The 121,896-nt window shown below is 39.3% G+C and overlaps 3 protein-coding genes and 1 long non-coding RNA gene across 9 annotated transcripts in view; 3 read left to right on the top strand and 1 right to left on the bottom strand.

The window, feature by feature from the left end:
• The first annotated feature begins 6,648 nt into the window (after nt 1-6,648).
• Nucleotides 6,649-38,805, top strand: scarb1 (scavenger receptor class B, member 1). 5 transcript variants are annotated; one of them, XM_041811346.1, is made up of 14 exons: nt 6,649-6,911; nt 13,866-14,026; nt 19,622-19,763; nt 19,843-20,046; nt 22,963-23,058; nt 23,145-23,260; nt 23,347-23,513; nt 24,002-24,120; nt 32,685-32,758; nt 32,893-32,944; nt 33,306-33,452; nt 35,588-35,644; nt 36,133-36,205; nt 38,032-38,805. In XM_041811346.1, exons 1-14 carry the CDS (start codon nt 6,792-6,794, stop codon nt 38,037-38,039), a joined length of 1,536 nt encoding a protein of 511 aa, XP_041667280.1. In that variant the 5' UTR covers nt 6,649-6,791; the 3' UTR covers nt 38,040-38,805. The 5 variants fall into 5 exon arrangements, with proteins under 5 accessions (XP_041667280.1, XP_041667283.1, XP_041667282.1 ...); XM_041811347.1 differs by lacking the exon at nt 6,649-6,911 and adding an exon at nt 10,987-11,370; XM_041811349.1 differs by lacking the exon at nt 35,588-35,644.
• A 5,927-nt stretch (nt 38,806-44,732) lies between these two features.
• LOC121525605 (substance-P receptor-like) lies at nt 44,733-72,724 on the bottom strand. Of its 2 annotated transcripts, XR_005993235.1 has the most exons (8): nt 72,285-72,724; nt 59,641-59,816; nt 57,888-58,082; nt 51,707-51,857; nt 51,376-51,572; nt 51,113-51,209; nt 49,688-50,072; nt 44,733-45,293 (listed from the first exon to the last, which is right to left on the bottom strand). XR_005993235.1 is itself a non-coding variant. In XM_041811667.1 (7 exons), the coding sequence occupies exons 1-7, from the start codon at nt 72,507-72,509 to the stop codon at nt 49,890-49,892; spliced, it is 1,224 nt and encodes a 407-aa protein (XP_041667601.1). In that variant the 5' UTR covers nt 72,510-72,724; the 3' UTR covers nt 49,472-49,889. The 2 variants fall into 2 exon arrangements, 1 of the variants encoding a protein (XP_041667601.1); XM_041811667.1 differs by lacking the exon at nt 44,733-45,293 and having other exon boundaries at nt 49,472-50,072.
• A 142-nt stretch (nt 72,725-72,866) lies between these two features.
• Nucleotides 72,867-73,962, top strand: LOC121525689. Its single transcript, XR_005993246.1, has 3 exons — nt 72,867-73,334; nt 73,652-73,771; nt 73,865-73,962. It is a non-coding gene; the product is annotated as an uncharacterized LOC121525689 (long non-coding RNA).
• Nucleotides 73,963-98,481: 24,519 nt separating this feature from the next.
• Nucleotides 98,482-121,896, top strand: part of slc4a5b (solute carrier family 4 member 5b) — a 62,179-nt gene continuing 38,764 nt past the window's right edge. The window contains exons 1-4 of the mRNA XM_041811307.1: nt 98,482-98,608; nt 102,090-102,308; nt 120,034-120,163; nt 120,371-120,531. Coding sequence (XP_041667241.1) covers nt 98,545-98,608; nt 102,090-102,308; nt 120,034-120,163; nt 120,371-120,531 — 574 coding nt within the window. The 5' untranslated portion in view covers nt 98,482-98,544. The remainder of the gene's footprint in view (nt 98,609-102,089; nt 102,309-120,033; nt 120,164-120,370; nt 120,532-121,896) is intronic.

The following is a 121,896-nucleotide window of genomic DNA, read 5'->3' as shown; positions in this document are numbered from 1 at the left end:
CTGTGAATGAGACCTTCAGGGTCATCTCAGGACAGGCATCCTAGTTTTAATTTGGATTAAAGGAAACAGGATTCAACATTGTTTTTGATTTTATTGCCAAAATGGAAGATTTGGCTCAGAAGTAGCTCCCTCGGCGTCAAACATTTGTGTAAAACGTACCAAGAAGGGCATTATGAAAGTGACTTTCTTGACAGTTTTCCTCCAGGCGCTCCTTCCTTCCGTCAGGAGTTTCAAGGATTTTCAATGCAAAAAGATACCAGACCAAGTGATCAGACTGAAAAAGTTCATTTGGTGCCACAGTGCCTGGGAGTTTTGGGTGTGAAATTAACATTTTGAGGTTTTTGTTACCCAATCAAACATTTTATTCAATGATGTCTTTGTTGAAGGACTCGAGGCGTGAAGGTGCAGAACGAATATCCCTAACATGTTTATGTTTTTGGTCTTTTTCTTAAATTCCAGAGAGGTACAATGAAAGATAAATGGGATCAAAATTTATTGCCTGTTACTTTTAAAGATGGCTGTAGTCTACTTTTTTATCAGGGTTGTCTCGATCAGCATTTTTGGCCTCCGATCCGATCCGATTTTTTAATACTGATTATCTGCCGATACTGGTCCCGATCCGATACTCATAATTACATAGATTAGAGTTTCAATTGTTACTACTAGATATCTCAACCTACTCCATTTAACTCAGTACAGCCAATATTCTTGTAAAAAACATAAAATCACATTTCTGCTCAGAATGGTCACATTTATCTGTCAAAAAATAAATGTACATATTCAGTTAGTGCAGTGTTTAGTATTCAGACATCAAAATCCACTTAAAGTGGTCAGCTGAATGACCTGAGCAGTCAAAAAAGTGAACTCAAATAACCTCAGCAGTCACAATAACATGAATTCAATAAATGAATTTTAAATATTATAATTCCACTTAGAAGTTAACTTGACTCTATTAGTCACAACAAAAAACTGAACTCAAAAATGGATTAAAATCATCCCAACTCCACTTTAAAGTGGTGTAAACAGATTAACTTGAATAGGATCAAAAACATATAAATCATACAGATTCAAAACAACAATCCTTATTAAAATGTAGCATCTTAATCTGAGACATGAACCAAAACATTAACACTGGAATAAAACCCAAATATCAAATGCAAGGCAATCGTTATTTCAGTGCCATTTCTAAAGTGTAACTAGAGCTGCTACATCACTCCCCCCCCCCACTTTTATTTCTCAGAGACTCGTGACATGGGGCAAACATTTGAGCTCCAAATGTCTGTAGTGAAGCTAACGGCAGTGAAGTTACTTTTCACCAGTATGCTGTCACCTACTTTGTTGTACAGCTCCGGTAAAGCAGTGTCAGTAATGTAATGTCGAGATGGCAGGGCATAGCGTGGGTCCAAAAGCTCAAGAAGATGACAAAAACCCAAATTCTCCACCACAGAGATGGGCTAGTTGTCCAACGCGATAAATTCGACCACCTTTTCTGTTATCTTTTTTGCCTTGTCGCTCTCTCGAGGGTACTTGTCTTTCAGTCCGAGAGTTTGACTTGCCTGGAGGACCTCCAAAGGGAGGCGACCAGGAGAAATCCTGAGCAGATACTCAACCAACCTTAACCATAGATCACTGTGATCTGACCTAGAATGGTTCTGACAATATGGCCAATATTTAAATCCTCTAGGTGGAAACTTAATAAGATTTTGCCTCAGGAACCACACAGTTGAGCTTTATTTTAGGGTGATTTCAGTTATTCTTCCTGTTGTTATTCAGTGGAAAATGTAAGACTTGATTGGCCTAAAGCATAGTTACATAAGGTTCCTGCTTCTGTAAGACTGAGAGGAGTTATTCCTAAAGCTCTCTGTTGTGTTTAAACCCAGTCAGATGGTGTGTGGACATGAGGAGGGAGCAGTTTGAGAAAAACCCTCATAAATAGAACCAAGGTGGAAAATTGGCAACTACTCTTGTCCTCACCTCCAATCAATGACTCCCTGTTTGTTTTACCACTGACTTGAAGGTCTTTATCATGTGCCTATGAATTATTAAAGAGGCTTGCTTCAATGTCTGCCCCAGTCTTTTATAAAACCTGTTTTATTGAAGTCCTTCAGGTCAGCAGATCAGTAGCTTCTGTTAGTCAGAGGTTTCTGAACTCAGAGAAGATTGCAGCCTTAAGAGTCTGCATGCTGGACTGGTTCATGCACTACCTGCTAGTATAAAAATAAAACTAATATAGCTGAGCAAAGACTGTAAGTCTCAACCACATATAAGAACAACAGTTGAACTTGCAACCTTGGAGACAAGAAATACTCCACAATTCTAGAATAAGGGTGTTTCTAATTGATGCCCAGTGTCCCCCATGAAGTGATGCTGTCGACCTCGACAGCATGGCTCTGGTAGCAAAAAATCTCATTCCTTTTCTCTCTTGCAGATTGATTATTTGCCGAATTGTCAGAAATATCCAAGGTGAACTTACAGAGAGCTATCTGAGCATGAAACGATAGTATATGCTTCTATAGAAGACGCCGATTATTTGTGATGTCAGCCAAAAAATGCTACAGAACCCCCAATCCTAGAGCGTCACATCGACGTCTCTCATTGGTGGGATCTCTGGTAATAATGGACACGATGACTGTCGACTGTTGGTAACAACAGTACATACAAAGGTCATCATTTACTTCTAAATGTTTTACTCAGTTGGTGCCACCGAGGGTAGGCACACCAACGCTGACGCTTTTCCCTGCCATCCGGTGCACGCTGCACCCGTCCACCATGCCCATCCTTGCAGGTGGTGGGTCCACAGGGGGGCCAAACCATGTTTCTTCTTCGAGTTGGACCCATGGAGAGAAGCCTGACCACCAGACGCTCGCTTTCGAGCTCTCCCCAGGTCTGGCTCCAGGTGTCGCCCAGGTTTCCCACGTTAGGGAGAGGTTTCCAAACCACCGATTTGCTGTTTCGTGACGGGAATTTTAATCGCTCCTAGTCTGGGCCCTACCCTGGGACCAAATTACCTTAGGAGACCCTACCAGGAGGTAATGCCCCTGACTTGGCCTCCGGCAAGGTTGCTGCTTATCTCAGATCCTGTTTGTGATTTTTTGTGGACAGGCTCTTGAGGCGCAGGGGAAGGAGGGTGTCCGGTTCAGGAACCTCAGGATTCCACCTCTGCTTTTTGCGGATGATGTTGTTCTAGTGGCTTCCTCAGCGAAGGACCTCCAACAGACACTGTAGCGGTTTTCAGCTGAGTGTGAAGTGGTCGCGATGAGGTTAAGCACCTCCAAGTTCGAGGCCGTGCTTCTCACCCGGAAAACGGTGGATTGCTTCCTCCAGGCGGGGAGTGAGTCTCTGCCTCAGGTGAAGGACGTGTGATGTGACGAGAGCATAAATGAAACCGTGAGGAGATGCAACAGTAATGTGCGTAAACACTTCAGACAGGGGAAACACAACAGGAATAGAAACAATAGGAGATGTAGAACGTATCGGGTTATCCAAGGTTGGTGGTGTTGAAAGGCTGTTTGTGTGAGTGTGTGGATGTGTGTGTGTGACAGTGTGTGTGTGTAAGTGTGTTTTAAGTGAGTGCACCGCTATCTTCATGAGGGCAACAGAAGAGGGAGGGTTCTGAAACGGGATAAGGTATCAAATACATCAACGAGGAGTGGTAGATGTGGAAGATGAAATTCAAGAGGAGTTTGTCTGTCAAATTCCTCTTTTAAATTAGAGTTATTACTATTATTTATTCATAAATGCGCTTAACCAATCAACCCCTTCCACCACCCCCCCCCCCCTTTTGTATTTTTAGCGTTAAAATGTCTGTCTTTCCCATTCATTACCATTCATTTTGATTAAATGTTTTCTCCCAGAAAAGGGGAGGATGGATTGCTCATATCAACACAGCTCTGGGCTGCTGTGGCCTAAAGGAGACTCTGGAGGAGGGATGCCCCCCATGTCAGTCCAGATTCTTGTCTAAAAAGTGTCACTGCTGCTTCATGAGTCATTGCAGCAGCTGATGGTGATAGCATGAATGGCGTGTCCCCTCCTTATCCATGCATAGACATGGAGAAAGCTGAAACTCTGGGGTCTATAGTTTCCCTTTAGGACTCCTCTGTAGGAGTCAGAATGAGACAATTCTTATCAAATACTGAACTCATTAAGTTTTCTCGCCTGTGAGACTGAAATAAACCCACCAAATCATAACAGATCTGTAAAGTGAAGCAGCCTCAGAGTCCGATGGGAGAGTCATGAGGAGGTTACTGTGAATATGTGGTGTTATAGGGCCAGGAAGTATGTTTAGGTTGAATGACAAGAACGTACTGGAAACACATGATGCAGAGGGAAACGGCCGCCATGATGATGGTTGAGTCTTAGATTGGACATGGTCCAGGCGCATATTGTACTCCGCAGGGCGCCACGCATGACTCGCATGCAAATCACCACGTCAACCACCAGAGTAAGAGTTTCTCTCACGAACCGATCGAGTTTCCACGCCAGCATGGGGCAGTAAAGTGCCGCCAAGTCATAACAAATCTTTTCAATGCACTTACACAGCGAGGAGGTCTGGAGGTAATTAAGTTAGTGTTACCTATAGAGTCGAGGCGTGTTTAGGCTGAAATTTGAAGGTTGAACATGCTGGAAACATGTGATGAAGGGAGGAGATGAGTGATGGTGCGGGTCATCGGGTTTGGGCTGGTGAGACGTCCTGCTGGGTCTTCTACTGGCTGGCTCAGTGGTCTGTCTGTGCATTGATGAAGCTGAAGCTCCTCTAAATCAGGAGAGGAGCTGCACCCTGCAGGGCTTCTTATCTTAGACTGGGTGTGGTAAAAAGTTGTTTCCAGCAGCTTTCTCCCAACAGGAGCATTGTGATGGACCGCATGCAAGACAAATTTCATATTTAAATGCAACTGGACCTAGAAGTGAGTTGCTGTTTTCGGTGGGTGGTGAAATGGTGCCTGGAAAAATCAAATTGTAGCAGAGTACCTAGGATGTACAGAAGATGTACATTTTTAGAGTAAATTCTGGTTGTTTTCTTGACTTCTTTATCCTATTGTCTTGGACAGAAATATCCAAAAGAAACCTATTTTTCTCGTGATAACGTTCTTAATTTCATAACTTCATCATTTTCACTTCTTTTTCTAGAGAGATCATCAGATCAACTTCTTTTCCCACTGATATATGCCATAGTTTCATAAGAGGAAGTCTGTGTCATAAATGTGATCATGAGTGGAGTCAGCAGCTCCAGAAGGCTGAGGAAAGTTTGTGTTCAAGTTTCATTCACAAAAATAAGTCAACATTACTCTATCTTTGATCTCTATTGCTGTGGAATACTGACACAAAGGTGGTGTCCTAAACAGCGTACTACTCACTACTACTGCTGCATACACACTATAAAGGTCTACAGTGCTGTTCCACCATAGTTCAAAGTCTGTCCCCTCTGCAACACATGAGCTGATTCACATCAGATCACATCTGTGTTGTACCATACATACTGTATTTTATCAAACTGTATCTTGTCATATCTTATCATGTAGTGTCATGTTGTGTTGTCATATCATATATCATATGATGTTGTACTATATATTGTATCATATTGTATCCTATCATATATCATATAATATCTTAGTATCCTATATATCTCACCATATATCATATTGTATCATATCATATATCATATCATATTGCATCTTTTTGTGTATTTTGTATTGTGTGTTGTGTGTATGACCTTTAGTGTGTTTTACCCCAGGAAGACTAGCCAATGCTTTTGCTAGTGCTACTGGGAATCCTAATAAAGAAAGAAAGATACCGTATATCATATTGTATCGAATCACACATATATCAAACAGTATCATATCAGATCATGTCATATCATATCGTCATATCATATATATATAATACCATATATGTCATATCATGTCATACTTACATATCTTATTGTCATATCATATCACCATACATCATACTGTCATATATCATATCATATCATCATATCATATCATATCGTCATACACTGTCATGCCATATCATATCGTCAAACCATATCATATCATACTGTCACATCATCATATCATACTGTCACATCATCATATCATACTGTCATATCAGATTATACTCATATGTCATATCATATATCATATTGTAATGTCATATCATATCATATCATACTGTCATTTCATCATACTGTGATATGAAAAGTATAAGCTTGAGCTTCCACATAGATTTTTCCCAAAGGTTTTTAACCCCTTAATGTCTTAATGCTGGCAGATGGGAGTTGAACTGTTTATGCTGATTGAATCAACCAGTACAACCACTTCTGCTTTGTTTGGGTCCAATCAGCCAATCAGACTTTCCTGATGAGTTTGATGACTTGGTGTAAAATTTACTGTTGGGTCAGGATACACAATGATGGGGGGTTTTTGATAAATCCCAGCATTCACAGACACTTTCTAGTGACATTAAAAAAGTATTCAGACAGGAAAACGAAATGATCATGGACTCCTTCTCTGCTCCTAGAAGGCTCATAAAGTCACTTTATAAAATGTCATCTGACTAAAATGTGACTCTCCTGAATTTGATGCACTTTGGGGTGAAAATGACAAAGAGGTGGACACGCCCCCACGTGTGAGGAGGGGGTGCGGTCTGCAGATATAAACACAGGCAGCACGCGCGTATTGGCAGCCTCCCCAGACTCCATCAGTGTGGATGAGTCGACTTTAATCACTCTCATCACCCGTCCTAGCTCTCCAGATTTAGTAGAAATAACAATTATTTCTTTAACCAAGCAGTATTGATCATTATTGGCAGCCATGCGCATCAATAAAGCCAAAGTGGCCATTGGATTTATCGTGGCGGGAGCGCTCACCGTGATCTTTGGAGTGGTGATGCTGTTCACGGGACCAGCGGTGATGAAGGACCAGATCATAAAGGTAAACGATCATTTCAGTAAAGATGACGAGGATTACTTCTTAATCTTTCTTATTTCATCGCCAAATCCTGCTTTTATTCTCAGGAATTCAATTAAATCTTGGCACAGAAATGGTCACGTTCCCCCTGATTTCGATCCTCTGTGCGTAAATTGCTGAGTGCTGCAGCTTCATACCCATGCTCAGGTCTTTCATGTTGGACTATGCCATGCTTCTGCACATAGTCTATGTTTATGGCGTTAATGTGTCACCCACAGCATAAGGCCTACATACAGGCAGTACAGATGACACAGATGTCTGTTTAAGGGCAACAAAAGTCACAGAAATCCTTTTATGTGGACACTGAAAGAATTTATCCAGTTAATTTCTCCTTTAAAATTTTTATCTGTAAAGTTCAACATTTTTGAAAAGAAGAATAATGAAGAATTACAACAATTTTAGCCAATTCAGGTTCACATTTTAAGGAATTTATTATCCTATATGTCATATGCATAAGATGTAATGCCAGAATCTCAAATTAAAGGTCAAAATAATAAGATTGCAAGTCTTAAGTATGAGATAAAGTCAGAAAACTGACATTACATGCCAAAACTATGAGACTACAGGCCACATGCCTGAGATTGAATGCTAAAATCTGACATAAGACGTCAAAATGATGAGATTCTAAGTCATTTAAAAGATATAAAATGCCAAAATCTGACATAAATGTCATAAATGTGAGTTTATAGGTCATAAGTATGAGATAAAAGGCCAAAAACTGACATTTAACATCAAAATTACAAGTTTATAAATAATATGCATGAAATTAATTGCAAAAATCTTACATCTGAACTCAGAATGATGAAATAACAGGCCTTAAGTATGAGATAAAAGGCAAAAACCTACATTTAAAGTCAAAATAATGAGATTGCAAGTCATAAGTATAAGATAAAAGTAAAAAAATCTGTCATTATAAGTAAAAATTATGAGATTATAAGTCATTTAAAAGATGTGAAAGTCAGAAATGTGAGTTTATAGGTCATAAGTATGAGATAAAAGGCCAAAAACTGACATTTAATGTCAAAATTATGATCTGCAGATTTCTGTTATAAAAGTTGCACTTTTACTCTAGTAATTGTTATAGTGTAGTCATAAAATTCCCATTTTTATACTGCAGTTAACAAAGCTATCAACTGACGCCTTTCACTGGCTATTATAGGCTGTCCCAGTGGTTCTCAACTGGTGGGTTTGGACCCAGAAGTGGTCGTGGAGCTGTTTCAATGGTTCAGAAATGTGGCCAAAAATCTATGATGTATGGAAGCCTGAAGTGGACATACATTCATGCATTTTATTTGCTCTGTTTTGCTGTGATATCAAGTAAATTTCTGTTGTTTTCCTCGTGATCCTTAATACTTTTTGTCTTGAGAAGTGAATTTCTCAACTAAAACAACTAAAACTGATGTTTTAAAAGCATCACTGAGTATAATACAGTGTTAATTTTGTCGACAAAAACAAGACTAAAAATGTTCGTTGACAGCATTTTTTTCCATGACAAAAACTAGACTAAAACTAACAGAAATAGATCTGTGATGACTGAAACTGACAAAAACTAAGATTAGTTTTCGTCAAGATGACTAAAACGAGACTAAAATGTAATTTAATTTTTGTCGGGTATTCAAAATCTGTGAAATTTCTCCACTGTGGGTAAATCTGTCAAAAACAAAGCATCTGTACCTATTCTGCCTCTCAGCTGTAGAAAGCAGGGACCCCAGGTTTGGCAGAGTGCAGAGAACACACTACCATGATTTGGTACCAGATCTAGACAGGAGAATAATAGCTTGGACTAAAAGTAAAAACTAAAATGTGAGGACTTTTAAGGACTAAGCTAGACTAAAATGCTTTGAGTTTTCGTCCCCTAAAACTAGACTAAAACTAAAAGGACAGAAATGACTAAAATGTGACTAAAACTAAAATGCATTTCATTTAAAGACTAAAACTAAAATTAAAAATAGCTGCCAAAATAACACTGGTATAATAAAAGGCATGCATGCATCTTCTCTGATGCATGCATGAGATGCAATCACAGCTGCTGTTCCATCTATGGTTCCAAAATCAACACAGTTTACGATGTAAAAGTAGCGATACAGTAGATTTCAGTACTCGTAAACGTCCTGCATGGCCACATTAAAGTGAAGAGCTTTTAGTAAAAGAAGCAGCATATTTCCCATCTGGGTTTTTACTTTTATTTTGAAGGAAAAGATGTTGTATTTCCTGTTGAAACAGAATCAGATTTCTCATTAGGATTCATCTATTCTGATTGCACGTAGAAGCAGACGAGGCTGTATGGCTTAGTTTAATGGCAAATGTCATTGTGCTCCAAATGATCAACAGTACATTAAATGTTTTTGCACCACAACAAGTGAATTCTGCTCATAAATGTTATGCACCGTGCTCACTGTTAAATGTGAGTTCAGCTGTTCTCCGTTTATCCACTGCCCTTTCAGAGGGGCCTGGATCCTGCTGGGAGCTCCTGCAATAAACCAAAACTGTACCCTATAGAAACTGAAAAACAGCATACCTGAAGAAGCCCTGAAGATGATGCATTATCTACTAACTGCTAGAATTAAAGCCTGTTCCTGCTAGTAATAAAAGAGAGATTTAAAGTTCGAAATATGAAATGAAAAGTCAAAATAAAAGTCAACATAAAAAATTCACAACTATGACCATAAGTCATAATTGAGATAATTAGGGTCTGTGTCACAGACGGTGTTTCTAGAGCTGGCATAGATGGTCTAGTCCAGCGTTCCTGATGCCCTAAGTGTGAAAAACACTCACCTGTAAACAGTTAAACTTTTGAAACAGAGCTGTGCTTGTCACTTCTCCCTCACTGGCCAATCAAAATGAATAAGGGGCGGGACTTCTGATGAAACTGCTCTGACTTGTCTTTTCAAGGGTGGAGTTTCCAGGTGTAGAGCTGCTGCCCATGTCAGGACAGGATTTTTATGTTGTCTTGATGTTTTCATGTAAACATTTCCTGGAAAGCACACAGAGCTAAAAACAGATGACGTTACAGATACTACCAGGGAAAGTCACAGCCAGCTGTCAAATGCAGCAACAGGAAACAGTGGAGCTATTGATCATAATATAAAAGGTCACTATAGGAGAGAAAATTACCAACATTTTAGGTCATATGTAAGAAATAAGATACCAAAATCTGACATAAAAGTAAAAATTCTGAGATTACAGGTCATTTGCATGAGATGAAATGCCAGAATTTCACTTTAAAAGTCAAAATATTGAGATTGCAAGTCATAAGTATGAGATAAAAGTCACAAAATTGACATTACATGCCAAAATTACAGGCCACATGCATGAGATTAAATGCCAAAATCTGACACAAGAAGTCAACATTATGAGATTCGGAATCATTTAAAAGATATAAAATGCCAAAATCTGAAATAAAAAATCTAAATTAGGAGATGATAGGTCAAAAGTACCAGATAAAATGCCAAAATCTGATATTAAAGGCAGAAATATGGGCTTATAGGTCATAAGTATGAGGCCCAAACTGAATTTTAATGCCAAAATTCTGAGATTATAGATCATATGCATGAAATTAAATGCCAAAATCTTTTACTAGAACTCAGAATTATGAAATTACAGATCATAAGTATGAGATAAAGGCAAAAAACTGACATTAAATGCCAAAATTATGAGACTGCAGGTCATATGCATGCAATTAAATGTCAAAGTCTGGCATTTGAAGTGAAAATTATGAGATTATAGGTAATTTATTGTGTATTAAAAATTTAAATCAGGATAGTATATTATATTATCTAGGCCATAAGCTTGAGATAAAGGACAAAATCTGACAATGGCTGTCAAAATTATGAGATTACAGGCCACATGTAAGAAATGAAATACCTAAATATGACATTACTATCAATTTATGAGATTATAGGTCATATGCAAGTGCTAAAATCTGATATAACTTGTTAAAATTATGAGAATTATAGGATTGTATGTGATTAAATCAGTGAAGATCAAACGTGACCTCCTTCTATCACCATGTTTCTATCTGTCCGTGCAGAACGCCAAGAACTTCAACTCCCAGAATCCTCGGCGCACTCGGAGGCGTAACGAGCAGAGTATAAGTACGATGACAACAGAAGCTAGGTCAACAATACCTATCAGAGGTGTTAAAAGCCGGCTCAGAGAGCGGACTTTAGATTATTACAGCAGCTGATAAACCGTAGACGTCGGTGTCTCATTTACAGCTAGCTTACTCTGATTAGCAGCGCTGCTAACGGCGGGTAAACAAGCTAACCCGGGTTCAAGACTCCGCTGTCAGCTGTCAGACCAAAACATGGCCAGTAAAGCCAAAGTGGCGGTGGGCTTCGTGGTGGTGGGGGTCCTGTCGGTGTTATTTGGGACGATTCTGACTTTCGTGGGACCGATAATCATCGACGACCAGATAGTGAAGGTAAGCAGAGCCAATGACGCGGGTAATAGCGTGTTAATCCTGAGTAAAGATATGCTGAGTCAAGTTTTCCCACCTTTTAGTGACAGAAAAAGGGTCAAAAGCCTTTAAACTGCCACATAGAGGAAAAAGATAGTCAACAAAATATAATGCTTGGACTTATTAGCTCTAAAGCTGCAGCAAATGCTCCTGGAAATGTTCATTTAAAGGATGCAAATGAGTATTTCTGGGCTCTGTCCTGTGTTGTGAAATACAAATGACCTGCTGATGAGACTCTTTAATGACACAAGTGTTGGAAAAAATAGACATTTAAGGAGAAAAATATGAAAAATGAATTGTAATAAATGACCCTGCCTTGTTTGCAGCTGTCGTTTTGTGTAAATGCACATTTTATGTGATTTCATCTGTAGGTAATGCTGAAAAATAACAGGAAAAATGATAAAGGCGGCAAAAACCATTGAGAAACAATCTCCAACACAGCTGTCATGTCAGTTCATGGCATTTACTGAGTAAATTTGGCTCAAAATTACAGTCAAATTTGTTTTTCAAACTCTTTTTCTAAGTTTCTGCTTTAAATTTGTAAAAATGTGAAAGACTCCTGGTTAGCAAAGAAACTGCAATTTCAATAGGCTCCAGGATATTAGAGATTGACAATTTTTGATCATAAATATAAAAAATAGCTCAATATAAATGATAATTCCTTGTTTAAACCAGATATTCCTGCTGTGATTATTTGCTAAATTATATTCCAGCTGTAAAATGCTGCAGAAAATTGACAGGAAAATGCTCAAAACTGTAGTTTTCATTATGATACAGTCTCTTAGACCATTTCCTTGAAATTACAAAAGGTAAACTGTCTTTATTTAGGGCTAAAAAATTCATAAAGTTATTTATAAAAGGCTTTTAATCGAGGAAAAATGACAAAAAATGACTCAAAATAAGAGTCAGATTTGTTCAGAATAAAGTGTTCCAACCCTTTATACTAGTCTGTGAAAAATTCCAGCTTTTTATGCTTTGATTTTATTATTACAGTACTATAAAAGACTCCTGGTTGGCAACTTTTGACATAAATCTGCCTCCAGGAAGTTATGATGGGGATTTGTCACTATTATTTAACATTTTTTGGGCATAAACATGAAAAATTGATTGGTATAAATGATGAACATTAGATATTCCTTCTGTTATTCATAGCAAAATTATATTCCAGCTGGAAAATACTGAAGAAAATGTGGAAAACGACAGGAAAAATGCCTCAAACAGCATTTCCCATTCTGATGCAATGTCTTGAACAGTATCCTTGAGCAGAAAATCATCCTACAACTATTTCTGGCATCATAAAGAGGTAATTTATGTTTATAAGGGGGCAAAAATTCACATACTATTTATAAAAGGCTTTTAATTTAGAATATCTGTGGCTCAAACTGATGGCCAAGGGTAAGTATTTTCTCCCATTTCATGAATTTTTAAAGTCTTCATGCTTTTCTATGCTTTGATTTGATTAAAAATGACATTAAATTCTCCTGATAGACAAAGAAATTGCAGTTCAAGACTTCGACTTTGGCTCCAAGGATTCATGATGGGAATTTTTTTGGTATTTCATGGTCTTCTAAACCAGTTAATCTTGTCTTTTAGTGCAACTTCCTGTTCGAAAAAGTTCGGAAGAGTAAAAAAGAGTTTGAATGTTCAGTGTAATGTATTTTACATAGTACTCTGTCAGCTAACATTGGAGGAACACTTAAAAAAAAAGACATATGGCAGTTAAAACCAGACCAACTCTGATTTTTGAGAGTAAAACAAAGCAACAGTGCAGAAAAAAAGTCTCCCGAATTTCACTGTTTCTGCTCTTTTTAATCTCAGTCCACATGTTCCTGTACGACTGGAGTTCTAACTAAAATACAGAGATGTTAAAAAGCTGTAGAAGAACAGGTTCAGGATGCTTGAGTGAAGAATTTAAACCACATGAAGGGAGATCAGCTCAGAAATGTAGGTCATGGATGCAGCGCTGGTGCTAAATCAGATGACGAGATGTTATGTAATCCATGAGTATATGTTGGCTCCGGTACAAAATGCTGCATATGTGAGGTAAGACCAGCCTCCCCATGGGAATGCAGCTATAGTGGAGCCTTCATAATTCAATTTTCAATGTAGGAATCTATACTTTATCAGATTAGATTTAAAAAATACCCCAGGTAGTTAGCTAATCAGTAACTTTTTCTGCAAAATTGAGCAACATCTCAACCTTTCTGCCTCTTAAATGTAAAGATTTCACCCTTCTCTTAAGCAACTTTAAAGATAAATGTTTTTTTTAGTGATTTGTACAAGCCATGTGAAGACCCTTGAACATTTTTGTTGTACTTCTTTTGGTGCATTTTTGCTTTATATTTGTTCTAAAGAGGTTTAACAGTGATCATGTTTTAACATGAATGTAAGATCCCTTTACATTATTCCTGGTTTTGTTGCACCATTTCATTCTTTTTATCGTAATTTTTTCTCATCAGAACACAGTGATCGACCCCAAAAACACCATGTCCTACACCATGTGGAAAGACGTCCCCGTTCCCTTCTACATGTCCGTGTACTTCTTTAACGTCCTCAACCCGCAAGAGATCCTGAAGGGAGAGAAGCCCATGGTGGAGCAGAAAGGACCCTACGTGTACAGGTATAAAAAGCTGAATTAGTGTCTAGCCTCAGTAAAATTCCCCTGTTCAGATCTTCATCTGACATGTCAGAAAATCCTTGTATCAGTATTTTTAACCCTGAAAACACGCCAACCAGCTAGCCAAATACTCGTTATCCTCAAACATTTGATTTCATGCAAAAACAGGGCTGGCAAATGGAGAAAAAGCAGCTTTTTTCCATGAGTAAAGGAAGTATTTCCCTCTGCATTTTTTCTTCGATTTAGTGTCCATACTGTTAATAATAACATTGTAGACTGGGTCTTAAATGGGTCCTAGAATATCACCCATTTTAGCCTGGCCGCGGTGCTTGTGACTGCGTGTTTGCTGCGTCTCCCTGCTGCACAGCCCTGTCTTTATAAGTTTTTACATTCATAAGCCTCCTTACTAGTGACTTGATTCTTGTGCTGCATGATTTAGTGATAAGGTGTGATTGCATTATACTGGACAAAATTGCAGTTTGCTATCGCAATTACAATATAATCCATAAATGGCATCATTATTCTCCTTGCTTGGTTATCAATTAAAATGCAGAGTCCATTGATAGTTCAAAGGAGTGTTTTTCTCGTCTAAAATTGTACAAATATTAACCCTCTGAGACTGAAGTTACAAAAAGCAAAATAACTTTTGGACCATAAATCATAGGTCACTGACTTTTTCCCCTCTGTTTTGCTGTCCTAATGATGCTATCCATGCCTTCGTAGCTCTTAAGGAGGCTTCTCTAGAGGAACTGGAACTTGGGTGACTTTCTGGGGTCTCTAGAGATCTCATCAGTAACTCCAATTTTTCAGGATCTCCATTTTTAATGCATTTTCCAATCATTTCTGCCTTTAGCGACTTTGACAACCGATGGCAGGCTGTTTAGTTGTTTCATCAAACTTTGTCAAACTGCGAATATTTGTACGCCAGGAAAGGCTGGAATAGCTCTAAATAGACAGAAAGAGACATGGAGAGGCCGTGATGTGCTAACAATGCTCACAGAATGTAGCGCAATGACTTTCCTTTAAAAATGTGAATATTTTCAAGACTTTTTGTCTCAGAATGATTATTTTTTCACTTTTTGGGCCTTAAGACATGGGAGAACAAGTTTCTGTAGAAAGTCTTAGTCGTTATTGTTTACTGTGTTGCACATAAAAATCTTTGAGTTTAATTTCTACTTAGTTTATTCTTTTGTCTTTATAGTCCTATAACTTTTTTGTAATTCCAGTGACATTACTGCAGCACACCTATTCTTAAACCCAGTTTGACCTGAAAAAAAGGACGTTAAGAGCTTGACTGTGCACCACAGAGTTGACATTTTACAAGCTTTTAAAGAAAAAAGTCCAGAAGAGACAAATGATTAGAAAATAGTTGAGGCTCAGAGGGTTTAGTAGCTTGGATAAAACACAAAACCTGAACCTTTTACAGCCCTACTTTCAAAATATTCCAAAAATATCAAATTCCTTTTGTTAAATAAAGGTTACTTCTACAAAGTGCAATAGTGGCTGTATTGTAAACTTAAAGGCCTTTCTGGGAGTGTTTCTGGAAACTTTTCACGTTCTACTAAATACAAGAAGAATTGCAGGCTTTTTTGTGATTATGTAATTGCACAGCCTGGCGTTTCAATTGCGATTAGATAAACTGTGCAGCTCCTCTTGATTCATTGTAAAACTGGGTGGGGAAAATTTAAAATAAAAGCATAGTGTACAAGCAAGGCAAATTTCTCCACAGAAATGTCAGTCTGGGCTTTTATTTTGAAAAGTGCCAAACTAGAAGTTTGATGATACGGCGTTTATCTTGCCTGAGACACATTCTACTGATGTGGGCTTGCATGTCTGCTTAAATGAGGTAAATATTTACCATTTTCCATGTCTATTTTGGCCGAGAGATGCACATGTCTTGGAGTAAAAATAGGCTAGCTCTCTATTTTAAAAAATCACAGCATGTGGGACGCACTGCTCAGACTCTTTAACATGCCTGCTGAAAGGAGTATCAAGCCTTGACGCTGACATACACGGCTGCAGGATTTTTTCCTCTTGGCTGCAAATACTCCATCTTTTTAAAAATGAAAGGTTGATACCCTTTGGAAACACATATTCTACTGTTCAGTCTCAGGTAGAACGTAGTAAGTCTTGGATGGTTATGATGACTATGATAATAAAATCCACCATGGAGAGATTAAACAGGATTTTTACCTCTGTAGCCACACTGGTGAGCTCTGTTCCCTCCAAACGTCCCCTGTATCATAAACCATTCATGCATTTCTTGCCACATTGCGTTTGTGTATCAGTACACTTTGTCCTGCAGCCTGTAAATGCCTATAAAAGATAAATCCCTTCTCATCCTCTCTCTTTTGGCTCTCATTGTTCTATCTTTCAAAAAAGTTCCACTACATGTGGATCAATTTGCCCAAAACCTCGTTCTGTCCTCTTTTTTATTGTTCTTATTTCACACATTGTACAGACTGACCAGATGCTGCTGACTCGTCAGAAAAGACTCGTTCACTTTTTGGGAACAGTATGTGCCTTCTATACAGTATGTAGGTCAGTTTACGTCCTTTAAATCCCCTCTCTTCTACTGACCCAGTGGGCTGCATCCCAAACATTTGTTACATAACTTTCCATACAGGAAAGGCGAGGGGAAGTCTGTACATTTCAGGTTTTTTTCTCTGTCAAAATATCCCTCAGTACATCGTATAGAAACCATGTGTTGACCCAGTTCTTATGTAATAGTAGAGAGAAAAGAGGAAAAGTTTAAGCAGGGGATGATGAATGCTGCTGAGGAAAAGTGTAATTCAACTGTTTAAAGGAAAACGACTGCCAGTGTTTTTATTTGTTATATTTTGGAACTTAAACTCAACCTTCAGGATATCATGTAGAGGTTTTATGTGGCATTTACTTTTAAGCTTTTAGTTTGAAATGGCCCTTTGAGGTATTTCTGAATACTTCCTCAAATCTACACCATCTAGCCTGTGCTCTATGATCACTGTACTAGATTTTTTTTTGTGAATTTTCTGACAATTTACAGCATTTACAGCACAAATTTGTTGTTCACTCTCAAACTGTGAATGGAAGTAACCTTGCAGAGCCGATGCATGTGATGAAGCATATTCATTCTACAAAGCTTCCAGCTTGTTACCAGTCAGATCAGACCAGACCAATCAACAACTGCAAGCCTGTCAACAATGGCGGCCGGTGAAGAGGTTAGAGTGGATGCAGCTGTAGCTGTGAGTTCCTGTTATGTAGAAGTCAGCACACTTCTACATCTTATTTTTCCTTTCTCTGATTGGCCGGTAATTAATGTTACAGACAGAACACTGTCCATATTCAGATTTAGACAACTTTGTTTATCACAAAGGGGAATTTGGTTTTTGCGGTCTTCTCAGACCATATATACTCCATACTTAGTGAGTAGTTTAAAACAGACCTGATGCAAACAAACCATTAATGATTCAGCAGCTCACTGGTCTGAAAATCAATCAAACATGTCTGACTCTGTTGTTTAGGAAAGTTTACTCTAATGCATTCAGGTGAACTTAAAAAGTGCAGCCATGTGGAGAAAATCCTTTTAAAATCACAAAATGTTAAAGAACCCAAATCCAGGAAATGTCTGATTAACTAGTTAAAGTTTAGTGAAAGGACTAAATGTTAGATTTAACTCCATGCTGCAGACACTTTGGTTCAAGCAGCAGATGTATAGAGCTGATAGATTCTCCATGATTATAGTAATCGTCTCACAGCTGTTGTTTGAAGAACCTGTCCTCTCTTCGTTTCATCTATCTGTCTTATCGGTCCTCTTCCTCTTTATCACTATAGAAGAAGTCAAACAGTGAACCTTTCACTAAAGGGCAAAGGTTTGCTTTCACAAGCAAGAGCAGCATTACGTATTCAAATAACAAACAAATACATTCAACAGTACATAAAAGTGCTTGTTTATTATGCTCTCTACAGTGGTGATAAGAGAGTTTAGTTATAATCTGACTTTATGCATGCAGGAAAATCAAGAGTCTGTAACGTTAATGCAAAATGACTTAAAATCTGTATTGTTTCCAGTGATCCATGGGGGACATCTTCAGTAATTTTTGTGGAAATTGAAGAGAAAATGTGCATTTAGAGCTTAAATATGGAGCGATTATTGTTGCAAAACTATTTGCAAATGCATACAAAGATCTGTACACAAACCTGCAATTGCATAGACAGGTTTGCAAATGTGTGTACAGATCTACAAATGCATGCAAAGATTTACAAATCTGTAAAAAGATTTGCAAATTTTTCCGAAGATCCACCAGTGCATGCACTTATTTGCAACTATGTAGACCAATTCGTAATTGTGGATTTAGTTTATTTTGGTTCAGAAAATTCACTTTTTTTGCTTGAAGTTGTCAAAATACTCACAAGCTAACAGTAACAAGTAACAGTAACAGTAGCAAGCAGCGAGAAGAGGCCAGCGCAATTATGGTGGAAGACATTTTCGTGGATGCTGCTAAAGCACCAGTTTTATCTGAATTGATGACATTTCTTCGTTAAAAGAAGAACAAAGAACAGCAGTGAGTTGTTTTCTTTTCAAAAACAACAAAAGTCGTGTACTGACATGTCTACAGTCGCCATAGTTCGCATTATGCAGTTCTCTACGGAGTTTAGCCTACTCGTCGGTAGGGGCACACCTCGGTTTGGGGCTACTGTGTCACGTATTATGTTGCTCTGATTGGCCAGTAAAGATGTGACAGAACCCAACACCCAATCACTCTCCGAGTTTTCTTTCAAAGGCTCTCCCCTTTCCCAAACGCTTTGTATGAGAGGTTTTCCAGATGGATGTGTGAAACAAATCCATCTGGCGTGTCAGGTTAGGCATTTGATGATTTGTGCATACATTTGCACAGCTGTCTGCACATGTGCAGATTTGTGTCCAGATCTGTGTACACATTTGCAAATAGTTTTGCAACAACAATGGCTCCATACTTAACCATGTGGTTCCAGAAATTGCAACTTATTCTAGAAAAAAATGACCCTTAAATGGAAACCATAACATCTCTGCTGAAAAAAATGTTTTAAACTGCCATTTCTATTTTATTTTGAACTTTCTGGAAATTGCAATAGGCTATAATGTGTTTTATTCTAAATTTCAATTATTGTTCACCTTTAATTCATCCATACAGTTGGTTTTTATCATCCAATATTTTGGCTGTAAATAAAGGCAAAATTTTTATATCTGTTAATACCGATATAACAACAATAGTGCTGTGCATCAATACACTACATTTAACACTACATTTACCCTTACTACAATATCATTTGCATTGATTTAATGGACCCATTCTGAAATGTGTGGTTCCTTCACATGTTCCTTCACTAAAAAATATTATGTCTACAGTGCATTTCCCCATTTCCCATTGCTGTTGTTGAGCTGAATAAAATATTTTATAGTGTTTAAGTAGTGGGCTTGCTTGGTTTCAGGGTCTGGGTTCTGTTCCAGACGTCTACGTATCATTCCCCATTTTCTCATCTCACTTTCTGACTTCATCCTCTGTCCTGTACTCTACAGTTAAGGCAAATGAAACCCCTCTAAACATTATAATTGTTTGTCTTTTCCTTTTGTTCCAGGAAGCGCATTCAGAAAGACAACATCACGTTTCATCCCAACTACACGGTGTCCTACAGGGAGTACAGGAGGTACTTCTTTGAACCGTCCATGTCTGCAGGGAGCGAGTCTGACATCGTCACCATTCCTAACATGTTGGTCCTGGTAAGACGTTGTGTTCCCTTGCTGGACACGCTCCGGATAATTCACTCTCAATCCGTTACTCAACCATCTGTGCTTCCAGGGCGCCTCAGTGATGATGGAAAACCTGCCCTACCCAGTGCGTTTAATGATCAGCGCCACCTTCAAAACCTTCAAAGAGGGGCCCTTCCTGACCAAGACGGTCGGGGAGCTGATGTGGGGCTACGACAGCGGGCTGGTTGATTTCCTCAACAAATACCTGCCTGGCATGCTGCCTTCTTCAGGAAAGTTCGGCCTCTTTGCTGAGGTGAGTGTCACGCTCGTAGATAAATTTTTATGGCCTCTGTGACAGAGAGGGCGTCATGGAGAGAAACATCTGTGAGTCTAAGAGCACAGCGGAGTTTAAAGATGAATCACTGAGGAGTTCATCAGTGGGAGGGGTTAGCCTCAGCATAAAATATGATTCTGGTCATTTCTGGTCATACAGAAGAAAGACCACATTTTCACTTTCATTTGAGGTGTCCCAACTTGATCAATTTTTATCTTTAATCCTGTAACTATGGCATAAGAGAAATTGCCCTTTGAAATGGAAAAGAATAGATATTATTCTGTTAAATTGTACCAGTATCATGGAGTGAAGTAACTGATATCCTAAACAGGAGACAAACTCAGTCAAACTCCCTTTGGGTTTGTTGTTCTCAGCTCTGAATTCTCATAAACAGGATAGTGCTTCCTTCATCTTTGACTCAGAGGCTCAAACATTTTTCATACATGTTTTCACCTGAACCCCTCCATCCTGGACTGTTAGCCCTGCCACAATAATACGAAGAGATCCCCCCTCCCCCTCCTAAGGATGCTGTTTTTATGAGCATAATAACAGACTTCACAAACTGAACGTTGACCTTAAACAGATGATAAACAAATCAACTAAGGCTGGCCACAGCAGAGGACTTTCAAATCTTACAAGATAAAGTAATACAAAAATAATTATTTTTCCACAAACCTTGACTCGGGACATGACCCTCGATCTTCAGAAGGGGCAAATCTGGCCTAAAGTCAGGCTTGAAATCGAGTAGTGCCTTGGAGATGCTAGTCGTTGCTTTAAATTGATCTCAGAATCTTCTTTTCTTGTATTTGTCAGCATTTTCTGCTGCGTTCAGTGCCTCAGACACTTCATAGTGAAACAAGGACAGCAGAGAAGGGGAAGTGTGGAGAAAAGCGGTCAGGGCTGACAAAGCCTGCTGCTAGAATCATTAGGGCCCCTTGACACTCCAGTGAACGGGCCCTGTGCTGGATCAGTAGTGCTGGTGCTAGCTGCCTGACTTGCATTCCCTGCTTTTTGGTGCTGAAGTGCACCTTATAAGATATTTTTGGGTCCAAAAGCCCCCCAGAATATTGTTGAAAGGGGGGTTACATTCTAAAACAGGCTAAATTATACATATGACACCTTAAATAAAGTGTGAGTCTTGGTTGCATTGATAATAGTCAATGCAATGGTCAGTATCTAGGTGCAAAATAGAATACAGTCAGTGCAGCTTAATTTTATCAAGGACTGTGTTTTTGCTGACCTTCATAGCCCCCCCTGCAGCTGGTGCCTGTTTTTCCCCCATGACAGGCAACCTTAGGGATGGATGAGGTGTGTCCAAACATAGCGATTGTTTTGTTCATAAAATCTGCTAAAAAAAGTCACATATAAAACTTTTTGTTAGCCACAACATAAACTCTTTATGCAACAAAAAGCTAAAGGTTCAATCCTATGAATCAACATGTTCAATACTCGTTAAAGACTTGGAGCTATGATGTTTTTTGCAGTTTTGAAAGTGGTGAAAATGTCTTAAAAACGGGCTGTTAGCAGAATGCATCCAATTTATGACACAGTCAGTATGATTAAAGCTCACTGGAGATGTTTAGTAGGACTACTGCCCCTGTTCTAATGTATGAGCACCGGGAAAAAACATTTCTTTATGGAAGTATTTCTAACTCTGCCTTCTTTCAGGTAGTTGCTACCTACAAAAAGAAATGTCTCTGTAGGATCTCATTCATCCGCGTCATGGTTATCCAAATCTCGGTTCTACAGGGGTGCAGATTCAGGCTTCTCCAGAACTCTTTTTGGAGGAGAGGCGAAACATCTTCAGGAACTTCAGTGTAGTCCAGGAATCCCCAAACTTCTTAGCCCGCGACCCCCAAAAATTACAGCATCAAAGACCTAGGACCCCCACTGTCCCTAAGATTGGTGTGGCACAGTTTAACACAGCCATGCACATTCGAGAATCATCATGTGCTGGACTTTCTAAACATTGCTTTCATTTCAGCATAAATCTCAACAAATCATCATTTTTTTATTTTCAATTGAACCAATTTTGTGCATATATTTCTACAGAAGTGCACAAAATATGCAATTTAAAAATACTCTCTGTTTCTTGGAAGGCATCTTGCGACCCCCACAGGGGTCCCGACCCCCACTTTGGGAACCACTGATCTAGTCTAGTGGCCCCCCTTTGGACCGAGATTTGAATGCACAGCTCCAAACATTTCTCACATGATCTAATCTTTAAGATTGGCTCATATCGATCCATGCTTTCCCTCTAGTTTATGGTGATACCCAAATGTGACTTCTGCATGCTCAACATTCTTTTCTTTTCTTTTCTACTCGTGGGTCAAAACCCGGTGTTGAGGCTGAGGAACAGCTTACCAGTTTGTGTCCATTTGTGGTGTTTACATGCAAGAGAAAATTAGTGTCAAATCTGTTGGATTTTAGTTGGACTAACATGTTTACATGCATTTTAATAGTCGAACTAACAATAGTTTGATTTTTCTTACTCATAAAATAAGCCAAGAGTTGAATTTCATTGACCAAAGCAACCCTTTACCTTGGTTATATAGATTTTATTGACGTGCACAATTTGAGGGCGCTCCTATGGACAATCTAATGTATGCACGAGGAGATCATTTCTGTTGCAAAGTCCAAGGGATTAAACAGGGACATGTTGCTTCAGGTGTTAGTCACATAACCCCAGATAACTTCCTGGAAGTCCAATGTATAGCTGCATCAATACGCTTCAAGTTTATCAGACAATAAAGCTCTATAAGCCACTTCATATTCCTCTGAGAGAGTTTCTGCAATTCCCAAAGGTCATGTTGTAGTCAGCAGAAGTGAAGGCTTGTTGGAAAATATCTCTGACTCTAATGAATAAGCACCAATATATGCTGTCTCTTCATTTAGTTCAACAACTCCAACACCGGCCTGTTCACCATCAACACCGGGAAAGACGACATCAGGAAAGTCCATGGAGTCGACTCGTGGAACGGCCTGACTGAGGTGAAACGTCTGCTTTAAACATGCACGCTCTTTTAACCCTCCTATGTTTGTTTTCACATTTATCTGACTTCTTTCTGTGTAAACAGCTGCCTTACTGGAAGACACCTCAGTGCAACATGATCAATGGGACAGCGGGACAGATGTGGCCCCCCTTCATGACTAAAGAGAGCACACTACCTTTCTACAGCCCAGACGCCTGCAGGTAGAGCCATGTTTCCCCCCTCTTTAACCACACTTTTATCCTTAGTTTGCACATTCACTAAACACTTAATGTGTGCTTTTTTGCAGATCTATGGAGCTTGTTTACCAGCGACCAGGAGAGATGCACGGGATCCCTCTGTATCGTTATGTTGCACCTAAAACCTTGTTTGCAAACGGTACTGATTACGCCCCCAATGAAGGCTTCTGCCCCTGCAGACAATCCGGTCTGCTGAATGTCAGCAGCTGCCGCCACAGTGAGTATTGATCTACACCTAAATTATATTCTATACACCGTGGAGACTTGGTAGATAAAGTTTAGGATTGAATCAGCCTGCAGCCTTCAAACAAGGTGCACTCAAATCCTTGGGTCTAAGTTTGCTGAGTGTATTTTTGCTCTCTACATCGCAACAGGAAAAGGTTGGTATTGTGAGTCTCTGACAACATTACTGAATGGATAATGGTCTGGTATGTTTTTCTGTATGTTTAGACTTTGTAGCCCCTGATATGACAGTGGAGATAAGAAAATTGGTTGGATAAGATAAGCTTTAATTGAGTCACCTGATAGTGGAAAAACAAGTATGTAAGGAGAGGAAATAGCCGAATAAAGTTGGATAATCTTTTGATTCTCAAGGTCAAGTTCCTCACCTTTCTTTACACCTAATTACAATCTTTTAATAGTGATAAATCCGAGTGTCATTGTAGGGAAATGATCATAGATTGTGTTTATCTTTTTTTTTTCCAGATTCTCCCGTTTTCATCTCTCACCCTCACTTCTACAACGCCGACCCGGTGCTGCTGACCTACGTGAACGGCCTGAATCCAACTGAAGATGAGCACGGCCTCTTCATCGACATCCACCCAGTAAGAGCACAGAAATACACTCAAACATGGAAACTGGAGGATTTATTTAGAGGGTTAAATGAGATTGCTTCAGTGAAGCTGTTGTCCGTGACCTTGAGCCCTGCTTGGAGTCATTTTCACGGACTGATTACGTATCACAGACTTTCAAACTTTGTCTCATGTCTCATGGTCAAGCACACGTTTTTATCTTTTAGTGAAGCTGGTCAGTTTAATCTCAAGTTGAAAGTCTGTAAAAGGGTCTTATCCTATCTAAACAAGGTTAACTCCAGCTGATGAACTACTGGGTTTACAAGTATATATACTTGTAAAAAAGATGAACTGAAACATGCCTTATAATAATATCTCTAGAATGTAAGCCATAGTCAAATTCCCAACATGCAGTTCCCATGCAAATGAGTGGCTGTTTTAGCGCCATTTTTCTTCACTGACGGAGTTTGTGCATCTAACATAGCAATAACAGCGAGCTAGTTTAGGTTTAGGTTAGATGTTAAATGTTAAGGTTTATAAAGCTGTAAATTAAGAAAAAATAAACTTCAAATTTTTAAGTATAAGAAATTGTACGTACTCAAGAAAACGGGTAAACACACAGAATTTGATGTTATAAATTTACATGTAAGAGATTTTAAATTTTCAAATGTAAAAAATCTTTTAAAAAAAATCAAGTTTAAATATGTTACTATCCCTGAAAAAATTTAGAATTTTTTTTAGTTAAAAAGGCTTAATTGTTAGAAAAAAATTTAAATTTTACAGTTTAAAAAGTTTCAACTATACAAGAGAAAAAAAACAAAACAAAAAACATGTTATTTTCAAGTTTAAAAAGTTTAAATACATCAGAAAAAAATACAATTTTCAAGTGCAGTAAGTTGTATAACATACATATAAAAAAGTAACATGCATTTAAAAAGTACATTAGAAGACATAATCTTATAAATTTGAAGTGTAAAAAGTGGTAAATATACAAGAGAAAAGTAAATTGTCAAGTTTAAGAAAATATTTAAATTTACAAGAATTTTTTTTTTAAATCATAAATATACATGATAAAAAATTTGATTTTCAAGGTTAAAAAGTTGTAAATGCATGCAAAAAAAATAAACTTTAATAAGTTTTACATGTGCAAGAAAATAAGATTTTTTTTTTATGACTTTAAAAAGTCAAGAATATACAAGACACAAACTTTACCTCGTATACATCTTAAAGTTGAGTGCCTAATCAAATATATTTTTTAATTGGACTGATTAAAAGGAAATATTTGTGATTTTAGCCCTGAATCATCTCTGTCATTCAGCATCCAGGAGACGACTCCGATCCAATGAGTATGACATTTGACCGCTGTAGATTCGATTGGAAAGTGACTGTAGATTTCCTTGCCCTGACTTTGTTTAAAGCAAATTTAATTTTAAATAAGTTTACTGATGTCCTAAGCGTTAATATAACGACTTTAAGAAGCTGCAGTCACTTGGCTCCAGAGCTAAATAAATCAGAGCATTGTCTGCGTATCGGTGTTTACTGCTGTTGTTTTGTAAGGAAGTTTCTGCTAAAGACTGATTCTCTGTCCACATGTGAAGCTAAGAAGAGCAGTTAGTCATTATGCAGTCTTTAAATTATCATTAGGTCAAGCTAATGGTCTTTATCCTCATATAAGTCGCTGTTTGCCTAAGTGATTTAAAGCTAGAGGAAAAGTCCCTGCATGAACTCGATGATATCAGACTTTACTGCGGTACAACCACATCGTAAATGTGGACTGATTGTAATTACATCGCAGTAAAAGCTGCCACAGACTGATAAGTTTGATGCAACACTTCCATGATTCAGCTCGTCCTTCGTTCCTTATGCAACCCCGCTTGTGTAAACCTCAGCAGCCGTGTGCTTGGCCGTTACCTGCGTTGTGATAAGGTAATTGGAAATTGGGCTAATTTGCTGTAATTGCGATAGCTTGTGTGAGGTCAGGTTGATGGGGAACTTTTTATTTCTCCAATAAAATCGTAAGGTTTGATAACAGGATCATATTTACTCACACAGTCACATCTCGTTCCAAGAAAGCAACATAAAGGGCTCAGTCTCTTCTAAGAAATCTAGATTCATTTATTTGGTTGGCGCTGGATTTTATGGTTCTCTTAGAAAAGCTGGAGGAACACCGTGGAGCTAATTTAGGTGTGATACCTTTGCACTTCAACCAAGGTTGTCTTAACGACTGATTCATTGACCTTCAAACAAAACAAAGTCACTTATTATCACTGGACATCATGTACCATCCATTTATTCTGTACTTTAGGTACATAACAGCTTATTTAGATAATCATTTTTCCTACTGCTGATTTTTGTCATATGAATGCCTGATGGTGGGTTTAGCAGGTGATTTCCAACTTCATTAAATATCAATGAAACTGCAGCTTCCTGCAGGAAGAAATGCATTTGCTTTGCATTGCACAGGTTGCTGTTTGCAGATTTTGCTACAGGGGACAAATGCAGAGACTGACGGTGCATGTGCAGATCCTAGACTTGCTTCAAGGTGTGTAATTTGGGAACCGCTGCTCTGAAGAATACAAGGCTATAAACTCATGCTCAGGTTGTTTTAGCTCAGTATTACTGTGGAAGAGCGGCATTTGGGTCCTTCTTCATTTTTCAAATTAACATCCTACTTAATGAGATTAATTAGATTAATTAGATTAATGAGAATTTATTATTTGATAAACAGATGAATTGACCCGTGCCAGTGAGAAATATGTGGCTTAAAATGCCCATTCCTACTCAATTTAAAGCCTTTTTGGCTGTTTTTATGTGCATTAACAGGCAGAAACCGTGGCTGTCGAGATAAGCAAGAATAAGATACAAACAGTAAATAGAGCTTTAATGAAAAACATGCAGCTTGAATTAATAAACAGTTGAAATGAGTCATAACTTATTGAGCTCGGGCAGGAGGAAGGGGTTGTAAAATATAATTAGTCTGCAGTAAAAGCATGAAAGCTAATAATGTCCACCATATATCAGCTCTTTCGGCACCTCTACCCTCACCCCCTGTCCTCCTGACTTTCGTCAGAGAAGAAGAAGGATTCAAACCGCTGTCTTTAGAGCTGTCAGGTTTTTATAAAGCCAACATTTTTCAGAACATTCAACAATGAGTTAATTCCAAACAGCTGTCTCAAATCAAATGATTCAATCTGGAAGGATTTATACGGACAGGTCTGCAGTGATTGCATAAGGAAACATGAGCAGCTGGCAGGGCGATTGTCATTTGGACTAAATTAACTGGTGAAAAGGGCATTCTCAGAGGGGGATATGATTGGATTACATAATGTTGGACAATTCTTCTTGAACATTGAGTACAGAAACACAAGATTCCTCCTTCAAGGGAAAAAAAGTTTAAGGGTTTTTCTCCTGTTTTTTAAACTTTGGTGATTGTTTTTTACAGGTTTGATAGTCTCACAGAGTTTATGTTCTGTTTTTGCACTGGTAGCGCTCATTCTCCATACAGACCAATGTATTCCATCATTCCTGAGCACAGAAACGCCCCCAGCATCAGCTGTTTTATGTTGCAGCATTCAGATTTAGAAAATGAAGCTTGAAGGACTTAAGAATGATCTCGTCTTTTCAGGTCTAAGGTTTCCAGGTCTGCAGCACGTGTAAATGCCAGAAAACGTCTCCTTTGTATCATTTTTCTGTCATCTTGGTGTTTTGTTCTTCAGTGCATGGAGCTGTTGCAAAATAACTTTACTACTGAAGAAAGCAGATGCCAACTCTTGTAATGTAGCAGTAATAAATGCTGGTGAGAATCTTAAACGGAGGTTGTGGTGCTGTGTGTGCCATGCACACAGGCCTTTAATTTAATGCTATTTCTATCCCGTCTGTTTGTACTGTAACACAAATGAGTGCTTAACCTTTAAAAGACATCATCTTTTTCTTGAGTCCATTGCTACCCAAAGGAATTAATGCATCCAATAATGCAAGCAAACTCTTGCACAGTGTCTAAATTGCAGAAAAATTTAAGCATAACAATTTAGATCAGTGATACTCAACACACGTGGATCATTTGTGATGATTTGTGGCTCTTTTATGTCTTAATTTGAAATATTATCCCCACAGAAAACCTTAAAAAATAAAATTTAACCTCAGGAATTATCCATTGCAAGTCACAATAATCAGTTTGTTTCCCACACTTATACAGTAGGCTTTAACTGTCACCCTTTATTTCCATTGCCCTTATTTTCAACTTTTTGCTACTTTAATTAATTTTTACTGCTTTAAGCCCATTTTTTGACACTTTTATTCAACTGTTTACTCTTTCTTGCAGCTTTTTTCGCCTTTTTTGCCACTTTTCGCCCATTTAAGCTGCCTTTTGCAATTAAATGCCACTTATTTCCCATTTTGCCAGTCTTTGATGCTTTTAGCCCATTTGTCCCACCTTTATTCTGATTTTTGCCTGTTTCTGTCACTTTTCACTAATTTTTCTCCATGTGTTTGCCAATTTTGGACCATTTTATCCACCTGCAATACTTTTTATGGACACTTTTCACCCTTTTTTGCCACTTTCTGCCCTGTTTTGCCACTGTTCTTCCAGTGTTTGCTGCTTTAAGCCCATTTTTACCACTTCTTTTTGCCACTTCTCATCCATTTAAGCCGCCTTCTGCATTTTAATGCCACTTTTTGCCAATTTTCCCCACATTTTTTCTGATTTGTGCCCATTTTGTTCACTTTTCAATCATTCTTTGCAACGTTTTTGCCACTTTTAACTCATTATTTGGGTAATTCCCACCCATTTTTGCCACTTCCCTCCCAGTTTTTGATGCTTTTTGACCATTTTTGCCATATATAACTTATTTTAACTGCCACTTTTCACCACTTTGATTGTGGCTCTTGCAAATGTATTTTTTTTAACAATTTGGCTCTTTTGTTGAGCAGGGTTGAGTAACACTGATTTAGATAGTGTGCATGCTTTTGCTTGCAATTTTTGATGAATGAAACGAAGAAAGCTCCTCCTATCTGCTGTCGTCAATTAAGAAAGAATAGGCCTAAGCTATAAAGCACCAGAACTCCCCTTTAGTATGTGCAAAAAGAGTCATTCCTGCATTTTTAGAGGCTTCATTATGCATCAGTTTTATGTTCCGTCCACATTACATAGCCCTGCATTTGCTCATGTATGAGCATTTGTATTGAGGGCCCAGACAGTGTAAGCATGGAGCAACAACAGCAGTCACAAACCTGGACTTTGGGGGTCCGGGTTACCCGGTGTGAGTGCGTCCTAAACTGTCAGCGTCGGTCGATCACTCTGACCGAGCACGTCCTGTCTGCTTTGATCGCTCTCTCTGTTTTAACTGTAAAGAATGGTTTCCAGCTCTCAGGGACATTTTTATTTCCTGCATATTTTAGCGCTAAATGGTTTGCTTCCGTCTCTCAGCTCTGACGTCTCTGAACATCAAGGTTAAAGATTTGTGCAGCCGATGGTCCAGATGTCAGAGGAAGCATGAGGAGACTGCAGGGACAAATTAAGGAAAAATACATGACGTCTTATTTTCAGGAGCACTTTTTGACAGTAATACAAAAGCATGAATGTAAAGATAAAACACCTCAAAGTATACCAGTGAAACAGATAAAATGGTGATTGCAGGAATTCTTCTGTCTTTAGTGAGCGAGTACAGCTGTTTAATACTTTCCTTCTGCCTTACCATTTGTTATAAACTCTGTTTTATTGTGTCTATCAGATAGAGAGCGCCTGTGATGCAGCCCCCTTTATGATTGTTAGTTTAAAATTTCGCAGTGAAACTCAATAATCAGCAGAAACACAACTTTAGAGTCACAGAGATGCTGGACATTATGATTCTATTTGTTGAGCCATGTTCAGGTCAAATAAAGGTCTAAAACAGACGTCTTTTTTTGCAACGTTTTTGTTGCTTTCTGACCATTTTTGCCACCTATTACTCTTTTTTGGTGCTTCTCACCCATTTTTGCAACTTTCTGCCTTTTTTTAATCACCTTTTCTCCGCATTTTGCCACTTTAACCTGATTTTTGCTATTTGGCAATTATTTTCCACTTTTTGCCCACTTAGGCTGCCATTTACCATTAAGATAAGATAAGATAAGATAAGATAAGATAAGATAAGATAATGCTTTGTTGGCGATTGCTTGGAAATTTGTCTTACTTCACCAGCTCATCCATCAACACAGTACAATCACATCACACTTAAGATGACAGCATATCATTAAAAACATCATAAAAAGGTTAAAAAGTCCAACTATCCAACAACAGTCCAAATGCAAATTGTGCCTAAATACATAAAAATGTCCTAAGTCAGTGTCAGGGGTGTGTGTGGAGCTGTCCCACCTTCACTCTACTGTTTGTTCAACAAAGAAATGGAGTGAGGAATAAAAGAGAGCTTGTTCTTATTTTTCTTACAGTTTGGCACCCTAAAAAAATCTCCCTGATGGCAAAAGCTGATACTCCTCATGGAGGATTAAACGTTACTTTTTTAAAACTTTGCCACTCTGCTGATTTTTGCCCATTTTATTCACTTTTTGACGATTTTTTCCACATTTTTGCCACTTTTGGAGCATTTTTGTCAGCTATAACTAGGTTTTTTGCCACTTTTCACCCAGTTTTTGCCATTTTTTGCCTATTCTCCCCCGTTTCACCCATTTTTGCCACCTTTAACTGATTTTTATTGTCACTTTTACTCATTTTTGCCACTTTTCACCACTTAGATGGTGGCTCTTACAAAGGTATTTTTCTACAGTTTGGCTCTTTGGTTGGGCAGGGTTGAGTAACACTGAGCTAAAAGACTTGGCTAGTTTGCACAGTCAGTCTGGAAAGTTCACACCGGTATCTGATCAGTACTTGGTATCGGCTGATACCCAACACCTTGGTGTCAGAATCGTATTGTGAAAGGAAAAGATGGTATTTGAACATCCCTAGTATCTATATCTGTAGTTAGATTAGATTAGATTTTATTGTCCCCAAGGGGAAATTCATTTTCACAGCACTGTACATATCCAGACAACAACACAGATGGCAACAAATCACACCACAGATCACAGGTAAACAAACGTATACACTCAGCGCGGCCTGTTATGTAAAGCAGCAATGGCTGTGGGGATCAAGGCGAGCCCTTTTACAAAAGTCCCGCCCTCCTCTACTGATCCTCTCAGCTACCAGCTGATAGCTCAGTGGGTTACCCTGCTGACTATGGTCTGGGAGATTGATGGTTTGAATCCCAGTCTAAACTTTAGAAAAAAAAAAGTGTGTGTAATATTCCAAGTGCTGCGTCCATTTCCTGAGAGGGGTGTGGTCAGGGGCGGAGTCAGACAGCTAATTACCATTCAAAGCCACAGACACAGAAACAGCTCGTTCTAAGAAAGTCAGAAACAGAAGGGTGCAAAAGACATGCAAAAATCCAATACTGGAGGGTTTTTTTCAGCAATAAACTTCACAGGCATGTTTTAGGGACCTCTGAGACTAATATAAACTTGTCTTAAAAGGTTAAAATATGTCCCCTTTAATGTTGGTATATTGGAAATCATCAAAAATGGAATACTGTGCATCCCTAGAAAATTCAGATGAAATTCTAAAAACAGTAATAGACAAAGATCTTTCTCACAAAATGAAAATGGGGAATGAAAAGTCACCCACTGCTATGCAATATATAAACTATGACTGGGTTATAAATAGGGCTGGGCAATTAATCGAAAATTAGATTAAGTCATGATATAGCCTGTTGGAATTTTCAAATTGCAAAGGGTGCTGTTTTTAACCTGAAATTTATCTCAAAATACCAGCTTAAAACTTTTCTTGCAGCAGTGATGTCACGCATTACATAATCATGCAATCTTCAAGTACCATTTTTTTGGAAAAGTTAACAAAAAAATCCTACTTTCTTCATTTTTGTACGTTTTTCTTATTGAATATGAGAATGACATAGAAATAAATACTCCTTTCAATACAATTCATATCCAGTTTACAATACGAGTCAAAATCAACAAAGGTGTTTTTTTCAAAATTGCTCCGCTCTTGTTATAAACATTTCTGTGACACTGTCGTCTCCTCTTGCAGCTCTGACAGTGTCCCAACATTTTTGTTCTCAGACTTTTGTTGTCGTTTGCTATAAGGAATCATCCTGATGAAGGTCTGAGGACTCAGAGTTTTGAAGCAACACAGAGAAATGTGCTGGGGTGATTTGTGTTTTGTATTTTATCGATCTTACCACCACTGAAGTGTGAACGTTCAGCTTTATTTAAGGGGTGTCACAAAATATTATATACATATAATGATATTTCAGAGTTTACTCCCTTTAAGAGCTGTTTTTATTGTTCTGTCTGACATCTTCCTGCTTGGACGCAGAGTCCTTGGGTGAATTTTTGATCTTTAAACCAGCTGTAGTCTTCTAAAACCATCAAAAGAATCACCAATAATTGAGGATTTCCTCCTTTTGTTGTCTCTTTTCTCTGACATGGGAACATTTTCTTAATAGCTGAGTTGAGATTTACATTTTCCGAGTTTTGTTTGATCCTCAGTTATTTAAAATGTGCGCTAGTGGGTTTTAATCCCTTGTTTAAAATGTCTTACTGTCTTTTCCCAGGAAACAGGCGTCCCTCTGAACGTATCAATCCGTCTGCAGCTCAACCTCTACATGAAGAGCGTGTCGGCCATCACGTAAGGAAGTTATTCCCTCAACTGTTATTATTTGTTATGCATTGTGTTAAAATATTTTAATGGGTAAATATAAGATGCTTTTAGAGATTTCCTGTTTTTCTCAGCCTGAGAGTTTGACGTTTTTGTTTTTGCAGAGAGACTGGGAAGATCGCAGAGGTGGTGATGCCAATGATCTGGTTTGAGGAGGTAGGAGGCTAAAATTTGCTAAATCTCCTTAAATTTTACTTGGAAAAATAAAAGAACACATTCACTCCTCGATTCCCAGTAAAACCAGTGTGACATCAGTGTGTTACATAATGCAAGCTCATTTTCAGAGCTTTTATTTGCTGAAATGTTTCACAATATTTCTGTTTTGCATCATTTTAATAAGAGCTGACTAAGTTTGAAAACAGAGAATGTTCTGTGTTCTTTGGCCGTGGCATGCAGTTGATAGTGACAGCGCTTTGGTTTGAAATTTTAAATTTAAAATAGCTTATTTGAGTGCAAACATCAGTCCCAAAAGCCAGACGTGGTGTTTCAAATTTCTGTAATTTTCCTCCCTCCTCAGAGCGGTTACATCGACGGCCCCATCCTCACCACGTTCCACACAAACCTGGTCATCCTCCCCGCCGTGATGGAGTACATGCAGTACATATTCATCGCCCTCGGCCTGCTGACGATACTCATCGCCTCCCTGGTGCATCACAGGATTAAGGTAAAGCTGCTGCACAGCATGGAGGCGCACATGTTTCACTCAGTCTTTTTAACTGCATGCAGCACAATGCATGCCTGCTTTAATGTAGAGATGGAAAAAAGAGCACCTAACACTCTACTACATATAAAAAGGCTGGAAAATACAGTGTCTGTTAAAGCACTCACCACCTGGGATGTTTTACCCTTTTATTGATTTTTATCATGGTCAATGTCAAAGTGAAAACAGATTTCTGGTGTCTGGAAGGTCCAGTCACTGGTTAATCAGTAGTCCTGGCTACCATTACACCATGAAGACAAACAACACAACAAATAACTCAGAGAAAAAGTTATTGGAAATAATGAGTCAGAGGATGGATACAAAAAATTCAGACAACAACTGTTGGCCAGGTTCTTCACCAGAGCTTTACAGGAGAGTGGCAAAGAGAAAGACACTGTTGAAGAAAACTCAGATTCAATCTGGACTAGAGTTCACCTAAAGGCATGTGGGAGACTCCATGGTCAAGAGGAAGATGAGACCAAAATGGAGCTTTTTTGACTGTCATACAAGACATCTCTGCAAACACACCCTCCCCACTATGGAGCACTGTGACAGCATCATGCTGTGGGGATGCTTCTCAGCAGCCAGCCCTGGAAGGCTTGTAGAGGTATAGGGTAAAATGAATGTAGGAAAACCTTGGAGGAGAACTATGGCTTCGGAGAAGCATGGAGATGGCTGTACAGAGATGGTTTAAAGACAACGGGGTGAATGTTCTGGAGTGGCTGAGTCAAATCCCAGACCTCAATCCAAGAGAGAATTTGTGGCTGGACTTGATGCCTGTACAACAGTGATCATCTACTGGCAACCGACGGGCCATGTCTGGCCTCAAGAACATTATTAAATTCAGAAATATGCAGAGAAAAAAATAGGTTGATGCATATAAGGCATCTTTCTTAAACTCCCTACAACTATTAAAAAACTTAAACAGCTGAGATTGATAAAAATTGTCCAGATTTGTTAAATGTTTATAGAAATCCACCTGTTGCCCATTACTAGCAAATATGATGCATGATAAACACATATTTTGAGTTTATTCTTGATTAAAACAATGGTTTTCTTACAATCTCAAGAATCGAGAATTAAAACTAAAGACTTTTTCTTGCACAGATTTTCCTCTAATCAGGCCACACCATATCAGCACCGTCTCAGTCATGGTGAACATAACAGCTCAAATGATCGACTAACTCAATCACCCCCTTGTGGCTGGCTACGGTATAGGGACTGATCTTCATCTAGAGGCTAAAAATGGCATACATTTGAAATAAAATAAAAGATTTAAAAACATGTTAATTAGACCAAAATGTGTCTTTATGTAAGCATAGTTGAGAGCCCAGCCTGTTCTCACTTTGACAGTAAAGAAGTTTTTTTTGGTCATTTTTTTGTCAAAAAAGCCAAATTATATCGACCATGATTGATTTACAAAATCAATGAAAGAGTAAAACATCCAAGAAAGTCTCTCACAGGATCTGTAGATGTCATTTGTTGGAAAATATCAGTACAAGTCATTTTTTTAAAGTAAATAGTACCCAAACTTCAAGCGGAGAGAGGTTTGACTTTAAAAAGTTGTCTTTAAATTAAACAGTGAGTGTGGGATGGGACATGGTGTCTGATGCTGGCATGCTGTTAGGACCCCCTGTTCTGTATTTTAGATGAAATAAATGATGTAAAGGCGACATGCACAGTGTTTTGTTAGTTCTGGGGCTTTATTAAAAGGTACTGTCCACATTTGAAGGGGTTTAGTGGGAAAAAACAGCTAAACTATTTTTAAATCAGGCCCAAGTAATGCTAGTTAGTTAGTTTTAGACTCTGAACTAGGTGTTTCCCCTTGTGTCCAGATTACATGCTAAGCTAATTATCGTATTTTGTGTTATGTGATGGTTATGAAACATTTACCATGGTATAAAGTCATAAACCAGCCTGTTTAAACCAATAAATGTTGTATAAAATCTCTCTATCACAACACTGCTAAAGTGTTTTATTATCTGGTCTATCAGCGGTCTGTAAAGTCAGCCTCCAACAAGGCTTTAAATGTCAGTGACATTGTGTTTATTAAGGTTTTATTTGATATCAAAGTGCATTTTTGGTGATTTGTATTGCAGAGGTCTAGAAACGCTGCAAATATCCCCAGTGTGTCCACAGTGTTTAGCAACCCCGGGGTTTGTAAAACTTTATTTTAAAAAAATCGCTCAAATCAAAAATCCTTCAACAAATTTGGTCCATGATCAGTTTATGAAATGGATTTATTTGCTTCATGATGCCGCAGAAACACTTGTAAATCCTTGATGCTCGATCTAAAGACTTTCGCCTGTTCCTTGAGGATTTTCACCTCTCATTTCTTTCCTTTCTTGTATTTCCGATGCATGAAAATCAGCCTGTCGAGTTGCAAACAGGCCGAATGCCTTCACACTTAAATGTTTATGATTAAGCTGAAAAACGCTGAATTAACCAATCGCATATCCTCTAAATTAACCGCTGGATCGATCGGCTCCAGCAGAATGACTCCCTGCATGATTTTTAACATCTCTGTATCCCCCCGACGCCGCTGCTGCTTCCTCCTGCGTTACAGCTTCAATCGAACCAGCAGCTTTTTGATTTCTATTATCTCTGATCGGCTGATGTGTGAGACCATTTTGAAATCTTTTAGGCTACGGAAAAAGGGCAGATTAAAGCCTCATATGACCATGAAACAAAGGAGAAATGTTTCATAAGTAACTCAGGTGGGTGTGCACACAAAGGCATACATGCTCATACAAAATACTCTGACATAAATGATGCTTAGGGACCAAAACATTTTCACATGCACACAACATGACCAGCAGACCTTAAAATAAACGTAATAAGGGTGCTAGTGTGCTCATAGACACGGCCATTTGTAATAAGAGATTACTGGTAACAGCAGGTAAGTAAAATGTTTTATCTCTGAGGATGCATGCTGCACAGATGACCATGTTTGGTGTGAATTTAGCAGCTCTGATGTTTAAAGAAGTTTGTAAGTCTAACTTGATGATATTTTTATTATGTTTTTGGAATTGCATTCAGAGCTGGGCACAGTTAATCAAAATTGAACTTGCTTAGCAATATTTCTTTAACAAAGCTGATGAAGGCCCTGTACAGTGATCAAAATCATCTGTAGCTTATGTTTGTTTGGCAGAAGACTCTCCGTTTCAGCTACCAGAGTCATAATCACATTTATGTCATGACAGGCAGGAAGTTTTAGCACTCAAACGTCTCAGTTTCAGTTTCTCATCCTAAATTAGTGCATTTTTGGTGCTAAATACACTCCATTTCCTGATTTTGATGCTCAAAAAAAAAGTCTTTAAGGACTTTTATCATGACAAACCTTTGCTGCTTTGAGAGAGACAAAGCCACAGCCTGTTTCTTTTAATCATCCAGGACTCTAACGAAGTGAAACTGTATTAAAGGTCACATATTATAGAAAATATACTTTTTTCAGGCATTTCTAACAAAAATATGTGCCCCTGGCCTATCCACACTCTCCCCAAGAATCAACCCCTTTCTCCGCGTTTTGGAAAATGTGTGCTGAAACAGCAGATTTTCCCCTTATGATGTCATGAACCCCGACCCCTGGTTCGGTTGGCCCTCCCCTCTTGAAAGAAAGTTCCACCCTCCTCTCCTGAGACATTTAGGAGAGTCACATCCATTGAGCCGCACCCATTTCCTGAGAGGGGTGGAGTCACACAGCTCTTTAACATTTAAAGCCACAGACACAGAAACAGCTCGTTCTGAGCAGGGCTGAAACAGAGGGGTTTTTAGACATGCAAAAATCCAATACTGGAGTGTTTTTTTTTTCAGCAACAAACTTCACAGGCATGATTTGCTGATCTCTGGGACCAATATAAACTTGTCTTAAAGGGGTAAAATATGTGGCCTTTAAAACACACCTTCAGCAGGTAAGGTATACCTGTTGTGCAGGGCTAAAGTGACAAGTAGACAACCCCTCCAGTGATTAGCATGCCCCCTGATATTAAGGTGCACTGTGGCCAAAGCCATGTGGCCTGGCTGTTTTGTTAACTTTTTTCTTTTCTTTTTTGTCTTTGATCCTCGACTTGGTTTATATTTTTAAATTAGGATTATTCACTTTACTTTTGTGTCACTTAATGCTGGAAAATATATTTATGTAGGAAACAGATAGAAAAACTATCCACAGTAAAATTAAATAAATAAATTAAAAAACAAAGCTGAATGCTTTCATTGAGGGATCCTGATCATACATGTGAAATTTGGAACAAATCAGATGTTTTCGTAGAAGAGTGATGCCAACTTCCTGTCAAATGGCGAGGTATCAATATTTTTCAATTTTGCTTTATGAGGACTAAAGTGGATAGCAATTAATAATTGGATTCTGCCAAAAAAAAAGTTTGTCTTTAGCGTCCCAGCAAAAAAGGCATGAAAGCCAAAAAAAAAAAAAAAAAAAAGTTCTATGCAAAAAGTAACAGCTGTGTGCCCAGCTCTGAATATTCTTACCTGAAGTGTCTTTATTCTCTGGATGTTCACTGATGTTTGTTTTTATTTCCTGTCACAGAGAAATAAACGTGAAGGTGGAGCAGCAGCTGATGGAAACCGGAGCACTAAAACCGAAGAGAAGGACCCTCTATTACAAGACGACACAGACTGACACACAATCACAAACATAAAAACACACACATATCTATCAAACACAGCTGGTGTTGTGGACTCACCGATGGCTAATGGGTTTTTAGCCTGTTGAACAGAAACTGTCGCACGGTGCTCCTCTCGCTGTGCTTCCTGTGAAGCTTCGTCTCATTTTACTGTAGAGTCGATGAAACCCTGGGCTGAACAATCACGTCTTTAAATGTGTTTTTGTGTCGAAGCTGTCGGGTTGAGACTTTTCATCTCTTCAGGCAGAGCTGCTGAAGACGCTCTGCCACTTAGAACCACTTTTTGTAAAAAGAAACCAAAGCAATCCCGCTCTCTCCATTTAAACGGGATGGTTTGTGTGTTTATTTTGCTCGGCTCAGTTTATTCACAATGTTTACATCAGGAGCAGTTTTAGACAGTTACAAGGGAACATAAAGAGCTGGTGATCTGATTATGGACTGCCATGTGTACTGTACTTTGAGACCAACGTGCCTTTATAAAGGGGAAACATTTCTTCATGTCTAAACTCAGGATAACAAAGACTGAACTTCTAGAACGAGCAGCGTATCGGGCAGAGCGGACGCACTCCTCTTTGTGAACTACTGTCCTTCAGTGTGAATGTACTGTATGACTGGTCTCTTTTCTTGTCAAATGAAGAAAATATGGAGGTAATAAATATGCCTTTGTTTAAAATTTACACCTGTAACTGTGCGGTGTGTTTTTTAAGCTCCTTATTTGTTCTCACGGGGACTTTAAAAGTAAAAAAAATCTGGTCAAAAGTGTTGAAATAGTCATGGTTTTAAAGGTGCTACATAATACTCAAATATACATTTAGAGAGGGAAACTATCCATGGTGAAAAAGAAAAAAAAGGTGAAAGCTTTAATTTTAGGATCCTGATCATACATGTGAAATTTGGAGCAAATCAGATGTTTGATATCAGAGTGATGCCAACTTCCTGTTCCTGGTGAGATATCAAACAGACCATCATTGACAGCAAAGTGTCCCTTAATGAAACATCAGTGTTGGGGACTTGCTTTCATAATCTGAGTTTGATAAATTTAACAGTGACAGGAATTAACAAACTGTGTCACTTCCTGTTGCCAGTAGGGGGCACTCGAATGCGATGTTTGGGTGTAGGTATGTTGGGTCTGACACATTGCCAAAAAATTAAGAACACAGAATGATAGATACAAAAGTTACAAGTTATTAAGTCATTTAGCACAATCAGAAAGCCTTATTTTGAAATTGAGATGAAGCAGGTAGACTTCCTGTTTGGAATGGGTCCAAGAGGCATTTTTGTTGGCAAAATAATGATACATAATGGGACCAAAAATCACAAGTCTAGACCGAATCACCAACGGGGGATGAGTGTTTGTAATTTTGTATAGAAAAACATGAGGATTCAGATGAAGAAACTTCCTGTTGTCTGTAGGGGAAGACAAAGATTTGAAAATTTAAAGTTTGAATGTATCCAGGCCCAATCTGTGATCATACATGTGAAATCTGGAGCAAATCAGATGTCACGTGAGAATGACGCCAACTTCCTGTTACATGGTGAGATATCAAACAGAGCATCATTGACACTGAAGAATCCCGTTGTAAATTCAGAAGAAGAACCTTCCTATTCCCACAAGGGGGCGTTGTGAGAAAAGGAACAGAGTGTGTATGTATTCAGATGCAATGTTTGTTTCATATCAACTTTCTGATAAATGGCGAGATATCAAGCTGAGCATTATGGACACTAAAGTGTCCCTTAATGAAACATCAGCATTGACCAGTACTGTGAGGACCTTCTTTCAAAATCTGAGCTTGATAGATTCAATGAATTGGCAAATTGTATCACTTCCTGTTGCCATTCGGGATCACTCTAATGTGATGTTTGGGTTCAGGCATGTTTAATCTGATACTGTCATGTTACCAGAAAATTTAAAAGAACACAGAATGATAGATACAGAAAAAACAAAAGGTTAAAGTCATTTAGCACCAACAAATTTACCTTTATTTTGAACTATAAACAAAGCAGGTGGACTTCCTGTTGGGATTTTGTGGCTGGATCCTGGATGGAGAAAAGAGAGCTTACTTTAATCAGGGATAGTGGAGCAGGTGTATCATCACCTTCAAGCGTTTCAAATCCGTTTCCCTGTGGGCGTGTTTTAACAAAGTCCAGTTGTTTTCCAGCTCTGTCACTTTTTCTCAGTCAAAGAAAAACCAGAGCCATGAGGATGGGGTACGATAGTGTCTTTGTGTTTGACAGCGAAGGCTGTCTTTTTTACAGTGATGTAATGGGAGACAAATGGCGCAAAAATTTTGGATTTCATAGAAAATGTATATATATTATGAATTTTACATGGCACCAGTTTCGAACCAGAACACCCAAGAAGTCTTCTGAGACGTATCAAGGATGATCGGAGCAACGGTGTGGCGTACAAATCAACACAGACAGACAGCACAACTTTTAGATTTTAGTATTCTGTGGCTCTTGAGTGACTCAAGCCTCTTTAAAATCACTGCAGCACTTTTATATCATCAGAATTTCCAATAGGATGCATCACAACTCTACATCTTGTTTTGATTGTTATTCTTAGAAATAGTGTCATCTGTCAAAGCTTTATGTCATTAAAAGGGTCATGGAGTCCATGTAGAACAGGAAGTGGTGTCTGTTCTGATGGTGTGATTGACTACAGAGGAGTTTGACCTCTTTATCTTGACTGCAGCCTTGACCTGCTCTGATAATGACTTCCTCTTCTCTAGGAGACACGCTGCAGGCTGGAAGTCAAAGTCTGAGATGGCGCTCTCATGTTTGCAGGCTTTAATATGAGCAGGAATGCAATTTTCGTCATGCATTTCTATGATATTTTCATGGCTTTTTGAAATCTCCTACATATCCTCTCTCAGACTGCAGCTGATTTATTCTGAAATATACTTAAATTTCTACCAGAGTATACCGTCTGTCTCTCATTTTAAACACAGACTGGCTGTTTACTTTCATTTGGCATCCTCATTTAGAGTTAAAAATGTCTGAAAATAAGAACAAGATCATGCAGTTTGGAGACGAGACTTCATGCTGCAAATGCATCTAAGGCCGCAACGATTCGTCGACATAATCGTTTGTGTCGACTATAAAAATGTGTCGACGCAGGAATTCAAGCGTCGACGCGTCGTATTATTGTTTTTTATGTTGGTAAAATCTAGTGCCAGCCGGTAAGGACTCACCTGTACTTGCAGTTCACTACAGGAAGTGGTGGGGGCAGTGTCGCTCCCACTGTTTACATTATTCACAGAAACTGAGAAGAAGTGAAGTATTGCGGAAAGCATGGAGAACGCACCAAAGAGCCGACCCAGAGCTCCCAAAGTTTGGGAACATTTTACAGAAAACAAACTGGCGAAACAAGTCAACTGCAAACTGTGTCAAGGGGTGGGGGGGGGGGGGGGGGGGGGTTGTGGGGTTAGTTGACATAAAAAAATAATCATTTGTTGCAGTCCTAAATGCATCAAGTATCAACAAAGTAAAACACAAGAATATAAAGCTTTATTAATGAGGTGTAACACAACAGTGTTGAGGACTTAAAGCTCTGCAGAGCGCCATGCTCCACATATTTCACTGTATGTTACACAGCCGTCAGTCAGTCATCTGCAGACTCAGAGATGCAACCATCAGCGTGATGTCTTTAATGATCAAACTGGAGCATCATGGTCCAGTTCTACACTTTCAGGCAGCTCCTGTGGAGGAAATCTGTAACCATGACATTTTTCCTTTGATTTGATATCAAGTTAAATTTAACAATAAGACTCTTTCCTGTCCATTAAACCCAACATAAGGACCATCCACATTCACAGACGCTCTTATTCTGGACTTGCTGACTCCAACAGCTTCCATGTTTTCCCTCTGCCTCGTCTGTCGGCCCTCATGCCTTCCTGTTACAGAGGAGGTGGCTCCATAGGGGTCTTCATTCCTTCCTATAGATCACACAGAGTCCATAAACACAGCTGAGGGTCCCCTCTTCTCTGACATGAAGGTATAACATTAGAAACGCCCTCCAGATGTCTCCAAATGGGCCGAATGTTGTTAAATATTCAGAAGTTTCTTCCTGTGTTTATCCTGAACGGGAAATCTAAAAGTCAAAGGTCATGACTAGACTTGTAAAGTGTTGAATTTATAATCTGATCTTAAACGTAAAGTGACTGAGATAACTGAAGGTGTTTTTCATCCTTTGGTGCATTAACCTTTAAAAAACAAAACTTTTATCCTTGCATTTTTATGTGTGTAATAGCGTGGATTGCACTGATTGCACTACTCTCTTTAAACTTTCTGCTGAATCTTTAACCTCCAGTAAAGTGAGATTTTGTTTGGGAAGCATTTTTAGTTTCTCACACTGATTTGGGATCAGTAGGACCTGATAAGTTTAAAAACTCAGGCTTGTCTTTTAACAGGAAGTAGATTTGACCAAAAACGATGTCTGCAGCTTCTGCAGGATATCCAGACCGGAAAATCCAGGCGGATCGGTTTTAGAGCAGATGTTAGGGCTGAGTGGTCAGGTACAGGGGGTCCTCAGTCAGTTAGAAATGGTGTCAGGACCTGAGAGAGGGATGGGGGACCACAAAGACTTAAGGCCAAGCACCAACAACATTTACACTAAAAGTTCTGAATTTATTGGATTTATTTTTCCCCAAAATACACACAAATGCCCTAAAATTTCATAGGATTTACAAAAAAATTCAGTGAAAATTCTTAAAAATATATTTTTTAAGTATTCCATAAAACAGACCTGGAAATTTCTTCAGATATTCCCAAATATTTCGGTGAAACTTTCTCTTTTCAAAGCTTTGACATTCCAATAGAAAATTACCCCAAAATTCCATGTTCCTAAGCCAAGTTCCTCCATTTTCAAAGCAACTCTTCTAAATTTCTTATCAAATTCCAAATAATTTACAAAAACATTGCCAAAAATTTATGAAAAAGAGGAGAAACACCCCCAATTCTCTAAATTTCCACCAAAACTCTAGTAAAATCCAAAGGACAAGCCTCATCAATTCCAATCAAAATTCTAAACGTTTCTAAATAAATTCCCGAAATTTGAATGCAAATACACCCCCCCCCCCCCCCAAAAAAAAGGGAATTCAGTGAAACTTTATCATGAAGCTTAAACATTCCAACAAAAAAATCCCAGAAGTTACGTGCAAATTCCTGAACTTTTTCAAACCAATTCCTCAACTTTTAAAGCAAACCCTCCAAAAATTACTCAGCAATTTCCAACCAAGAAAACATAAAAAAAATATACAAATAAATACCCTTAATTTCCTTGAAAATATTTAAAATATTCAAAGCAAATACCTCCCAAAAATAACTCAAATTGACCAAAAAAATTCAAATACATTCCCCATGGAATAGAAATGCAAAAAAATATTCAGACCAAGTTCCTCTCAAAACTTTCAATAACTCCAAAATTTCAATGAAACACCTTAAAATTTCCAAGCAAATTTATGCCCAAAAATTCTACTCAAATTCCCTAATATTATTATAAATACAGTTTCCAAATTTCCAGGAAAATTTCTGAAAATGTTAATGGCAATTTCCCCTAAAACTACTATGGAAACTCTACAAAATACACAAACATATCCCTAAAAATCCCCATGAAAATACTTGAAAATGTGCATGAAATTCCCCCAAATTTTCATTGAAATTCCAATAATTTCAAAGCAAATCCTCCCAACATTAAAAGCAGATTACTGAAGCTTCAGTGGACATTCATGTCAAAAATTCTATAGCAGAAATGTTGAGGTGGTTGTGGGGAAGCTGAAACTGTCCTCGTGTGTTCATGCAGGATCTGAGGAGGTTTATCAAAGTTTTAATGGTGTCAGGTTTAGGCTGAACTTTTTCTATGTTTTTGTTTAGAGATTTTTGTTGTACAATGTAAAAATAACAATGAAGCTCTTTAAATCTATTGTCTGGTTCGTTCCAGCGTGTAAGCACAGAAAGGCCAGCAGAGTGCAGTTTGGGATGTGACCACTAGGTGGAGCCATGGAGACATGCATCGGCTGCACATGTGCTGCAGCATTGTTGTGCTTTTCTCTTTTACAAGCAGTGAGAGATCACCAGAGGAGGATTAGAGCAGTGAGGAAATAACGCAGCAGGGAGACACAAATCTGCTGTTAAAGACGAGGAAGAGGAGGGCTGTAAATCAGCAGACATCACTGAGATTTCCTGAAGAGAATAAGGAACATTCAGAACGTTCAAGAAGGCCGCAGCTCCTGAACTAAAATCAAGTTTAAGGGTATCTGAGTTTTACTAGAGAACACGTGTTTCTGACAGAGAGGTTAACCCGTCATTGCTACCAGCTTCAATAAATCAGAGTGGGCTTTAAAAGGAGCACACAGATGATTTAACTTCATCAAAGGCAGATAAATAAGACGTCAATAAAAGATTAACTTCAGATTTATTATAAGGACAAAAGAAGGGACAGTTTTTACTGTTGATGTTAAAGTTTCATTAAAAAAATAACAGATAAATTAACATCACATCGATTATTAACAGACCTTTAAACCAACAACCAGATCATACTTTTAAAACATAAACAGTACTCTTTCAAAGCATGCAATTTATTCAGAAAACTTCACACACAAAGTTCATTTAAGTTAAATATTTATACATTTTATTTTAAATGAATCAACAATGAATGAAACCCTTCCTCAAACTATGGTAAATTAATCTCTGATATATTTATTTTATATCGTTTTAAAATAATAAAATCTGCACTGTGTAAATATTTCAAACCTCCACTGAAAATCTGTTTGGCTGAAAATATCTCACACAGTAAAAGAGCTTTCATTATTATAACGTCATAAATATCTGGTTTAGAGCAGTTGGTGTTATTATTATAGTAAAATGAATCTGTGATCCAAGAGCTGATCGTTCATCTTTTAAACGTCACAAATATGAAATATATTTAGATAGAGGCGATTACAAGCAGCAAGTACCATCAAACACATCACTTCCTGTGTGGACAGGAAGTAAGAAGATGAAATAAAAAAGCCAGTACTCTTTGCTCATAAGCTCAGTTTAACAGTGAAACACAGCACGTTCTTCCCTCTGACCTCGTCCTCATGGTGAGAAGTTTAACGGATGTTTAATCATTTCACTTCTCCAGGAAGGACCGGCAGCTGAAACGCCGATGGTTGGTGAGCATCTAGAAGGACAGTAGCAATGCTAACGTTAGCCTCTCTACACACAGGAACTGCTTTGAATAACAAATATAGCCAACACAAGGAAGTGTAAGGACTGTTTTTGTAATATGTGAATAATCTGAAGACTTGTAGCCACAAAATTTTTTTTTTTTTCACTTTTTGGTTTCCAAGAAATGGGATAACAAGTTTGTGCTAACAGGTCTTAGTCACTAATGTTTACTGTGTCATACATGAATATGTTTGATTTAAAATTTATCTCTAGTTTTTTCTTCTTTACAGTCCCAAAACTTCTTTAAAATTCCAGTGAAGAAACATCCTGAATAAAGGATGTAGAGCTTGACTTTTCTCCACCGGGTTGATGTTTGTTTGATAAGATTTTTAAGACCAAAAGTCCAGGAGAGACAAAATGGTTAAGCTTTGGAAGCGCTTGTTTAGCTCCAGTCTCTCTTTCCCAAAATTTCCTGTCTCTCTTTAGCTGTCCTATCTGACTAAATGCAAGCCTCAAAATACATATATTTAAGAAAAAAAAAGCCTACGGCTCAGAGGACTAGTAGAGAAATGTTTTCTGGTTTTAGTAGACCTCTGTAGCTTCACTGGCGGCGGCCATTGTTTACAGGCTTGCAGTGTAACTGAACTCCCTCTTCTCAGATGACACCACTGGTTTGGTGTTTTTTCTGTCCAGGCACAAACATTTCAGATTGAATCTTTGCAAGAAGGACTTGCCTGATGACGGATAGGGAATCTGGACAATCCATCAGCTTTGCAAGGTTAGCAGTCAAATTATTGTTGCAAGAATGGTGCATCGTTTTCTCACTTCAGCTTGTTTAAACTGTTGCATATTTGGTTTTCAGAGGCATTTGTTCAAACTCTGAGCATGGATTTAAATAACAGGACGTTTCCAGTCAAACTGAGACAGCCTGATTCAAGAGTTATGTACCCTGGATGGAGCCTGTGGAAATCAGCGCCTTTTTACTTCTAGCTCTGCAGTGCACAGCACATTTCTTTTAAAAAGGAAGGTGGAGCTAAGAGGGATCTGATGAGGCAACCAGTTCTGGCCAGAAGCTTCTTTTAAAACTTTTAATTGGTTTAAAAATTGTAAAACCATTTGACAGGCAAGGATGTCAAATAATAGCACTGGTTTATGAAGAAAAATAATGGAAAATAGGGCGATGTCTTGCAGCTACAGGTGAGAAATGCACCATTCTGACCAACAAATATAGCCTAACATCCCTGCAGAGCTTTAAATTCAGTGCTTTTTGGTTGCTGATCAGTCCAAAAGACATTAAACAATACAAGTTACCTATTCCTCATGTTTCTACAACATTTTGAGCTGAAACGCAGCACACAGAAATTAGAGCAGCATTTGAAATACCAACATTTAATGTGACATAGGAGGGAAACTTCTGCTTCCAACGTATTATAACCAATGTGAGCCAGTTATCTTCAACAGCAAATGCCTCCTACGCTTATTTGAAACACATCATGGTGGTTTTTGTTCCTCCCTCTCTGCCCTGTCCTCATGCCATCACATTAGCAGCAGTCAAACAGGTAAAAACAGATCAGTACGTGGACGTTGTCGGCCCGTGCAGCTGTTGTCTGTGAGGTTTAAATAGCATCATTCCTCCCCCGGCTTCTAAACAGACATTTCAGCACATGCGGTTCTTGCTGTGGTCAATGTTTTCCTATCCTTTTCTTTCCTTCAGCTCTTCATCAATCCCTCCATACGAGTCTCCGTTTCCCGTCTCATCGTCTAAATTTAGCCGCCCTGTGACCCGCCTGCTGCACGCTGAACTCTGCTCCACACATTGTCAAAACAAGGGGCTAATCCCGTCCAACAGGTGCTGCATCCGCACACAAACGCTCACGCCGAGAATTCAGAGGCCCGTTTCCACACAACACAAACACGGCGTCACAAACTCGACTTGACGTGACACTGTTGCCGAGGGGAAGCGGGGGTTCGCGCTTTCCAAAACTGGCTTTAGTGCGCCGGCGGTTAAGTGACGGAGCCGCAAACACGGTGAATAATGAAAGCGGCGAGAGTAAGGTCGACAGCAGTTTTTACTGTGGTTCTTTTTTACAGGTCGGGGGATTCTCCAAACCTGGGCTCTTTATTTACATACTAGGGTAGGGATGGGGACTGTTGTCTTCATAGAGATCACCAGAGATTCTTTTCCATTGTTTGGTGCAAAAAACGACAGGCCATTTCCAACAGCTTGTGTTGTAATCTGATATATGTCCTATAATAAAAAAATGCAATGCTGTATTTTCCTGGGAAAACTAAATTTCTTCAAAAACAGTCTTTTTAAAGTTTCTCTCCATAACTGTAATAATATGTCTTAAATTTGAACATGCTTTATTTCTTTCCACAGTGTGGCGCCTTTTAAGGCTGATTCAAGCAAATAAGGAGGAGCAACAAATTCGAATTCCGCCTAGGGCACTAAAATAGCTTGAACCGGCCCTGCTCCAGATAAACATTTTAAATGAAGTTGTCTGAGCTTAAAGTGGTTGCGGTTTAATGCGATGATCGATGATTGAAATGCAGCCGACCATTAGTGCGCTAAGCTTGATGACGACTGAGAGGAAAACAGCCTGCAGAGTCAGACTCTTCACACTCTTTATACTTGGTGAATTAAAGATTTGTTTTTGACCAAACCAGAGGTGATGGGTGTTGGAAGAGGGGACAGACTAACAACTGTGGTTTGGGTGAGTTTTACGTGTCTTTCTGTCAAGTTGTCCTTACTGTTTTTGATTGTATTTTTATGGTGAAGTTTTTACAGGTGTTTTTATAGACTTTTTGTAGCAGAGTGGTTCTACATTTAAGTCAGTACATCATTAAGTGGTTTCAGAGTGTTACAAGGTTCTGTTAAAACACTGAGAAAACAGTACAGCAATGTACTGATATTAGAAAATGTACTTTGTACTCTTGAATACTTAAGTATTTTTAAATGTAAGAACTTTAGTACTTTAACTCGAGTGAAATTTCACCAAGCAACTTTTACTTGTACTTGAGTAAGATTTGACCACGAGTATCAATACTCTGACTCAAGTACTGGAGTTGAATACTTTGTCCACCACTGGTCATTACTACCCTGACACACCAGATAGACTGTTTCACATATCTATGGCATGGGATATATTTTACATCCATCTGGGCAAATATGATCTGCACAAGCTGATCACACTCACAGGTGATTGGTCAGTGCTATCAGCTCCAAAAACCTGATTGAGGCATCCCTACCAGTGACTAGAATACATAGCAGCATGATGTAAACGCCGGAGTTTCCGCCATCCTAGTCGTGGGTGATGTCATGGTCGTTGAGGAGGTCAAAAGGCTGGTTGTTGACTGACGGAGTGGGGATCCTGAGAAGTCTTTTTTCAGAAGTCAACAAACCATTCTTTAGTCTCAGAGGTGTTGAAGTCACGACAGTTCTGCCTGCACTAGTCGGCAAATATGTCCATCTCAGCCTGCGGCTGTCCCTCTGAGTTTGGGGTGTCTATCCAGAGGGACGGTTCTGGTTTAAATATCATCTCTCTCTGGAACAAAAAGCCCTGGGATCCTTTGAACACTGTCAGATAACTTAGAATAACAATCTGAGCCTGTCAGCGACATCAACTTTTAGTGCTCATATGTTACTAATGAGGTGGACTTGCTGGTGTGTTTGGGATCATGGTCTGCAAGTACTCTTGAGCCTGAGGTCATGAACTGATGGTCGAACGTTCTCCTTTAAGATTTTCTGGTAGAGAGCAGAATTCATGTGTCCATGGTTCTTTTGATGAAATGCTGTTAGATGGAACGAAATGCTCACCTTTCAGAACTTTTGTCTGGTCAGTCTTCAGGATATTTTCCCAAAAGTCTTGGGGATCATCAGGATGTTTTTAGGCAAATGTTCTGGCCTTGGAACTCTCCCATGGATGCCATTGTTGTCCAGTGCATTTCTTATTGTTAAATCACGAAGGTATTGTTAAATCAATGAAGATAAAGCTGTCTTGAATATCAGAGCATTTGACTTCTTTGGGGGTTAAATGGTTATTCAGATAGTTTGGGAAGCCAACAACTCAGAGGATATATCCCAGCAATAATAGAAAACAGAATAAACAAGATATACCCAAGCAAAGTACAAGGTTTCTCCCCGTATTTTCTTACTTTGAGCTTTAAATGCAGCTGCGCTGTACGGTACAATGAGTCACATATTCAAGTTTTTAATACAATCATTATCAGAAGAAGAATCACACTAGTGGGGCTTTTAACAAGATGTAGACTTCGGTTTTGTTTGACTGTTTCCCTTTTTTTTAAGTCAGTTCAGAATGTCCTGCTGTCATTATTCAAACCGACTTATATTCTGGTCCTCTGCCTGTAACGGGTCTTCTAAGCCCCTAGCTATGGACTTGTACTCACTGATGATCCAGGCATCAATGGGATGTGAATGCACTCAGCCAGATGCTCACAAAAATGTGTCCCCGCTTGAAAATGTCCTTCCTTCAACAGTCTTTCTGAGAGCGTCTGAATATGACCATCTGCAGTGGAGTGAGGGCGAGCTTTCTCCCTCTGCCTGTCAGATATCATCTTGTTGTCTCCACACATCCTTGCTGTGTTTGTTCTACTGAGGGCTGGAGTTGTTGGGGCTTTTAGTGAACGTCTCTGAGCCGGAGCCGTTAGACGCTACGTGAGGCTCGTTGTGAGACGTGTAGGACGGCAGCTCCGTCCTGCTCTGCTCCGTTACTGCAGCAGGAACTGATGTGGAAACCACCGTCTCCATCCGACTGGCTCGACAAATACTCACCTGAAAACAGAGACAGTTCGTGAGGGATAAGCGCAAATATTGCCAACTTAATTCCTGCTTTATTTCTGTTTTTTACAAGGGGAAGGATTGTTCAACTCCAGAGATGTGAAATCCTCACTCTAGCATTGATCTGCTATCCCTTGATAGATTTTTTTTAGCCAGCAACCGCCGAAATAAAGGTGCAGAGACCGGGGACCCCCACTGTACTTGAAGGTGGCTGAACATAGCAATACGCATTCAAGGCTGCCCATAAAAGGGGGTAAATGGGTGAGCTTTCTGGGAACCATGGAGGTCAGGAAAATCATGGTCAATTGTAAAGTTAAGCTGTGATATCCTGATTTATATTGAACCTGAATAATTACCAATCATTAAAAACAAATTTTATTTTTATTATTCTTTTGTGCTGTATCTATCCCTCCAAAAATTGTAAATGCCTTTTCTTTAAAACAGAATTAAAATGGATTAAAAACGGCAAACATTGGAGGAGATTTTGAAAGAAGCAGATATGGCAAAAATTAGATAAAAGTGGCACAAAGTAAGCGAATAATGGCAAAAACAGGCATAAAAAGGATTAAAAAGTAGCCAGATGGGTTTAAAGTGGCAAAGGTGGGTGGAAAAAAAGGAAAAATTGTTTTAAACTGGGCAAAATCGATTTACAGAGGTAGAAAAAGAGGCAAAAATGGGCAGATATGGGTTAAACCAACAAAAATTGGCATAAAAAAATAATGAAATTTGGTTTAAATGGGTAAAAATGGGCCTAAAAATGGTTAATAGTGGCAATGATAGGTCAACAGGAGGCACAAAAAGGTGGAAAATGGAAAGAATTGGTTTAGAAGTGACAAAAATGAGTTTTCAGTGGCAAAAATTTGTTAAAATTGGCAAAATTGGTGTGAGGTGGCAAATGTGTAATTTAAAAATATTCATTTTTTTCTAAGGCATCTGGAGACCCCCTCTCAGCGTCTTGCAACCCCATTTGGGGTCCTGACCCCAACGTTGAGAACCACTGCTCTAATGGATGTAGTTGCAGTGAAATCCCTCACCTGGGTCTGCAGGTAACGCGGTGATTTGAGCTCCAGCTCCTCTTTGGCAGCTGTAGGAGAGCAGCAACAAAACACCTGCTGGAAACCAGCTCTGAACCTGCCGATAGAAAGACACAGATTTCATAAGAGGGTGGATTAAACTGGCAGAAAGGATTATGCCCCACATGAGCAGGTCGTAACACGTATCATAGAGAAACAGATTAACACTCAAGCGCTCTCACAGATTGTCATTATGGCAGGGAAATACCAGAGAGACTTCCTACCTGCTGTTGAGGCAGTAGTAGATGATGGGGTTGTACATGGTGGAGCTCATAGCCAGCCACATGATGGCCAGGTACACCTGCTGGATGTAGCGCTGCTCAAACCAATCAGGGAAGAACTGGTGCAGCAGGAAGTAGACGTGGTAGGGCAGCCAGCAGACAGCGAAAGTACACACCACCACGATCATCATCTTCACCACCTGGCCCAGAAAAACAAAGACAGAGACGGCGCTGCTGGCTTTAGAATAATCTCTGAAGTTTTCAGGCTTCATACGAGGATTAAAAGGCCATCAAATTAAACGAGTGGGAGTGCACCGGGGTTACGCAGCCTCACCTTCCGTTTGGCGATGAGCTGCTCTTTGTAATGCTCCGACGAGTCTCCGGGAATCTCACTCGCCCAGAGGGTGACACCCACGGTTGTGTACGCACATCCCATAATGCAAAGTGGCAGGAAGTAGATCAGCACTGTCACACATACATAGTATCTAGGAAAGGCAGAAGAAGGATGACATTTTCCCGGAGTAAAGCACAAACAGCCCAACCTGTCACTGAAAACAGATTTTTCTACATGTGTAGTTTCAAACCTCTGGTCTGCTTTATTAGCAGTTTTTAAATGATGATTTTTTTTTTTAAGGGAAAAAATAAATAAAATAGAACCTGTTTGACAACGTGAAGCAGGCTAAAAGATCTCAAAAAGCAAAACCTCCTACCTCAAGCCAGTGTGCACCTGAAGTCAAGGAGATGCTGCATTATTTTTTTTTAATCATATTTTGTCACGACTTTTGAATAAATGTTCTGAAATTTGTATGGAATTGTCATTTATGTGATAGCATATATATATATATATATATATATATATATATATATATATATATATATATATATATATATATCTTAATCAGTTTTTTAATCAGTGTCATCTAGTGGGCCGGGTATTACTGGCGGCGGGCCAGTTTTGGTCCGCAGGTTGCCAGTTGCCTACCACTGTTGTAAAGAGCTGCAGGCCACACTGACTCAGTTCAGGTCAGTGCTCATGATTTCATAATAAGAAAGAGGCTGGGCAAAAATGGCAACCATGGTTAAAACCACAGCTTACCAAAAAGAAAACAATGGCCGTCTCACATTTGACTAAAAGTCCCCAAGACATTTGGGAAAATATTCTGAGCCTTAACCCTCACTCCGTAACAGTTCCACCCACTTTTCCAAAAGATACAAACTATTGCCGACTACAGTGCTAAACAGTGTGGTTCTGGGAGTACAAATCCCAGTCATTTTTTCTGTAGCAGATTTAAATATTAGCCATATTATCAGAAGTTTCTGAGTTATGAGTATAAGTCATATAGTTATGACTTCTTCAGTGCCTGATAGGTTTGGATGGTTTTTTTGTCCTGTTTTCTTATTTTTCTCTGCATATTATCACACTTAGATGTTTCAGATCATCGAACTTATTTTAATATCAGACAAGGGTAACCTGAGTTAATGCAACATGCAGTTTTAGAAATATGATTTCATTTATAAAGGAAAAAAAGCCATCCAAACCTACATTGCCCCATGTGAAAAAGCCATTGCCCCTAAACCCCTTTAGCTCTCTAAGTTTAGTCAGAAAAACACCCGTCGGAGATTTAACCTTTTTATTGCAAAATGAATATACAGTTTTACTTGCAGGGTTTGCTCAAAAGATGCTCCTTAGGTTAGTCAAGCAGCATGATTTGACTTTCCAGGGAATCTGAATGAGGGTGCAACAAGCCAATGTTAGTTGTATGTAAGTTTAGTTTTTGTCAGTGTTAGTCATCACAGATCTGTTTTTGTTAGTCTTAGTCTAGTTTTTGTCATGGAAAAAAAGCTGTCAACAAACATTTTTAGTCATAGTTTTAGTCGACGACATTAACACTGCAACAAGCTTTATGCTATAAAGGAGGAGGCTGGGGTGGAGGAGGTCAAGTTTTGCCAGCAGCAGTGTGGTGCATCAGCAATGATAAAAAGAGGGATTAGTGGGAAGTACGTCATATTTAAATATGCTGCTGTGTTGATAGAAAGAGCTGTGATTGGCTGTAGGAGCTGGAGCTTGTATCTGGAGTGATCGAAGTGCATGTGTTCTACATTAAAATGCTGTTGCAGTCACAGTGGTGTACCAGTTGCTGATTTGGGAAAAAACAGTGATAAAACATGTTTTTCTAATCCTCTTTCTGTTCAACCCAAATGTCTGTCATTGTAGGAATCATTTCTATAATGTTTTGAGATAATTTAACAACTTTCAGTCGTAGTGATTTATTCCTGAGAAGAATGTTTCAGCCATTACAGCTGAGGAAATCTACTGAAATACTGGCGAAACTTTTAGTAAACAACTGACAGGTGAAAAAAAGAGTTGTGCATTAAAAATATTGCATAAACCTGCTGTCAAGTTGAGTAAACAACAAATCTAGTGAGTTATTTTCTGGCTTGTTTTCCACATCTGCTGGCTGCACTGTGTGACAACCAGTCACTGCTAAAAGGACAGCAGTCTCATAATATTTGGTCTGCTGCCTCCATGAATACATTACTCTCCTGCCAACAGGAAGCCGTCTGATGTCTGTCCTCTGTCAGATCATGAGAGCATGTTTACATTCATTTATATTCACACAGAATACACACCAACGTAGAGGTGAACCATCACCTCCTCATCCGCAGTAGGAAATCCAGCTCACTCAATAAAAGATGCTTTAATTATCAGAAAGGTTAAGAGTGATAAGATATTAAATATGGCCTCTTCTAATGGCCTTTTCCCCTTTTAGCTTCCGCAGATATTTCCAGAAGACATCGAGCCGACATGTGAACGATGGTCATGGACGGATTCATCACCTGAACAGGAGCCATTTTAGCTGCAGGCTCCTTTTTTTCATTTGCTAAATTAATCCCACAGGAAGTGATTATGACACTGGTTCAGTCAGACTCGCCCCCTGAAGCTGCAGGTATTCAGTCCGGTCTGAGAGGGCGAGAGATCAGACCTCATTAACAACAAGGAAGTGCTACTGCTGCAGGATACGTGAGCTTAGCATGGAATAACACAGGACGGCAAAGACTGGGCGTTTTACCTGCCAGTGTTGGTTATGGTCAGAGCGCTGATGGAGCATGAAAACATCGGAAACAGAGCGGATCAGTTAAATATTTTCACCTGTAAAAAAAACACCAAATCAAAGCCTAAACCTCAGCCAGGGTCAGGATGGAGTTAGAGCAGCTAAACTTAGAGACTGGCAGCATTTATGCTGAGGTCAGACTGGTACTGGCCGATTAAACAAGTTTGGATTTCAGTTATGATGCTGGCTTCCCAACAAGATAACCAGGATTGAACAATTACCATCATTTCTACTCACATATGGTTAAAGTCAACCAGAGGCCCAGTCACTCTTGTGTGAGTCTCTATGATATCTGACGTGTCTGTAAAACTCCTCAGCTCTGTCATATTTTCTGTGGAATAAGCCTTGAGTATGTAAAAAAAAAAAAAAAAAAAGACATATTTGCTGTGGATACTGGAGGGACCAGAGCAAACAGGCTAAGACAAATCAGATATATATTAGCTTGAAATGAAAGCCAGATTAATCAGTTGAGCTGATATACAGCATGATTCACCAGTCAATATGAAGTGTGGTCAGGTCATCTTGGCAGTTTGAAATATAGACCCGACCCCTAAGTCTACTTTACCTTTGGTCAGCACGTCTTTTCTGGACATGATAAATATGTCATTATTGTCTGATATGTGCCACAGTATTTTAAAATAGCTGTTATTAAACCTCTACTTAAGCAGCCAACACTTGATTCATAACTAATTGTAGACACATCTAATCTTACTTTTAATGCTTAGATCTTAGAGAAAGTAGTGGCCAATCAGCTGAGTGACTTCCTTCAAAATAAAAGTCTATGTGAAGACTTTCAATTAAGGCTGAACAATCCGTGAAAATCATCCAATTGTAATTTTTTTCCCCCAGTATTGCAATTTAATATGAAATTATTTTTAGGTTCCTTATCTTTGGTATTGTTTGACAAACACAACCAAGAAATCATTCTATATTATTACTAACAAAATATTAGATAAAATAAACAACAAGAAGCAATTACTATACAAAAGGAGATGCTCATTTTTAATGTTGTTGTTTTAAATAAGAAAATGATATACATGAACAGAATAAGCTGAATTTTTGTAAACTATTCTAAAAAAAAAAAAAACAATGAATGTGCGTATAATGTGAAGAGCATAAAATCTCTGCCGCAAAAAAAAAACCAAACAAATAAAAAACAAATTTAAAAAATCAAACTGGTAGTATGACGCATTTCAGGTTAAGCTCTGTTAAATTTGGCACTGTCTGCAATTTGAAAATTGCTGCAGGCCATATTGTGATTAAATCTAATTTAAAGAAGCTGTAAAGTGAAACCCAACATTTTTGTCTTAACACACTAGATGTGTTGGTATATGGTTGCTGTAAACAGGTGAAAACACTGAGATCTACATGTGACTGAATTTAGGATTTAACCCGTAGATTTACGATTTAAACCTCACCTCTTTTCTGGCTTGGTTTAATGTAGGCGGGGCAAACATGGACTGTTGATGTCACAAGCCCACAGTGGGAAATGACCCCGCCCCCCTGACTACAATATAAAATCACAGAGCAGTTCATCTCAGTCCAGTCTGTTGTTAGTTGATGTCACTGCCTTTACTGAAAGTTAACAGTCAGTTAAATGCTGTTTTTCGGTTCATTGTGAGGTAAATTTGCCAAATCTACAGTGGTCTATGGATCATTTACAGCATCATAACAGAGACTTGAGACAGAAAACAGACTTTGTCTCTTCTCTGGCACTCATTCAACAGACATGCCCACACTAACAGCTTAATTTTATTAACTTAGAGATGTTTTATTTGACTGGAGGTTCATAACACAGTGAGCTGTCATACAACAAACCTAAATACAGATTTATTTTCACTTTACAGGGTCTTTTCTCTCTTTTAGCCTTAAACTGGTTTAAATCTTATCTCTCAGATCAATCTCAGTTTGTACATGTTAATAAGTCTTCTGCTTACACCACAGTTAGCTATGGTACTCCTCAGGGTTCTGTGTTTGGACCCATTCTTTTCACTTTTTATATCCTTCCTCTAATGAGGAACCATGCCATAGATTTCCATTGTTATGCTGATGATACCTAACTGTATGTATCCATGAGGCCAGATGATAAAACTCTTATTTAAACTAGAAGCATGCCTTAACGACATCAAGACCTGGATGACCAGAAATGTAACTGCCTTAGATGGCATTAGCCTTGAGAAAATCTAGGAGTACTATTTGATTACGAATGTTTTAAAGACAGCCTTCTTTCACATACACGACATCACTAAAATCAGGCACATTTCGTCTCAAAGCGATGAAGAAAAACGTGTCCATGCTTTTGCTACCTCTAGGTTAGACTACTGTAGTTCTCCTCCATCAGGCTGTCCTCTAGGTCACTAAAGACCCTTCAGCTGGTCCAAAACCAGGAGAAGAAATCATCATGGGAGATGTTCAAGGCCATGACAGCCATAAATTTGTCTTTGAGTTGTTGTTTTGTTGTTTCTCTTGTCCCTCCCTCAGCACAGCTCTGGCAGATGGATGTCAACATGAGTGTGGTTCTGCTTGAGATTCCTGTGATTTCTTCACTGGAGCACCTGGTCAGTAAGTCTTTTAGTTCTTGGTCTGAAGACTGTAGTTTCCATCTGTCTTACTCCGTCATTTTTGTATCTACTAACATCTCGGTGCCACTAATTTGCCATGTGGCTAGTTGTAATCATAGGTGATAAACTGCACTCAGCTGCAACTTTGTGAGCATATTAGCACCGACATATTATTATTGCTAATTCTTTTATGGATAAGATGCTAAAGCGGGGCAGATAGCAGGTGCTAAATCTGTACAAATCACTGTGGAATTAGCAGCTGAACCCATTCTTTCCTTAGTGTGAGGTAGAGGTGTCACTAATAGAAATAAACTCCACTGTCCCTGCATTTTCTCTCAGCTCCAGAGTGCTGTTAATTGTCTTTCAGCTCTTGTTTTGGTATCACAGAGAACGACTCTGAAATTCTAACGTATTGTCAACACTTGCATCAGCCTTGTTTACAACAAACAGGCAGCTGTTTCCATCAAACAAGCTCTGATAAACCACAATTAAACAGAGTTAGTGCCAAGCTGGTGAACATATTGGAAAATTAAGGCATTAAATTAAAGGACATTTCCCCCAGGAGCCCAAAAACAAAGCCAAATCAGAGTGGATTTAATTGTCTGCTAATGTTGCTAAACATCTGCTAGATGTAGAAATCTGATTTATTATGTGATGACTTTGTAATGCCTCTGGCCTTTTTAGTTTTCTTATTGGACGTCTTCTAACCTGAATCTTTGGGAAAAATAAAACAGAGCGCTTCACAAAATGTAACAAAACTGAAATTTTGATCGCAAACTGCACCTTAATCCTCTATTGACTGATCAGAATCAGAAAGGCCTTGTTTAATGTCATTACTCACATCTTCTTGATGTCCACGGTGTCATACTCAGGCCAGTCGATGTAGCAGACCGTGCGTCCGGGCAGCAGTGTGGTGGACGAGAAGTAGTACTGAGGGAAGGCCAGAATCAGAGCTAACATCCAGATCACAGCGATCACCACGCGGGTCTCTGTGGACGTCAGCCTCTGCTGCAGCGGATGGATGATCGCCATGTACCTGAAGGTATAGATAAACTGACATTCAATCTCTATGATCTCTGCACGCAACAAAGCAACAGGTATAAACAAGCCAGATGGCAAAGTGGTCAAAAATGATGAAACTGGTACGTTCAGATGGAACTACGGACAGAGGAATAGTTTGTTGAGCTGACATCAACATCTCTACATTTACAATAAATCAACATTTAGAGCAGTTGTGGACAACTGCCACCCACCGGCTCACTCTATGCAGCCCCCAAGTCACCATCAATTACCAATAAATTATAAACTTTGAGGAAACAGGAAAAATCTGCCATGAAAACAGAAATAAATCTCTTCCTCAACTTGTCACCACCAGTGTATGGTTAGTTCTTTTTTTAGATGTTTTATTTGATTAAAACAATTTGAATTTTTTTTAATACAATTTATGATTTTTTTTGATTGTCATGTTTTTCTTTTATTTTTCATGTATGCTTATTTTCTTTTCAATTATCCTTTAATGTAATTCAATTTTAGTTTATTTGATTAAAAAATATTTAAAACATGTTTTTTCTTTTGATTTTTAAAAATATTTTTGATGTTTTTGTTTTATTTTTCATAAATGTATACTTTCTTTTAAATTAATTTTATTGTAATTAATTTTTTAATTCATTTATATGATTAAAACGGTTTAAAACCTGTTATATCTTTTTATTTTAAAAGAAGTTTTGATATTTTTGTTTTATTTTTCATGAATGTATACTTTCTTTTAAATTAATTCTTAATGTAATTAGGTTTTATTTCATTTATATGATTAAAACAATGTAAAACCTGCTTTATGCTGATGTTTTGTTTTATTTATGTATATTTCCTTTTAAATGTTGTTTTAACACAATTTAATTTTATCTGATTAAAACAATTTAAAACCTGTTGCTTCTTCTGATTTTTTAGAGTTTTTAATGGTTTTGTTTTATTTTATTGATTTATTGTCTTTTAATTTAGTTTTAATGTAATAATTTTACGTTTTTTATTTGATTAAAACTGAAATTAATTTACTAAATTATTCTCAATATCTTTTTTAAAATCTTTTTTCAATTATTGAATGTAAATTGTATTTATTTTATTTTTGATATAATATGTTGTTAATTACATATTTCTATTTCTTTGATTTATTTTTTAAATTTAGTTCTTTTTTTTCTTTATAGTAGATTTGATTGGATGAAAGTGTTTTTATAAAGCTTTTCCAAAAACATCACTAAATATTCTTTAAAAAAAATAAATATGCAAGTGAAATAAGAAACTCTCATTCATTGAAAAAGCGATGCAGTGTTTACCTCATTTACAGAACATTTTTTATTTGGACTAGAGTTTAAAAACATATAACACTGGTATAATAAATGATCATGACAACATACTCTCCCTTTCACTGAATTGTTAATAACAAAGGGTAAAAAGGGCATTAAAGTACCTGCTAAATATTATTAGTATTAGTATTCTGGCTTTGTCACTCAGTGGTCTAAAGGTCAGTCTGGTGGTTGGATTTCTGTTGATACCCTGAAATAAAAACGATCATAGCAGAGCTGATAAAGAAAACTCACCTGTCCAGAGCGATGGCGGTCATGGAGTAAATGCTGGCAAAGATGGCAGCGATGGGGAAGAAGTTGTGGAAGCGGCAGTAAACCAAACCGAAGTACCACTCGTTGTGGACGGCGTAGGCGAAGTTGATGACGGTGTTGAAGGCTGCCATGCCAGCCTCAGCAAAGGCCAAGTTCACCTAGAAGAGAAGAATTACTGTTAACTGTGACTCAAAAAAGACCAGAACTACAGGACTATGCAGAACTTTCAGGTATGTTTGGGCTCAAAGCTGAGGCTGAATAAAGGCGTGTAATGGCGAATTAGCCTGCCTGAGGGCAGGAAGGAGGATTAACACAACCCAGGTCATGTTCTGGAGGTCCTTGCATATTACATGAGAAAAAATTCTGTTGAAAAAATAACGTCCACACCTTTTGGGTGAAGTAAGGGGTGGATGTGTCTAGTAGGAACAGCTTAGGTACCATCCAGGCAGAATCCAAAGTTGAGGATTCTGCTGGTGGCTCTGCTCTCACTGTGGGAGTGTGCAGTTGTATCATTAAAATATCAAACAGGCCAGGACCAGGGGTCTTTTTCTTCTAATTCACTATAATAGAATAAAACCTTTAAATGTTTCCTCTACCTTTGTTTGCTTTTTCTTGATTTAAAGTCACTTTTATAAAACAGTTAAAGCTTATTATAAGGGATTTACTTTTGAAGAAAGAAGCTGTACAAGAAAAGCTGCACTGATAGCATAACTTAGTTCTGTTTTTCTCTCTTCCAGCAATAATTCCTGGAGATATAATAAGCTGAATTAATTCCAAGCAGCCATCAGAAGCTGCAGAAACAGTCTGCAGTAAACCAAATCAAAATGATTCATTAGCTTGTAGCTCTTATCAACCCGGACCACCAGGAGTTAGTGAGCTTCCAGCTGCAGCTGCTGCAGAAATGAAAGTCCTCTCTATAGATTAGAATGCTTCTGTCTGAAACAAAAGGATTGAACACCACGCTGCAGGAAAAACCCACGGCCACAACAATCCCACAATCACTACTAATCCTGCTCATGGATGTGCAGCTTCTCTCAGCGTCATGAGCCACATACAAAAACATTTAAAGCCAGACATTAATGCCTGCAGCTAACCAGGGAAAGTAAAAGGCTTTTATCAGACATTTTTAATATCTTCTTTGGCCTTTAGGGGGTAAAAATGAAGTTATTTCTTTTTAAGACTCTTAGAAGCAACTAAAACAACACACTAATGTATCTGACTTTTAGGAGGAAGAGAAAGAGCTGTTGAAAGATTAAATACAGAACAAACTGCTACTGTCTTCTCACTTTTACAGATGGATTCTTACCCAGACTGATAGAAACACAAAGAATAATCTGGAACAGTCAGATCCAGGAGGATTTTAAAGAGATGGGGCCATCTTTTGACCTGTGGTCAGATTTTCTTCTATAGGCTACTCCAGATGTTTCAGTAAAAAGACTGAGATGCAGTGATTGATCAGGAACGGATCATTAAATGACTATTTTTGTTAAATATGCATGATCAGAGGATTGGTATTCTAGAAAAAGATCACTGACTCAGAGCAGCTGTTGTTAATCTTCTGGTGTCTACGGCTGGGAGCAGCTCTCCTTGTGGCCTGTAGAGACATTATGAACTGTCAGCTCATGAGTATGGAGCGCAGCAGCTCTGTGAATCAAAACCAAAGAGCGGCACCTTAAATAAAGACAACCTCTCTGCTGCTGCAGGCAAGGTTTTAATAGTTTTGGTTTATTCATTAGTTTTTATTTTTATTTCGTCTTTACCTCTCGTTTTACATTTCAGTTTAGTTTTAATTAGTTTTTCCTGCTGGGTAGTTAAGTTTTTTTTTTTGGCAAAAATGCTTAGTTTTTGTTTAGTTTTTATTAGTTTTAGTTTTTCCGGCAATATCAGATACCTGTCAGGGGTGAGATCCAAACAAACCTCTTCACTTTTCATTTCATTTATTCAATTTTGATGTTTCTATACAACTTAAGACCAAAAATTATCATTTTTTTAAAGTCTTCTCCAATCAAATCAGGGGATTTTACTCTCTTCAGCCTTGGGCATCAGTCATTATGCTGCTGTCAAAGACTAAAACTAAGGAGATTTTCTCTTTAATTTCATTTCATTTTAGTTTTGTCAGCACAGAATTTAGTTTTAGTTAGTTTTTTTTTTTTTTTTAAGTTTTTATTTAGTTTCAGTTAACTAAAATTATTTCTATATTTTAGTTTTAGTTAACTATAACAACCTTGGCTGTAGGTCAGTCATCCTCCTCTGCCAAAAACAAACATCCCAACAGCTCCCTTGAAGGATCTTTGGACCCGTCCAGCTAGAACACCTCAGGATCCCCCAGGACAGGCCTACCCACAGAAATGGCTGAGCTCCTGAAGAGCTCAGTAAACGGGCCCTCCTCTGATGTGATTTGGGTGGCTTTCACACTAAGGGCCAGATCTGGGTGCGCTTGAGCCCAAAGTCCGGTTCGTTTTGATCAGTGTGAATGCAAATGAACCGCGCCCAGGCACCAGGTCTGGGTCCACTAGGGGAGGTGGTCTCAGGTGACTGCAACCGCACCCGGATATCACCTCAACCTCGGTCAGACCCGAGAAGAGAGACAGGAATGGATGGATGGTTGAAAATAGCTCACTAAACAAGGTGACATAATGTTAAATCAGAGTGTTGAACCCTTCAGAACCCAGCGTAGCGCCGGCGCTACGATTTGCATATTAATTTTTGATTGGTGGTAGATTTAAAAATGGATAAGACAAATCGATCGTTCTTTTTGCATATTAAATCTGGGGAGTTAAGTAACATTTCACACATTCACCATGTTTCAGAGCACTTTTGTGTTGCAGTGATGGGTTTGTAAAAACACACAATAAAGCGCACATAACAAAAATCTTAATAAACGAGGCCACAGGTTCCTCTAATCTGAAGTTTCAACTCAGCAAAAATGGTTTTCTTTTATTTTCAAATGCACTTTTTATGGATGACCTTTTTTTTTTTTTACATGAAGTATGTGTTCATAAGTATCTGGCTCACTTAGAAATTTGATTGCACTATTGTAAATAGTTTGTTTTTTGCTAATTTTGCACTGTTATTTATTGTAATTTTTTTTTACAGGTTATAAAATTGACAATATCTCAAAAAGCAAATTATGTACAGACTCCAAATAAATGTCCTGTGGTTCCAAAGGATATTGTGCAACTTTTTTACATTTACAAATTTAAGGGATACAGCTGTGCAATTTCTGTATTTTAAAATATATGTTTATTGCACTTTTAAGCAGTTTATTGTAGTAATTAAGACATACGTTATGCATATTATTAAAACTCAAGATATGAGGGTTATATTGATGTAAAGCAAATAAAAATACTCCCAAAAATGGCACTACAGTATGTAAAAATGTAAGATTATGTCCTGGCAGACTTGCGTAATGGTAGATTTTAAAGGGTTAAACACTGTAAATAAATACTAGCCAAAGGAGATAAATCAGAGATGACAGATTTCAGTATCAGCAGCAAAATTAAAACACTGCTAGGGAATCCCTAAAAAACAATTACCTAGCTGCAAAAATATCTGTGAAATGTAAAAGTTAAAAAAAATGCCAGAATACAAAAATATTTCACAAATGCAGAAATAAGTGATGAAACATGTGAACCGTAGCTCCTTGCTCTGCACATTTGATAATTCAGTAATCTTTGATAGTAATGACACTAAACTGAATATCTCTGGATTTTTTAAGCAGTTCCTTGGATAAATTAAGCGATAAGACAGCGTTTTTGTAGGTATCAGGGTATAACTGTGTCCATTTGTCAATAGTTTATGTTTTAAGACCAAATTTAAAGGTTTGGGATAAAGATTTATTTCTAAAATAAAGCCAACTTCTCTGTAATCTGAGGTGAAATTACCTTCAGTTGTTGAATGATCACAGAGAGTGCATGCACCTCATTGATTTCATGTTTTCATGTCTCATCAGAGCTCTCCAAGCTGTTGAAAAGAATTGGCCGTTTTTTCCTGCAGGAGTCAGAAGAGCTGCGCTGATTACATTAATTCCCCTAATTGGCTCAGGCATGTGGCAGAAAGTCAATACTGTTTATTTATTTGATGTAATGATGAATAGAAATGTGTTTACATTAAAGATTGATGCAGTCTATCATCCTGCATGAATCTGTGGCCGTGGATTGACCAGATTTAAACATGAAGACACTCTCTCATTCAAATGTTCTACAGGAGCACAAAGAGGCCAAAAATAAAAACTGAATTTAAAAAGACAGACTGGTTGGACTGGGTGAGGAGGGTGGCAGCCATGAGGACCTGGATCACTGCAACCAGCATGTCAGAGTAATATCAATAAAAATAAAGAAAACATGACAAAAACCAGCATGAAGAATTTCAACCTGCATTAAAGAGGGGGTATTATACTTTAACGATTTTTAAACATAAATATAAAGTCACAATGTTGGGTGTCCATACTTCACGTATGCAAATTTTCAAACCGCAAGATAAACGTATGTGGCAGTAATCTTGGAATTAGAGAGTAAACTGATGAAAACCGTTTGTTGGGAATCTCTCCGAGATCTTCCTAAGACGAGATTTTGATGGAGCGAACTGATGAGGTCATCGCAACAGGATCTCCTGACTGGTTCGTCCGTGCTGCCAGCAAAGTGGAACGACCGCCCCCACAAGGCCTTTAGCCATTTAACCATTTAGTAACTCAGTAACACTTACCAAACAGATACGTCCTGCTCTATCCTTCGCTGCTGCTGGTTTTCTTCCCCCTCTCTCTCCAAACTATCAGGATCAGACTCTGGGTTTAACACGTACGGACGTATATATATATATATCAAAATTCGCCGTATTTTACTCAGTCGGACTGGTTCAGTCAAAGTTTACAAGTACGTAAACATAGCCACATTGGAGGGGGCAGGCACAAAACATTGAGTCCTGCTGCAGGCCAGCCTCCGGAAAACCAGCCAATCAGAAGAAAGCAGGTCCAGGTGGGGGTGGGGGTTGTTGAAGAGACAGCAGTGAAAACCAGGGGTATCAGACGGAGTTTAAATAAGGGGTTTTCAGGACGCCAGTGTGAGAAACACGAGGCGTTTTTTTGAGCTGTAAACCATGTAAAGCTACTATGTGGGTATCAGAGAGATGGTGTAAAGCCTTGAAAAAAGGCATAATACCCCCACTTTAACGAAAGAGTAAGAGCTCAGTGAAGAGAATCTCAGTCTGAACTATGCCTCTACACAGACCTGCACACAGGATTAGCTGGGCCCTGAAAAACCAGAGGATGGACCCCTGATAAACCCAGAGAATGGCCCCTGAAAACCCAGAGAATGGACCCTGAAAAACCAGAGAATGGGCCCTCCTTAGCTGTGATTTATTAATAATGTAAAAGCATGTGTTTTATCATTAGCATTGGTGCTAGCGTCCTGGCTAACAGTTACCTCATTTTAGAGCTGATAAGTGTCAAACTATTTCTGGGTTCTTATGTTAGAAATGTTTATCCACACCACTTTTTAACCCCTTTTCTGACCATTTTTGCTAATTCTTTTTGACATTTTTAACAAATCTTTGCTGTTTGTTGCCTTTCTTATCTACTTTTACTTCTTTCACTTTTTACTCATTTTGCCAGTTGGTTTAGGCACTTTTAAACTATTTTCACACATTTTTGCCACTCCTTTGCTGCTATGGCACCCATTTTGTCTCCTCTTTGCCCCTTTATGCCCATTTTTGCCACTTTTAATCAATTTTGGCCACTTTTTTCCCACTTCTTATTGGCATTGTTATCAATTATTCGCCCACTTCTGCCACTATTTTGCCACTTTTCCCATATATGTCACTTCTTTGATGTCCATTTTTGCCACTTTTTGCCATTTTGCCACTTCTTACTGCTTTGACATTTATTTTGCTCTTCTTTGCCACTTTTCCCCCATTTTTGCCACTTCCTGTTGGTATTATCTGTTTTTGCCCATTTCAGACACTATTTTGTCACTTTTTACCCATGCCTGCCATTTTATGCCCATTTTTGCCATTTCTTTGCTGCTTTGACACCCAATTTTCCTACTACTATTTTGCCCATTTTTGCCCCTTTTTACCCATTTTTGCCACTTCTTGACACTGTAACGTCCATATTTTCCACTTCCCATCCATTTTAGCAACTTAAAAGAATTTTTATCCCTTTTACTCATATTTGCTTATGCCACATTTTTGTGGTTGTTTACCATTGTTGCTGAAGCTTTCTCTGCTTTTCTTCTTGTATGTTGACATTTCTGTGCTATGAAGTCTAACATTACTTTCCCTCTCAGTTTAGGTCACTGTGACTGTCCACATTGTCAGCATCACCAGTAAAAAGGTCATTCTGTTTTAAGAACAGGGGTTTATATTTTTAAAAAGGAGATACTGAACTAAAGCAGGAATAAATGAAATGTATTTTTGGTGCTTTGGTAAGAGTGGTTATTATCCAGGTTAGAAATGAACTATCGTTAACTTTACAGTGGAAAATGGTTTTGCTGACCTCGTACTCCCCCATGGGTGGCCTCGCTCCTATATGCTTCTGATAAGTTACATAAACTACCTGCTACTGCATCAGCAGGCTCTGTGCATGCAAGCTCCAGGTAGTGATACGGTTCGCTCTACCACATGGCCCTCTATGGCTCCCATAACTTAACAGTGAAGACGGATGGGATCAGGACGTCACAGGGGACGTTAGGCGAGAACATCCCTTCACTGTCATTTCATCCAATTTGTCCAAGAAACCTCAGAAAGGCTGGGCAGGGAGCTCCATGTTAGCTCCCCGGTATCAACACAGATGTTCTTTATCCACAGGTGGGTTCATCATTAGGCAACACTGCCTGGGGCCTCCAGCACCAAGGGGCCCTGAAGACACACGCAAAGGTGAGCATCAAAGTCTTCTTATGAGTATTCAGAATCTAATTAGGGTGTCCAGAGTGCTTAAAAAAGCATGAAGATGGATTTTTATCGCTCTTAACATTTCCTAGGAAGGACTCCTTGACCCCCATCTGAGCTCAAAGCCACCCTGTGTTTCCATATCAAGCAAGACAGATCAATATAGAGATATCAGACCAATAAAAGTGGATTACTGACTGGTAAATAGCTATAAATAAATTTAAGTCATGTTTGTTCAAAGATCTTGTTTTACATATGTACTGTCTACTGTGAAGACATTTTTAAACTGCTGAGAAGCAGAGAAGCTGTATAGTCCCGCGGTTTTGTTATTGGCTTTTATACTCCAAATCACTAAAAACCATCCCTGTCTTTTCTTACTCCCACTACTACATGGTGAAGAACACCCAGAAAGCTTTGCCACAGTCAATAGATAAAGGCTCCCCATGCATGCTCCAGGTAGAGACACGGCTGATAACTAACCACCATAAGCCTCAATGGCCCCCACTGTTGGGACAGGCGCTGGAAACGAGAGTCAAGAGCTCATGGCTCGCCTCCTTTCCTCACTGGGTCAGTGAAGTGATGGTAAGGTGCCCTGCTACTTAGCAGCCGAGATGGACAGAACAACTGTTCTCTGAGAACACACTGGTCAGAGCAGGGCTGTGTATTACTGTAGTGCTTCCAGGTCCAGCACAGAAAAACACATAGAAAAATACAGGATCAATCGCTCGGACACCATCAGATGTTGCTTTTGTGTTTTTGGCTTTAGAGAAGGATGAGGAAGGTAGAACCAGGGGGGAGTGTCCTGACCTGGAGCAATGGGGCTACACAGGCCTGTTGCTCTACATCCCACTACTCCCTCATTTTCAGAGCAAAGGTGATGAATGCCATCCATCCATTTTATTCTGCTTATCTGAGGCCAGGTCATGGTGGCACCCCGCTAAGCACATAAACCCAGACACTCCTCCAAGCTGTAACATCCTCACTGAATGTGCCCTGAAGACCTCCAAAGGGGGGCCGTCAGGAGGCATCCATCAATCCATCCATGCATCTATCCATCCATTTATCTATCATCCATCCATCCATCTATCCATCCATCCATCCATCCATCATCTATCCATCCATTTATCCATCATCCATCCATCCATCCATCCATCCATCCATCCATGCAACATCTATCCATCTATCCATCCATCCATGCATCAATCCATCCATCTATCCATCATCAATCCATGCATGCATCCATCTATCCATCCATCGTCCATCCATTCATCCATCATCTATCCATCTATCATCTATCCATCATCCATCCATCCATCAAACCTTCTTTCCATCCATCATCTATCATGCATCCATCCATGCATCCATCCACTCATCTATCCATCCATCCATCCATGTGTGCATCCATCTTTCCATCCATCTATCCATCATCTATCCATCCATCCATCCATCCATCCATCCATGCATGCATCCATCTATCCATCCATCCATCAATCCATCCATCCATCATCTATCCATCCATCCATGCATTAATCCATCCATAATCCATGCATCTATCTATCTATCTATCTATCTATCTATCTATCTATCTATCTATCTATCGATACATCCATCATCCATCCATCCATCATCTATCCATGCATCAATCCATCCAACCATCCGTCCATCCATGCATGCATCCATCCATCTATCCATCCATGCATGCATCCATCCATCATCTATCCATGCATCCATCCATCCATCCATCCATCTATCCATGCATCCATCCATCCATCCATGCATGCATCCATCTATCCATGCATCCATCCATGCATGCATGCATCCATCCATCCATCTATCCATCCATGCATGCATGCATCCATCCATCCATCGTCCATCCATTCATCCATCATCTATCCATGTATCAGCTATCCATCATCCATCAAACCTTCTTTCCATCCATCATCTATCATGCATCCATCCATGCATCCATCCACTCATCTATCCATCCATCCATCCATGCGTGCATCCATCTTTCCATCCATCTATCCATCATCTATCCATGCATGCATCCATCCATCTATCCATCCATGCATGCATCCATCCATCATCTATCCATGCATCCATCTATCTATCCATCCATCCATGCATTAATCCATCCATAATCCATGCATCTATCTATCTATCTATCTATCTATCTATCTATCTATCTATCGATACATCCATCATCCATCCATCCATCATCTATCCATCCATCCATCATCTATCCATGCATCCATCCATTCATCCATGCATGCATCCATCCATCCATCATCTATCCATGCATCAATCCATCCATCATCTATCCATCCATCCATGCATCCATCATCCATCCATCCATCATCTATCCATGCATCAATCCATCCAACCATCCATGCATGCATCCATCCATCTATCCATCCATGCATGCATCCATCCATCATCTATCCATGCATCCATCCATGCATGCATCCATCTATCCATGCATCCATCCATCCATCCATGCATGCATCCATCTATCCATGCATCCATCCATGCATGCATCCATCCATCCAGCTATCCATCCATGCATGCATCCATCCATCATCTCTCCATCCATCATCTATCCATGCATCAATCCATCCATCCATCCATGCATGCATCCATCCATCCATAATCTATCCATCATCATCTATCCATGCATCAATCAATCCATCCATCCATCCATCCATCCATGCATGCATCCATCCATCTATCCATCCATCATCTCTCCATCCATTATCTATCCATGCATCAATCCATCCATCCATCCATGCGTGCATCCATCCATCCATCATCTATCCATCCATCATCTATCCATCCATCAAACCTTCTTTCCATCCATCATCTATCATGCATCCATCCATGCATCCATCAACTCATCTATCCATCCATCCATCCATCCATGCGTGCATCCATCTTTCCATCCATCTATCCATCATCTATCCATGCATCCATCCATCCACCCATGCATGCATCTATCTATCCATCTATCTATCCATCCATCCATGCATGCATCCATCTATCTATCCATCCATTCATCCATCCATGCATGCATCCATCTATCCATCCATGCATGCAACCATCTATCCATCCATCCATCATCTATCCATGCATCCATCCATTCATCCATCCATCCATCCATCATCTATCCATGCATGCATCCATCCATCCATGCATGCATCCATCCATCCATCATCCATCATCTATCCATCCATCATCTATCCATGCATTAATCCATCCATAATCCATGCATCTATCTATCTATCTATCTATCTATCTATCTATCTATCTATCTATCTATCTATCATCCATCCATCCATCATCTATCCATGCATCAATCCATCCAACCATCCATCCATCCATGCATGCATCCATCCATCTATCTATCCATGCATGCATCCATCCATCATCTATCCATGCATCCATCCATCCATCCATGCATGCATCCATCTATCCATGCATCATCCATGCATGCATCCATCCATCCATCTATCCATCCATGCATGCATCCATCCATCATCTATCCATGCATCAATCCATCCATCCATCCATGCATGCATCCATCCATCCATCCATAATCTATCCATCATCATCTATCCATGCATCAATCAATCCATCCATCCATCCATCCATCCATGCATGCATCCATCCATCTATCCATCCATCATCTCTACATCCATTATCTATCCATCAATCCATCCATCCATCCATGCGTGCATCCATCCATCCATCATCCATCCATCCATCATCTATCCATCCATCATCTATCCATGCATCAATCCATCCATGCATGCATCCATCCAAAAAAGTGGCAAAAAGAAGATGCAAAAATTTCGGAAAAAAGGACACAAGTGGCAAAAGGTAGCTTATTTGGACAACAAGTGGCACAATTTAAAAAAAGGGCAAAAATGGGCTAAAAGTTGCAAAATGGCCAAAAAAAATGTGAAAAAAAGGGTATTTATTGGTAAAAGATAGCTTAAATGGGTAAAAAGTGGCAAAAATAGTGAAAATGGGAAAAAGTTCTCCTTTTTAAGCTTTTCAGGGGGAATAATATTTAAAATGAAGACATAAAAGAGCCACAAATAATCATCAAAGAGCCACATGTTGAGTATCACTGGTCTAGATTATAACCAGCACAATATTAGCTAAAACCAGAGCTGAACAATTCTAAAATATCTAATTGTGATGATTTTGACTTGTTTTGCAAATTGGATAGGAACTGATATTATAATTATTATGTAATTCTTATATTTAATAAGAAATACATACAAAAAAAGTATGATTTTTGTAGACTGTTCTAAAAAAAAGCCTGTTGATGATGGCATGATATGTAATCCAATCCAATCCACTTTATTTATATAGCACATTTTACAAAACACTACGTTTACCAAAGTGCTGCACAGTGAGGAAAACAAGTAAAACAACAACAACAACAACAACAACAAAACCCAAACACCACAGTGAACATAAAAAAACATCATAAAATACATAAAAACTTCAGAGACCAAAAACAAGCTTAAAAAGAAACACACACAGCAGGGCAAATAAAAACAGATAGAAGACACACAGTAGATCACACAACTCTCATGCTGAGTTAAAAGCCAAGGAATAAAAATAAGTTTAAGATGTGATTTAAAAGTAGGTAAGGTGGGGGCCGTTCTGATTTCAAGAGGTAGCTCATTCCACAATTTAGGTGTGACAACAGAGAAAGCTCGATCACCACGGGTTTTTAATCTAGACTTTGGAACAACAAGACGGAGTTGATCGGCTGATCGCAGAGATCTAGACGGGGTGTACACCTCTAAAAGGTCAGAGATGTATTCGGGAGCAGATCCATTTAATGACTTAAAAACAAACATTAAAATTTTAAAATGAATTGTAAAATGAACAGGGAGCCAGTGAAGGGAAGCCAGAATGGGGGTGATGTGTTCGTGTTTACGAGTCCCTGTTAAAAGACGAGCCGCTGCATTTTGGACCGACTGTAAACGTGCAATGGAAGCTTGGTTTACTCCGATATGAAGTACACAACAGCTCTGCTGCTGCAAAAAAGTTTTAAACTGCTATTTTGACTCAAATTTCAGGTTGAAGAAATATTGCATCTTCTGCGATTAGAAAATTGCAGCAGGCCGTATCGCGATTTCATCTAGTTTTCGATTGATTGTCCAGCCCTCGTGGCAACAGTGTACTTTAGAAAATATTCTTAGTTTTTTATGGCATCTGGAGACCCCCTCTCAGTGTCTTGCGACCCCTAAGGGGGTCCCAGCCCCAAGATTGATCATCACTGCTTTACAGGATGAAAAATAGAAATATTTACTTTATATTTGATTATTGGTAGATGTTTTGTACTAGAAATCAGTGAATATAATTGGCTTTGACCATGCTACAGTACTACAGGAGATAACCTCAGTAACAGGAACATTCTGGCTTTTTTGCATGATAAAACTGTCCTTTAATGGGCTTTTTATGTTTAGTCATTAATTACGCACAGCTTGAGTTAATAAATGCACATTTCTGCATGATAAATGCTCTATAAGCCAGATGTTAGTCCCTTATTTTAAAAGCTGGACGTTAAAACTGCTCTAAGAGTATGCCATAGTTTAAAGCATGTGCCCCTCTGGCAGAGAGAATTAAATTGCCATAGGTGGTTGGAAACCAAAGTTGCCCATCCCTGAGCTGAGAATGAAACCAGCAGCTGCTACACTTTCGAGTTTCCTCTCCAAAGAACGTACCAGAAAGTAGTTGGTGACGGTCCTCATGCGTTTATGCGCCAGAATAATCCAAATGACCACCACGTTCCCGACCACCGACACGGCCACGATGCTGCAGTACGCCACAGCCCACAGTGTGATCTGCCACACGGGCTGGATGAACTGGTTGAAGCCGTCGCTGCTGTTCGCGGACACGTCCGTGCCGTTCTCCGGGTTCAGGTCGGTGCCGTTAAACAGAGGATCCATCTTCTGACTATCAGCCGCTTTGGCGACTTGGTTGTTGTTAAAAATAGACTCGTGTCCTGTTACTGGCACGGATTCCGCTCTGGAAGGAGAAGGAGACGTCCTTGTGAGAATCCAGAGCGCGTCATTTCCACTTTTATGCGCTGAATGCCGATTTTACGCACCGTGAAGACGCGCGCTCCTGGAGGAATCACCGCACCAAAACGCACGACGCAGCTCTCCAAGATCTCAATTTTCAGGCTGTGTGACCCCCCCCCCCCCCCTCCGCTGTCTCCCCCCCCACCCCCACCCCTTCACCATGATTAGTCTCGCGCTTGTCTTGTCCGTATCAGCGCCTGTAAATCAGTCCGTGTGACCCTGAGACCAAACATCATCTATCTGCAGCTCCTAATGCGACCTCAGCAGGATTAGTCTGAACCGCTCTCAGTCAGTCTGATGATTTATGTAATGTGATGTGATGGAAGGATTCCAGGCCCTGACAAGTAAGAACATTTATTAAGTGGTTTATCAGAGACAGAATCTAGATTCAGGGCTGATCATGACATTCATGCTCCTAATAAACACTCAGAGGGAATACTGGATAATTCAGAGACCTCTGGACTGATCTTATTAACCTAAATGAGCAATGTAAGGCTAATTTAACTTTATATTCAGATAAACAGCACAGCAGTATTTACTGCTATTTGTTTATCTATTTTACAAATAGAGAATTCTTCCTTAATTCCACAAGTGCATGGCTGATATGAAAATAGGTGACATAAAGCAGGGGCTGTCTGGAGACAGCCAAACTGGGGGTGGAGGTCAGCAGACTCATGGTCCACTGTGAAGGTAAGCCATATTTTATTTCTAATTTCAATAATAACCATCAAAGCAACAAAAACTGCTTTATTTATTTATGCTATAGTACAATATATAACTTTAAATACAAACTCCTTTTCTTAAATCAGACATATTTTTTTTGCACATGAAAATCTGTTGAGTAATTTTTCCAGAGTAAAAGTATTTTACTCCTAAATAGTAAAATGTACTCTCTATTGAGTATATTTATTACCATTTATTACCAGCCACCACAGGAGCTGAAGTAAAAACAGAGCAGATTCTGTGGGAGTAAAACTTTTAACCACACCCACTAACTTTCATCTCAGCTGCCATCGCTCACGGCTGCAGCTCGTTAGGTGCCCAAGCTGCAGATAATCCTTGGCAATCAAGGTCTGCTCACCTGGTGATGAACCTTCAGACACCTGTGGACTACAGCTTCTGGTCAGGTAACTCCTCTTCAACCTTTGATAAGCTGGTGATTTTTCAGTGAGGTTTTTTTTTTTGCCTTGTCTAACTCCATTCGTCTTCTTTTTTTGCAGTGTCTCCGTCTCTCTGCCGGTGCTATTTCCAACCACCAGCCAGTACACTCACCATCATTTGCACTATTGTTGTCAAATAAACTTCTTTACCTTTACCACCTTGTCTCCCGCTCTGCTCCTGAGCTCTTGTCATCTGTTCATCACAACTGCTTCTGTAATATTAGAACACTGTCAAATATGTACAGGCAAAAACACCCATTTTGTTGTTTGGCCTTTTATAGGTGGAAAAGCAGAATTATCTATTAAGAGGAAAATGTAGCTCTATGCAAAGAAAAAGCTCAGTCTATTTAGAGTAAGATACAGCTCTACATAACCATTACCCAATTCTATATGGAGTAGAAAATGTTCCGTAATGAGTAGAAACATTTCTATAACATATGTGTTATATATATAAATATATAAGATAAGGAATATCTTATCTTATGAGTAGAAATATATTCTATAAGGAATGAAAAACAGTTCTGAAAGGACTAAATACAACACTGTACTGAGAAAAAACAGATCTATAATGAATAAACTAAGGTCTGAATTACTCTGTAGAGAGTACAATTGCTGTAGAGTTGTTTCTATTTCGTTCATTGTGGAGCACACAATCATCATTTAGAGTTAAATAAAAACCCTTTTTAGAGTAAAAACAACTCTGAAAACATTACTCTGCAAGCAGACTAAATTTTACTCCAAATAGGCTGGGACCAAATGTTACATTTTTCAGAGTAAAATTTTACTCAATTTGAGTAAAATTTACTCAGGTAAATTTACTGTATGAGTGATGAAGATGTGGATAGAAACTCTGAACTTAATTATTAGTAATTTCAGATTTTACAATGAACACAAACGTCAGGATGCAAGAAGAAAAGCAGAGAAAAACTTCATCCAGTAAAACGCAAAATAATAATGGAAATTCAAAACAAACAAAGGAAAAAAACAGGTTAATAGCGGCAAAGAAAATGTGGCATGTGCATATATAAATATGGGCAAAAATGGTCAAAAAGTGGCAAATAATGGTTAACTGGCAAAATTGGCTGAACTGGCTAAACTGTGGCAAAAAAGGGCAAAAAAAAAAACCTTGCAGAAACTGGATTAAAGTGCCATAAAAAAGTTGTAAAAATGAGCGATAAGTGGAAAAAAATGGGCAAAAAGTGGCAAAACAGTGGCAAAAATGGTGAATAACAACATAAATGGGATAAAGTGCCAGTATAGCAGTAAAACTACTGATACACAGCAAAAATGGAACAAACACAGCAAAATGGGATGAAAGTGGCAAAAAAGTGGCTGAAAAAGGTGATTATAGGAGGAAAATAGGCCAAAAACAGCAAAAAATGGGATAAAAGTGTCAAAAGGTGGCTAAATCGGGAATAAAGGGGCAAAAAATGGGCTAAACACAGCAAAGTAGGACCAAAGTAACAAAAAAATGTGGCTAAAACAGACAATACATGGGGAAAAATTGACCAAAATAAATTGGCTTAAAATAGGTGAAAACAGCAAAAAATTGATGAAAGTAACAAAAAGTGCTAAAAAAGAGGCTAAAATGGGCAATAAATGAGAATAAATGGAGGACAAAGGGCAAAAAATTGGTGAAAATCAGCAAAAATGGGATGAAGGTGAAAAAAGTAGCTAAACGGCTGAAAAATGGGCAAAAAATTGTGAAAAAAGTAAAAAAAGAAAAAAAAAAAAGCAAAAATTGGATAAAAGTGGCAAAACATTAGCTAAAACAGACAATAAATGCATTAAAATGGGCAAAAAATGGGCGGAAACAGCAAAAACTGGATGAAGGTAACAGCAGTGCTTTGTAATTGTAATTCTGCTTATTGTCAAAACACTTTGTAAAACCTCTGTTTTTAAAGGTGCTATACAAATAAAGTTATTATTCTAATAAAAAAAGTTGAAAACAAAAGTGGCTAAAAGGGGCGATAAATAGGGGAAAAACTTGCAAAAATGGGGTGAAAGTAACAAAAAAAAAGTGCCTTAAAATGGGCAAAAACCCAAATAAATAATTTGTGGACTTTAAATTTGACATTATTACTTCTTCCTGACTTTTGCATGATTGTGTTGTGTTAAATCTTGTCAGAACTTTTTGGATGCAAACCGCCAAAATGTGTCAGATTCTTCACATTTTATTATCAGAATTAATCACCAAACTTTGACGGCTAATCGCGGCTACTAAGACGCATTTTAAACATTAAAATTAATTTATTTATCATTTCACAAGCACTGACGATGTGAATCAGTTCTCCAGTGTTGATAAGGGAATCAAATGAAGCAGGGATGCAAGTTGTCTGACTTTTGCTGATATTTGGTATGCCAATATTTCCAAACTTTTTTAGCGGATTCAGCTTTCTTATTGTAAAAACACCCAGGGGTGTAGGAGTCTCTGGCACTGGTGGACTCAGAGGGGAGACAACGGGACGATCGCCCCCCTCTGGTGCCCTGATGCTTGAAAAAATGATACAAAAGTGCCATCTTGGAGGGAGTGCCCTCTTAGGTGCTCAGCTGTTCTCGTATTCAGCTGCTGAACCGTCCTGTCCTTTCTCTCCTCACGCCGGCTCTGCTTTTGAACTCGTTTTACTGTATTTAGTATGATTGTCACAGATATCTCTGTCTATGGGGTTTCTATGCACTTTAAAGTCAAAGCATGCTGCTGACTGACCCAGGGAGCATCTTTAGAGCAGAGGGATAGGGCAGACGGGTAAAACTGTAGATCCATCTTGAATAAAAGGTTAAAAATGTGGCGAGTGTTCCTGAATGCACTAAGTTACAGACTGGCTCGGTTTTATGTACAGCAGAACTTAAAACTTCCACAAAGCTGCTTCAACAGGGCTCAGGGTATCAAAGATAGTTTGTCCTTATCTGTCTGATCATCAACTAACAGCCCAGGGGCCACATCAGCCCCCCCACAGCTTTCCATCTGCCCCCAGAATATTATTAAACCAGAAATGTGAGGAGGAATAATATACTGTGGTATTTCAGGTGCATGTTTGCTTTAGATCCCCACAGGAACACCAAATCAGCTGAGACAGAAACATTTTCATCAGGAGTAAGGTCAGGTGTGAGGAGTCTCACAGAATCAGCCTGTATCTGTGAGTATTCATCTAGAAGTTGGAGCTACTGCTCTCATAAAAGCCGGTCTGTCTGTTCTGGTTGTGCTCTGAATAGTTGGCCTGAACAAGGACGGCTGCAGCTGAAACAAATGCATCATGGTCTTATTATTAGCCTCTCTAACATTTGTCTGTTTGGAAATTGGCTCATTGTTTTGTGTTTATTGATCTTATGCTTCCGCATGTGACTAACTCAAACTGTAAATGATCAAATCAAGGTCAGCCAACATTCATCTAAAGCTAATTACTGGTAAGTCTCTGTCTGCAGTGAATTATGGGTATGTATGAGGTGAAAAGGTCAGCAGATCGGAGTCTGTCTGAGCAGAAAAGATGACTCTGAATCGAAATAGAAAAACAGACGTGGGAATATCAGCTCAACCACTCGTCTGTCTGTCGAATCAGATCGGACTTATTAGCCTCCACAGAGGGGAAAACAGGAATCCAATCTCATCCGTCACCTGCTCCCCTCACAGCCAGCTGTTGTATGTGACACTACGGAGCAGGTAGACGAGCTGGAGTCTGAGCGGGTGACGGCGTGACGTTAACGACGACCACGAGAGGCTGAGAACCACAGGAGGCTTCCTTCATCTGCCTCAACACCTGCTTTCATTTAAAGCTCAAATTAAAAAGTGAGAATTCAATGGAAGGAACGTGCCGGCACAGCAGGAAGGCTGCGAATCAAATCTGAGAGAGACGAGAAAAACAGCAGGTGATGAGAGTAAAACAAAAATAATGTCATCGTGGAGGATTCAGAGTTTAGAGTTTTAGGTCTGCTGGATATGTCTTTTTATATGAAACTTAAATATATCACAACATATTAAACACCTCTTCTGCATCCCAGGCTCAGGTCTGCAGGCACTTGAGCCCAAAGTCTGGTTTATTTGATCAGTGTTAAGTGTCCGCTATAAGAGGTAATCGCTGGAATGAGTCATGCAGACTCGGGTACAGCACCCAGGAGGTGTAAATGCGACCATGCCTGAGTACGAGGTACTCTTAAGACTCTAGAGTTGAAAATCAGATTTTTATGTCTCCTGTCTCTTCTAAAAAACATCATATCCATGCAGCACAGGCCAATTTAATGTTCTGAAATGCTCCGTAGCTGTGGAAGTAGGGGGAGGGTTGTTGTTGGTGTCTTATGAAAAATAATTAAAGTGATAAAGGCCCTCGCACCCTGGTGCATGTTAGGGTGTCATGGCTGCGGGTGTGCAGCAACTGCAGGGTGCTGCCAAGCACCTGAGCATGATGTAGCACAGCAGAGACTATTTAGATTCTCACAGGATTGCAGTAAAATGAAATAATGAGCATATTTTTTATTGTATGTGATGGAGTACCGCTGGTCATCACTTGGTGGGGGTATGACTAGGAAGGATGCTAATCTGCAGGAGTGATCAGGCCTGGACTGGAGTTTGTCATGTAAAATGCAAAGAGGATTGGATTTAATGTAGGAGGTGCAGTCCTGTAGTACCGGAGATCGGTCTTGATCACAAGACCAGTCCCAAGACCACGTTTTCAATGTCTTAGTCTCGGAATTAAGAGCATTTTTACTCAGTCTTGTCTTGGTCTCGAACCGGCCTGACTCTGTATTTTCTATCAAGACTGGTTGAGACCGCCACTAATGTAATAATAAGGAGAACAGAGCTGAAACAGCAAATAGCTTATGTCATTTCAGATGAACCACTCCTAATAACCAATGTCGTAATTTGACTTAAAACAGCATCTGTTAGTTCACTGATTGTCATGCGTCCTGGGAAATCCAATCAGTTTTTCTGCTCTTGGTCTTGTTTCAGTCTTGACTTGGTCTCAGCCAAGCGGCATCCTAACCTTGCAGAGCAGATGGACACGCCAGTTTCCTTGTTTCTCACTGGTGAATCCATCATGCAAAGCTCCCATCTGAACCGTTTGGGTCCGGTTAGAAAGTGACAGGACCAATCAGCGCCGAGGGGCAGTACCTTCAGGCGCAGCAGAGTCATGACGTAAACAAGCAGCAACAAGAGCTGGTGCAGTTATGGAGGAAGAGATTAGCGTGGATGCTGCTAAAGCGCCAGTTTTATCAGAACTTGACAACATTTCTTCGTTAAAAGAAGAACAAAGAACAGCAGTGAGTTGTTTTCTTTTCAAAAACGACAAAAGTCGAGTAGTTACATGTCTATAGTCGCCATGTTTCGCATTATTTCCCGTAGCTGTGCAGGCGTGGCTAGATAGCGCCTACGTCACGTGTTTTGTTGCTCTTATTGGCCCGTAGAGATGTGATAGAACATTCACCCAATCACACACCGAGTATTTTTCAAAGCCTCTGCCTTTTCTCAAACGTTTCCTATTATAGCTTTCCCAGATGGATGTGTGAAACACATATGGATGTGGATGTGTTTCACAATATGGATGTGTGAAACACATCCATCTGGCGTGTCAGGTTAGCGGCATCCTCCAGTCCTGAAAAATGAAGCCAATGTGGAAGTGCAAAAAAATTTGCAATACAGTGAGTGTCCACTTGAGGCTGGCTGCAGGAACACTCATGTTAAAAAGACACTTTTTACACTAGAAATAAACTGGTTTACAGCCTGGTTCACAAAAAGAAACGTCTCATTAGCTAATGTCTTCATGTCCTCACACTGCAGAGGGGGAGGGGGTTGTACCACAATCTTTTCAATTGTGTTTGGGAAAAACTTTACTGTGCACTGATCGGTGTGTCTCACTTGATTGACAGATAGCTTGATGGGCAGATGCTATCACCAGAAGGCTAGCTTTAGTGCTAGCTTAGCTGACAGGAAGTTGATCTCAGTGGGTGGGCTCTTGTCTGCCGTTAGGTTGATCCAAAGTTCAGTTGAGACTGCGATTTCAATATGGAAGCCGCCACGGATTGGCTGCAAAAGCAGTTGAGTCCACCTGTTGTAGTCAAACAGCCAACATCACACAGGCTTTGTCCAAGTATTTTTATGGTTTATAGTCTCAACCCCAAACGTCTTGGTCTCAGTGTGCTCTGGTCTCGGGCTTGTCTTAGTTTTGACTACAACACTAAAGAGATGTTTCTAGCTTGTCACAGTAGGTGGCGCTCCAGCAAATCAATAAAATCAACATTTAAATGTGTAGGGGCAGACTCTGATCATACGTGTGAGATCTGAAGCATAACAGATGTTCCAGGATAGACTTATACCAACTTCCTGTGAAATGGCGAGATACTAAAATGGTCACCATCCACATCGAGGTGTCCCTTGGCGAAACAGCTCAGTGTTATGGAAAGATATTGTGATGCTAATGTGTGTTTTTTGCCTGGTCATGATCATTTGTGTAGGAATCTTCATGCACATAGCTCTTACCTCGTCCCCCTGGCTGATTCCTGGGGCTCCTGTGCAATGGAGTTGCACAAAACCACTACATTTATTTACTTTTTAGGCCGTCATTGACAGAGGAGGTTAGTGGACAGATCGGAAACAGGGACAAGAGAGCTGGGGAGAGACATGCGGGAAAGTGCCACAGGCCAGATTTGACTGCGTGTATGGGGCGTACCTTAAACCACTAAGCTATCTGCGCCACAAATTTGGTGAGTTTTTGAGCATATTAAGGCCCCCAAATTAGCGATTTAGTTGCAGAAACAATAATGACTACATTTTTAACAGGGTCCTCATGTGAGGTCGGTGCTCGGGCACTAATAAAAACACCCATAGTAGCCTGATGGACTTCACTGTCTCCGTGGAGCACAAACAAATGTTGACCCCTAAGCGAACAACATGGGTGTGTCTTCTTCTTGGCAGATTTCCCATGACCGCACGAGGGAATCCATTAAAAATGGCCAAAGAACAGATACGAACAACTTTAGAATCAAATGTAGTGTTGGCAGAAGCCCCACTGTTCTTTTATTCTTTTGTGCTGGCAGTGCTCAGAAATTCACAGCAGAGGATGTTTATTTCTCCAGCAGCTGAAAAAATCCTCCCTATCATAGACAATGATGGTGCACTTCTCCATCAGTCTGGTACGCTGCAGCCACAGAGAGGGACAAGAACTGTCTGGTAGGTATCATCAGCTCTGCAGAGAGGGTGACTGGCCGCAATCTTCCATCTCTCCACGACCCGTGCATCTCCGGGGCCCCGAGGCGTTCAGGTGAAATTGTGGCTGACCCTTCTCACTCCAGACACAGACGTTGTTTTTTTTACCCTCCTCTCTGGTGCGAGTCTGCAGTCCATCAGGACCAAAAACACAAAAACAGTTTCTTCTCTGCTTTCAGCATCATAAACAACAACTCTGCCCTCCCTTCCTCTATGCATCAGTCTCTAATCCAGCCTCAGAGCCAGCAAACATCACAGAACTGCACCCTGTGTTTGATTTTATTAACTTTAAGATGTCTGCTCCATAACATCATCATTAACTGTCATTACCACTAGGAACTAGGGGTGGGACAAAAAATCGATACACTGAAATATCGCGATACTTCCTGGCGCGATATTGTATCGATATTTTAAAATGCAGAATCGATATTTAATTAATTAGCTAATTATTCACTTTGTTGGTGCGGTAGTTTGTGGTGTAATTTCACCCCCTGACCGCTAGTTGGCGGCAGGCATCGCCAGCTGGCAGTTGACTCTTGCCTCTTCTCTCTTGAGACAATGAGATCACTCGAGACTTCCGGTCTGTGTGAGCTGGTTGCTTGTACCTACCCAGCAGAGCGACTTCTGCTGCATTCATAGTGGATGTGTAGACTTATTTTGGCTTCCAAAACATTAACGACAGCACAGACTTAGACAGGAGTTAGACAGTCGTTTGCAAGATGCCACGCCAGAGTAAAATACTGAGACAACACAACGAATCTACTAGTTAGGCATCATCGTGTTAGCGCTACAGCTAACGGCTAATGTCAACAAACAAGCCCGTTGAAGCTACCGCTGGTCTCTACTCATGCAACCATAATCACAGTCGTATTATTTGTAAGGACCTGTCCCGTGTAGTGTCGTTAAGAATGACGGCTTCGGTAACACAAGAAAGAAATACTGGCCTGTCACGTCATGCCCTCCGCAAAACACAGTCCATCAGTCTTAAAGCTGGACGTGACGATCAGCTCGTCTCCCATAATCTCCCTCCACAAACACATTATGTGATGACATAAAAAACTGATAAAATATGAAAAATAAAGGATTGGAATACATTCACTCTATAATAATTTATTCCCCTTTTCTTATAAAAAAAAAAAAAAAAAAATCACGGTGGCATTTTAATTCAGTTCAACAAATGGGGAAAATCCTCATCTTCAGATTGAACAAAGATAGGTAAAATGCGAGATGATGCAGGACTATATATTTTTTAAATAGCTTAATTCTACATTGTTAAATTCGATATTAACTTAAAATTACATAATATGTTATACATATATATACTACACACATATGTATAGACTTTATGCACTTCATATTCAGTATTTAGCTCAGTCTATGTCAAATTCTGTGAAATTGATACTTAATTGTTGTGAATAAACTGAGAAATCCTGCACTTGACCATTTTATAACTATTTTGTATTCTCTAGTTAGACATATTTTGTGATGTATCGTTATACACATGTGATGTATGTATGATGTATGATATAGATGATGTATGATATAGTCTGTAGGCATCATTATCATTCATCTTTTTCACTGGTGTTTAAAAAGCTAACAAAAGATTGCAAAAATCGGCAATATCGTAGAATCGCAATTTAAATCGAATTGGGACCTAAAAAAATCGTAAAAAATCGAATCGGGAGAAAAGTGAATCCTCCCAGCCCTACCAGGAACCCCATACTATTTTTTTAATGATCAGTCCAGTCAAGCTTGTGAATTTACTAAACAGGTTTTTTTTGTGTCTCTATTAGACAGAAGACAATGGTCAGATCCGGGAACAGGGACGAGAGAGGGACGAGAGACATGCTGTAAAAGGCCTCAGGCTGGGTTCAAACCTGGGCCGCCGGCATACATGGGGCATGCCTTAAACCACTCAACCATCTGCCCGAAAACTTGTGCAATTATTTTAAAGATGGAGAATAAAAGGCTGATGTCACAGCTCCATGCAGTCATCGATGGAAGCTATTAATCTCATAAACTCTCATCGCACCAGTGAAAGCCAATCTAAAGTTTATAGCATCCTACAAAAATCAGCATGTTCTTTTATTACTGCCGCCAAGGACGTAACAAATGTCAGAAATGGCATAAGTAAGAACTGATTAGATTTTGAGAGCGATCTGGATCACCGTCTAACCTGACACGCCAGATGGATTTGTTTCACACATCCATCTGGGAAAGCTTCAATAGGAAACGTTTGAGAAAAGGCAGAGGCTTTGAATAATCCTCGGAGTGTGATTGGGTGAACGTTCTGTCAGTCACATCTCTATGGGCCAATCAGAGCAACAAAGCACGTGACGTAGCCGCTAGCAAGCTGCGCGTGTGCTGTTATTGAGGAATAACGCAAGACATGGCGACTACAGACATGTTACTACTCGACTTGTCGTTTTTGAAAAGAAAACAACTTACTGCTGTTCTTTGTTGTTCTTTTAATGAAGAAATGTTGTCAAGTGGCGCTTTAGCAGCATCCACGCTGATCTCTTCCTCCATAACTGCACCAGCTCTTGCTGCTGCTTGTTTACGTCACGACTCTGCTGCGCATGAAGGTACTGCCCCTCGTCACTGATTGGTCCTGTCACTTTCTAACCGGGCCCAAACGGTTCAGATGGGAGCTTTGCAAGATGGATTCGCCAGTGAAAAACAAGGAAATGGGCGCATCTATCTGCTTTGCAAGGTTAATCACCGTCTGGATCCGGGAATTTTTTAAAGGATTCTGTACTATTGGGAGATAGGGCTAATGGCCGAGGTCTGCGCTGTTACCACTTTACACCAGGAGATGGTGGACACGAGTAACTTCAATCCCAGCAGCATTTTTGGGTGTGTTTCTGTTCAAAGTTTTGGAGTTTATAGAGTTTGAAAGACGCACGGCCGGTCGAGGAGACGAGTCGGAGCGCAACAGAGATAAATACAGCGAATTGTAGCGAGAATACTCACAATGCTGGGAGGAATAGAGGAATATTTAACCTCTGCCATGACTTCCAGTCATCCGGTGAGACCATGGGTGAGACTGTCAGTGCATCTGTTGGCATCGGCAGGCAATGCTTCCACCATAACAATCCAACCGTAGCGAAACCAAAGCTTTGCCTCACCATGTTTCCACCCCACCAGGGAGGGAGTAATCAGCGAATGCTGTGGTGGGGGGCACATGGGGACGGATCCAGGAATTTTTTAAAGGATTCTGTACTATTGGGAGATAAGACTAATGGCAGAGGTCTGTGCTCTCCAAGAGCTTTTCTAGTTTTTCATGTATTTTGCATCTTTCATTCCATCATTAAATGAATGTACTGGTTTAGGAAGGTTTCACATTTGCCTCTGAAGTTGCAGTTAAAGTTGCTGAACGTGAACTTGGTGGCCCCACAGACTCACTTTAACTAAAATCAGATAAAATTAATAGAATTCTTAAACAGAACAACTGATAATTATTTTTAAGCATACACAGAGCGCTGTGATTCAATGTCAATTAAAGAAGGAAACATTTTGGAATAAAACTAGAATAATTCAATCATCTCTGCTTAGATTAAAAACAGCCATTTCCTGCTTGAACAAATATCACCCTTTTTTAATTCTTTGCTAAATATCACACTGCTTTGTGCACATGCATGAGGGGAGAGAGAAAGAGGGGAAAACCCAAGTGAGATTGACTCCACTCACCCTGGGGTGCCAATCCTCGCCGCACATAGAGCATCAGATATGAAAATGTGTGCATACGTGTTTGTGTGTGTGAGTGGGATTGACACGGTCACATCCGATTATTCCATGAACGCTCTTCAAACAAAGGATAAAGCCTTATCTTTATGATATGCAAAGTGGATCATTAAACAAAGCAGCAGAAATTAATACCAGGGCGTATTCCATGGGAAAGAGCTCTTATTGAAGAGAGGCAATGAAGTGATAAACAGGCTCACTGAAGAGAGGGAGGCGGGATTAAAAGTCAGGAATATTCCGTCTCAGCCCTGATGAATATATTCAAATCACTGAATGCACCAAGGAATGATGGATTTAATAAAGGAGGAGTGATTATTCAGACGCTCACAGCCAGAGATCAGTGGAATAATTTAATAATGGATGGCTTGTTTTTATGAGACAGGTTCTTAGAGTGATGGATGGTTTGTCTATTAATGTTAAGTCTCCTTCAGACTCTCTTTACACATGAAAATTTATACATGCATTTTAAAATACACACCGGTCACTGCCAGCATATTCATGCACATCTGTCATGCTGGATTGATGTTAGAAATTAACCCACTAGATGCCACTGTCTCACACGGACCTCCACCTCTCCTTGGTTGATGCCTTTTTAACAATTCTTAAATAATCAGTAAGATTTCATCAGAGAATTCAAGTAAATATCAACCACCTTTCCAAATCAGTCTTCTTTGTTGTGTTTTGCTGCTTTGGCTTAAACTTCTGGCTTAATTACTCAACACTGCCCCCCATGATTACTGGTGGTATTGCAACCCTTGGTGTGTATTTGTAAGCAGAGAGAGATGCAGAAATACGACAAAATGAACACGGGAATATGGACAGAGAGCTCTGTCTGTATCACTTTCAAGTGTAGAGAATTAATGAGCTTTTATGATACCGATGAGACAAAAACCAACAGATTTTAGTAGCAGTTTATTTTAGAGGGCCATGATTACCTAGCAATTTGGCATTTTACAAGTGCTAACTTTAGAAATATGAAGGGGAGTATTTACCCAGGAATAATGATTTCATTATCAAATAATTTCTTGTAATATTGTGGCAATTCTCCTCTAACTAGGTGGTATTTTACCCCACCCTGAACCCAAACACCTCACCCTACCCTACCTCCCTAACCCTAACCACTAACCCTAACCTACCCCAAAACATTACATCATCTTATGTCTTAGAAATTACTAGCTAAAATACCATCAAATTACCATAAAATTGCCACAATATTACAAAGGTTAGGGTCAAGGTTGGGGAAGGGTTAGAGGGTTTGAGTAAAATACCATCAAATTACCAAAGCATTGCCACATAATTACCAGGGCTAGGGTAAGGGTTGGGTTAGGGTTAGAGTGTTTGGGTTAGGGTAAAATACCACCAAATTACCAGAAAATCGCCACAAAATTACAAGGGTCAGGGTTAGGACAGAGTTAAGGTAAGATACTCCCTAGTAACTAGAGGACTGCCACAATATTACAAGGAATAACTTGATAATTAGACATTATCACTCCGCAAACACTTCTTAGAATAACCATATTTCTGCATTGTTACTTTTAAAAATGCCAGCTCACTACAATGTTATTACCCCCTTATCCTCGAGATATTACAACATAATTACCACTTATTACTCTAAAATTACCAGGTAATTAGGATCTGCTAAAAGCATTAAAGTTATTTTCTTTTCTTGCTTTCACTGAAGTTGTTGAAGACAGTTTCTTTCATAAAGTCCTCTGTGGATTATTTAGATGAAAAGAGAAATTACAGTTTTACATTCTAGACGTGAACCCTGCATGGAAAAGAAAATCTTGCCTGTAAGTCATTTAACGCCAACCTTTCTGACTACGCCAGCACCAGGAAATATCCAGGCCCGTTCTCAGAGGTATGGTAGTTGTTGGATGACGACAGATTACCAAAAGGTTACCACAGCCTTGAATCAGAGTCTCTGTTTGCTTGTTTGCTGTGATGATTGGTGTTTTACATGGATAGATCTGTTCCTATTTGGCTAATTCATCAACACAAACAGCCTGGCAGAGGTAGATAAACCGTTTCTGTTTCTGGGAGGAACATTTTTTACATTTTTATGGTAGAGTCTGTTGGATTAGAGGAGAATGATACAGCAGCAAACCCTGGTTTGAAAAGCCCTCTTCCTCCCTGACTAAAAGCTCTGTCCTTAGAAGAATTCTTACACTCTTCATTTACCAGCCTGAGCCTGTCAGAGACAAATACAGGAGCTTTTAGTGACAGGTGCTCTGTGAGATTATTCTGCAACCATTAGAGCCTGTTTCATGTAACTGAAGCAATCCACAGGGCCAAGGTTTAAAGCCCAGGCTTTAAACATATCAGAGTTTAAGGTTCTGCTTAATGTTTCCTCTTTCTTTAGATTAATGGATTGTTTTCACTCGATCCTCTGTGAGCAGCGGACCACACAAAGCGTTAAATGAATCTAATTTATTCTGCTGGTTACAAAGGTAAGAGGATTACTGTCAACATGAGTGTACGGCTCCACTGCAGCTCCCTCACTGAGCATCCACTGCTCCTAAAGGAAACTGCACCATTAGCACCATCTAGTGGTGACGGTTCAGATAAAGGTCTATGACAGTGATACTCAACCTGTGGCTCTTTTATGTCTTCATTTGAAATATTATTCCCCCAGAAAACCTTAAAAATGGAACTTTGACCTCAGAACTAAATCACATTAATCAGTTTGTTTCCCAGTCTTATACAAAAGGCTCTAATTGATTAACTTAATTGTTGTATTTTGGCCCTTTTTCACCACTTTTTGCCACTTTTCACCCAATTAAGCTACCTTTGCCATTAAATACCACTTTTTTGCCAATTTTTTTTACACTTCTTTTTGCCACTTTTACCCCATTTTGGCCCTTTTCACCGTTTTTGGCCACTTTTTGCCCTTTTAAGCTACCTTTTGTCATAAATAAGGATTTCCCCTCATTTTTTGGCCCTTTTTGTCTACATCTTTTGCCACCTTTTCCCATTTTTGCCACTTTTATCTCATTTTTGCCCATTTTCACAATTTTTAATGACTTTTTTTGCTCATTCAAGCTACCTTTTGCATTAAATACCACCTGTTACCTCTTTTTGCAACTTCTTTTAGCCATTTTTGCCCTTTTTCACCACTTTTTGCCCATTTAAGCTACCTATTGCCACTAAATACCACTGGTTTCCTAATTTACCCTATTTTGCCACTCTTGACTGCTTTTTGCCTATTTTAGTTACTTTACTCTCTTTTCTTGCCACATTGTTGCCACTTTTGGACCATTTTTGCCCCCTTGACTTATTTTATTGCTACTTAAAGCCATTTTTGCCACTTTTTAACCACTTAGATTGTGGCTCTTGCAAATGTATTTTCAACAATCTGGCTCTTTGGTTGAGCAGGGTTGAGTAACACTGGTCTATGGTGGTTTAACACAGCTTGATCATGACTAGAATGTGGATGAGGGCAAATTTGAAGTCTTTTTGGGTATTAGAGAGGAATTTTAGAGCAGCCTGTTCTTAAAGTTATTGAAAACAAAGGCTGAGAAAAAAGCTTGATGACTTCACTTTTATCACAGCATGGATATTTAGAGCAGTATTGGGCTGGTTTTTGCAGATCAGTTGTCTGTGACCAAAAGGCAAGTTAAAGGTTTAAGGAGATCGCTACAGTGGCCATGAAGGTCATAATCTGGAATTTTACAGTCTTGGGCATTTTCAGGTCCTAATAAAAGGAGTAATGCATCTCTCCCTTCTATACAAATTGTAATATTTTCTTATCATGAAAGGTTTGATGATTTTTTTTTTCTTTTTAGAAAAGATAGAGCACATGGAATTCTTTTTCTTTTGTCTCCTTTTTCTTCTTGTTTCTTGTTCCTGCAATTTTACTCCATTCTTCTCTGCTTAACTGCTCAAGCTCTGTCAGGTTGTACAGGGATCAGGCGTGAACAGCCCTTCTCAAGTCCAGACACAAACTCTCTTCTTGATTGAGGTCTTGGCTTTGACTGGGCCACTCCAGAACATTCCCCTTGTCGTCTTTAAACCATTTCTGTGTAGCTTTCTCTGGATGCTTCGGCTCATTGTCTTACTAGAGAATAAATCTTCTCCCAAGCCGTAGATCTCTGTCAGACTGAATCAGATAGTCCTGCAGGATTTCTTTCTAATGCCAGCTGCTGAGAAGCATCCCCACAGCATGATGCTGCCACCACCATGCTCCACAGTGGGAATGGTGTGTTTGTGGTGATAGGTAGTGTTTTGCATCTTGTTCGATGGCCATTTTTGGTCTTATCTTCCTCTTGACCATGGAGTCTCCTACATGCTTTTAGGTGAACTCTAGTCCAAACTGAATCTGAGTTTTCTCCAACAGTGTCTTTCTCTTTGCCACTCTCCAATAAAGCTCTGACTGGTGAAGAACCCAGCCAACAGTTGTTGTCTGCAGAGTCTCCCCATCTCAGCTGCTGAAGCTTGGAACTCCTCCAGAGTAGTCATAGGTGTCTTGGTGGTCTCTCTCACTAGTCTCCTTCTTGGACGCTCACTCAGTTTGTGAGGATGGTCTGATCAAGGCAGATTTACAGATGGGCCATATTCCTTCATTCATTCTGACTCCTACTTTTCAACAACCTTTTCTCTGAGTTGCTTGGTGTGTTATTTTGTCTTCATGGTGTAATGGTAGCCAGGACTGGACCTTCCAGACACAGATGTCTTTATACTACAATCGCTGCACTGAGGTGATCTCCATTTTCCTTATTGTGAGACGACTATCACCAGTTGGCTGGATCTCTGTTGAATTAGGTCAGTCACTTTAAAGGGGTGAATATTTATGCACACATTTGCAGAATTAGACTTTAGTTAATGAATTCCTCTATCTTTGTTCCAGTAATACTGATAATCTGGATTTATACTGCAGACATGAGAGAGGACTAACTGGTCAAGGCTAGAGGTCATAAATAAAAGCATGGGTGACTTTTAGTGTCTGGTAAAACACTTCACTATAGCTCAGATTTATCTGATGGAGACATCCTCACACCACAGAGTATAATGTTGAATTTAAAAGGAAAGTCACAACTAGATGGGTGGCAAAGGGTTTCTTTGCCAGTAACTTTTGTTTATTAATAAACTGAACCTGCAGAGTCAGGAGGACCAAACAGGACTTCCTCAGTGTAGCTAACGGCTGTCCACAGATGATCAGCATCAATGGTTTTCTCTAAATCGAAGCCTGGGGAAAAATGTGAATGGATGCCCAACACCAATCACGCTGTCACTCCCTCCATACACACCCAACCCCCAACACACACACACAAAGTGACAGTCTGGCCACATCCGGTACCCAATACTCAGATAGTGGATTCAGTCACTGACTCTGCTGTTTGCCTGCACAGAAATATTCACAGAGCGTCGTTTCTTCTGATGTTTTTAGGGTTTTTGTGCTGTGAAAATACTTTACTCCTGTAACTTCTTAACACTGGTTTTCATTGCTTCATCTTTAAAAACAGGTAAGATGAACATTTCAAACTCTTTAAATCATCGTCTAAGTTTGGTGTGGTCTTTTCTGTTGATGCTGAGCTCTTTAGTACCTACTATATATGTATGCTCTTTAAATTTACCCAGCCTCTAGAGTTTTGGAGACTGAACTGAACATGTGCATCAGAATAGATCTGAAATGAGTACTTTTATGGATGTATGCTGTATGAAAAGCATCAAAAACTTTTTGATGCCAAGCTGCAAAAATAAATCAAGGAAAGTTGCAGACCATGAACCGGCACAATGCAACTCTCAGTGTGGGCATTATTCCTCATTTTAAGCATTTTAAATGTGTCAGCAGTCTGACTTTATTTCCCTCCAGGGCACAAAAACACTGAATTAAAGATAGCTCTGGAAATACATGGACTGTTTTAGTGATAACGTTATCAGCTTCATGTTTGGAGACGGTAAGTTTCCTCAAACTGAAAGTGTTGAGCATTTTATCACAATATATGAAGGCTGTTTCTGGTTACCTGGTTGGTATTTAAATGTAAATGTTTCTGTATTTAGGGATATATAATAGGGCTGGGAAATAGCTCAAGTTTTTCAGATATACTGATATAACTGTAGTGTTAGACAACATCGTTTATATCTTTATAGTAAGGATGCACGATATTATCAACAGATAATGGCATCAGTAGGTGCAAAAATTTCTGATATTAACAACCAATTTATCAGCTGTAAAAATCATCTTTAAGTTTGAGGAGTTTTAGTTTGGACTAACAGACCTACGTCAGCTCTTTTTCTGTGTTCATCCTCATGCCTTAAACTTTAGAGTGTTTCAGAGTAAACTTACTAAACTTACAGATGAATAAAATCTACTGTGTATGAGTCTAGATTGGTTACTAGGTCTGAACACGGCTGCACCACTCGCTGCATGAGTCTCTGGATTCTGTTGGCGATCACCTCTTCTTACGACAGTTAAATCAGAACATTTGAAAGTGCCGGCAAGTGCATATCCTTCAACGTTTTATTGACAAGAGGACATTGGCCTCTTTCCAATGCAAATTCACGAGCCAGAGCCAAGACTGAGATCGATCACTTGTTCCCTTTCAGAGGTGAACCGGTGCCGCTAACGATGGGGCACGGCCGGGTTCAGAGCATCACTCAGTGGAATTATTTAGATGAAGGCTAGCTGTGTTTGTGTTGAGTCTCTGGTGGACTTCCTGGAAACAGAAGCACCGGAGGGCTCGTGGATTAAACAGCAGGGTTCCCTCTGTGAAACAGACACTACACCGCGTTCCAAATTATTATGCAAATGATATTTTTCTCTGATTTTCCTAAATAGTCGATGCAAATGACTGTCAGTATAATTTTCAAGTCATCAGCCATTAGAGCATAATTCAAATGTTATGAAACTTGTGATTTTTGGAGAGCTTCTGCTTGAATTTCTTTGCAGGATGTCAGAATATCCTCCCAGAGCTGCTGTTTTGATGTGAACTTCCTCCCACCCTCATAGATATTTAGCTTAAGGATGCTCCAAAGGTTCTCAACAGGGTTGAGGTCAGGGGAGGATGGGGGCCACACCATGAGTTTCTCCCATAGCAGCGAATGACACAGAGGTATTCTTTGCAGCATGAGATGGTTCATCGTCATGCATAAAGATCATTTTGCTACAGAAGGCACTGCTCTTCTTTTTGTACCATAGAAGAAAGTGGTCAGTCAGAAACTCTTTTACTTTGCCGAGGTCATTTTCACACCTTGAGGGACCCTAAAGGGGCCTACCAGCTCTCTCTTCATGAATCTGGCCCAAAACATGACCCTCCTTGCTGACATCACAGCCTTGTTGGGACATGGTGGCCATCCACCAACCATCCACTACTCCTCCACCTGAACTATCCAGGGTTGCACGGCACTCATCAGTAAACACGGCTGTTTGAAAATGAGTCTTCATGTATTTCTGGGCCCACTGCAACCGTTTCTGCTTGTGAGCATTGGTTAGGGGTGGCTGAATAGTAGGTTTATACACGACTACAAGCCTCTGGAGGATCCTACACCTTGAGGTTGGTGGGACTCCAGGGGCACCAGCAGCTTCAAATACCTGTTTGCTGCTTTGTAATGGTATTTTAACAGCTGCTCTCTTAATCTGATGAATTTGTCTGGCAGAAACCTTCCTCATTATGCCTTTATCTGCACGAACCCGTCTGTGCTCTGAATCAGCCACAAATGTCGTCACAGTACAATGATCACGCTTCAGTTTTCCTGAAATATCTCATGTTTTCATTCCTTGTCCAAGGCATTACACTATTTGAGGCTTTTCAGCAGCAGCATCCTTTTTCTTTTCCATATTGCTGAAAACTGTGGCCTGCTTAATTATGTGGAACATCCTTCTTAAGTAGTTTTCCTTTAATTGGGCTCACCTGGCAAACTAATGATCACAGGTGTCTGAGATTGATTTCAGTGATCCAATTAGCCCTGAGACAAAACTATCCATGAGTTTAACTTAAAAACACAAAATTAAATGTTTATGACACTAAAATCCAATTTGCCTAATAATTTGGAACGTGGTGTATTTTCCAGGACTTTCCAAGGAATGCACAATGTCCATCGATCGTTACATTCCTTAATGTGGAAGTCTGGGATTTTTTTAAAACTCTTCCTTTACGGTTTTGAGAGGGAAAGTTGTGCGTGATAAGAAGTGTGGCTGGTGTGAAACCAGAGTGTTGTTACTGTGCAACAGGAGGGTTTAGACCCACCTCAGCTCCGTCTCGTTGTGTTCTAAGCTCACTGAAAGTGTTTTCAATATGGTGGCATCACAAACTTTAAGCTTTATACACAAAACGAGTTTGCTTGTCATCATCAGCCTGACATGCAAACCATGAGGGAAAAAGCATCGGTAATCTAAACATCAGAAAAATATCTACAGCAGGCAGCAGTGGCTCATACTTTTACATCTAAAACATACAGGACATCTGACATTATCTGAAGTTTCAGCCTATAGCTGTATCATCTTAACGTCATCCACCTTGCAGATATGCTAACGTGTGACATAACTTAGGGGTTATTAGTGTGTGGACTGTTCCTATTCATTATTGATGATATGGATAACATTGCCCATTATATTCACATAACAATATCATCTGTTTTGAGGAGTTCTGGTATGAAATAAGAAGGTTTAAATCTTTTTCCAGGACACAAGATTCTCCATAAAATCTCACATTTCCCATGTGTAAAACTGGTCAACCATTTTCCAGATTTTCCAGGATGCAAATTCACCCTGGACACTTTAAAACTACCCATGGACAAGTAGTTACTGGACAAAAGCGCCTACAAATGTAGTGTTCTGCAGTGCATTTAATATGACAATAATGTTAGGAGTCTTATGAACATTGTCAGAGCACCATTGTTCATGTAATTTAAAATGTATGGCAAAATTCCTTGAGCATTTAGGAACAGAGACACCAGTTATCATCACCTAGTTATTAGGATCCAGGGAATATGTGGCTAACATTGTCTTGTTTGCAATAATTATAATTTTTCCAAAAAGATATTGGGTAAAAAATAAGCTTGTACATAATTTAGTCCCTAAAACCTTCAGCTGTGAAACAATCAGCTGCTTTAGTGGCTCTCATTTCTGTGTGTGTGTGTGTGTGTGTGTGTGTGTGGTCGTGCCCATGAGTGTGTGCATGACTGCACTCATGTGACTGACCTTCACAGTCACTGATCAGGCTTCAGGGACTACTTAGCAATCAGAAATGACATTTATTGATCAGCCTAGAAAACTCCCCCAAATCAGCTGTGGGACGAGAAAGGAGCATAATGAGTGAACGTCAAACATGATCACGTTCACATCTCATCAGTGTGGATGTTTTAGAGAATAGAAGGCCTTTTCTGTTGGATGTGTAACCTTAAAATCATTCTGACAGGCTGTGATCACTCATTTTCATTCACAGCTCTCCTCTCTAGGAGAAATGAAGGATGAAGAAGTGGTGATTAGGTTAATTTAGTTTTGCATTTTAAAATAAAACTTTGATGCAGATAATCGTCATGCTAAAAGCTGTGAAGTCCGGGTTGTGTCATTTAAACGTCAAAATTCTGACTTCTCTTTTACTTTTATTGATTCCTGATTGATATGAAAATAAAAAGACCGTGGACACTGAAGATCCAGAGAAAAGACCACATGCCATGTTAAAAACACACATGTATTAACTACGGCTGTCAAAAGATTTTTTAAAACATACTGCGCTTCATCTCAGGATTTCTGTAGATAATCAAATTTAATCATATTCTTTATATCTTTTATTTTAAAATTCCCATATTTTGCATTGAAAACTGTTCTTTTATAATTTTGTATTTTTCTGCTGGCTTAAATAGCAGCTAACTTGCTGTTCCAATACAGATCTGCTTTTCAGAGAGATCAAGTTATGACGTGAACTTAACCGTGGTAAAAGGAACTTGTTATGGACTGAAAAGGAAATAAGGGAACAGAAAAAGGAAAATGTCGGATACAAGGTTATAATAGTTTGTGATTTTTCATTAGTTTTTATTTTTATTTAGCTTTAGATTTTACTTTTGTTTTTATTAGTGTTTCCTGCTGATGTCTTACCTTTGTTTAGTTTTAATTTTGAAAAAAAAACAAAAAACAAACAAAAAAAAAAAACCTTCTGTTTTAGTTTAGTTTCTATTACTTTAAGTGTTAGGGCTTTTTTGGCAATATGCAACATCTGTCAGGGGCCAGACCCAAAACGGCTCTTTACTTTTCATTTTATTTGTTCAATTTGGATGTTTGTATATCAGGACCTAAAACTAATCATTGTTTGAAGGCTTCTGCAATCAAATCAGGCCACTTTACTCTCCCGGCCTGTGGGTTCATGTCAAACTTTTATCTAGTTTTGCCAGCACAGAATTAGGTTTTAGTTCATTTTTGTTTTTCTCATAAAGCTCAGTTTTTACTTAGTTTTGGTTAACTAGAATGATTTTTACCTTTTAGTTTGAATTATTTAGTTAGTGTCAGTTGACTATAATAACCTTGGTCTGATAACACAGGATGCAGATGACTTCTGACTTCTCCACTGAGCTGTCTGTGGGTTTTTAAAGTGAGATGAAACACTGAGGAGAGTGGCAGACTTATTCTACATCACTGTGGCTGCAGGGAGACTCTGACGTCGACTAACCAAAGAGTGCTAAAAGAAAAAAAAAAAGTAGGGATGCACGATGTTAAATTTGTGTCAAAATCCAATATGCTGATATTTATAGATTCATTTTAGCCAATATTGATACCGATATTTAAATATGTTTGATATAACCAAAAATTTAGTCCTCAGAACATAATTTAAGGTTTGAGGATGAAAAAACAAACATTTTTTTAAACACACTTTAAGTTTAAAGAATGAAGATGAATACAGAAAAAGATCTCAACTTACACTGGTCTGTTGGTCCAGCCTAAAACTCCACTACTTTATTAGTATATAAGGCCAAATTTTGTAGTTAATGCATGCTGATATCCATGGCCAAAATATCGGATTCCAATATCGGCAGAAATTTAGATATCTGCAGATACCGATATCAAGCCGATAATATAGTGCATCCCTTAAAAAAGAAAGCAGATGATTTATCCTGATTTGAAAAAACATAGTACACTAATTGTGGCTCGTAGTTAGTTGTGATTAATTTGACAGCCCTATTATCAGCTGAAAATCAAAATAAAATCATGCATAAGGAAGAAAAAATGTCTGCACACCAAGAAACTCCGTTTCTTCAAACTCGCTTCCTGCTGCGCGAACCTTAAATTGCTTCTTTACTGACCAATTAGCAACCATCAGATTTTAAAAGGTTGTTAGCCTTTAGCCCAGTCCTGGCAGTCTTTCATTTTTGGTCCTCATAGATATGATAGAAAAGGCTTACATTATTAAAAGATACTAATGCTCATTTAATAGATTTTTAATTTTACCTAAAGAAGACTTACTGGATGTTTTTGCATTCACATGGTCACTGTGTAGCTCTGTCTTCAACCTCCACAGTTACATTCATGTTTCTGTATCCATTATTTTATAATCTGACCATTTGAGAAGCACCTTTTTTTGTCTGTAACTGTTTATCTTAGCTCTAACTTACACATTACAGAGCAGTGGTCTTCTTAACCTCAGGATTGTGGCTATAGGTCTGAATCCAGTTTATGTTTTATTTTCTAATCATTTTGGAGAAACAGGAAAATTTATCTGAGCACCCGTTAATAGAAAAAAAAAAAAGCACTTAACTAATAACCTTGCAGGCAGTGTTGATTTTGGCAGCTATTTTTAATTTTAGTCTTTAGATGAAATGTCATTTAGTTTCAGTCACATTTTAGTCAATCTATCCTTTTTAGTTTTAGTCTAGTTTAAGTCCATAAAAAGTCCTCACATGTTAGTCTTTATTTTTAGTCAAAGCATTTATTATCTTGCCTAAATCTGGTACCAAATCATGGTAGTGTGTTCTCTGCACCCTGCCTAACCTGGGGTCCCTGCTTTCTACAGCTGAGAGGCAGAATAGCTGCAGATGCATTGTTTTTTGACAGATTTACCCACAGTTGAGAAATATCACAGATTTCGAATGTCTGATGAAAACTACATTACATTTTAGTGTAGTTTTAGTCATCTTGATGAAAACTAAACTTAGTTGTTGTCCATTTTAGTAATCACAGATCTATTTTTGTTAGTTTTAGTCTAGTTTTTGTCATGGAAACAAAGGCTGTTGACTAATAGTTTTAGTCATAGTTTTAGTCAACAAAATTAACACTGATGTTAGCTAGACAAGCAACTCCGATTTCACAACTGAGCAGAAGGACAGACAGTTCCTTTTTCAGTCCGTGGGAAGGATGGCGCAGCTTTCAAGTTGCTCTGTGAAAGATGGCGACCTCTGGTGGATTCACTTTTTAATGTCTACTCCAACATAACAGGTGTATGTCAGTGTGAGAGCAATGATGGCGACATTCTCTCAGTAGAGAAGATGTTTTTGCACACAAAGCATCTCTGGGTAGACTTCAGCATGAACTTTAGCCACCTATAAGCTCTGCTGTTCAAACACTCTGGCAGCTGAAGCTGCACATGCCTGCTAACTCATTTTGTCTCGTCGCTCTGATTGGCTCATGATGAATGTAAATGACGGAATGTTCACCCAATCAGGTTAATTTTCTGAAAAGTCCTGCCCTTCCCAAACACTTTGTATGGGGGCTTTCCCAGAGGAATGTGAAATATATCCATGCAATGGTTGAAACCGTCTATCCGGCTTGTCAGGTTACTAAACTAAATGTAAAAATAACAGTGAAGTTTGAAGACAAAGCTACACGATTAGAGTTTTATTGTAAGTATAAATGCATTTTGTGAGTTATACCTCAGGTTAAAATAAAAACATTACATTTTTAGTTAAATCTCCCACTAATTAATGCAAGCTTTGACTACTATATCTTATAAATGATAAATGCTGAGCAGGAAGTGATGGAATGCTAAAGGTAGCGATCTGTTGGTAGCTACTGGGCTATAAACATGATGACTTTTAACAATAAATGTGATCCGATCTCTTTCTGGATTCTGCAGTATCCATTGTCTCTGTAGTTGTTTTTAAGCAGGAAGAAATAAAAAACAGTCAGTATCTCCATGTTCACAATAAAACATTAAAGCATGAAATAATGATGATGTTTGTATTTCCTACCATGATCTCACAGAAACACGGCCACAACGGGAATATGGTGTACGATCTTTAGCGTTTTCATTTTACTTCAGTGCGCCATGAATTATTTTCTGAAACCTCCCTGCCATAATTTGTACCTTAGGGTACAATCAGGCTTGCAGTAAATAAAAGATCACACTCTCCCTCAGTAGAGGCTCTGACAGACATCAGCTTGTTTAATGTTGTTGAATTATGGATTTTCATCTCCTAAGACACTTCATGCTCAATACCTGTAAGAAAAAATCCTAAGAAAAAGAGGTAGGAGATACTGTACACAGTATATTGCGTACAGTTAAAAATAAATGATCAAACATGTAATATCTATGAAGGCAGAAGGTCAGTTCAGTGGTAAAGCTAACTTATTTCCTTTGGTTTCCATGGTTTGTGCTGCAGCTGGGCCCTGAAGGGCTGCTTGGGTTTTCCATTGAGTTTTCCTCTTGTCATGCATTGATCTGCTGAGGTTGCTGCAGCACATGTGTTGCCATGGGGGCAAGGAGGTTGGATGGTGTCATTATAAGGCCAGGAGGATTCCCCGACCAACTGGAAAAATGTCTATCACCAGAGAAAGACAAGCACACAGAAGCACGGCTAGAAATCTTCTTCGCTAAGCTCGTTCTTGCCTCCATGTTTCCTCCTGACGCCTCTGTGTTTGCATTTCTGTTTCAGGATGGATCATCATGACTGGCAGCGAGGGAGAAGTAGAGGTCACAGGCACTACGATGATGAGGAGGGTAAGACTGCAGCTCCTTAACCTGTAGAAATTGAGGGCATTTTCACATCTGTAATTCATTTGCTGTGGTTGGAATCATGGACCAGTTTGTTCCAGACAGTGCTGATAATTATCTCAGGTTTGTTAAAAGCAGACCAAAAGGTGTGAGGAAAATCTTCCCTAACGGAGAAATTCCTGAAGTACACAAGGCCTAGCTGACACTCAACGATCACAATGACAGACTGCTCCTTGCATTGACCAGTCTGCTGACCACACAGTTTGAAAATGACTGTGGTTTAATGTACTGGAGTCCAGGAGCTTATCAAGACAGTTGAGGAGAAGATGTATATTAATCCTCCATAACCATGAGCATCCACCCAAACAGTTCCAAATATCCGTCAGACAAGTCCGATCTTCAGCTGGTTTAATCCAGAGATTTACAGTCCTTCCTGTGGTTACGTCTGATTGAGATCCCATTTCACACCAGCGCAAATGAACTTCATTCACTTGGCAAAGATTTTTTTCAAACTGAACCAAAGATGTACAAAAACACCTGGAGTCTTTGGCTACATTGGGCCATCAATCACACACAATAATTTTGTTCTTGTGATGAGAAAAGAAGAAAAAAGTTTGTGACTATCATTTACTAGCTTCCCTTTAACAACTGACAAGACAAATAACCAATCATTCTTGAGGATTTTGGGGTGGCCAAGCAGATTGATTGGCCCTGGTTACCACTGGCTCCACCCCTAGTCAGGATGGGAACAATGCCTGAGCAGCAGACAGCGTAGACACCTGCAGCTTCTCTACATTTAGACACAAAAAAAGAGCAAACTGCACAAAGTTGCTACCCTGACATGCTCATCCATGTCAGGGTAGCAACATGTTTCATCCACTGCATGAGATGTATTTTTTATATATATATATCAGAAGTGACACTTCTGACGAAGACAGAAGCTTTCCGTCGAAACATGTAAAGGTATGAACTAAAAAACTTTGTTTGTTATAGAGGAAAGTATAAGCATATATCTGAGCTAATACCCTCACCAGTGACAGTCATGGCCATCTAATGCTGAAGCAGGTCAGGAGAAGAACAACAACATCTTTTCCACCAAGAACAGCTTTCAGAGTGGTTCTTTGCTCTTTTGTGATAAAAAATGTGTCCCAGTTTGGATAAGACTGTCACCATGCTAAGCTACATCTAAGCCAACCACTACACCAACAGCAGTCATTACTACTAGCATCCAGTAAAACTTAACCCCGCCTGGAAGTACCTCCTCGCCTTCCTCAAACCACACTGATAGCTCTGTCTGCTCTTAGACTGGGCACAATCATTTCAGATTGGAACTTTGCAGGATGGATGTGCCTGATGACAGATGTGGAATCTGGACGATCCATCTGCTCTGCAAGGTTACAAATCTGCCAAACTTTAAAAAAGTGTTGATGCATGATTAGCGCTTCATGTTGCTATTTGTTGTCGAGATCCTTTTACTTCTCAGGACCTTATGAATCTAGATACTGTAATTCTGACTGTCAATATGTTAATAACATTGCTGTCTCTTAGTCATGAAAAAGAGCATATCAACAAATTCTTCTTGTCAAAATGTTTGTCCACAGAATTAAAACAGCAGCAAAGTAGACAAGCATAAGCTTCATGCTGTAATGTAAGCCACATTTCACTCTATTTTTGGCTGACCGCCAAGGTAAGCCCTACATATGGCCTTGTTCGTATACTAACTGAGTAACTGACTGAATAACTGAGTGAGTGATGCTTTTGAATGAGGCATATAATACAGAGTTTGCTTGGACTGAATGCTGGCAGTGATGGCTGCCTCCACTGTGTTAACTAGGCTCCAGTTAACATTATGTATGGCTCATCCATACAGAGTTGCTCTATGGGCAGGGTTTACTTGTGCTGAAAGCCCTGTAATGGCTGCCTCCACTGCTGTAAGTACTCAGATATAGCTTTAGCCTCTGTTTCACCAGAACTGGGCCACATTTCTGTATGACAAAGCATAAAACAACCCTTTAAGCTTTTCATGTTGGGAAAGATGTTCAGCATAGCCTTCTACAACCTCGACAGCTGTAGGGAGCACGTGCTGATGAAGAGTTAGCATATGGTTAACACAAAGGGTTAATGAGGAGCCCACACGATCTCATCTAATAAAGAATCCAAGACATATCATAGCGATCAGCATGGCTCATTTCGGAGATAACACCCACATCCAGCTAACTAAACCAATGAACTGGGGAGTTATGGCCATATAGCGGTGAATGATGAGGAAATGTTCAATAATGTAATAGGCGAAGCTAGTGGACTGCTGCTGCTAGGCTAACAGTAGCCTTACTTGAAAGCATTCAAACTCTGCAATGTTACCCAAAAACAGCAACCAGAGGGCATAATCAGATGATCCTATGCTGTCAGAGCATAACACAGCAGTGTGGGGCTGATAAGTTATGAGTTCGGAGAGAAAATCCTAATTGACGCCACAGTGGCTCTTCACGTGTACCAACACAGAGTCTGCAGCGTCAGAGAGCAGGGTTTAAAGCCAGTGTATGTGACAGCATGAAGCAGAGCTGGTATGAGGATCAAACACATCCACTGTGGTCAGAACAACTGAGGGAACTGTTCCTGAGGGTGGTCATTAAAGAGAAACAGTATGCCCTGAGGAAAACACAGGAGATCCAGGGGCAGGTAATGATGGTCTCCACAGGTGTCATGGCCGCTGCTATTTGGACATAAACAGTAAGTGGACAAAAACCCCAAAACACCTCAGATTCCGGTGTTGTGCTGTAATGAATTGTACAAAATCACAATCCATACTGGTCCAGCAAATAATGGCCACTAACGGGGCACCGATCAGAGGATGCGCCATGGAGAAATGGAGCATTGAAAAGTTGAAGACTGGGACAGCTGCCCAGCAAAAAGACGTGTAGGAGGAGGTGACATCACTAGTTTCACCGTCGCCCTCTGGGTGCGTAAACTACTAACAGTCATGACAAAATCACTCTGCCAGAACACACATTTCAGCCAGGCATTTCAACAAGCATCACAGATAGTTGCAGTCCGCCATAGGTTTTTACCTAGTCTTGTGAAAATTTGCTATGGTCTAATAAGCAACAACATCAAAAAAAAAAGACCACTGGCCACAGTTGGGCCATGGACTTTAATTTAGACACCCCTGTTCCAGACTTTCCCAGGTGAATATTTTTCTTGGGTGTAATGCAGAGGACCAGTGGATATAGTATGTAATGGATGCATTGTGATGCATTTGGAGATAGTTGGGGGTTTCTTGTCAGACTCTATTTAGTACAAATTTGGTCGTTTGAATTGACACTGCACATGCAATACTTTAGGTGGCAGGGCAGTCATCCAGCTCCTACCCATAGTTTGAAATTTTAGCAAATGTTTGATAACTTCTCATTATGTGATGCTTTATCATCCCTACAGAATCTGCTCATTGATCTAACACTTACATGTTCTCCATCTGTCTCTCTCTCAGAGTGCCAGCCGGTCTACATTGGTGTTCCAGTTTCCCACAGACGGAAAAGACGCAGACATCATTCCCATGCCAGTGATATGGAGAGAGACTCACGGCACACACACTATGATCGCCACACGCACCGCGAACACTCACACAGGGGATATTACCATGAAAGAGAGGAGCCGTCTGAAGACGAAGAGGATAGCACAGAGCAGCAAGAGCACTCGGACCCCTCAGGTTAGAAGCTACACGTCTGTAAAAGGTTATCAGGTCTAGAACAGACAAAGTCACTTATTAGAAAATGCTAGAACCAGTTTTAAATAAGAACTAGATGATAATTTTGATGGACAAACCATATTCTCAGATGAGTCCTTATGACAGGCATGGTTTACAGGCAGTGAATCAAGATGACTTTGATGGACCACTGCATGGTTGACAACTGATGTTTGAAGTAATTCTCGACAACTACTTGATGGATTGTGATTAGACTGGATATAAAAGGTCATCTGCTGAGGAGACTAAGATTAAAGATTGAGGAAAGTCAAAGTGAAAATCCCTGGTGTTGAAAAGTGAAAATATGTGGAGGTTGTGGAAATACAACTGTTCCTCATGGTTCCACTTGAGGCTAGCTGCAAAAGCACCAGAAGAAAAGATGGCTAATGGCTAAACCAAATAGTGGCATCAGTCTGACCCTGAAATTTTACAGCTTTTGGTTGGAAGCTAGGATGGAGGGTTCTAATGTTTTAAAGAAGGGATATCAAAGTATAGTCTGAATATCAGGGTGTCACTCTGCTGCCCCTTGTGGCGTTGATGTGTGGTTGGAGTCAGAGAGTTCACCAATCAAACCTAATTTAGATAACCCAGTGTTTTGCTAACTTCAAGAACCATTAATAGGCTCCATTACAGAGTGCTATGCAAAAGTATGGAGCCACTGAGCTATCCATCCATTATCTGCACCAGTGATTTTCAAACATTTTTTGCCCCAGGCACACCTAAGGTTAAGCAAAAATCTCAAGGCACACCATATCTCGATCGATACAAAATAGAGTTTTTAAAAAATGTTACAGTCAAGGTGGTCTATAAGGGGAGATAAAGGGAACAGCTTTCTGGGGCCCAGCCAACTGTGGGATCATGGAGATGGAAAAAGTGGGGAAAAGGTGGCAAAAATGGGTTAAAAGTGATGAAAAAACATGACAAAATTGGGCAAAAAGTGGTAAAACAAAGTCAGAAATGGGTGAAAATTGGTGAAAAACAAAAAAGTGGCCAATGGGTTGACATTTGCAAAAACTTGACAGTGCAAAATAGTGGCAAAAATGCGTTACAAGTGGTCTGAAAGGGTTAAATGTTGTAAAAAGGTGGTAAAAATGGGTTAAAAGTGATAAAAAAGGCACAATTGGGCAAAAAGTGGTCAAATAAAGGCAAAAGTGGGAAAAAATTGGCAAAAAGGTGGCAAAAAATGTTTGCAAGTGTCAAAAAGATGGCAAAATAGATCACAAGAGGCAGAAATGTGGCAAAATGGGGTTAAAGTTGCAATAAGGTGGTAATAAGGGGTTAAAAGTGATGGGAAAAATGGCCAAAAAATAGCAAAAGTGACTGAAAAGCGGCCAAAAGGTAGCAAAAATGGGGTTAATGTGGCAAAACATTCCAAAAAGGTAGCAAAAATGGGTCGAAGTAGTAAAAATAAGTGGCAAAAATGCTTAAAAGCAGCAAAATGGTTTAAGTTTTCCAAAGAAGTAACAAAAATGGGTAGAAAATTGGTTAACTTGGTTAAAAATAGGATGAATTAATATTTTTAACACTTATTTCAAACTAATAATAGCTTGCTATGCTTTTTAGCTCTCAATAAGGGTAAGTGTTAGCCAGGATGCTAGCACCAAAGCTACTGATCCAACACACACACTGATACCATCAATAAATCCCACCTGGGGAGGTCCCATTCTCTGGGGCTTTTCAGGGGTCCAGTCAGATCTGAGAACACAATTTGAGAACCACTGATCTACACTGTTTATACTATTTTAGGTTGCAGGGGGCTGGGGCCAATCCCAGCTGCCATTGGGATAGAGGCAGGGCACATCCTGAAAAACAATCAGGCTTACAGAGTCACTAATTAACCTAATGAGCATGGTTTTGGTATGTGAGAGGAAGTCGGAGTACCAGGAGAGAACCCTTGCATGCACAGGGAGAACACACAAAGCCCCCATCCAACCAGGAAACAAACCAGGAACCTTTTTAGTGCGAGGCACCAGCATGAACCCCTACGCCTACTGTGCAGCTCATTAAGCTATTGAGTCCTTGTGCTTCCACCTTTGACACAATGTCATATACCTTTCCTGTTGTATTTGCCACCATCAGAGTATCTGTTGCCATTGATTAGACAGTGATCAACATGACTAGCATTGATGCAGCCAGGGAACTGGAGATGGAGAAGGTAAAGCCTAAGGACTTTAATTTTACATCTCTGCTTGGTCAAACTGTTGCTTCCACGTAGACACAGAGGAGGTTTATAATCAGCACTTTAAAGTTTAAAGCCAATGAATGATTTCCTGCTGTGTATAGGAGTAAGCTACTGCTTTTAGTGAAGAGCTTGAAGAAATTTTGGATGTCAAGTGAGGGTAAAATATAGCAGGGATTGATGCTCATCAGACTTAATGTCGACACTGCCCCAGCTTTCTTGGTGAAGAAGGAGCTGAGCTGGAAATTAAAGCTTTGAATTTACCAGTTAATCTATACGCCATCCCCTAAGTATGTGAATGATCCTTGGGATCAGAAGGAAGGAGTTACAGCACTGCAAGTGCCCAAAATATGCCTCTTCTACATTGTGTCTGCTTTCAGATTGAGATATGGGGAATGCAGCTCGGACATCTGGAAGAGGGTCTGTGAAGAGCTGCTGTTATTACGTATAAGTAAAAGGAGTTTAAGCATACAGGAGTGTGATCAGGATGCCTCCTGGGAATCTTACTGAAGTGTTTTGGCACATCAGACTGGCAATGCCAAAGTCAGACTAAACATTACAAACAGGATTATAGTCCAGCCAGGGAGAAAGAGGGTTTCAGGACACATCAGCTCTGAAAATCAATCGTTCTTCCTTTGAGTTGTGTTAAAGTGAACGACAATCAACGTAACACCTGGGACGCCTTGGTATCAGGAAGACAGGAAGTCTAGCATGTTTGATTTTTCTTCTGCCCTCTATGATTCGTTCCAACAGGTTAGTGGGTTAGTGACGTTCACCACTGCATGTGCAAAAGTCAAGAATGTAAAAAAAAAAAAAAAACGTGAAGTGAAAATAGAATTATGAAGATGGTGAAGATGGAACCGTGAGAAAAGGAAAAGTTTGTCGAGCTCTGGCAACAAAATCCCTGCCTTTATGATGAGTCATCGAGCAGATGTAAATCGGCAACAAGGCAAGTAACTACTGGTGCTGGCATCTAGGTAGCACATCATTCATCCATGTTTGGAAAGACAAAATATAGCACAGTTCAGTCAGGGCCCACACTGTCCAGAAAAACATGATTTGTGGTCATAAATGTTTCTTTATATTAACGGTTAATAATTTACTCTTATTGCTGTTATTTATACTTGGCGGTGTGGCTGTTCTGGGATCCCCTAACCCTTACACAAGCCTATGTGGAAAGCATCAAGCAGGAGCACACGTTCCAGCTCTTCCTTTGCCTACAAGGAAAGCCTGAGGCAGGGAGGGAAGCATCAGTAAACCCAGAGCAGAGCAGGAATCTAAGACGGCAGAATGACATTGATTAAAGAAGGAGTGAACACTTTAATGGTTTTTTTTTCAGCTGTACAAGAGGTATCTGACTGAACTATGATAAAACACATCAATGATGGTGTTATTTCTGACATTTGCACCAAACTGATAAAAATCTGCATTTTACAGCCTTTAATTAGCTCAAACAGATATCTGCTTTAAAAAAATCTTTTCTGAAAAGGCGGGGCTTGTGAGATGTTGAATCCTACCATTGGCAGGTTTCTACGTCACAAACTATATAAAAGGCAGAATGTTACCACCTTTAACTGACTTTACCATTCAGAGACCACTCCCATCCTCTCCTGCACTGCTTCGGCTCCAAGAGCTCCGGCTTTAGTAACGCCAGTGCTGGAGCCAACAGCCTGCACAGGTAGTACTCAGAACCACCATGGTCCGCCACCACTACACAGCCTGCTTCAGGGGGACTCTGGAGGGGAAAACTCCTCCACCAATCCTTTAAATATAGAAGCACGAGTGCAATTAGCCAACAGCAAGCTTAAAAGCAAGTCAGCTATCTGTCAGCCTAAAGCGCTTGTGTGAGAACAGTTGATCTTGATTATATGGCACTGCTCGACTCTGTGGCCTGCCTGAACTAATGCGATACGCTTGTTTGAATAACCTTTTTTTGTTGTTAACGATTATTTCCAGGTGTTGTCTAGGCCAGCTTCTCTGCATTCCAACATCAGCATGTTGGTTTTAATGACTGCTCAGATACCAACATATAGTCCGTCATGTCTGTTATTCAAGCATAAAGTCCATAAAGCACAAAAAGATCTTAAAAATCAATGCAATTAATTCTATAACCCAAGCATTCCATACTTTAAAAAATACTTAAAATACAAACAATAAAAGGACATTACTAATAGCAAGCTAGAATACCTACCAGACTAAAGCAGGCATCAGTATGATTGAGGAAGGGATGAAAGAAAATTTGAAGCAGTTGCTTTCATATTTACCGGCTCTAAAGTGCCTACCTGAGGGGAGTAGTTCATATTCTTGGATTAAAATATGCCAGGGATCATCCAGGACCTTTAGGGCCTGCTGTACCACAGGTTTATTTTCATAGTTGGTACTCACAGACGGCTGTTCTTTCCAACCGATCACTTTCATAGATGTTTTAACCATGTTATTGATTTTAGACCTGAGCTGCACAGAGAGGTTGAAAAACCAGGCTGTATCTTATCAGACGTTCAATCACAGTCCTGTAAAAAGTGAGCATGATCTTTGAGCTAACACCCAACAGTCTCAGTCTGTGTAGAAAGTGAAGTCTGGGTCAGCCTTGCACACAGGTATTCAGCTATTGAAGAAGATGGTCAAACTGGACATTCAGGTATTTATAGGAGCTTACCGGCTCAGCCACACTGCTGTCAGTGGTAACAGGGTCATGTGATCTCACATCTTGGGGGTCAAAACTAATTTCTCTGATTTTGTTTACATTCAGAATGAGGATGTGGCTGTCAGCATTCTCTGAAGGCAGCGACCTCCTGGTGGTACACTGAGGGACAGACAGCATGAAAATAGCTGTAAATATCAGCTACATTCTATAAACCAACTTCAAAACATTTACCTACTGCAGCTGTTATGTCATTTAAAATAAAAAGTGCTCTTTTTTACTGTTTCCTGAGTGTTTTCTCAGCTGCAGACAAGTCAACTCATTATTTCATATCTCCACATCATGGCTATATTTTACATTCATCTGGGAAAGCTCCCATAGGAAGTGATTGGGAATGACAGGACTACTTGTAAATGGAGGAACGTTCTGTCTGTTACATTTATGACAGGCCAGAATAACGTATGCATGCGCTACTCTTGAGCTGGCAGGCTACCGCTGACGCAGATTGTCAATGGCAGAGCTTCTCCATGAATAAATTCATGCCATGGCCGGTCTGGAAATGTGCAAAAACGTATTCTCTGCCGGGACAAGCTTTCAGCCTTGCAACAGCTACATCCAAGCTAACAGCTAACACTGACTCCACCTGTAATGATTGCAAACTCATGCTGAAGCAGACTGGGAGAAGAGCAAGGACATCTTCTGTCATGAAAAGTGTTGCTGCCACTGTTTTAATAAAGTCACAGTGTCCAGTCCTGACATTGTGGCTAAGGCTGAGCTAATCACTGCACTAGCAACCATTGTCTCTGTCCACTCACACAATAACTAACCCCCTCCCCCTGTGACTCTCACAAACTCATGCTAAAGCAGGTTGGCAGATGAGTGAAAACATCTGTCACATCATGAAAAGCTTTTATTGTTTTTTATTCTTTATTTCATGCAGAAATGTGGTCCAGTTCTGGTAAAATTGACACTGTGCTAAATCGACATTCTAGCTCATCACGCATTGGAGGCAGCCATTGCAAACGGCTTTGAGTACAACTAAACCCCGCCCTGTAGCTACTGCCTCTTACTTTAACATTTTGGCAAATTTGAGCCATAATTCTTATAGTCTTAGTAATAGGTTCGTTACCTTTAGTTGTCGGTGCAAGATGTTTTGAGATCGGCGGGGCTGATGGGAGCTGCTCTGCCAGCGCTATGGAGACATACGGTATTTCTGGCTTTCCCTCATCAAACTCATCAAATACACAATCCAACAACTCCAAAACGCTCTCGTGGACAAGTTGTGACCTGCACATATTGTTCGTTTTAAAGTCGACCACCAGTCCCAAAAACACCTGTTAAAGGCCTCTAAATGGTGCAGGTGGCTGTGTTTGCACTGAAAAAGTACATAAAAATGTACATTAACTACTCATTATTTCTTCATTGCTATCTGTAATGTAATACTGGAGGGTCCTCTAGTGGACAAATGTGTAACTACATGGTGATTAAAGCAACTGAACGTACATACATGTTAATAAAAATGTGCATAAATATTCAAATATAATTCAAAACATGTAAAAAAAATAAATAAATAAAATTTGAATAGGACTGTAGTAGGGCCGGGAAATTAATCAGAAATGAGATGAAATTGCAATATGGCCTGCTGCAATTTTCAAATCGCGCAAGGTGCAGTATTCCCTTGTACTGAAATTATTGTCAAAATACCAGATTAAATTTTTTTTGCAGCAGAGACATTATGCATTAAATATCAGGCAATCACTTCGGTGCCATTTTTTTTAGAATAGTCAAAAAATCATACTTTACTCATTTTTGTAAGTTTTTTTAATTGAATATGAGAATAATACAAAAATATTAAATCCCCTCAATTTAATAATTCATATACAATTTGCAATATGAGTCAAAATCACACAGTAAGTTATTTTTTCAAAATTGTTCAGCCCGTCTTTAATGTTATATTGTGTTGGTTTTAACAAAGAACGATTTAGTCCTTGTGTTTGTTGGAAAATACAAAAGATAAGGAACAGAAATAATCCAGCCATCCATTTTCTATACCACTTATCCCGCTGGGGGTCGCAAGAGGGCTTGAGCCTATCCCAGCTGTCGAGAGGCAGGTCGACAGCCAATCACAGACTTCACAAATAATCATGTATCAAATTGAAATACTGGTGAAAAAAATTGCAATAAGATTATTTTTCTGGCTCGTTCAGCGCTAGACTGTAGATGAATATTGACAGCCCTAAAGTCGACTAACTGGGTATTATTTGTCTTTAATCTGATGTGAAATTATTTGCAGAGGAACAACACTGACTGACACCACAGGAGATGGTGTTTCTGGAACATTTAGACACAAAAACAGCCTCAGTGAGCAAAGGCCTTTAATTTGCTTGCATAACTGGCAACTAAGAAGGTGAAAGTCGAAAATACTAACTGGTGTTTCTGCTAAATTGTATCATTTGAATATCATTTGAACAGCAGAGCCTCAGTGAGCACGATAACAAGCTAAAGTCAGTGCGAAGTGCTTTGGTAATGAACTAGTACAACTTTGAGGGCCAAATAAATTTGAATTTAATTTTCCAAAATATCCTATTTTGAACCAAATGAGCTGAAGACACAGTAGGGGTAGGCATCTGAGCAGATTTAATCTACCCTTCAAGGCAGATATTCCAAAGGACCATGAGTATTAAGAGCCTCTGAGTGTGATGAGGTTGAAGTTGAAAGTGCACGTATGTGATGAATATTTTGCAGCATGGTCAGCGTTCCCAGGGGGCCATGAAGTCTGAAGCCTGTAAGCTGATTAGAGCTGAGGAACTCCAAGCTGTGTGTGCATGTGTGTTATTTGGGGTGACTGTTGGTGTTTGGTATGCTTGTATTATTGCCTATTTGAACCAAATGTTCCAAAGCTTGAGGTTAATAGTTAGAGGCAGGACTGTTGGGGTCATCGGAGCAGAGAAGTACGAGCTATGTTGGAGAGGGTGTCCTTGCTTTCCTTGCATGTGTGTTTTTGTCGTGGTCTGAGTGTATGTGTGCATGGACTTCTGGGAGGAGAGTACTAGAGGGCCCTGTGGTGTGTGTCAACCCTCTTAAAGCCTCTGGCTCTTTGCTGCTTTGGAGATTTCAGTGGATTTTTGCCACAGCTTTCAGAGGACTGATTGAATGGCGCAGGTCTGACCCCTTAGATGACTACTCCCACACAAATCATTCATGGCTAATTGAAATAACAAAACTCACCGTGGAACAAAACTCAGAGGAGTCTGCGTTGAGGTGGAAAACAAGCAGGACAGACGTATGTGAGAAGGCGTGAAAGAGAATTTCTTCACTCATGGTGGAGAGCTAAGGACACTCAGCCTCAACTAGAGGACAGGAACCTTGTTTTTTTTCCTTCTTCGGCCTGGAAGCGTCAAGATCATCTTCCTGTGGGTTTGATTTTTCTCATCAGAGGATCCAGTGACCATGCATGACTCTGGGTCGTCCCGCTGGACCCTACCTGGTTCACAAATAGGTAAAACAGAAACAAGAAGCCTGGTGAAGGACAGTAGATATGTACCTTATGGGTTGGTAAAGCTGAGGTCACAAATGATATGGAAATAAAATTTGAGTGTCATTGCTTATGATCTTAATTTTGTTAACATCTAATTTATTTGCACAAGGAGAAAGTTAGATTTAAATTAAATGACTGAAAATCAACAAAATTTTAATTTTCTATTTTCTCCAAATCTGTGGTAGAAGTGTTTAAATGCCGACAATAATTGCAAAATGAAATGTTAAGAAGTTACCATGCGCTTACATGGCCATGCATTGACTCACGCCTTTGCATTGATAATTTACCATGAAATATGCCACAGAACACTAACTACCTGAGTAGGTTTTTGGGTGGGTACTTTTTTTGAGTACATTTTAAAACAGTATTTTTACTTCTACTTAAGCAGAGTTACTGTACTTCTACTTGAGTACAATTCTCCTGTATGCTTTTTCTCTGTTGACTACAAAGTAGCACATGAAGACAAAAGTACGTCCACATCATATCCCTGAAAGCAAAAACTGGAGTGTTGATATCTCAGCGTTACACATTTCAGAGTTGATTTTGGCCCTCTCCACACGGAGACGAAAACATCATATTTCCGTTTTGTTTTGAAAAAGTATTCCGTGAATATGAGATCGTTTCGGGAAATGTCCATGGAACCACTGAAAACACTGTAGTACATATGCCAAGCCTGTACATGGCGCTGTATTGCTGCCACAGAACACCGAAACAGAGAAGATCACAGAAAACGGACACAAACTTTCTTCTAGTTGCCCTTCTGGTTGGATTTAAGAACATCAGGTATATGCTGTTCAGGGTGGGGGTAAAGGAGCATCAGATATTCTGTAAAAGCCATAATAAGCTGCAGCATGAACTAGGGCTGGACAATTAATTGAATTTTGATCATGATATCAATTTTGGCTTCTCATGATCATAAAGACATTATAATAGAAGAAAAACGATTAATGTGCACTTCAAAGAGTTTTACAGGAGTGCATGTAGGTTGGATATTCATTTTTATTTATTCTTTTTCATTGCTATTATTTAATATATTGTCATCATTTAACTTGTTACTAATTTATTTTTGATTGTTCTTTTAAGCTGTGGTTCAAAAAATACTCAAATTTTGAAATCAATCAATAATCGTGTTTATCAATGGTGATGTCAATATCAATCAAAATAATCTTGATTATCATTTTTGCCATAATCATCCAGCCCTAGCACGAACACAGCCCTGGAATCCGCCATTGTTGTTTTGGCCAGACCCGCTCAGGCGTCTTAAGAGAGCTATGCTATGTGTGACTGTTGGCTGTCCACACAGAGATGAAATGGTAACTGTTTACACATTTGTTCACTCTAGGACCCGGTATCAAAAAGTACCATTTATGGCCTCCTAAAACACCGTTTCCATGTGGATGAAACGTCGATAAGACAAAAAACTTTTGCGTATACTCCTGAATTCGTCTCTGTTTGGACGGGGCCTTTAACTCCATTCTTCAGTGATGTGGTTACTTTAAAGTGTTGCTTCACCTGTGTTAGTACAACTCTGTAAACACTCAACTGATTTAAGCTTTGCACACTGTGTGGGTGGAGTTCCCATCATGCCCTTGGGCAGAATGTTTAGAAATCACCAGTTGTACAATGATCCCTGTTGGGGTTCCTTCGCTCATGTTTCTAGTGGATTGTTGTTGTTTTTTATGAGATCAGAGGTGTCAAAAGTATTCACATTCATTACTCAGGTAGAAGTATAGATACTAGGATTTAAAAAGACTTCTGTAGAAGTTGAAGTATCAACTCAAGCTTTTTACTCAAGTAAAAGTATACAAGTACTGGTTTCAAAACTACTTAAAGTATAAAGTAAAAGTAATGTAAGGGGGAAAATGCCATTAAGGAAAAAAGCCTAGGCCGTGCCACAGGGGCCAATTCCATTCTACAATTCCATTCCATTCCATTCTACAATTATCTTCTACCATTCCATTATTCTTTCCATTCCATTCAACCATTCCATTCTATTGTACTTCCCATTCCATTCCATTCCACCATTCCATTCATTATACTTTCCATTTCATTCTACCATTCCATTCTATTGTACTTCCCATTCCATTCTACCATTCCATTCATTATACTTTCCATTCCATTCTACCATTCTATTCCATTCCACCATTCCATTCCATTGTACTTTCCATTCCATTCTACCATTCCATTCATTATACTTTCCATTCCATTCTACCATTCCATTCCATTCTACCATTCCATTCATTATACTTTCCATTCCATTCTACCATTCCATTCCATTCCATTCCACCATTCCATTCATTATACTTTCCATTCCATTCTACCATTCCATTCCACCATTCCATTCATTATACTTTCCATTCCATTCTACCATTCCATTCCATTCCACCATTCCATTCATTATACTTTCTATTCCATTCCATTCCATTGTACTTTCTATTCCATTCCATTCTACCATTCCATTCATTATACTTTCCATTCCATTCTACCATTCCATTCCATTCCACCATTCCATTCATTATACTTTCCATTCCATTCTACCATTCCATTCCATTCCACCATTCCATTCATTATACTTTCCATTCCATTCTACCATTCCATTCCATTCTTCCATTCCATTCATTATACTTTCCATTCCATTCTACCATTCCATTCATTATACTTTCCATTCCATTCTACCATTCCATTCATTATACTTTCCATTCCATTCTACCATTCCATTCATTATACTTTCCATTCCATTCTACCATTCTATTCCATTCCACCATTCCATTCATTATACTTTCCATTCCATTCTACCATTCCATTCTAATATATTTTCCATTCCATTCTACCATTCCATTCTATTATATTTTCCATGCCATTCTACCATTCCATTCCATTGTACTTTCTATTCCATTCCATTCTACCATTCCATTCTATTCCACCATTCCATTCCATTATACTTTCCATTCCATTGCATTCCATTCTACCATAGTGCACTACCCCAACTCCCCCCAAGAAAACATCTTCTAAAGGCCATAATGACTATAATGTTATATTAAAATGTTAATGTTGAAAAATTTGGGATGCACCTGTTTCAGCTGCATTTATGCACAATGAAAATGAATGCATTTTAGTACAACGCAAATACATTCAAGAACCAGAACCATATATGTGTACTACTGAGCATTAACTTGAGTTTCATGGAGCGGAAGTATGATGACTAGTTTCTTATAAGTATTGGTCTTCCTGGCTACCAACCTCCTTGCTGGTGATTGGTTGGGACATTTCGCTTAAGTTCTCTTGAGTTTCTGCCACAGACATCTTCGTACTAGGCTACATACATCGGATATTTCCTTGCTGGAGTGTGACGTGATTTGTAATGTGTGAAGGTGCAATGGATCGCGTACAAACAAATAGGGTGTCAGAACGGTATTATGTCTATACTTTTGATCCAACCACAATCAAATTCACTCTATCCGGCGATTTATCTGGATAGGCTTTTGGGTTTTTATTTGTGTTTTGTTTTTATTTTTTTTGAACAATGACAAGCTGGAATGAAGTCAAGCTCAAATGAAATAGGAGTAAATGTAAAAAGCAGAAGTAAAAAGTCGGCTGAAAAATAATTACTCCAGTAAAGTATAGATACCCAAAATTTCTACTTAAGTAAGGTAACAAAGTATTTGTACTTCATTATTTGACACATCTGTGTGAGATACATTTGCACCATGAGTGAAGTTATCCACTGAGTTGGGGTTCCTGTCTGTGACTTTTGTGTTTTCCTGTAGAGAGTGTATTCTTCATCAGTATACACTGCTTTGTTATGAGATTGACCCTCTGCTTTGGTCTTGCCAGATGAGACCCTCCTTACCACAGATTTTCAACATTTACCGCAGCCATGTCATCCCGTAAAATATTTCACACTTTCAAAAGTACAGCTTAACCATGTGTAGTAGACCAATACAGACATTTTAACTATATGAGTTTAATCAATACAGATAGTTTTTCTGTGTATTTGACATTATTATAGAGGTGTGTCTGTACCTGAACAACCTCGTTAGAGATCTGTTCTCTTGTTGTTCTAGCCATTAAGGAAAGATCAGATTTTACTGTTAAACTCCTCAGAAGCTTCTTAGTACTTAAAGCAGTGCTGGAATGGGACAAAAATTTGGCCCTGGCATCTTTTTGGTAGCCCTCTACCCTTGTTGAACACGTCATAACTACAGTTTCCTCATAGCCTTTAATAGGTTTACTAGACCTATACCACAAAATACAAGACAGCTACGTAGTACATGAACAACACAAATAAAAGGATGTTAATGTGTCTTTCGCTGACTCTTGTTGTCAGAGGTAATCAAGGGATGGAAATTAAAAAATAGTAATAAAATCAAATCATACAGACCCAACCAGGAAAACTCCTGCCTTTAAGTAAACTTTAGATGAAATACTTTTTCCATGAGTAGATTTATAGACCAGCACTTGTCTTTCTACTTCAATAAAATACAGCCGAGTAACTGCAGTTTTACTTGAGTAAAACAGTCATATACTTTTTTTCCACCTCTGTTTCTCGTCCACCATGTTCTTAGATTAAGTACATAAACTATTCATAAAACCTACAGCGTTAAAAACAAAGTAATCCATTAATCCATTCATCCATCCATCCAACCATCCAGCCATCCATCCAACCATCTGTCCATCCATCCATCCTTCCACCCATCCATCCGTCCGTCCTTCCAACCATCCATCTGTCCAACCATCCATCCAACCATCAAACCATCCATCCATCCATCCATCCACCCATCACTCATCCATCCACCCACCCATCCATCTATCCATCCGTCTGTCCGTCCATCCATCCATTATTTTCAGTGGATCTGTAGAGAAAATAGGCTGTATTTTAGTGAGCTGTGGCGAAGTTGTACAAAAGCACTTTCACAAATGTAGCTGTGCTCCCTTCTCCCTGTTCGCTGGTTTTACCCAGAGAGCTCTGGGCTTTGCCAAACACCGAGAGCACTTTAGCCTCTGCTTCCCTACTAAGTGTTGCATTGACCCAAATAAAACACGGGGGAATTTTCCTTGAAACACCTTTGAAATAGCAAGGAAGTCTGTTCAGAACCTAGACTTTTAAATGTAAAAAATGCCAAAATGCCAACAGACAGCTCTGTACAGTGAATGTGCCTCACATGATTTAGACGAGCCATCACTTACAGCCGCAGTGACACTTATCCTGCTGTGAAGTTTAACTGTATATAAGTGGAACATGGGCATCATAATCTGGAGGAAAACTTTTGAAAATACGAGTAAAGAGTGTTGGGACACATCACTGTCTGTATTTAAGAGAAGAGGAGTGAGTTTGTGTGTGAAAATGAGCTTAATATGGGGCCAGTTTCTGAGAAAACCATCTGAATATGAAAGACCTGAGAGATATTTCATGAAATAAAGCTTGTGTAACAATTTTTACATCTTCAGTAAATCAAACTGTTTTGGATTTTCTCATCTGTAAGAACGTCCTTAATAAATGCAAGCATACACTTCTTGACAATCTTTGCAGCTTTAAAAGGCTTTTTTTGCCTAAAATCCATGCCACCAGTACTGATGCTGATTGAGACCTCACTTGTTCTGTGTAAGCCCCCAAAAAGAGCTAATTGGGCTTTTGTGCTCACAAGATCATGACAACAAGTGCTGACATATGCACGCCAAGACATCAACATGGGAAACATGGGACAAACAAACTGCGAAATAAACTGCACTGATGGTAATGTAAATACAATAAATTACATTTTTTATAATAAAAATGGTGTGAATCATCTTTAAACAAAAGTAGTCTACTTAAAGAGCCACTGAAAATGACCCTAGGGGCAAAGTTGCATTTGACTGTGTGGGATTTCTTGTTTTGGAAGTGTAGACTCTGGTTGTTTGAGAATGAATCTGTTAAGAGTTTGGTGTGCTGTGATGTTCACCTCGTTGCACATCACACTAAAGAAAACCAAAACTGTTATCCTCTGCTGCGCGGGGTGGCTCACATTTTTACATTTGGTTGGGATTTTAAAAATCCTTTAGTTTTCTGGACTTTAGCTGACCTCCTGGTGTGACCTGACCTAATGTGACTGAACAGAGGCAGCGATGGAAACAGCTTCAGTGTTGTGGGCTCCATGGAACATTGTATTGTATTATAAATAAACACCCACTGTTGCTGACAAAGATTACATAATTGTCCCCTGCAAGTGGAAGCGTTGATTGATATCTTGCATGTCGCTGTCACATGACACCTTGATACGCGTTGTTGATAGAAGTGGAGCTTGTGTTTTCACTTCTTTAAATATTAGAAGAATCGAACTGGAGAACAGGACAGTGAGAAACCAGTGGCACCTTTAGTCTTGGCTTAAACACACATGAAAACAAACAAACAGTGGTGGGATCTGAGTCAAAGGGGCCTCTGGGCTTGGCTGTTAATGCTCATCGATCTGCTCTGGGTAAAATTAGACAAAGGTGCATGCTGATTAGATACCAGATCCTCATTAGATGAACTGACTCACTCGTTTGCCTGTTAACCAACAAAAATGGGGATGTTTTTGTAGTAGTCAGGCCTGATTTAGTGTTCGGCTCATTAATACAATTCTCCATTGGTGCTGTGTCAGCACATTCTTTATTTTTAATTCTTCAGGCTGTTTCATACTTACTTTGGTGTTTCTTTTTAGTCTCCACTGTTAAAGAGGGAAAGAAATGGGTGGCAGAAATAGCAATTAAAGAGGAAAAGGATAAATGATCCAAATCTTTTAGCAGCATTTAGAACAAGCTGGAGACTTTAGAGACTAATTAGTTCACTCTAATAATTTTGATCTGTGATAATCAAGACACGATTAAGCCATTCTTGAACTACTTGTACCTGCATCTTTCTATACCCAGGTGTGCCTTAACTTTGTGGTGGCCCAAGGCTAAAAGCCTCTGTTTAATGTGGGACATTATGACATATTATTAACCAGTATAACTCCTGGATTCCTGTGGTGCTGAATGCCAGGATGATGCCTGGCACCTGGCCTAGCTAAGACAGCTGCATCGTTAGATAATGTGTCTCTAAAGCCCAGTTCAGACCAAATATTGGCAATGAAACAAGACCGTTTTAGATTCTTGCTGGGGACAGTTGCAGATAAGTAAACAAAGTTGTAGCGCAAATCAGGCTGGCTGATGGTCAAGTCTCCAACAGCTGGTTTAGAAGATCTGACATGGTGGGCTTTAATGGCCAATCAGTGCATTGGAGACACTTGCAAGGTTGCAAACATACAGCTGGTCACAGTGGTGGAGTTTTGGCTACAGAAAGTCTATCAATGATTATGGCTCCCCTATCACCAAGAACACAGTGTTATCATCAGCTGTTCTGTGAATTCAGTAGAACGTTTCTGACTGCTGTTAGATTGATTGCTTTTGTCTAGAGTAATTTATTGGTATAATAGGGCAGTGGTTCTCAGATGGTGTGACAAGGCACACTAGTGTGCCTTAAGGCAAGTCTAGGTGTGCCGTGGGAATGTGTACAATACTGTATTACTACAACTTTATGGCAAGTACTCTAACCAGGCCTGCCCACAGATCTGGCTGGACCCCTGAAAAACCCCAGAGAGTGGGCCCTTCCCAGTTGGGATTTATTGATGATATCAGTGCATGTGTGTTGGACCAGTAGCATTGGTGCTAGCATCCTGGCTAACAGTTTACTCATTGTGAGCTGAAAAGTATGGCAAGCTATTTTTAGGTTGAAATTGGTGTTCAAATTATTAATTTGTGCTATTTTTAACGAAGTTAACCAATTTTTCTACCCATTTTTGCCACTTCTTTTGACAAATTAAACATTTTGCTGCTTTTTAGCATTTTTGCCACTTCATTTTACTACTGTTGACCCATTTTTGCTACCTTTATGGAACTTTTTGCCACATTTAAAACCATTTTTCCTACTTTTCTGCTACTTTTTGCCCAATTTTGCTATTATTTGGCCATTTTTAACCCACTTTTAACCCATTTTCCCCACCTTTAAGCAACTTTACCCCTTTCTTTGCCACTTTTCTGCCACCTGTGATCTATTTTGCCACCTTTTTTCCACTTTCAACCTATTGATGCCACCTTTTTTGCCAATTTTTGCCCACTTTTGCCTTTGTTTGACCACTTTCTTGGCCATTCTTGCCCTTTTTTGTCCCTTTTAACCCCTTTTTACAAGTTTTTTTTCAAGTTTTTGCCCACTTCAACCCATTGTTTGGCCACTTTTTTTTACCAGGTTTCACCCATTTCTGACTTTATTTTGCCAGCTTTTAACTACTTTTGCCATGTATTCATCACCTTATCCCAAAATGCCACCTTTTGCCCACTTTTGCCATCTCCATGAACCCCCAGTTGGCTGGCCTCCACAAAGCTCTCCCCTTTATCTCTCCTTATAGGCCATCTTGACTATACCACAATTTAAAACAGTATTTTTTGTATCGATTTAAATATGGTGTGCCTTGAGATTCTGGATTAAACTTAGGTGTGCCTTGGGCGAAAGAAGTTTGAAAACCACTGTAATAGCGTATCATCTGCATAACAACAAAATGCATGGAGTATGTCCTGAGAACACTACTTAGAATCAGTCTGAACATTAACCCTTGTTATCTGCCCTCACTAACTTCAGGGTCCAAAGATCAGTGGTTTTCAACTGGTGAGGCTCACCTTAGTACTGGAAAGTCACAACCCAAATTTTAAAACAATTTCTGCCATCTGAATTTATATCATAAAAACAGTGCATAAGACCGGCATGTGTTCTTGGTGGCCTCACATCTCATCCTAGTTCCAGTGGTCTGATTCTGAGAACCCATTCTTACATGTAGTGGCATATTTAAGTCATGAATTACTTAACTGCTGGTTTAAAACCACATGAATGGCAACCGGCATTTTTAGACTAAGGGTTAAGATTGAGGGTTAAGGGGAGTATTGTGATTCAGCCTTCGTCTTTGTTTCCAAAACAGCTGATCCCAACTGTATTCTAGTCTGTGTAGCAGGATATAATAGCGTTGTTTATGCTAATCTACCTGATGAACCTTCAACTTTTCCTGTAAGCAGGTGAAGATTTTGTTGGACAGTGTATTAATGCTAGAGGAGATAACCTGAGGCATTCAGCTCAAAATATTTACAATATATATAACACTGTCATCACTGAGGCCAGCACGGGCTGAAGACTGGAAGTTTCTCGGCACTGTGATGTTTTCATGTTTACCTGACTGAAGTCGTTGATTATCTTGCTAACTGTACCAAATATCAAGGCTAAGTTGCTCAGAATATTGCTCAAATGTGGATTTGATTTCAGATTGTTCCTTGTTTTTCCACTTTTTTGTAGTCTCTCCTGCAGCAGAGCGACTGCGCCACATACTGGGGGATGATGACAGCGCACCAACGCCTACAATATTCACAGAGATGGACACACTACAGCATGAGGGGGACGAGCTAGAATGGAAAGAGTCTGCAAGGTACGCACACAGACACACACGAACACACGAGCTTCAGAGCTTTCATTAATTCAGGATTTGAGGTCACCTTTGAACGGATTTAGAGGTTGAGGGATCATGGCTGCTGGGTGACAGGTTTTTAACACTACATGTGATTATAGACTCATTTTAAATTACACATGGGCATCCTGCTGTTTATCACTCCTGAACCATTCTGTTCTTCTGCAGGTGGGTGAAGTTTGAGGAGAAAGTGGAGGAAGGAGGAGAGAGATGGAGCAAGCCTCACGTCTCCACGCTGACCCTTCACAGTCTGTTTGAGCTCAGGACGTGTCTGCAGACAGGAAGCATTCTGCTCGACCTGGAAGGCTACTCACTCCCACAGATAGTGGGTAAGTCTGAATCCTCTAGTTCCTTATTTTACCATGAAAACTCACAAATCAACACTGCTTTGGAATGATTTAAACTCTGTTTACAGCATTTTGTAGAGGTGTTGGAGTAAATTTCTACCCTCGGGACATCAGGGATTTTTGTGGATGCAATTAACATTCATCCTGAGTCTCAGACCAGGAGTTTCAGCCCCTCCATGGGTAGAGGTTGGACTCCTTATCACAGGCAAACCTCAGAAAGAAACTGGAGCACACTTTTTGCAATTTAACAAGGCGCAGAAAGCATTCGGAAAAGGCAGCACTTTTCAAAATGATTGAACAAAAATTTTGTCCGTCACAACAGAACAACAACACAAAATGACGTAGAAGATAGGTGCAGCCCCAAATTCAAGCTGAGCTTGACAGCAAAACACGGTTATAGTATGATTCAGATAAAACTTTTGCAGAGGCCGGTTAGGAGAAGATTGTAAATATCTACTCTGCCAAAAGAATCTGTCAATGTGGCTCTTTGCTCTTGTTTTAAGAAAGGAAATGCGTGACAATTCTGATAGAATGTCTGCTTTTCTACAGCTACATCTGAGCTTATCACTTGGGCGGTCATAGCCAATGTTAAAAATGGCTTACAGTACAAGCAAATCCCACCAGTAACAATCACAAACTCAAGCTGAGTGACAACATCTAAGATTCTATCTATCAAAGATTCACACTGTACTTTTTCCTTAGGAAAGAAAAAAAACACTGGATCCATCCATCCTGACACATACCTTTAAATGGGTTATTTACACAAGGTTGTGCATCACTGTGCTGTGCCAGTGTAAAGAGATAGAGTGCAACTTTTAAGCTCAGTCTCTTTGTTATGTGGCTGAGAAACACTTTGTAAACTAGCAGTTTATGTGTATTTTGTGCTTGCATTCATTAATGTGCTCTGTCCTTTTGACATAAACAAACTTTAGCCTATATCTGTCATATTATATTCATCATATTCATATATAATATTCAGATGATCAAGGGCAGAGTACAGGGATTAAAATGAAGTTTCAGTGTGAGGGAGAGAGAGAGAAAAGGAGCTGCAGGTGCTGCTCTGAATACTCCAACATCCATTCAAATGGCATGGATGGATGTGAGAAAATGTAAAAAAAAAAAAAAAAAAAAAAAACGGTCCTGAAAAAAACAAGACAGGTTAAGGGTCAGAGATAGTGTACAAGGATTAACATAACATATGATCTTAGTTCTTTTTTAATGTGTAGCTATTTTGGATTAAAACAGCTTGATTTGCAAAGCCCTTTATTGCCAATTTTTCAATACTTCATATTCTAAGAATAAGGTCAACTATTTAAAAAAAAAGGGAAATAATTACACTGCCTTGTG

The sequence above is a fragment of the Cheilinus undulatus genome, linkage group 17 (assembly GCF_018320785.1).
Source record: "Cheilinus undulatus linkage group 17, ASM1832078v1, whole genome shotgun sequence".
Lineage (NCBI taxonomy): Eukaryota > Metazoa > Chordata > Actinopteri > Labriformes > Labridae > Cheilinus > Cheilinus undulatus.
This window is presented reverse-complemented; position numbering and strand designations above follow the sequence as displayed.

What these genes read in the sequence shown, in the direction of transcription:
- scarb1 (XM_041811346.1), top strand. Translation starts at nt 6,792, where the DNA reads ATGCGCATCAATAAAGCCAAAGTGGCCATTGGATTTATCGTGGCGGGA. An exon ending in AAAGGACCCTACGTGTACAG is followed by an intron (nt 14,027 to 19,621) that starts GTATAAAAAGCT and finishes CTTTTGTTCCAG; the next exon opens with GAAGCGCATTCAGAAAGACA. An exon ending in TACAGCCCAGACGCCTGCAG is followed by an intron (nt 23,261 to 23,346) that starts GTAGAGCCATGT and finishes GCTTTTTTGCAG; the next exon opens with ATCTATGGAGCTTGTTTACC.
- LOC121525605 (XM_041811667.1), bottom strand. Translation starts at nt 72,509, where the DNA reads ATGGATCCTCTGTTTAACGGCACCGACCTGAACCCGGAGAACGGCACG. An exon ending in AGCTCATCGCCAAACGGAAG is followed by an intron (nt 51,573 to 51,706) that starts GTGAGGCTGCGT and finishes TTTCTGGGCCAG; the next exon opens with GTGGTGAAGATGATGATCGT. An exon ending in CGCGTTACCTGCAGACCCAG is followed by an intron (nt 50,073 to 51,112) that starts GTGAGGGATTTC and finishes CTCTGTTTTCAG; the next exon opens with GTGAGTATTTGTCGAGCCAG.